Source organism: Halichoerus grypus, chromosome 7 (assembly GCF_964656455.1).
Source record: "Halichoerus grypus chromosome 7, mHalGry1.hap1.1, whole genome shotgun sequence".
Lineage (NCBI taxonomy): Eukaryota > Metazoa > Chordata > Mammalia > Carnivora > Phocidae > Halichoerus > Halichoerus grypus.
Window position 1 is genome coordinate 55089954 of NC_135718.1, and position 139491 is coordinate 55229444.

The window sequence follows — 139491 nt, forward strand, 5'->3', positions numbered from 1 at the left end:
TCAATTAGAACCTAGATATACAGAAATTTATAAAAACATATTTCAGGAAAGGACTTCAAGTTAAATGCCCTTTCCCACTCCTTTGTAAACTGGGGAACATACAGTTACTTTAAGAAGTAAATGTTTTTCTAATTGCCTCTAGATGATGTCAAAGGGGAAACATTTGGAAATTTTAACACTTCATCTCCTCAAATTTTAAAATAGATTGCTTTTTGGGGTGCCTGTTTGGCTTAGTCAGTGAAGTGTCTGACTCTTGATTTCAGATCAGGTCATGATCTCAGGGTCTGAGATTGAGCCCTGCATCCAGGCTCTGTGCTGAGCCCACTTAATATTCTCTCTCTCCCTCTGCCCCTCCTCTTTCCCTCTCTAAAAAAATAAATAAATAAAATAAAATAAAATAAAATAAAACAGACTGCTTTTCAGGATGATTTTTCTAATCAACATTATATGCAATCCTCCAGATGACAAAGGTCAAATGTTTATTTTCTCAAGATTTGAACCAACGTTTAAATATTGACACAGATGGTATTCCAGTTTTTACCACTGAGCAGAAAAGAATATTAATTTTCATCATCTATGCCTTTTTGGATCCCCGGTCTCTCCTCTCCTTCACAGCCACATTTCTAATGGCATTGTCCAGGGTCATTGCCCCATTTCTTCCTCTCCTTGTCTCTCGTTAGGTCATTCCAGTCCAGCACCCATTCCCCAAAACTGCATTTATCAGGCTCACCCATTATCTCCATGTTGACAATTCCAATAGATGCTGGGATGGTTTATTTTACGTATCAACTTGACTGGACTAAGGGATGCCCAGGTAGGTGGTAAAATATTTCTGGGTGTGTCTGTGAGAGTGTTTCTGGAAGAGATTAGCATTTGATTCAGTAGACTGAGTAAAGAGATCTGTCCTCACCAATGTGGGTAGGCATCACCCAATCCCTTGAGGATTCAAATGGGCCAAAAATGCAAAGGAAGGGCAAATTCTCTTTCTCTCTTCTTGAGCTGGGTCATCCACCTTTCCTACCCTCAGACATCAGAGCTCCTGGTTCTAGGGCCTTCAGACACCAGGGCATACACCAGCAGCCCCCTAATTCTCACTCCAAGGCCTTCAGGCTTGGACTGAATCATACCACCAACTTTCCTGGTTCTCCAGCTTGCAGATGGCAGATCTGGGATATCTTGGCTTCCATAACCATGTCAGCCAAGTCCTCTAATAAATCTCCTCATATATATGTATTTATGTGTGTATACACACACACACACACACATATCCATATATATATGTATATATATGTGTGTATATATATATATACTACTGGTTCTGTTTCTCTGGAGAGCCATGACTGACACATGTCTTTCAATCTCTATTTTAGCTTCTGAGTCCTGTCTACCTAATAGTATTGAGCATGTGTAGGGGAGTAAGAACAGAGTGGGGAGAATTACATAAAATTCCTCTGTTTCTATTATTGGTTTATTATCCTAAAAGACCCATTTATATTTCTTTCCTGTGAATTGTCTGGTCCTATTCTTTCCTATATTTCTAAAAATTTTTTTGAGATTTATTTATTTTGGAGAGAGAGTGTGTGTGTCAGCAGGGGGAGGGGCAGATGGAGAGGGAGAGAGGGAGAATTCCAAGCAGACTCGAACCAAGTACAGAGCCCGATACAGGGCTTGATCCCGCGACCCCAGATTATGACCTGAGCCCAAACCAAGAGTCAAACGCTCAACCGACAGAGCCGCCAAGGTGCCCGTCCTTGCCTATCTTTCTAACAAGTTAGTATTTTTCATACTAACCTTTCACTTGTGATGTGATTATGCATATTTTTTCCCAACTTGCTGTCTTTTGGGTTTATGGTGTCATCACTGTTATGTCAGCACTATATGTCATATAAAACTTTCCTATTTTTCTGTAGTTGAATGTGTCAATCATTTCTTTTTTCAGTTAGGAATTACAGGTTTACTTTCTTATTTTGATGAAGACATAACAGACAAAAAACAAACAAACAAAAAAACCAAAACAACCAGACACATCAATATAGAAAACCCCGAAAAGAAAACACGTGGTTACGTTTGAAAGCAAGGCTGGGCTCAAACAGCCTTCCGGTCAAATACAACTAAATGTTTTGCTTAAGTGTTTAGGCAATATTTTTGTTTGTTTGTTTGTTTTTAAGTAGGCTCCATGCCCAGCATGGAGCCCAATGTGAGGCTTGAACTCATGACCCTGAGATTAAGACCTGAGCTGAGATCAAGAGTTGGATGCTTAACTGACTGAGCCACCCAGGCGCCCCTAGGTTTTCGTTTTGTTTTGTTTTTGACTACCTATTGTCCCAACCCTTTTAGTATTTATTTTTAAACATATAATTGAAACATTTATTGAAAACATACTCTGGAAAAATTGCTTACATGTACAACATCCTTCTTTCACTCATTTTAGAGTTGGGTACCCTGTGGCCTGAGGCATCTGTCAACTTGCTCAAGGCTGCCCACTTGGTAAGAAGAGTTTGCAGCTCTCCTGATAATTTTCCTATGTGCTCCGTCCTTCTTCCTGAGCCCCCCAAGCCATCCTTGTGGTTTGGGACCCCCCACCCCGACCTCTTGCAGCCAGCCTTCTATCAGGGCCAGAATTCCAATGCAACAGCTTGTGCTAGGGCAGCCCCATGCCTCCAGGGTACACACACTGGGGGGTCCAAGCCCTATGGACACAGTTCTCCTGGTTTACCCAGAGCTGGGGAGGAGCCTCAGAGCATGGCTTTCTGTATCTGGACAAGATTCAAACTCAATGCAGAAGACTCACAGGATTAAAAGAGGGGGGAAAGTAGTGAGCTTGTCCATCCAGTTCCCTCTGAGTATTACTGCAGTTGCCAGATGCCACTTAAATCTTATTTCTGCACATATTTGGGTCTATTTCTGTATTTTGTTCTAATTGGTTTGTTTGGCTTTTCATGCACTAGTACCAAAGTCTTTCTTTAAAGACTTTATTTAGGGGCGCCTGGGTGGCTCAGCTGTTAAGCATCTGCCTTCGGCTCAGGTCATGATCCCAGGGTCCTGGGATCGAGCCCCACATAGAGCCCCGCATCGAGCCCCACATCGAGCCCCACATCGAGCCCCACATGGAGCCCCGCATCGGGTTCCCTGCTCGGCGGGAAGCCTGCTTCTCCCCCTGCTTGTGTTCCCTCTCTCGCTGTGTCTCTCTCTGTCAAATAAATAAATAAAATCTTAAAAAAAAAGATTTTATTTATTTATGAGAGAGAGAGTGAACGAACAGGGGGGAGGGGCAGAGGGACAAGCAGACTCCCCGCTGAGCAGGCAGCCCCGATGTGGGGCTCCATCCTAGGACGCTGGGATCATGACCTGAGCCGAAGGCAGACGCCCAACGACTGAGCGACCCAGGCGCCCCAAAACAGGGTAGTTTAAAACACACACACAAAACCTATTAATCCTATTAGTTTTTTTATGGGAATTATGTTAAATTTATAATTGTACTTAAGGAGAACTGAAATGTTTATGATATTGGGTCTTACTGTCCAAAAACATCATTCATCTTATCACTTGACTTAGTTTTCCTATCTGTAAACTAGGAGTAATAATACCAATCTCGTAGGGCTGTCTTCAGAATTAAATGAGAAAATGCTTGGGAAGGACGGCAGAGTAGGAGCCAACGTGCTGCTCTGCCACTTCCTAGCCTGTGAGCTTGGGCTATTCTGAACCTTGGTTCTCTCATCTGCAAAATGGGGAAAATAACAGTATCCGCTTCATAAGGGCTGTAATCAAGGCCAAATACGGGGAGGCATGCATGCAAAATACTCAGTGCACTGCCTGGAACGTAAGTGCTCAATGAATATTAGCTGTTCTTCCAAAACATAGGCTATCCCAGAGAACTGTGACTGGAAGCAAAGGCTTTCCGGGATCCACCCTAGGTGGAGGGCTGTTGGGGCAACTCTTCTGTCCGAGAACCTACCTAGCCACCTGTCGCCGCCCCGGATTTTGCCAGATCGTCTGCGACGGCAGTCGGACTAGAAGCTGCGATCCCGAGCGTCTAGGTGCACTGCGAAACTCCAGGCTCCCGCCCTGCCCCCGGAGCCGCGGCGCTGCCACGTCTCGCGCGTCGTGCTCTCCGTACGGGAGGGAGCGGAGCCAAGGCCGGCCCGCCCCCGGGATCGCTCCGCGCGCCTGAGGCCCACCCCTCCGCGGCCCGAGTCGTCTGTAGGCGGCCCCGGCGTCTCAGAGCGCCGTGACGCTACGAGGGGGCGGGGGCAAGCGCGCGCCCGGAAGTCCCGGGGGAGGGGGTGTGACGTATATCCGGCGAATAGCTGGCGGTCCCGGTTGCTGCTGGGCTGTGTGCTGTGAGGGAGGGTCGAAGCCGCCCGCCGCCGCCGGAGGAGGACCCTTGGCCGTGAGTCGGGGAGCTGCTGCGAAGGAAGGAGCCGAGGGGCCGGTGGGGCTGGGGCGGACGGCGGGGAGGGTCGGGGCGGAGGCCGGCTCAGGCGGGGTTGCTGTGTGTGGGGGGGGGAAGTGACACGCAGGCGGTTCTGTGGGGCCTCGGGGCTGGTTCTGGGTGGGGACGGGCCGACTTGGCAGGTCTGCTCCGTTCCCTGACAGCCCTTGGGGTATCGGGTCGATCTGCATTCCTTCGGGGGTCCCGCAGCTGCTGGGCGGGATAACAGTTTTCTTGTCTGTACTGTGCTTTCAGGTTTGCGGAACGGTTTCACATCCCGAGTCGGATGAGCCTCACAGCCCTTGGGCGGGTGGGAGTCCTTGATGACTATCCTTGGTTTGCATCCTGGGGAATAATAAGGCTCGCGAGGCAGTGAATTGGCCAAGGCCCGGCAGATAGCAAGAGGAATGTTCGAACCGGATCCCTTGACTCCCAGTCCAGTGCGGACCCCCCTCCCTGACTTTCAGCTCTGTGTTATCGTCAGATGCCCTGAGTCGAACCCCGTATTTTCTTTTTCCACCTTCTTTTCCTCCCTCTCTTCAGTGCGTGGAAAAATTCCTTCGTGTGCATTTGGTATAGATTAGTGTTTTCTTCATGATTCTAGCCTAGAGGTCAGGAGTGCACTTGTGAGGGTTGGCACTATAAATTGTCTCTGTTAGTATCTCCCTTGCTCTTGTCTTTTCTCCTTTACCTCGATCTTTCTGCTTAGGTCGTGACAGGGTACCTGTGGTGCTTTGCCTGGGGGCTTGCTTGACCTTTGATATTTACCCTGCAGCTAAGCATAGTTTCTTAGCTAAAAACCAGCAGCCTGCTATCCCAGATGGGTCCCAGGAATGGTGTCTCAAAGTTGTAATGAGTATGCGTAAGAAATAATGAGTATGTAGAGAGAGTAATGCATATATTACTGGCTAATGGTCAGTATTGGCTAGTGCTCCTCTTTTTTATTTACTTCATTCTGATGTCATTCCTGAAATTTGCAAATTTTAGTTTGGGGTACGTGGGCAGTGCTTTTGTGGTAGTTTAGAGTTCTTAAATTTTAGAGTACGCTAATTTGCCAAAAGATGCCATAAGGTGGTAGAGTGGATCAAGGATAGGAAATAAATAGAATGCTAGTTATTAAAATACCACTCAGAAGACATGATAAGTTGTAAGGAAGAAAACTTTAGAAGATTATCATCTGTTTAGCTGGTGGGTTAAGGAAGTTTTATGTTTCTTTAAAAGCAGTTTTGTGATTTGGATTTGAATTTTATGTAATATTAACAGGAAGAGCTTTGGCTTTGGCATTTAAAAAGGAAGGTTTCAGTTTTGGCACTGACACTTTTTTAGCTGAGCAGTTTTGGTTAAGCCAGCTGACTTAGGAGTGTCAGCATCCTTTCCTTGTTGTTGAAAACTAAGGACTCCTGCCCAGTAGGGTTTGTGTGAGGTTGAAATGAGATGTATGTGCAGGCATTGTATAAAACTGTAAAACTACTCATGAGGGGTACAAATCCTAAGATCTTAAGGATGGAGGATCCACCGAAGCCATTTCCTTAACTTTGGGTAGCAATACAGTGCAACACTTTGCATCCGATAATGGTTTTTATTATTTTTTTTAACATCACCTGAAGAGTTTCTTCAAGCACTTTTCCATAGATCATTTTGGAGGGACTTTTAAAGCAAGAATGTCAGGAGGAGATAAATTGGAAAAATCAAACTAACTCAGTTACCATGAAAAATTCCTTAAAGGGGGGGTTTTCCCATTGTCACCTTTGGAGAATTCATTGAGTTTGGAAGAATTCTAAAACGATGTGGTAAAACTTCACAAAGAGTCTATAATAAAGTATTGACTGTAACCCTGTGTAGTACAAATGAATATGTAACAGTGGGTTTTAAAGGAGTGATCAGAGTAGGAGTGATCTTAAAGAGAGGTTCTCTGTAAAGGTGAGCCTCACTTCTCCAAGTTGTAGACTGAGAAAAGTAGGGAAAGATGACTGGTTTGGGGGAATTGCAGAGAAGAGGCACATTGTTCTTTTACTTATCTACAGAGGAAACCTAAAAACGGGAGCTTTGTAAGTGTATTTAAGTCATTAAACTTCTTAAAGTGCCGACTAAGTTACCAAATTATTTAACATGCTAAATTTGGTCTCTTCCAAAATATATATTAAGATTTTATTTATTTGAGAGAGAGAGAGTACAAAGCAGGGGGAGTGGCAGAGGGAGAGGGAGAAACAGACTCACTGCTGAGCAGGGAGCCCGATGAGGGGCTCCATCCCAGGACCCCAGGATTATGACCCAAGCCGAAGGCAGACGCTTAACCGACTGAGCCACCTGGGCGCCCCTGCCAAAATATATTTTAATATTACTGAAAAGGGCAAAAAAAAAACCCCATAGTTAGTATTTTTTTTATAAAAGCTTTTGCCTTAGCCTCTACTTTCACCCAAACTCCCAAGCCTCATTTGGCCTTGCATGTTAAGAGCCATAGAAAATAAGCATTAGGCAGTCCCTAAGGTTTATAGGTAAGGCCTTATTTTTTTTTTAAAGATTTTATTTATTTAATTGAGAGAGAGAGAGAGCACACATGCCCACAAGCAGGGGGGAGGGGCAGCAGGGAGTCCAATGCAGGACTCTCAGGACTCAATCCCAGGACCCTGGAGTCACGACCTGAGCCAAAGTCAGACGCTTAACCGACTGAGCCACCCAGCCGCCCAGGCCTGATTTAAAAAAAAAAAAAAAAAATTCAGGGCGCCTGGGTGGTTCAGTCGATTGAGCGTCTGCCTTCAGCTCGGGTCATGATCAGGGTCTTGGGATCAAGCCCCACATCAGGCTCTCTGCTCAGGAGGGAGTCTGCTTCTCCCTCTCCCTCTTCCTCTGTGCTCTCTCTCCCTCTCTCTCAAATAAATAAATAAATAAATAAAATCTTTAAAAAAACAAAACAAAACTCAGTCACTGGATAGAAAAAAAATAATATATATATATATGTTTCAGTTTATTTAGTTACTTATTTAAGTAGTCTCTACCCTTAATGTGGGGCTCAAAATCACGATCCTAAGATCAAGAGTCACAGGTTCCTCTGACTGAGCCAGCCAGGAGCCCTCAAATTAACATGTATTGCCTCAACTTTTCAACTTCTTTATCTAGCATTCTTTGAGTAAAGAATATAGGTGGGTTTTTGTGGATAACCCTGTTAAGGTCACTAGTAAAAGTAACAAAAGTAAACTTTTGTTTACTTTTTAAAACAAAAGTTCATGAAAGTTGTATTTGATAGCAGTTGGTCACATCTAGTGGAGCCTTGTGTTCACATGCTCTTGCTGATGGAGAGGAGTGAAAGTGGGGGATCTTTCTTTTTTTTTTTTCCCCACCAAATCTGAGATATTGACGCAAAAGTTCAGTGACCAGAAAATGCTGAACCTGAGAAACTTTGACACCACCACGGGCTTTAGATCTTACCCTCTTAACTCCTTTCAGAGTCCTCTTGCTCATTACCAGTGTATGTAGACCTTTCAGTAGCTTTGGGTCATCTTTTGTTTTGTCTAGGCTTATGGAAAACAGTAGGAAAAGTGGTCTTAATATTAGTACTAATTAGTGTGTGTACTTGGCTAGGAACCTACTTCTATGCCCTGAACAAGTATTCTTATTTTAAGAAAATCCCTATTTGTAAAATGGGTTAGGTCTTGGTTACTCACATTATGAAAAGATTCTCTTATTTCTTCATGGTTCTCCATAATAGTGATATCATTTCTTTTTATAAGTCGACACACAAATCTGCAAGAGGGGTTAAATAAGTATTGTTAAGAAACATAGCATTAGTGGGGCGCTTGGGTGGCACAGTTAATTAAGCTTCTGACTCTTAGTTCAGCTCCGGGTCATGAGGGTCATGAGCTCAGGGCTCCCTGCTCAGTGGGGAGTCTGCTTGAGATTCTGTCGCTCCCTCTGCCCTTCCCCCCTCCTGTGAGCTCTCTTTCTTTCTCAAATAAATAAATAGATCTTTAAAAAAATAATAGTCATTGGTAAGTGGGGCAGGGCAAATTATGTCAGCCATTAGGATTTTGGTGACTGTTTTTTAGAGCTGTTTACAAGGAGGGGTTAATATGCTTTTCATTCTTATTTTCTGCTTAGTGTATCGATGTGACATTTTGATCTAGATTATTGATGGGACTGATTTCGTAGAGGTTTTGCTAACTGGTATAGACAGCAGCCATGTATCTAGGGAATGTGAATGAGAGGAGAAAGTTTCACAGTAAAAGAGGAGAGTATATCTTTAATTCCTAGTCCTTGGAGTATCATAGATTGAAAACTGATAGAAAATCGGGAGTTTGTGCAGATCTGAGTACCCCAGAGACTTCCCTCCAGGGTGTAGAACCCTTTATTTTCTTACGCCTGAAAACATGGGACAATAAACATCAGGGCTACCGAATAAGGGTTAACTTCTCCAGAGCTGTACTAGCATTCAGAAAGCTAATGTTTGCTGCTTTCATATTTTCTACAGGTAGTAAGCATTAATAATGTCTTTCATCTTTGAATGGATCTACAATGGCTTCAGCAGTGTGCTCCAGTTCCTAGGTAAAGCCATTTCCTTGAAATATATCATAGGTTTCAGACTTTGTACATTTCCTCCAACAATCTAAATACAAGCAGCCTTTGGTAAGTAGAAAGCAAAATTATGTTAAATTTTTTTTCTTTTTTAGGACTCTACAAGAAATCTGGAAAACTTGTATTTTTGGGTTTGGACAATGCAGGCAAAACCACTCTTCTACACATGCTCAAAGATGACCGATTGGGCCAACATGTTCCAACATTACATCCGAGTAGGTTTGAAAATACCAGGTGACCTTTTGATATTTGAAGGTCAATGTCACGGTTTGGGGATGAATCCCCAGTTGATTCATTTCTTGAGGTCTCAAAAGACAGCTCACTTGAGAAAAATTCCCTGTAGGACACTCAGGTCATATACCCCTAAATCTAACCCTCTGGGACTCTGTCAGTATTCTCACTAGTCCTGTAAGGGGACACATCTCCCATGTCTTCTTCTGAGAAGCAGTAGACACTTTGGAGAAAAAGAAACTTGGCTTCTTAGAATAATTTAAGAAATGTTTTCACCCTTGTATCCTTTTCTTTCCAAGGTAAAAGCTTCATTAAGTTTTGCATGTGTATTGGCTTACAGTACTGGGAGCTGGGCCCTGTTGGATGGAAGAGTTTATGTCTTTTTTCTGTTTTGACAATTTTTCAGCATCAGAAGAGCTTACAATTGCTGGAATGACATTTACAACTTTTGATCTTGGTGGGCATGAGCAAGGTAAGAGATGATTCAGTGGAAGACTGGTATTGATGTATGGTTCTTTTTATACCCTCTTTTTTTTTTTAAGCCTTGTGGCATTTTTACCTTTTAAATGGTGATTAAATTATGATTGAGATCTTATCACTTAAAATTGTTAAGTAAAACTTGTCAAAAGTTGCATAAATACAGAGAACTCCACTCGTTTATACCTTTTGCCCCAATTTATTAGTCTCTATGTAAGACATATTAAGTTATCAAACGTAGGAAGTTTTATTTTTATCTACTCTGTAGTGTATATTTCTCTTTTTGTCAGTTGTCTCCATAATCTCCTTTATAGCATTTTTCCTCTTGAACAAGATCTAGTACAATATCAAATTTAATCATGTCTCTTTTATATCCCTTAGTCAATGGAGTGTAAGTATGTAGAAAATTGTTATTATTTGTAAGTAATTTCAAATTTGTCAAAAGTTGCAAAAATAATACAGTGATATACTTGTGACCACTCTGATCTATTTTGTATACTCTATCCATATGGAGCGATTGGTAGAACATTTCCTTCTACCTTATTGTTCTTGTAGTACCTTTTGCCGAATGCAGGCCATGTCCATTTGGTTCCTAGATTCCTATCAGGTATCTTGTGTGGGTTTTGGAGATACATAGAATGGGGCATCTTTTTCTGATGGACACTTACTTCACATTTGGCAAGACTTGAGGCTTAGGAGTAAAACATTTAAGATGTGAAAATAAATATTCTGCAAAGTAGGAAAAAGAAATTATTGAAATTTTGTGGGATTTATTTGTTATTAAATTGAGTTGAGAAGTCTCCTTTTGGAGCATTCATTATATTAGGTTGAATCTAATACAGCTTTTTAAAAGCGTAGTTAAAAGAACAGAATATTGGTAATTTTAATTTTTTAGCCAAGTAAGTTTAACCAAAAATCTAAGGAGTGATCCAAATGATTTTATAGTCAGTGATTTCATTAATATATAATTACATTTATTTTAGTCTCTTAATATTTATATCCCACAAAATCATACGTAGTATGATTACAATCACATAAAATACCTGTATAGAAAAAAGATTGAATGAATATATAGGAAAACATTAGCAGTAGGTTTGTTTCTGTGGAGGATTATAGATGATCTTGTATCTTTTTTTTCTATAATGAGGTTGTATTGTTTTCATTTGGGTAGGAATGGGTGTATGGTGGCTTTTCTGCTTCTTTCAAAAGGATTTGTAACTTTACAAATTTAAATTCAGAGATAATACAATTGTAAGAACTGAACTGAGACCATTTGGAGAATGCAGCAGGAAAGATGTTTTTAGACCTCTGAACTGAGACTTAATGTATTATTTGGTGTGATAAATTTAGCTTTCAGGTTTTGATAGCTTAAGAAGGGGGGGGGAATATGTTACATGTAATTTTGTTTGAGGAAAATTTATTTAACAGAATTATTTTATCGTAATAACTTAGCCACCATTTTACAGAAATTACTAAAATGCTATATATTTGGAGATTTCCTTTTTTTAAAAAAAAACTTAAAAATTTTAACTTATAAAAGTAGGCCAGGCTCATGGTGCCTGGCTGGTTCAGTCAGCAAAGCATGTAACTCTTGATCTTGGGGTCGTGAGTTTGAGCCCCACGTTGGGTGTAGAGATTACTTAAAAAAAAGGTAGTTCAGGCTCCATGTAACAAATTGAATACACACTCAGCATATGAATATGGAAGGTAAAAGGTGGAAGTTCCCCCAGCCTCTCCTTCCCCATCCCACTCTTTAGAGGTAACCATTATTAACTGTTTGATGTAGAGATGCTTTGTTATTCATCCCAGTGAAAGTAACTGGGAAGAAGTAGAAATGAATGGCTTAGAAATTATAATACAATTAAAGTATTGCTTTAAAACCATTATCACTTCATGGCATAAACAAAAAAATAAATAAAATTTATAAGGCCTCCTGGGTTAAATATGGGGGACTGAGGTAATTGCCTGGCAACTTCAACCACCTGTCAGGCCCAATCTCCTGAGGATGGACGGAGCGGGTGTGTCAGTACACGTACACGTGGGTTAGTTAGGAACTGACTTGGAACTAATGGTTTGTGGACAGGTAATTTGCATCTTGATGAATTTGGCTTTAGGAGTGAGGTAGGTCATTTAACTGAGTAAAAGTGACTGGGTGTCAGACAGTAGGGAGTGGTGGAAACTTTGCCAAATGGAAGAGCCCAGACTTCCTTTAAAGGGGTGGCTACCACTCAGTTCTAGCTGATTAGTGACATGTAGGTAGGTATGTATGGGATTGCCAGATGTTGCAGTTTTTCCGAAAATCAGGCAGAAAACCTTGATTTTTTAATTTGAAAAAATCAGATTCAGTTCATACACCATTAGTGTATACCTTTGTTCTGATTTAATACTGGTTAGGACTTGGGGAATCTATATGGAATTGAATGCTATTGAAACCTAGCCAAGGTTTGCCCATTTTAGGGCAAAAAAAAAATAGATATATTTTTCAAAATATGTATTATTATTTTTTGATTAATGCAACTACAAACTTTGTCTTTTAGCACGTCGGGTTTGGAAAAATTACCTCCCAGCAATTAATGGGATTGTCTTTCTGGTCGACTGTGCAGATCATCCTCGCCTCATGGAATCCAAAGTTGAGCTAAATGTATGATTATATTTTTTCTTTTCTTGGTCTCTGTTTCTTTTAAGGAATACAGGTCAGTAGCGCTAATACTTCAGCATTCCAGTTACCATTTGATGAAAGTCCTAGTTACAATAAGAAAGTGTTTTAAAATCTAAGCCCTTGCTTTTCAGTGTCCTGAGGAAACTCAGCTTGAACTCCAGAAAGTTAACTTTGTTTATATCTATCATAGGGTGACTGTCCAGTTTGCTCCCACACTCCCCCGTATGTGCCTGTTGCCCCAGCATAGTGAATGCCTTTTTCCTTCACATATCATGGGTGGTCCCTGTTTTTTGAAGCATTGGGAGAGTGAAACCTTAAGAGAGAGGTTAAGGGTTCTTTATGTGTTTGAATCTGGGTTCTCACTCTGTGCCTGCCCACCCTCGCGCTGAATGACTTCGTAGACCTTAGTTAGCAGTCTGTTCTCAGTCTTCAGTTCGGGTCACAGGCAGCATTTGATACTGTCAGGTTTTCTCCTTTCTCAGCATTGCATTTTCTTGGCTTCACAGTTCTTGTCATGTTGCCTTTGTTAATCCTTACTGGGTCACCCTGCACCTCTTCTTTTTATTTGATTTGTGACTGTCTCTGTGCATTCCTGTTCCTGGCGATTTGAACCTGTGCCACGTTTATTTGTGAGTTTGTGAGTATGTTTCTTGAATCTATAGCTCTGGTCTCATGTAGAATCGCTTATAGGGCATTCCTTCCCTTACTTGACCTCTTGGCATTGGCGTTCTCTCTTTTCGTTGAATTCCCATTTTCATTCTTGGGTTTGGTATACTCTCTCTGGCTAATACTTCTCAGATGCTTTCACAAGCACCCATTCCCCTGCTTAAATCTTGGTGTTCCCTAGGGTCTGTACTGTATCCTAGGCTAGTCCAGGCTACTCTCATTCCTTCATCTGCCACCCACATGCCAGTGACTCCCATATGGATTTCTCTTGTTTAAACCTCTCTTGAGCTCCAGCCTCATACATAATACTATCTACTAAAGAACTCCACCTACCAATTCCAGTCTCCCAGAATGGAACTATTCCCCGCCATCTACCTGGACATGTGGTCCAGATCCTGTGAATGACTGTAGATTTCACTACCACCCTGCCACATTCTATAATGCTAGAAGGAACTTTTCAGACTTATCATTGGCCTATTTAATATCCTTTAATAGATCTCTATCATCTTCTGGATAAAATCCACAAATCCTTTGCATAGCAAAGACTTTGCATAAAGTCTTCCCTGATCTTTCCTGTTTATTTTTCCAGCTTCTTTTCTCTTTATTGCGTACCTTGAACTACATTCCAAACAATAGAGAACAACTTGTCCTTCCTTCAGTATGCACAAGTGGCTGTCCCTGCCTGGCTTTCTCATCGGACCCCCACCCACTTTTGCTGGTAAATTAAAAAATGTCCTTTCAGAGATCCCGGAGTTCAGCCATGACCTCTTTTAGGAAGCTTTCCCTGACCTCTTGGACTTAGACTCACCACCTTATCAATGTCTGTGGTCTTTACTGGTTTTCTTGTAGGTCTCTTCATCAAATTGTGAACTTAGAAGGGACCTACTTTTGTTTCTTTTTGAAACCCTTGCACTTAGCAAAGCATCAGACATACAGTAGGCATCTGGTTAGTATTTAATCAATGAATGACATCCTTACTCTGATTTTATCTAACATTTCCTGGAATCTAAGATGGTCAAAAGTATGTTCCCCGTTATCCCTTCAGCTCTACTCTTCTTTCCAAGCTTTTCCTGTCAGTGGGCACTGGATTCCCAGGCTTGAAATCTGTGCCAGCTCAGGCCCCTCTTACCTGTCTTACCATCTAGACGTCAGTCTCTTCACTTCTTTCTCCACAGTGCCTGCTGCACTATTCCTTGGATGCTGCCATCTTAGGCTAGGTCATTGTCTCTTATCCAAGCACACATACTTTGTGTGAATTCAATGTGTTCTTTTACACAGATTCTTTTTTAAGATTTTATTTATTTGAGAGTGGGGGTGGGAGGGGCAGAAGGAGAAGCAGACTCCCCGCTGAGCAGGGAGCCCGACATGGGGCTCTGTCCCAGGACCCTGAGATCATGACCTGAGCCGAAAGCAGACGCTTCACCGACTGAGCCACCCAGGCACCCCTTTACACACAGATTCTATTCAGTACTTTCTGGATTTGGGGTCTTTAGGATCTATTGCAGCTAACTTCTCAGACAGGCATCATAATGTTGATCATGCCTTCCCATTCTATTTTATTGCATGTCAACATATAAAGACAGGCAATTCTCCATGTGGCTTTCTGAATTTTCTTACTGTAAAGCATTGCTTATATTCTTCCTTCTCCTTTCCACCTGTCCAAAACCTGCCCTTCTTTCAGAGCTTAGTTTGGGTTCCTCAACTTTGCTAAGACTTTCCTTAAGTCCACCATTTTCACTGCCATTTGATTTCCCCGAATGTCTTTTAGTATTTATATTCTGTCCCTGTTCATCATGACAATCATACACTTGCCTTGCTTTGTTGACAGATATGTATGAACATAGAGTGAGGATTTCTCGAGGCCAGGGATATGTCTTAACCCCTCTTTGTATCCCTCTCAGTGCCTGACATAGTGCTTTGCACACACCGGGCACTCAGTATATGCGGGGACTTCCTGTCGCCATCTCTGAGGCTCTGTAGCCAGAGCATTCAGTCTTCTAGGACTGTGCTCAGTGGATAGCCTGAGGACGGTCTGTGGCTGAGTGATTTATCTCAGAGTTAAGGTTGGGGCAGTTCTGCTGCCTTGTAAATAGACACAGCATTAAGTTGCAGTTGTTTTGAGGCTGTTAGGGGATTTTTACCTAATGTCAAGGTAATTTTGAGGAGCTTCTTACCTAATATTAAGAGTGTTGTATAATGTGAAGATTTTTAGGTCATCACTCAGGTGTAAAGATGATCAGATTTTCTCTTTACATTTGATACTTTGTAGACAAGTGAAAGTCCAGGTGGTTTTCATGATCTGGTGGGCATTCATAGATTCCTCACCTAGCTCTTCTTTTATGTTGTCTTTAGGCTCTAATGACTGATGAAACAATATCCAATGTGCCAATCCTTATCTTGGGTAACAAGATTGACAGAACAGATGCGATCAGTGAAGAAAAACTCCGTGAGATATTTGGGCTTTATGGACAGACCACAGGAAAGGTAAGAGAAAAATCATCAGGGGACATACTATTAAGGAAATTCACAGCTGTTGAGACATTCATATTTTGCTATCTAGATTTTACTTGTCTTTCAAAAGTTTAACTGGGCCTAGGATTGGTTTTACCATAGGTGATTTGTAGTCATTCAGAAGGCAGGAGCCTATTCTTTCACTGTTTCCTGATGAAATTTTCCTCAGGTACATGAGGATGAAGAAATTGGTAGGAAAGGCAAACTTACCAATTTAAGAATTTTCTGACTCTCTTTTGATTCTAATTCAGAGAAATCTTTTTTGAAGGCCTTCTTAACCAGAAATCAGTTTTGTTTTTGACCGGAGATTTCAGGTTATGAAGACGAGTGATCATTTATGATCACTTTCCAAGCACTGAAACCCAAGCATTGGATTATCCTCAGTGTTCTTTGCTGAGAGAGGTAGGACTGTGATCCCCATTTTGAAGATGAGGAAAATCTGAGCGTTATTTGTTCAGATCTACACAGCCAAGTCAGTGATAAAACCAGGAATAGAACCTGAGTCTCCCAGATCAGTAGGTTATATGCTGTCTCCAGTTGGAAGGAGAACTCTGTTGCAGAAGTGCTTATGAGAGAAAAAATCGAGATCAACTGTAGTTAAGCAGGAATTCTGTTTTTTTCAGCTTGGAGTTTTGGCATAGTCAGTTTTAAAAACTTACCTTTTCTGGGGTCTCTGATAACCTTCTGACTTTTTTTTATATGGTTTCTTATTTCTTAGTCTTACCTCTTCTTGATTATCTATTTCTTTCTAGAAACATTTGCTTTAATTTAGTTTCCCCTCTTCTGCGTGAGTGTTATACAACATGAATTCTTAATTTCCTTGATATAATTTGTTATTAGTATAGATTACTGAATGCTGGTGCTAATGAAAATGTCCTTTTTTTTTTCTTTAAGAGTTTATTTATTTGAGAGAGAGCATGCAGAGAGAGAGAGAGCACGAGCAAGGGGAGGGTCAGAGGGAGAGGGAGAAGCTGACTCCCTGCTGAGCACGGGAGTCCCACTCGGTGCTCGATCCCAATACCCTGAGATCGTGACCTGAGCTGAAGGCAGATGCTTAATCCACTGAGTCACCCAGGCGCCCCCCCCCCTTTTTTTTTAAGATTTATTTGAGAGAAAGAGCGGGCATGTGTGGTGGGGGGAGGGGCGGAGGGAGAGAGAATCTTGAGCCAACTCCCCACTGAGTGAGGAGCCTTATATGGGGCTTGATCTCATGACCCTGAGATCATGACCTGAGCCGAAACCAAGAGTTCGACGCTTAACTGACTGAGCCACCCAGGTGCCCCAAGAATGTCATTTCGAAAGAGTCTTGGACTTCTCTCCATCAAAGAGCATGCTGGTTCTGGGGTCCTAGTGGCCTTTTTCTTGGTTAGCTGTCATAACTTTCCAGATGCTGGTGTGTTAAAAGTAAAGGCTCTTTACAAAGAGTGTCTGGGAATAGAACTGTGCTGAAAGCATGAGGCTCTGGGGAAGTTATCTGTATGGCCTTGACCACATTTCTGTAATTAATTCCTACTTCCATTTGCTTTTGAGGAATGAAGAGAGTGATTTGTGATCACCCTTTCAAGCTTCTCCACCATGGGGATGCTAACAGGCCTTTCTTGGTTTTGCCTCCCTTAGGGGAATGTGACCCTGAAGGAGCTGAATGCCCGCCCCATGGAAGTGTTCATGTGCAGTGTGCTCAAGAGGCAAGGCTACGGCGAGGGCTTCCGCTGGCTTTCCCAGTACATTGACTGATGTTTGGACAGTGAAAATAAAAGAGTTTTACTTCTCTGGACTGATCCTATTCACAGCTTCCTCATGAACTTTTCTAATAGAACAAGGAAAGCTCTTCAACCGTGTCTGGCGTTGAGAAGCCACGAGTCTCTGTCAGCTCTCCCATCGCCCAGTGGTGACATGTGCTCTTCTCCACACTGTCGGGAGGTAACGCTGCCCCACGTGCTGGTGCAGGGCAGCATCCCGGGACTCGGAAGCTGGCAGGATTTGCTGGGTACAGCTGTGTGCCATCATGGGGCGCCTGAAAAGAAAAACACGTCTCACCACTGTGGTTGATTTCAAAAGAAAGTGATTCTATTTTTTAAAGAAAGTGTTGTTAATGTAATTGGTGTCCCTCCTAACTTTTTGAGTTCAAAATTTACTTGGTCCAGAGTTTTCTATTTTTTTCTTTTTGATCTAGTGAATGGCATTTAGATTCTTCATAAAATTATGCACAGAAACGTTGGAGGCCAGAGCTCAGTCAAGTGAACTCACTCCTGTTGAGTTAGCAGGTAGTGAGAGAAGCTCCCCGTCTCTCCGACTGCCTTGCAGGAGGCGGCGCCACCTTGTGCACGTGGAGCAGGGGAGCGCAGGGCCTGGCCTGGTGGGGGCGGCAGGCTTCCCCTGTGGTCAGCCAGGGTCATTCCTCACCGCCATGTGTAGAGCAGATGGTTGGTTCACTGTGGGAGGTGTTCAGTATAGAGTGGTTATTTTATTATTTTTATTTTCAAAGCTACAGATTTCAGACAGTCTTTGCTTTTATACTGTTACGAAACTGTTTCTCTCCATAGCACCTCTTTCATTTTCAGTTATAAAAAAATGACTTTTGCCACATAAAAGAGAACATCCCCCATGTTGTCCTACACTGCAGGCGTGCGTCGGTTACTTTTGCACAGCTCCTAGGGGAAAATTTTCTGAATAGGTGGGTCACACAGGACAGTTAACAGTTGAAGGGCTTTTAATTCTGTGAGTTGAGAACTTAAAAATCTGGCATTTGTAGCATTTGTTTGGATCCAGGAAAGATTTATTTAGTGGGCTTTAAAATTCTCAACTTGCAGGATTTGGTCTTTTTATGGGACTGTCATGAGCTCTTTTTATAGGTTACCTTTTTTTTTTTTTGGTATGAAATTGCCTTTCTCCGTTCCAGAAATAAGCTGGGGAAACTCTTAAGAACTTTGTGTAGTGTTGTTCTTTTTGAGCCAGCATCACTTGTCATTAAGAACTCAGTATAAAAAGCCTCAGCATGCCCAGTAGTGTGATGAGGATCATTTTTATAGCATTCCTTTTTCTTAGTGCCATGTGTAAAATTGGATTTTCATGATCTTAACCAATATTAGAGCCTTTCTTAAAATGGGTGGATATCTTCCTTTTTCTTTAATGAGAGATTAGAAGTAGTTTCCTCAAAACTGAAAATTGTGATGAAGATGCAAAGATTTGAACTAAATTCAGTGGAATTCTTGTGTCTAATGTGAGGGTAGGGAAAGTGTGGATAACATACTCCAGGGGTGAGTGAGAGTATTACTCTTTAGTGGATTTCTCATTGTTAGTCTTCAGTACTGACCTATTAGGAAAGTATACTTTCTCACTGCCAGGTACCAAATGCAGAGGCTCAGTGAAGGATAAACCTGGGGAGAGCATGCCTTTCCTCTGTTAGCAAGCATAGCTGGATTAAAACAAAATTGTTCGTTTGGAAAGGGGTGAAAGCCTTAAATGAACAAATCTAGCTAATGGTGAATGAACTAGGTAGTTAACTTGCACACTTTTTAATTTCCTTTGGCTAAAGGTAACCCATACTTCTTTATCCAGAGACTTGAGAAGTATGATCGCAGTGCTAGTTTTCTTGTTTTCTGTTTTTGTGTTTTCCTCTTTGTCCCTAATCACTTCGTAGCAAGCTAGAAAACTATGGATTCTACACAGCTCAGCTCTTTGTGAAAGTGGTTTATTTGGGCCACTGGAGAAAGAGGGGATTGAAAAGTCAGCTGGCATCTATTTCTTGCTCCACAGAAAACACTGTTCTATAAAAAGATAGCAAAAGAAGCTGCTGTGAGGAGCTTGGCTCTTAACAGTGAGGATCAGAGCTTTGTACAGGAACTCCCATGAATTGAGACTTTTCATTCTGTTTTATCAGAGTGCATATATGTCCTATTTCAGGAAAAGTTAAAACAGTCATTTACAAAAGAAAGTCAGTCTGTATCCTAAGCATTTTAATAAAAAGTTAAAACAAACTTGCTATCTTGTGCCATTTATTTTTTCATTTATTTGCGTTGGTTGGTTCTGAGTTTGAACATATCCTGACGTTTGTTGTGTGTGTGGTGGTGGTGGGGAAGCAAAAGTTGTTTCCTTCCTAGGGGAAGAAATACTTACAAAGGATATGAGAGACAAGTTTTGCTACCGGGAGAAAAAAAAGGCTAGGCAATTCACACATTTCAAAGTAGTAAATTTAGTACCATTTGAGAGGCTTCAAACGTGATCCCAGGATTGGTGGTATACTTTCTAAACAAAATCTCCTATTAACATGCTAGCAAGGAATGGGTCCAGTTTAGCTGTTTACCATTCATCATTTTATACAAAATTGGAGAGCTTCAGTTGAGTGCTGCATTTGGTAAAATAGGGAAAGGAATGAAATGTGTGCTTGTACATGTACCAGGTTTGTAGGAAGCCTTGTTTTTAGAAAACCCAAATGAGATTCTAAAACTAAAGTAATGGGGCAAATAGAATGGGAAGCAAAATGCAACAGGTCCTTTTTGACCAAGCATTAAAAGTGTTAGAGGCATCTTGTGATTGAAACTAATGTCCCTGTTACTAAAATGATGCCATGGGTTCTATGTTTATAAATAATGTCTGTGTCATTTGAGTTAGAGTGGAACATGAGAAGTGCAGACTGAGTCAATGAGCCCAGCACTCAGGGGGTCTCACCTTGGCTGCTGGCTGTGACTGGGGACTCTTTAATGTGCTGTAAGCAGAAAAACCTGACACATAACGAACGGTTCATGCTGGAGGCTTGAGTGTCATTTAAGGGAGTATCACCGGACTCAGAAAGAAACTCTTAATTGCTAGGAAGTTGGGATGATTAGATTTTCCTGTGATCGAGGCATCTTCTGTGTCACAGAACCAAAAGAAGACCGTGCCTGCTATGGAAGACTGCTAATCTCAGTCCCACCTCATACTATGATGGGTCATCATTTAACTTTCTCCAGCAGGTTTGTTGGAGCAGCATTAGTTTTATTCGGAAATTGAGGCAGAAAAGTTATGTAATTTAAGTAGTAATTGAATAATTTTTGTTAATGCTGACATGTACTCCAATAATCTGGGCTGCTGCCTGTTTTTGTATGGCCTGTAGGGGGAAAAACGCTGTCTTGTGACATATAAAATTCAGATTTCAGTGTCCAAAGGGAAGTTTTACTGGAGCACAGCCATCCATTCCTTTAGCTTTTGCCCTGCTACAACTGCACACTTGGGTATTTGAGAGAGTGTATGGCCTGCAAAACCTGAACCACTGAGGCTCTAGCCCTTCACGGAAAAAGTGTTTGGCCCCCAACCTAGATAAATCCTAGGTGTGGTTATAAATGTTATGTGTGGTTATGAAATGTGCACACTGCAAAGTATAGGGTTGTAGAATTGAAAATTTTGACTTCGGGTTACTGTTCATCATAGTCTTAAACGGCAATTTTATTCTGCGCAAACCCAGTTTTCATCAGTTTTGTCTTGGGCTTTGGCATCAAAAGGTCCTAGGTGTAGTCCTGTGAGCTGCATGCCACCTAGTGGATTGCTGTAGGGTTTATTTACAAAATTTCAAATTACTAACTCGGCCAAGGGGCCAAGGATTTCCTTGACCTTATCATGCCAGGGGTCAGAGACCGCTGGTTTAGACTTGGGCAGATACTCAGGTCCTATCACTGCCTGGGCAAGTCTAGCCACGATGGCCCTCATTTCTATTCCTTTTCCTGCAGCCCAACGAACAGAAAAGGGACTCCGCCTTACCCAAGCCCGGTCTCTCGGTAAAACCACACGCCGTCCCTCTCCCTGAGCTTATCCTCCGGGACGGCTTCGGCCCGGAGATCGCACAGGTGGCCCGAGCCAACGAGGGCGGGGAAAGGGACGGGGTCAGCCTAGGCAGCCAATCAGGGCTCGGCCCCAAGCCCAGCCAATGGGGCCGGGCAAGTTGGGGCTTAGCCAATCGGGCCCGACGAGGAAGACCTGAGTCAGTGTTTGCACCTCTCGCTTCCAGCTTTGGGTGGCGCTGCGTGGGACCCGTGGGTCCCGACCGGGGTCCTCGCTCTCTCCCTCGTTCCTCTGTAAACCCCGTCTGCACCGTTCTGGAGGACATGGCGCGGCAGTGGGGGCCCTCCATGAGGGCGGCCGAGAAGGCGGGCTGCGTGGTGAGCGCCTCCCGGGCCGGGCAGGCCGAGGCGGGCTCGTGGAGCTGCAGCGGGGTGATCCTGAGCCGGTGCCCGGACCTGGTGCTGTGCCACGGGGGCATCTTCACCCCCTTCCTGCGGGCCGGGAGCGCGGCGCTGACCGCGGCCGGCGCCGCCTTCCTGCCCGGCGACAGTTGCGGTGACGACCTGCGCCTGCACGTGCAGTGGGGTCCGGCAGCCGCGAGCCCCGCAGGCCGCGCGGAGCGGGGCCGTCCGGGCCTGTGCACGCCCCAGTGCGCCGGCCCGGAGCCCGGCCCGCCGGCCCGATCCGGCGGGCGGCTCCTGCAGCCCCCGCGGCCCGCCGAGCTGCTGCTGCTGCTGAGCTGCCCGGCCTTCCGGGCCCACTTCGCGCGCCTCTTCGGGGGCGAGGCGGCCGAGCAGTGGCGCTTCGCGAGCGCGGCGCCGGACGACGAGGTGTCGGAGGAGGAGGAGGAGGATCAGCTGAGAGCGCTGGGCTGGTTCGCGCTGCTGCGCGTGCGGCCCGACCCGGAGGAGGAGGAGGAGGCGGCGGCGGCGGAGGAGGAGCGCGGGCCGGTCGTGGCCGTGGCGCCTCCCGGGGCCGTGCCCAAGGGCGCGCCGCTGCTGGCCTGCGGCTCCCCGTTCGGGGCCTTCTGCCCGGACATCTTCCTCAACACGCTCAGCCGCGGCGTGCTCAGCAACGCAGCGGGCCCGCTGCTGCTCACCGACGCGCGCTGCCTGCCGGGCACCGAGGGCGGCGGCGTGTTCGCGGCGCGGCCCGCGGGGGCGCTCGTGGCGCTCGTTGCCGCGCCCCTCTGCTGGAAGGCCCGCGAGTGGGTGGGCCTCACGCTGCTCTGCGCCGCCGCCCCTCTCCTGCGCGCCGCCCGAGCCGCTCTCGGCCGCCTGGGCCCGGATACCCACGGCCTGGCCGCCCTCCTGCCGCTGGAGATGGGCGCCCCGTGGGGCCTGCCCCTCCGAGACCCCGGCCCCCCGTGGGCAGCTGCAGCCGTGCTGGTGGAGTGCGGCACCGTCTGGGGCTCCGGAGTGGTCGTGGCGCCCCGCCTCGTGGTGACCTGCCGGCATGTGGCCCCTCGGGAGGCGGCCAGGGTCCTGGTGCGCACCACGCCCCCCAAGTAAGGCCCGCAAGGTTGCCCAACTCTGCCCGCCTCCCGCCCCCTGGCTCTCAGATCTAACCGAGGATAATGGAGGCCTTCTGGCGTCATGCTGATGCTTTGAGGGTGTAGTGCTGATAGAGACCTAAGTCCGTCGTCCCCTCATCCTCGGCATTCAACCCCAGTGTAGGGGATGCTGGGCCTCCTTCCTGGCAGGGGGTGAGTGGGGCTTGGGCAAGATGCCAAGTGACTCGACTGGGGGACTGTGGCGAGTCCCAGCATCCCTGACTGGGCGTCTTTGAGCACCCCCTCCCAGACTGAATTCTTTTTGAACTCTGACTGCTCTGTCTCCTAGCCCTGCACCCACACTCCACTAGGCCCCTTGAATGGAAACTTCGCCGCCCTGTTCTCCCTCCCCTGAGAGCGGTTGTGAGGTCTCAGACGCCCAGAATGCTGCCTTCCTGGGGTCAGGAGAGGGGCCTCTTACTCTTACTTGATTGCTCTCTTAGATCTTAAGCAGAACTTCCCATCCCGATAAAAATGACACATGTGGAATTCCACCTAATTAGAACGTGGGAGTGGGGCTGAGCACACAAATGTACTGGAATGATCTTTGGGTGATCCTGGCAGCCAGGTTGGGACTTTGGTCACTTATGTCTCTGCAGGGAAAGCACTCTTGGCCCCTTTCCTTCCATTTGCCCGGCAGCAGGGACAGCAGCCTTGGCCTCCTGGCTTGGGTTTCTAGTACCCGTTCTGTTTCTGCGGTAGTCCCAGGTGCTAAACTTAGGAGCAGAGCGGTATTGCACCTTGGTGTTAATGCCTGAGGTTCTGTGCCTGGCTCAGCCTAGCCTTGCAGCCCAGGCCTTTCCAAATCCCTCTCCTGAATTTCCAGTGTTAACCCAGCCTGGCTTTGCCATGGGGTGTCCCCCTGGAAGCCAGCAGGACAGCCATGGCTCTATAAGGAAGACTGGTAATGAGGATTTCCCGAAGGTGTGGTGCCCAATCTCCCGGCCCGGAGGACACACACACTTGCTTATAGGGAGTCCACGCGGTCTGCTGGAAGGTGTCCCTGCAGAGTGTAGTGGGGAGCCCCTGTGTGATCCTGGGCAAGCCAGTCTCTGCTGCCTCTCCCTGAGTTGACCTGTAAAGTCTCAGAACAGAGCCTGGCGTACAGTGAGAGCTAGAGAAGTGCTAGCCTTTATGTAACACAGGGACACGGGATCGAAGTCCTACCTCTGCCTCACCAACTGGCAGGATTGTTTGCCCGAAATGAAGCAGTGAAGGAAAACACTGGGAATGTGTGCCCTGGCTTCTGCCACTTACTGTGTGACCTTGAGGAAGTTATTCAACCTCTCTGGCCCTCACATGCACCATTTAAAATGGCGATAACACCAGTGCCTGGTTCTTAAGGCTTCGGTGAGAACTAAAATGGTGTGCATAGAGCATTAACACCTGCCCTGGCCCACGGTACTCCCCAGGTGTCAGGCATTAGGACTATGGGGAGGCGCCGGGGGCTTACACAGAAGTATGAAGCATGCTTGGAAGTACCACAGGCTGGCCGAGTGCGTGCCCAGAGATGCCTGCCTGGCACCTGTCAGGGCTAATGCCAGGCCCGTTAACCCCCAAGTCCGTGGCTTCTACGATCACTCTCATCCCCTTGCTTCCTCCCAGCGCTAGAGGGTCAGAAAGCTAGCCCGTCACTTTGTTTCCCTTGCTCCTAGGAGTGCCACGATCTGGGGACATGTGGTGTTTGCCACCCGGGAGACCTCTCCCTATGACGTCGCGGTAGTGAGCCTGGAGAAGGACCTACACGGTGTCCCCTTGCTGGTGCCAGCTGAGCATTTCCACGAAGGTAAAGGGCAAGGGGCCCTGTGGTCTGGGGGGGACCTCAGGAGGCAAAGTCAGTGCTGAGCACTCTAACCCTCTAGATCAGGGGCCAGCCCTCTAGGCGGGCTCCCTGCCCCACCCCTGCTGGAGTAATGAGTCAGGGTGGCATGAGGCTGGGGTGAAGTCAGCCTGGTTTCAGCGCTTTGGCTGGGCTTGCTCTTGGAGGCTTCCCTGCTTGTGCCCAGCATGCCCCAGGTCCTGGGGAGGGGCGGAGGTTGCAGGTGGGATCCCTGGCGAAGGCGAAGGCATACCTTTTTCCCTGAGGCCCTGCAGTGGTGCAATGTGGAGGGGCTGAGCGTGGGCTGGCAGCGCCTCGTCACACTGCGGGCTGGCCAGAGCGGTGTTACACTTTTGAGGCCCCGGTGGCATGGCAGGCTGCCTTGGGGGTGCCACGGGTCTCACTGTGGGGATGCACACTGCGAGCTCTCTCAGTTGGCATCTCTTCTGCCACTTGCTAGCCCTGTGTCCTTGGACAGGCAACTCCATATTCTCTGCCTCAATTTCCACATCTGGAAAATGGGCGTAAAGCTCCCTACTCCTGGGCATTATGAGGAGTGGGTGAGATGTTGCCTATAAAGCATTTAGCCCTGTGCATTCAGAGCACTTGCTAAAGGAAGTTACTGGCAGGTAGTTGGTCGTCAGCATTACCACCTTTTTTCACCAAGAGACTTCTTAGTCCAAGGAGGAGATGGGTGTTAATGTCACAAACATTTATTTATTTTCATTTTTTTAAAAGATTTTATTTATTTATTTGTCAGGGGGAGCTGCAGGCAGAGGGAGAAGCAGGCTCCCCACGGAGCAAGGAGCCCGATGCAGGGCTCAATCCCAGGACCCCAGGATCATGACCCAAGCCAAAGGCAGACGCTTAACTGACACAAACATTTATTGAGCACGGGGCTGGGTGCCAGGGACCCTGAAAAGTAACTCCCCGGTCCAGCAGGGAAATGAGGGCCGGAGAACAGCCTGATGCCAAGAACAAGTGGTGAGCAGGTGCTGGGAGCTCAGTGGACGTCCTGGCCTCTTCCCGTGGGGACCTGGGGCAGACTTCCTGGAGGCAGGAGCCTGAAGGGCAGAGAAGGTTTGGAACTTCGGAGAGGGCAGGGAGCAGGTTGGGGAGTGAGTCCTGTCAGACAGAGGCGACTCCCCACCTTCACCCTCCTTTCTTCCCGGGCAGGCGAAGCTGTCAGTGTGGTGGGCTTCGGCGTCTTTGGCCAGACTTGCGGGCCCTCGGTGACCTCAGGCATCCTGTCAGCTGTGGTGCGGGTGGATGACGCAGCGGTGATGCTCCAGACCACATGTGCCGTGCATGGCGGCTCCAGCGGCGGACCCCTCTTCTCCCCCTGCACAGGAAACCTCCTGGGTAAGCAGCTCCGTGGCCCTCTCCCAGCATTCCCCTTGCCAGAGCCTCGGTCCCATCTAGTGAGTGCTGGGCGTCCCGCCCCAGGAGCCACCCTGGGCCTGGGAAGATGGTGGGCCTGATGCCCAAGAGGTAGTGAGCCAAGGTTTTCGGGTACTTGTGCTCTTAGAGTGGAGAGAGACAGATGCTGAGCAGGGAGGGGAGAGATCTGCATCCCCGTTCCTTCTCTGCCAGCACACCACCTCAGGTAAGTCACCTAATCTCATTGGATCTGTGAAACTCAGCAGTTGGATTAGTCCAAGAGTCACAGGCCAAGTGAATGAATGAGAGAGTGAAGACAGTAGGGAGTAGAGGGTCAGGGATGACCCGGGGTGAGCAGCCCTCCGCTCCAGCACGCTGCTGCCTCCTGACACAGGACTGTGGGCCTAACACTGCCCAATTCCTCAGCTGTTCACTAGCAACTGTGACCCTTTTTTTTTTTTTTTAAATATGTGGTTGTTAAATCTTTCCATTTTAAGGTTTTGGTAACTAATTCTGGTTAAAAAAAATAAAACAAAACAGTCTGTCCATTAAAAAAAAATAAGCCAACCGCAAGTGCACGTGGATACCTCCAGCTGCACTCCCCGCCACGGCTCACACGATGCGTCCCCTTCCCTTACTTCTGACATGGTGAGAAAGCTTGCCTTGCTCTTGCTGGCAGGAGTGGAATTCCCTTATTTCTTCAGCTGTGGGACACAAATAAAGTACTTGCAGAATCCCTACCTCACACCCTTGCGAGGCTCAGATTTACCAAGTAGAGTATAGCGTTTAAGTGTGTATGGTTCTCTTTGTCTGGAGCCTTCACATGTCCCAGCAAAACCCTGTGTTCCCAAGTTTCTTAGGGCAACTGCTTTCTTCTCCTAACCCCTGGAGTGCAGTTAGTGATTCATTGGTAATATGCTTAGAGCCAGTATGTGCATATACAGAGAAGTGGGTGTAGAGATAAGTATAGATGTGTGTGTGTATAAAATCTACCTCTGTGCGCGGAGAGAGGCCGGAAGCAGTGGCACCCCACTTGCAGTGAGCACACCGAGAGCCCGGATCATGGTTTCTTTAATAAGAGGCATGAGGAAGTGACTCATTCCGGGGCTTGGGCAGGGAACATTCGGGATGAACCCCGAGCACCTTGTGGTGCCAGAGGGGAAGGAAATGCCAGCAACAAAATGGAAGGCGCAGCAAATGAGCAGAGAAAGCAGAGGCGACTTGGAGGAGCTCCTAGGAGGACGAGCTGAGCTGCAGAGCCAGTGGCTGTAGTACCCGTGATAACGCAGGGAACGGCCGAGTCCACACTGACGTAAGTAACCAAGGACGCTCTCAAACGGAGACAAGTGGTGGCTGCTCCTTACGGGAGAATTCCAGTTTCTAAGTGCAGAAGACATGAGGGAAGTGGAAAACCACAGAAGGAATTGCTGCGGACGGGAGCCACCGATGAATGGAAAGTAGAAATGAGATCTTTGCGCCATCCTAAAAGAGTTCGTACTTACAAGAGGGAAAGTAGTAAGCCCACAACAGAGCAGCCTGGCAGATAGCACGGTGGCCAAGTGGTCAAGGTTTGCTAGCATCACAAACGCTTACAGACGTCATCCACCTCCTGATAGGCCGCCCGGAGAAGGGCACGGGATGCCATTCCCAAGCATGCCGAACCTCACGCTTACCATGAGAAAACATCGGGTGACCCCGGTCTGAGGGACATTCTAGAGAACAGCGGACCTGTGTTGTTCCAAGTGTCAAGGCCATGAACGACAGGGCAAGACTGGAACCGGTGCAGCCTGGAGAACCCTCGGGAGACACGACGTGGCCCTGGATGGGATCCGGGAACAGAGAAAGCATCGTGGAATCACTGGCCGCATCTGAATGCGTCCTGTATTTCAGTCACTAGTGTTGCTCCAATGTTACTATCCTGGTTTTGATCACTGTTTTACGGTGACATGAGGAGAAGCTGGACGAAGGGCAGGCAGGGACCTCTACTATTTTGGCAAGGCTCCTGTAAGTCTGAAACTGCCTAAAAAAGCACATCCCCGTGTGCACACGTGTACGCACAGACGCCCACACGCAGCGGGATTCGTTTATTCGTTCAGGCAGCAAGGACCTGGTGAGCGCTGGCCTGGGCCACGCGCCGTGCTGCGGGTCCTGGGAGCCTGGGTGGGCAGAGCCCACGGAGCCGACACTGGTTGGAGAGGACAGTAGCAAAGCCAGTGAGACACTGTGTATTAGGTAGTGATGGCGTGAAGGGGAAAGTAGATGCGGGAAGGGGCACGGGGCTGCAGGGGGGCCAGAGGCCTGGAGGGAAGCTGGGCGTCTGACACTAGGAGGGGGCTTCAAGCCCCCAGCGCTCCTAGGGCCTCCGGGCCGGAGATGGGCCTCAGCCCCCGCCCGTCTGTCCCCTGGCTCATACCCCCTTTCTTCTTTGACTCCTCAACAGGCATCGTGGCCAGCAACACCCGGGACAATGACACAGGGGCCACCTACCCTCACCTGAACTTCAGCGTCCCCATCACGGTGCTGCAGCCGGCCCTGCAGTGGTACAGGCGGACGGGGGGCCTGGGCGGCCTCCGGGAGCTGGACAGCGCCGCGGAGCCCGTGAGGGTGGTGTGGCGGCTGCGGCAGCCCCTGACGGGGGCCCCGCGGAGCAAGCTCTGAGGCTGCGTCGGTCCTCTGGCGAGAAGAGCCACATATCTGGCCGCAGCAAGCGCCGAGGGTAGCGGCCTCAGGATCCTGACACAGCCCGGCTGGGCCGCCGCCCCTTCCCCCCACCTTGTTCGGCTCCGCAGTCGGGACCGGACTTCCCCTCGGCCCCACGGGTCTCCAGCCTGGCAGCCTGCCCCGGGGTGCTCTTTGGAGCCCTCACGTCTGTCTGCCCGCCGGCACTACACTCAGCTGTATTATTTCTCCTTCGGGGGAGCCCCGTGTCAGTGCACAACAGCCCCGGTCCTGACAGCCGGGCGCAGGCTGGAAGGCAGTCCCAGCCCTGGCTTTGCATCTGCCCCCTGTCTCTGGCCACTGGCCACTGGCCACGGAGTGGCTGCTCCATGGGGCAGGAGCTTCCTCAGAAACCCTCAGCAGAGAGGCCTGCTCTGAAGACCAAAGACAAGAGGAAGAGGACGTCTTTCTGGTTCTGTTACATCTCTAGGTGGAGTCCCTGAAGGTTAGGATTCGTGGGTCTTCCTAAGTCGGGTGTCGCTGACCTCCAGGAGCACTCTGACACAGTGCCTTTACTTTCCAGCCCATAAAATGGGCCTCAGGGATCTCACGGGGTAGAATGTGTCTCGTTGGGGGTTGGGAATAAAGAGAATGTCTAGGAGAAACTACTTCTGTATATCAGGTTCTTTTTCCTTCTTCTTCTCTGTTTCAAAAGTTGAATTGGGAATAGGAAACCACCAGGCACAGAAATACACCTTTTCTGTCCTGCTTTCTTGGTGGGGGTGTGAGCCCGTGGGATACTCTCGTGCCAGACTGGGCCTGGCCTCGGGTCATGGTGCCGGGCAGCACTGCGTGGGGCTCGCAGCCCCCGGAAGGTGGTGGTCTTGGCCTGGCGGTAAGTGCTTCCAGAGCATCCAGCTGTGTCCAGGCCTGTACCAGGCCCTGGGCGTGGGTTGGGGAGTTCAAAGTTATGAATGAGACCACGGCAGTCCCAAGGAGCTAAGACCAGCCCTGCAAGTCAAGAACATGCACTGCGTACCCACGTCCACCCTTGAAAAATGACTGCGAGGTCATTGACAGGTTGAATGTCATGGCGGGGTGCAACTGGGGGACTAATTCTAAGCTGAGAGAATCACTGGGAGTACTTTATTTCCGACATCTATCTGTTGAGTGCCAACTCGGCGACCAAAAACTCCTGTGACGATTGTTCTCCCCTTTACAGCCTTGGAATGGTCCAGAGGGCAAAGCTAGCTCTAGAGAAACCCCATAGTAAAGTAATGGCGAGCAGCAGGGGGTCAGGGCTGAGGCAGGTGGCTGGGAGTGGGAGGGGAACATTTCTTCCAGGGGGTACCAAGGAGCTTGGCATTCTGGGGAGTCTGGTGTGTCAGCCCATGAGTGCGACAGGCAGGGCAGCTCTGTCCACTCAGAGGGAAGGCTGTGTCCTAAGGCCTTAGGGAGGGGGGATCAGGCAAGGCCTCCTCAAGGTGTCTTAGGAGCTGAACCCTGAGAGGAGAGTAGGTATGTACCGAATGGCCTGGAAACAGGCAGGGTGTTCCAGGTGGAGAGCAGTAGGAACCGGGAAGAGGAAGTGTGAGCCCATGTGTGTTCTGGCAGTGCTAAGTGGAGGGGAATTGGAAAGGAGCAGGACGGCGGGCTGAGGGACCGGCCCCACGGGGCCAGGCCGGGGAGAAGACAGCTGAAGCAGGACGGGTGGGCATGGAGAAGACCAGGTGATGGCACAGGAGGCGGGGCAACGCTGAGAGAAAGGGCAGATGCACCTGCGTTTCTGATGAGGACAATATGGCTAACGAGTTTTGGGGCAAGATGTTTCCTTGGGGTGTGTGTGAGACCTCAAGTGGAGAAGTACAGCGGGCTGTTGAGTAAGTGGATGAGTCAGGATAAAGCAGGAAATGATCCCCCCCTCCCCCAGCTCAGCGGCTTCGGACAATGGAAGTTTACGTCAAGTCCAAAGTAGCAGACCGACCGACCAGGAAGGGAAGCGGGGCTCTTGTGCAGGAGTGGGCGAGGGACCGAGGCTCCTTCCCTCTGGTGGTTCCGTCACTGGATCTGGGACCGCAGAGTCCTCTGCCACGTCTTTTGCAACTGGCGGGTGGGTGGGGGAAGAGACAGAGGAGATAGTCCTGCTTCTTTTTTTTTTATTTTTTATTTTTTAAGGATTTTATTTATTTATTTGAGAGAGCATGAGCAGGGGGAGAGGCAGAGGGAGAGGGAGAAGCCTACTCTCCGCTGAAGAGGGAACCCAACTCGGGGCTCGATCCCAGGACCCTGAGATCATGATCTGAGCCAAAGGCAGACGCTTAACCGACTGAGCCACCTAGGCGCCCCCATTCCTGCTTTTCAAAAAATAATTTTATTTTGAAACAATTTCAACATGCAGAAAAGTTGCAAGAATCCCCAGACACCCTTACCCCAGACACCCCATTCCACTTTTTTTTTTTTTTTTAAGATTTTATTTATTTGCGAGAGAGAGAATGAGAGACAGAGAGCATGAGAGGGAGGAGGGTCAGAGGGAGAAGCAGACTCCCTGCTGAGCAGGGAGCCTGATGTGGGACTGGATCCCGGGACTCCAGGATCATGACCTGAGCTGAAGGCAGTCGCTTAACCAACTGAGCCACCCAGGCGCCCCACCTCATTCCACTTTTGACAAATGCCCCTGTGACGTTCTTTGTAACAGAAAAGTCTGATTTGGGATCCTGAGTTACACTCACTCACCATGGCTTTGATCCCCCTTTGCTTGGAGCAGTTCCTCAGTCTTTCCTGGAGCCTGATGTCCTTGACCTTCCTAAAGGTAGCAGAGAATGTGCCTTAGCCTGAGTTTGTCCAAGCTTCCTCCTGATTAGATTCAGAATATGCATCTTCGGCTGGGATATCACATTAATGATGTCGTCTTTTTATTGTGACCTACTGGGTGGCACATGATGTTTATTTGTCCTATTACAGATGATAATGTTGATCATTTGAGTAAGATGGTGCTAGGTTTCTCCACTGTAAAGGTGGGTTTTTTCCCCCCGCTTTGTAATTAGTAACTATTTTGTGTAGAATCACTTTGAGACAATATAAATACACTGTTCTTTATCCCACTTTCACCCACGATGTTTATCACCCATTATGTCTCTTGGCTGGATAACTTTAATCATTGTGAAACGGTCATTCTTTATTTTCATTATTCCTCCTACAGTTATTAGCTGGCATTCTGTTGTAAGAGCTTTCTGAAACTTCCATTGGTTTAATTGTATCTGTTTGGACTCATGGATTCATATTTTCTTCAGTGGATTATAATCTATTATTGTCATTATTTATTTTGATGCTGAAATTGTCTATTGCTTTTGTCTATTTACTTTGAGGCTGAAATTGTCTGTTGGCTGGTGGGAACTCCTTCAGATTAGCTTCTCTGTTCCTTCTTTTGGCATCTCCCCATCGTGCTTTGAGCACCTCCTTCAAAACAAAAATGTTCTGGGCTTGCCTTATACTTTTCCGGGAACCAGACATTTCTCCAGGGTTCTGATTACCGGAAAATGGTGTTCTGAAGCCAAGATCTAGGTACAAGGTGTGCTTATTGTTCTGAGGTGTAGCTGCTCCTGGGCCCTCTCAGTAGACCCTACATCTATATTTGTTTCTGTCTCTGTATGCGGTAAGCCTTGAGTCACCACCAAGAGTACGGATTTGTATTAACTGCCACGAGGTTCATTCTCACTTTCCCGTCTTCCTATTTGTTTTCCCTCCTGTCGGTGAGAAACACATGCCCTTATCCTCAGTTTATTTACTTGTTTGCTCCATCCCCTGCATGTGGCCAATCTTCTGACCCCCTTGGGTTGCCTCTGCCATCATGCTCTGCTGCTCTTCTCACGCGGGCCACCATTACCACTCCCCACAAGCCTACCCAGTGATTTTTTTTTTTTTTACTTCTTTGGTGATGTAGGAAAGACGTTAGGGTTCAAAGCCGATGGCCAAGAAAGAATTCTTGAGACGTCTTTGGTACAAAAAGGTGGTCTTATTACAGCACGAGGACAGGACCTGTGGGCAGAAATAGCTGTACCGGGGTCATGAGGAGCGGCCCATTATATACTTTCAAGTTGGGAGGGGTTAGGGATAGTGTGAGTCTCTAAGGAATTTGGAAGCAAGGTTTCCAGGACCTTGAGAGGGCTAGCTATTGTTGGGAAAAGGTCTTTTATTACTGTCTAATAAAACCTGAGTCATGAGGCCCTTCAGATGTATATCGGTGGGCCATTTACCTGCCGGGGGGGTGGGGGGGGGTGATTGCCAACACATATCTGGGGGGTTTAGAGACAAAGGAAATTTCTAAAGGAATTTTTATATGTTAAAGTAGACTTACAGGATCTGGGGCGGGGGGGTTGGGATAGGATTGCCTTTTGCCCTTAGCAAAGTATTAACATCGAGGCAGTTGAGTTCCTAGAGGAAGGTCACTCTGCCTATTTCAAGGACTTGTCAATGGGCTGTAGGTAGTAAGGAAATTTAATAATTTTTCTTCTGCCTTTGTTTCCCATATCAATTAGGAAGAGGGAAGGAAGCCACCCTTGCTTCTTAACTGCATCAGACCAGAAGTGATGCATATCACTCCTGTTCATGGTCCTTCAGCCTTCCGCAAGAACTTGGCCCCAGCCAGAAGCAAAGGGCAGGGTGGGAAATGTCCCTGGCTGGGCAGATGCTTCCCAGTAGGACCCCCACACCATAGAATGACCTCTGTGGAGAGCTGGCGGACCCTGCCAAGCTGGATCTTAGGAACAAAGACTCACTTCTGTTACCTAAATAAAAATAGGTTTAGTGCTCAGAACCTTGTGGACAGGTGCCAGAGACCTCCTTGACCTGGGGAGGCTCTAGGGGCCACTAGGGATGCCTGAGGACTCGGCATCCTCTCTGCTTTATTCCCCCTCTTCTGGCCTCCTCTGCACACAGGGTCTTTCCTTCCTTGTAAGCACAGTTTGCATCTGGCAAACCACATTCTGGCCCTTCTGTCCATGCCCTTTGATCTCTAGCTCTCCTTATCACATGCCCCGTTTTCAAATTCCCTCAAGAAATGCCCCAGAGACCAGATGTCTGATTGGGCCCATCATCTTCTCGTGCCTTGCTATGGCTGGGGCCGCACCTGCAGAGGTGGGTTCCTGGGCTGGCAGGAGCCCCGCACAGCTGTTTGCTTTGTCCATGAGGCTGTGGGTGCTGCCAGCTGAAGCTGCGGGTGCGGGTGCAGTGAAGGGCCTGGGGCTGCCAGTGTTGACAGGACAGAGGCAGAGCAGGAGCCTGCCAGGGGGCTGAGAAGAGACAAGCAGAGGCACAGGGAGAAAACCAGGGAGGCTGGGACCCAGCTTACCAGAGTCCCTCTTCCTCCTGGGTATGCGCTAGACTGCATTTCCCGGCCCCTCTCTCAGTGGCTGTGTCCGGGAGTTCCAGCTCCCCGAGTGAGAGCAGAAGGGAGGGGTAGCCCTTCCAGGCCTGGCTATAACAACCTCTGCACTCTCACCCCCTCCCCTTTATGGGAATGGAGGCAACCTCTGAAAGAGACATTGGAAGCCACTTGTTAAAGATGGCCTCTGGCTGGCTAGTTCCAGGATGACTGTGTGCAGGGGGCAGCTTCATGAACCAGTCCATTGGCCTGGTACTGATACCCAGCAAGAAATGCCCTTCTGTTGTATTTGAGCCATTCGATTCGAGGGTCTACTTGGCCCAGCAGTAGAATCTACCCTCGTGAATATAGTCTTTCCCTAGATGGAAGCACTATAAGCAAACCACATTTGGGGGCAGAGAAGAGGAAACAGGGAGATTCCCCCTGTCCTTTGAGGCTTATGCATGTAGCTGGAAGTACAGGAGGAAAAGGAAAGTGCTTACCAGGCTCGCCAGAGTTAAGGGTTGCCTCTTCCTCGAGTGGGGGTACTGCCTCAGTTTCTCCTGGCCCCTGAGTTGACCCCAGTACCTTGGAGCTCCCCCCAGCCCTGGGACCTGGCTGTAAAGCCACCTGTGGTCTGTCAGGAAACGTGGGCTCATCGTGGCTGAGAGCCCGCAATGCTTCCTTCTCTTAGGTTCTGTGATGTTAAACAATCTGCCCACCATTCCTACTAATCACTAAAGTTCCATACGCCTGCCAGGGTTTCGGCATCCAAACCATACCTTCCTACCAGTTCTGGCCCTTGCAAATTCAAAGACAAAATTTAGGCAGGGAGCTCTGATTTTCAGTCCCACGGCTCTGGGCCCTGTTGGGTGGGAAGAGAGGAGTGGTGTGGGGTGAATGGCCTGGGGAATTGAGTATGGGGTATCTTTTTGGAATGACAAAATGTCCTGGAGCTAGATAGTGGTGATGGTTGCACAGTGTAACACAACTGAACTGTACACTTTAAAAGAGGGAATTTTATGGTTTGTGAATTATACCTTAATTGTTAAAAAAATCATTCATTTACACAAACATTAGTAAACTCCTAGGGAGCCAGGTGCTGGGGTTGATGCCAGATGCTGGGGATCCACAGTCCAGCAAAGCACCTCTGCCCCCAGAGCGGGTCAAATATGCTTGTTGTCCTCTTTGGTGTCAGAGTTTAAACCTCAGCCCTACTTTTCCCTAGGGGTGTCAGGACGGAAAAGAGGAGATAAAAGCTATTTGGAAGTTTGCAAAGGCCAGGACAAATGTAAGGCTTGGGGCATCCACGCTGTGGTTCTCTGAAGGTTTCCTGAAGGCATGAGCCCTCTGTGGGGTTGCTTTCCTGTGGCCCCAGGGGCTGAGAGAAGGAGGTAGAGACTCCCATACCTCTGATTGAATCCCCTTCTTCGGCCCAAATTCAGGGGGGCAGGATGCCAGCCGGGATAGTAGTAGAGGCAAGGATTCCAAAGAAGCCTGGACTGTGTGGGCTAATAATGTGAATAGGGCGCTTACCGGAGGACACCAGCTTCCCTCCAGCTCAGGATGGTTCTGGGCACCAACGTCTTCTAGGTGGCATTGATCACAACCCTCCCCTTACCAGGGGTATACCAGGGGATACAAGGTCCTTGGCCACAGGTTTTGGAAAAGGTACAGAACAGTTCACACTGCTGTGAATATTTGTGAAAACCGGGAAGATGGAGGGCAGTACTCGAAAGAGCGTCGGGCTAGGAGCCCGAAGTTGCCGACACACTGTGTAGCCTTGGGCAGGCTATCTGCCCACATGAAACAGGTGTAAGAAAGGGCTGCTGTGTGGGGGTTGCTGCTGTGGGCCAGGCACCAAGCTAAACACTTCACATAGATGATCTCATGGGATCTTTTCCACAACTCTTGGGGTAGGTGCTAATATTTGCATTAAATAGATGAAGATGGCTCATCCATCACCAAATTGGCTACATCCTACTGCCGGGTTGTAGCTTGCGCCGGTCCGTTTCTCTCCAGATTCCAGTCAAACTCCTTTGTCTCCAGGACTGCCCTCCTAACTAGTTCCCCAATTTCAGGCAGCCCTGCCACTCCCCCATCCTTTCGCTAGAGAACATAAGTCAGATCTGTCACTCTTCTGCCTAAAGCCCTGCAGTGGCATCCCATTGCCCTGGGGATGACACAGCCAATCTCCACCAGGGCCTGGGGGTCTGCACACCCTGTCCACGCGGGGCCACTCTGTCCTGTGGCCGCCTCTGCAACGCCCCCTCTCAGCTTTTTGTCCTGCCTCTGGGTCTTTGCACACCCAGAGCACAGCTGCCTCTCTCCTCCCCGGGGCCCACCCCTTCTCATCCTTGGAGAGAGGCCTTGGCACGCTTCCTTTGCGCAACCCCGGTCTTTGGTACTGCGGTTAGCGATACAAGTTTTGTGTGTTTACCCCGGACTGGACACCGCGACCCGCACCTGTTTGGCTCTCCATCCTGCCCCCCGGCCCTCCCCCGCAGCCGGCACAGTGCCGGCTTACAGCGGGGTGCCCGGCGCGGTCTCCCGGATTGGCATTTACATGCGTGCAGCCGGAGGCTGGTGATCCGCTGCCCGAGGTGGCTCCGCCAGTGCCCCGGAGCCGCGCCGAGCTCCCGCAGCCGCGCCGAGCTCCCGCAGCTTCCGAGGGGCCTGGCCGAAAGGCGGCGGAAGCCGGAGGCACCCGGAAGGCGTTCCTGGTTGCTAGGGCTCTCGCGGGCGGGGACGGCCGGGGCACGTGCGCGGCCGCAGTGCTCCGGGCGCCCTCCGGGGGGCGGTGCCGGGGAGGGGGGGGTCGTGTGCCCGGCCGTAGTGTCCGGGTCGCCCTCCGGGGGGCGGTGCCGGGGCGGGGGGTCGGGTGCGCGGCCGCAGTGCTCGAGGCGCCTTCTGGGGGTGCCGGGAGCGGTGCCGGGGGGCGGGCGCGCGCCGAGCCACGCCCACGTCCAGCGGGAGGAGCCCCGGGCACGCGGCGACAGCGGAGCGGCCGGGGCGGGGGCGGCCCGGCGGGGTGGTGCACGGGGCGGGCTCTAGGGGCCCCGCGTCCCTGCGCCCGCTCGGCCCCGCATACGCCTGGAGGGGGTTCGCCGGGCCTGGAAGACGCGGCGGACGGCGTCGGAGGTCGGTGCGCCGGCGTTGGGGCCCTCGCGGGGGAGGGCGGTCGTGCGGGGTAACCGGGCCCAGGCCTGCTTCACCCCAGTTCCCCCGAGCACACGAAAACTGGGAGGTTTAGTCACGGCGAGGGTAGGGCAAACTCGCCCCTTCCCCATCCGCCCCTCGAAACTTTCGCGAAGTCATCCCGGGTAAGACGGGCGGCCCCTCCCTCACGCCCCCACCCTGGGAGTGCTCGAGGGTCACCCCTGGTTGGAAACTAGTGTTACCGGGCAGGAGGAAAGCCCCCGTTTGTAGGGGGGCAATACCTGGGCTTACCCGAGTGCCCACCGACTCGGGTGCGCTAGGAGGGCCGCTTCTCTCCCCATGCAGCCCCAGGTTCCAAGGGGACAAAGGCCAGTGGTCCTGAACTAACTCTGGCGGGGCTGGGGAAGGCCAGGAAGCCTGAAGTCCACCCGGAGCTGCTTCTAGTGGCTGATGTGGGGCGCTTTCCTTCCCGCCCCCGCCCCCCGACCCCAGTAAACACACCCGCCTTTCCCCTCCAGGAAGAGCCCCTCTGACCTTTGGATGTACAGTCAGGGTGGGAAGGGGAGAGGCCCTGGGGAGCTGATGATCCCTCAGAGGGCCGGGCACAGGGCAGAGGGTCAGACAGTTTGGGAAAGGGCTTTTAGGTGTGGCAGCTAGCTCGTACCTTGTGTTCGAAGGCCAGCAGGTAAAATAAGTAAAATATCAGGGAGGCCTGCTCAGGCTGGTGTGTATAGGTGTGCATGACCACTCTAGCACCCCAAACTCTCAGGCCGCCCTGCCCTCACCCTTGCGCCTAGAGAGGAGCCCTCCAAGGAGCACTGGGCCGAAGCCAGCATCTGGAGGGCTTCCACCTCAGGGAGGAGACTTGGGCCTGGTCTTGTTCAGGACTACTTAGCGGGTACCGGGTGGAGCTGGCCTGAGCCGCTGTCCTCCAGGGCCAGACTGGTGTTTGGTGGTGAGATGAGAAAGCCAGGGTCCAGACACAGGTGGGGAGCAGACTCTTGTTGGGGTGTTGAGGAAACCACAAGTGACTTGCTCCCAGGAGGGTGTCTAAGTTCCAGGGTCTTGGTTTTCCCTGTGAGTGTGTATGTGCCACCTGAATGAGTCTGCCCAGAGCGGCTCCCTCTTCAGGCTTTGTCTTCCTTCAGAAATCAGTCTTTTTTGGGTTATATTCAGTGTGCATCCCCTGGAGGGCTGGCTATGGAATGCCAACTCTCAGCCTGCCCCCCTCTTCCCTGACCCGTGAGTGTGGCTGCCTGTCCCTCCCCCTCCCCAAGATGGCGAGGGGATGTTCAGGGTGAGTCACACTCCAGTGGCCCCCTCACTCAGACAGCCACTTGGAAGCATGGCTGTGGAAATCTACCCTTGGTGTAACTGTTATGACTCAAAAACTGCGTGTTTTATTTGTAATCTCTATGAAGCAATGCTGGGGCCATGTCCTCGCTTTGGTTAGCGCCCACATGGTTCTTATGTCTTCTGAGGCATGACCTTTTAACAGCTTTGGCACAAATGTAACTTCCTCACTTCTCAGTAGATTCCTAACAGGCCCTTGCTTGTATTATTGGAGAAGAACCCTCCTGGAGTCAGGCTGGTGTCTTTGGCCGAGAAAACAGGATTTACTGAGAAAATACAAGTGTAAACCAGACTGTGTGTGTGTGTGTGTGTGTGTGTGTGTGTGTGTGTGTGTGTGTATTGGGGAGGTGGCAAAGGTAGCATTCCATAAGAGTTGCTGGACAATTAGGATTTGTTCTCTTGGATCTTCTTTTATGCTAACATTCTGAGTCTAGACTGATGTAGTTAAGATTCCCTGGGGTCACTCTCTCTGGCTTGATGTTCAGTTCAAAATCAGGTGACGGGTCTGGCAGTTCCTGAAAAAGTTAAATCTAGAGTTACCATAGGACCTAGCTATCCCACGCCTAGGCGTATACACTCAAGAGAATTAAAAACAAATGTCCACACGAAAACTTGTACACAGATGTTCATAGGAGCATTATTCATAACAGCCAAAAGGTGGGAACAACCCAACTGACGGATGGATAAACAAAATGTGGTATCTCCATACGATGGAGTGTTAGCTATAAGAAAGAATACTGATATATGCTGCAGTTTGGATGAATCTTGGGAACGTTATGCTAAGGGAAGGAGGCCAGACGCAAAAGGTAGGGAGCAGGTAAATCTGTAGAGACAGAGATGAGTGGTTGCCAAGGACTGGAGGGAGAAGGGCACGGGGAGTGATTGCTAATGTAAGAGGTTATTTTGGTGAGTGATGAACATGTTCTGGGATTAGATTGTGGTGATGGTTGCACAACTTTATGAATGTGCTAGCAACCACTGAATTGTATACTTTCAACTAGTGTAATATAGGAATATCTCAGCTTATAAAAATGGATGGTAGGAGGCCTGCCCTGGTTTTAAACCTTTATTAGTTCTATAAAAAGGACATACTCAGTTAAAAATTTTCAAGCAATACAAAAACAAAACAAAACAAAAGCTTAAAGAGGAAAGTAAAAATATCACCTGGTGACCACTATTAGCGTTTTGGTTTGGAGTGCAGTTCCGGTCAGAGTGTTGAGGGTGGAATTTGGACAAATTATTAAACTGGTTTCCAAGATGGGGACAAAAATCCACAGCTGTTCAGCACAGAGGTATGGATAAAAGCACAATGAATGCTAGCCGATGGAATCATTATGTGTCTATGTGTCTATGGAGCTGGGTGTCTGTGTCCGATTGTACACAGTGGGATTAGGCTTTTTTTTTTTTTTTTTTTTTAAGATTTTGTGTATTTATTTGACAGGGAGCACCTTTAGGGTATGTAGCTGGGAACGCAGGTCTATGGCTTAGGCCCAGGATTCAGTGTCCCCAAGTAGTTGTGGCCAGCAGAGTCTGGCTGTCCTCAGAGCCAGGCAAGACTTGGCACTGGAAGAGCCAAGGGAGCGTTGGTGTGTCCAAGAGCCTTGGGCGGGGGAGGCTGCTGAGGAGGAAGGGTGGAATGGGCTGGAGAGCTGCCAGCCCCCATTCCCCAAGTGGGAGCATCAGAGGCTAGTAGGGGAGAGAGAGGGACAGATTCCAGGAGAGGCCTCAGGCAGCTTAGAGTGTAAAAGCACCTCCCCTCCCCTGGCCCAGCTATGGCAGCCCCTTAGGGGCCTGGCTCTGCCCTCAGGCCCCAGTCCCTCCACTGGGAGTCTGGAGAAGCAGTTTGCTTTCATGGAGGGGTTAGCTGAGGCCAGGGTTAGCCCTTTGGGGAAGCCAGCTGATGATCCCTGGGGGCTGAGGGAGCAGGGATTCAACTCCTTTGGCCAACCCACTGTCCGTCAGGCCTATGCTGGGGTCGTGGGGCTTTCTTCACTGGGAAGGAGACCCTGGTGGTTACGACCTGGGGGTAGGCCTGAGAATAGCCCTGGCAGTGTGACATGGGTCTGCTGGCCCCTGCCACCTGCCCTCCTGGCCTCCCCACCTCGTTCCCTGAACTTCCAACCCCTCCCTTCCTGCCACTGGACTTTATGGCCTAAGCTTTGCCTTCAGTGGTGAAGGCCCCTGGTTCCACTCTTTTTCAGGGCTCCTCCTTGAGCTGCCCTGGTGGTCTGGTGTGACCTGACCCATGGTGGACCCTGTCTCCCCAGCAAGCTGTGTATCCTCTCTAGTGCCTGTGCCCAGCCAACTTGGAAACAGAGTTCTCTGGGTTCTCCCCAACCTCCTTTCAGGCTGCTAGCACAGAGGGGTGTGTTGAAGGGGGCAGGTGAAATGCACCTCTTCCATAGCCCTCCACATTCACAGGCTCTGCTCAGCTCCTGGGGTCCTCTCCTGACTTCTGGCTGGGTCCCTAGGCCCTCTTGGGTCCTGGCCCCAGGAAGTATTCTCTTTCTGGCCCAATTGGCAGATTCAGCCTGATGAACACTCAGGGGACCAGTTCTGGACTACCTTTCTGAAGGCCTGGAGCCGTGAAAGTGGCATCCTGGGGACTTGTCTTGGTCAGAGCCCTGCTGAGGACTCAGTTTCCTCATTTGTAAAATGGGTAGAATGTACAAGCCTCAATGCACTGGGGACCATTTAGCTAATGAGAAACAAAGTTAAATCTCTTCTAATTTCCTCTGCCAAATCTCCACCCCCTCCACCCCGCCCCATCCCCAGGTTCTCTCTCCCCCAGGGGAGAAATGAAACAGTGGTATTTGAATACCAATGAGAACGGTTCCTGGAGGTCCATAAGCTGCCTCTGTAAGTGGGGGAAGATCTGGGGGCCATCTTGGGGGGTCACCATGTCCTGGAAACTTACGTGTGCAAGGACATCTCAGTGTGTCCCCTCCCATTACAGGGGGTAAATCGTGGTCCAGAGAGGGGAAGCGTTGTGCCCCAGGCCACACAGATGATATAGAACAGAGTAGTAGCCTTCCCTTCCCTGTAGTGCTGTCTGAGAGGGTCCCAGATGGACTGGAACATGCTGTCTGTCCTTCAAGGTTGACCTTCAAGGTTGGGGTTCAATTTCTGGGGCACCTGGGTGACTTAGTCAGTTAAGCGTCTGCCTTTGGCCCAGGTCATGATCTCGGGGTCCTGGGATTGAGCCCTGTGTTGGTCTCCCTGCTCAGCGGGGAGGGGTGTCTTCTTGTCCCTCTCCCTCTCTGCTCTCTCCCTCTGTGTTCTCTTTCTCTCACTCTCTCTCAAATAAATAAGTAAAATCCTTTTTTTTTTTTTGAAATATTTTATTATTTATTTGAGAGAGAGAGTGAGCAAGAGAGAGCAAGCGAGCATGAGCAGAGGGAGGGAGAGGGAGAAGCAGGCTCCCCACTGAGCAGGGAGCCCCGATGCGGGGCTCCATCCCAGGACCCTGAGATCATGACCTGAGCCGAGGGCGAACACTTAACCAACTGAGCCACCCAGGCGCCCCTAAATAAGTAAAATAAAAAAAAAGGTTAAGTTCAATTTCTTATTTCCTTGCCCTCCCCCTCTCTGCATCCCCGCCCCTCGCCCTGAACATCCCCTCCCTGAAGCCCACAGCAGCTATCAGCTTCTCTTGCTGCTTTCTGTGCAGGGGAAGCTTTGTTTCTTTCCTTAGCATTGCTCTCCGGCGGCCTGGCTTATTCCTGCCTCTCCCTGAAGCCTGGCACAGGCCAGGAGGAGGTTTGATTGTCTGTTGCCCTTGAGCCAGCATCTCTCCGCAGGATGCTCTCAGGGTCTCAGCTCCTCAGGCAGCGGGGCTCCCACCCCAGCGAGCCCTGAGGCCTGCACCATGAGTGCCCTTCTCTGGGGCTAAGCTGGGCTGGGGACCGGGCCCCTCGCTGCAGCCCCGGGCCAGCCCCTCCGCCCTCCCTAGAGGCAGAGTCTGGGATGTACCAGACGACCCAGGCCCTCGGGAGGCTGAGCCTGGTGGTGGGCAGCCTCCCAGGCTAGCTAGGAAAGCACAGGCAAACTGCTCCTGTCTTTTTCCTTTGTGCTCAGCAGTTCAGCGTCTAGTGACCCAGCCCAATGCTGTCCTCTGCCTCAGCCGTCCTTCAGCGTCCAGTTCGGGGCCAGGTAGTGGTTCTCGAATTTTAGCTCCTTAGGGGTTCAACCAAAGTTGGTTCTCAGTTTGCCAGGAACTGGTCAGGTTGCCGCAGTCCCCGTGTGAGCATGAGCCTGGGGCAACTTGGCCTGCAGATCTGGCTTCTGCCCTCTGCAGACGCTCTTGCAGGTGACCGCTCCCCTGTCGCAGGCATCAGGCAGGACCCGGCACCCCACTCCCTCTGACCGGAGCCTGCGTGATCAGTGCTTCTCCCCCACCCTCTTTCTTACTGGCAGACACTGCTTTCTGCCCCCTCTCCTGGGGGACGTGGCTCAGGTGCACCTCCGCTGTCCCAGGAATGCTCAGCGGAGTGACCTGCCCACCGCAGGCCCCTCTTCCCCACCCTACTGTCATGACCTTCATCGTACCACATCCTGTTTTACGGGTTGCTCGGCATAACCTGCTAATTGATCTCCTTCAACCTAGGGCTCAAGGTGGTGGCCTGCGCGCGGGGCGGAGTCCAGTGTCTGCCCCGTGTGCCTGCCGGTTCCCCACCGGTATGCACCCCCGCCTCTTGTTACTGCACAGCTCCCGTCATCAGCCTCGGCCACCCGGCCCCGCGAGCCTGCAGGTCCTGCCTTTATACCGGCAGAGACCGCATCTCTGTCCGTCCGTGATTACGGCATGTCCACGGCACAGAGCATGCCAGAAAGCAGGAACCCAGTTAATGCACGTTGTCGAGGGAACAAATATATTGAATGAAAAAAATAACAATTTGTTTGATGTGTGCAAAAAGTAACATTGTAGGTGCACAGAATATCTGGAGGGATTCATGTACACCTGGTAATCTCGGATGCCTCCGAGAAGGGAACTGGTGGTTGGGCAATGGGGTAGAATTAGGGTACACCTTGTTCCTTTGGAATTTAATTCACACATTACAAAATTGGAATTTCCTTAATAGACAGTTATATAATTTAAAAGATTAAGTCATGAGGCACCTGGTTGGCTCAGTCAGTAGAATGTGACTCCTGATCTTGGGGTTATGAGTTTGAGCCCCACGTTGGGTGTAGAGTTTACAAAAAATAAAAATAAATAATAAATTAAAAGATCAAGTCTTGTCATTTGAGGCCTCTCTTGCTGTGTCCCCCCCCCCCCCGCCCAGCACCTGAGCCCCCTGATTCTGATGTGGTCTCTCCTCCTATCCCAGCAGTGCCTGGTTCGAGATGGGGTCCCAGGTGTCCGTGGACGTGGGAGCTGTGCGCGTGGTGATCGTGGGTGGGGGCTTTGGTGGGATAGCTGCTGCCAGCCAGCTGCAGGCTCTGAACATCCCCTTCATGCTGGTGGACATGAAGGACTGCTTCCATCACAATGTGGCAGCCCTCCGGGCCTCCGTGGAAAGTGGTAATGGACTCTTTTCTGGGGCTTTCTTTGTGAGAGTGGTCTTGTCACCGCTGTGGGTGTGGGGGTGGTTTTCGCCACTTAGGGCAAGGCCTAAATTCCACCTTTAGAGAAATTCTGGAGATTCTTAAGGTCACTGGCCTTAAGCAGCTACCGTATCAAGGCTGTAGAAGTAAGAGCTGGAGCTTCCGGGGACCTGGTGAGGCCCAGGCGGGCGCTGTCGGGGGCGGTGGTATGTCCACAATACCACTGGCTTAGCTCTTTGGCCAAGGTTACCCCTCAGGAAAGGTTTTGAGTTATTCTGGCTTCCCGCAGGCAGCCCAGTTTTATTCTCTGACCTCCTCTGCACCCATTCCCCAGGGTTTGCCAAAAAGACATTCATTTCCTACTCCGTGACCTTCAAGGAAAACTTCCGGCAGGGGCTGGTCATAGAGATAGACCTGCAGAATCAGACGGTGCTGCTCGAGGATGGTGAGGTGAGCATGGTGGGGGCTGACCTGATCCTCAGCTGGCTTCAGGAGGCCCCAGGGGGCCGCAGCTGCTGGTGGGATGAGACCTGGATGTTCTCAAGGGTGGAGAGTCATCAATAGCCCCCACGTGGTGCTGGCCGGATAGCAGATTCCTCATAAGCAAAGGCCTGGCCCCAGCAGACTTTTCCTGAGCCTTTCCTATATGCCAGGCACTGTCTTAGCCTTACTTAGTTTCTTTCTTTCTTTTTTTTTTTTCAAGATTTTAATTATTTATTTGACAGAGAGAGATACAGCGAGAGAGGGAACACAAGCAGGGGGAGTGGGAGAGGGAGAAGCAGGCTTCCCGCCGAGCAGGGAGCCCGATGCGGGGCTCGATCCCAGGACCCTGAGATCATGACCCGAGCTGAAGGCAGACGCCCAATGACTGAGCCATGCAGGCGCCCCAAGCCTTACTTAGTTTCATTTCATGCCCACCATGACTCCGTGGGGGAGGTGGTATAGCCTTTTTACGGAGAGGTTAAATGGCTTGCTCAGGATCCCACAGCTGGTAAGAGACTCAGCCAGGATTTGAAGCCAGACAGTTGCACCCCAGAGTCTACACTCTGAAAGCTAGTGTCCCAGACCAGGCCCCAGCCCAGCCGGCCCGTGGGGGCCCTCCCTGCTATGTGGAATCAAAGGCTAGGCGCACACATGATCCCACATCCCCTGGATTGGGAGCTCACTGGGGCAGAGAGGCTTGCACTCATCTCGGCATTCCCCAGCCCTGGGAAGAGCCCAGAGCCTGGCATACCCCTGCAGTGACTGGGGATCCATCAGGGAGCTGCCATATGTCATGGTAAGGGCCGCCTCCAGCCTGGCCCTAGGGGACACAATTTCTGTCCTCAGTGACTTCGTGCGAATCTGTCTTCCTTGAATTAGTTTTAGGGCTGAGGAATCTCTCGGTTGGAAAGATGACCGAGTCTCCTTGTCCTGTGCTTTGGGCAGTGCTTTCCAGAGCCCTAGGAGGGACCATGAGGGCATCTTGGGCCCCCACGGAGAAGGGGCTGAAGGGCTACAGCCCCTCCGCTCCCCCTCCCACCAGAGCAGTGCTGATTTTGTCAACTTTCTATATTTAGGCTCCAAACAGAATTTCCCTCCCTCCCTCCCTTCCTTTTTTTGTGGGAGCCGGGGAAGTTTCTTGGGAAATACCTAGGAGGTTCCTAACGGACTGCACACAGGAGGCTAAGGGTTCTGCTGTCCTCACTGCAGCCTCCCGTGCCCGGCCTGCCCGCTGCCGTGGGAGCACACCCCTCCCAGTCCTGTGTGTGGCGGCCCCGGCAGGACGGGCACGCTGCTCCCTTAGGTATGGCCCGGATTCTAGTGCTTCCCCTTGTCCTGCTCAGCGTGATGGTTTTGCTCCTTTCAGAGGAGGGTGGCCGCGGTGTGCCCAGGCCTCTCCCCCCCTGGTGCTGCTTGCCTGGTGGGCCCGATCGCAGGCAGAAGCCCAGGCCTACCCTCACCTCCTTTCTCCCGCCCCCCACAGGCCCTGCCCTTCTCACACCTTATCCTGGCCACTGGCAGCACCGGGCTCTTTCCGGGCAAATTTAATCAGGTTTCCAGCCGGGAGGCTGCTATCCAGGCCTACGAGGACATGGTGAAGCAGGTGAGCGGCCCGTTGGCCTGGGGGTGGGGGGTGGGGGATGGGGGTGGGCCGCGAGGGTCAGGCGGGGCCCGGCGAGAGGGGAACCGCTATGGGGACATGTGGGGCGGCAGCAAGGAGACCCCCGGGCGCAGCCATGGAGATGGAGAGTTAGTAGGAAGAGACTCCCTGGTGGGGACCTTTGTCTCTCCTCGAAGTCTGGATAGGAGCACCCCAGGCCTCATGCAGTGACTGCTGTATCCCCGACTTGTCTCTCTTGGGGTCCCGTTTGCACAGGCCTCTGTGTTTTACGGAGCGGGCATGGATCCGTGACCTCAAGCAGTTTTCAGTGAGGGGTGGGCAGGGTCTGGCACTGCTGAAAGACGGGGAGTGGAGCCCCAGAGGAGGATCCCACGGCGAGTGCAGCTGCGTGACTATGGCCAGGTCCTGCCCACCCTGCCAAGCTTCTGAGAAGCCTGGGGAGCCTCTTGCACCGTCATGAACGGATGTGAGTGTGGAGGTTAGGATCCTGGCTGTGAACTCAGACAGACCTGGGCCGTGGTCACCTGAATGGTGGAATGGTGGGCAAGCGAGAACATGCGGGGAGACGCCCAGCACGACCTGGCCCCGAGGAAGCATGTTTGGACCCCAAATTGGGACTCTTCTTTGGCCAAGGAGCCCCCACCCTGGCCGAGCCACAGGACAGGCTGGGTCTGAGGGTGCGTTTCACGCTTCCTTCCGCTCCAGGTGCAGCGCTCACAGTCGGTGGTGGTGGTGGGAGGCGGCTCTGCCGGAGTGGAGATGGCAGCGGAGGTTAAGACCGAATTCCCCGAGAAGGAGGTGGGCACGCGGCCTTGCCTTTGGACTCTCAGAGCCCGGCGTCTCTGTGCAAGGAGCGCGGGGGATTGGCTTGGGGCCCGGGCGGCCACGCTCCACGATTGCGGAGCGGGATCGCGTGCTTCCGGGGCCCCCGCTCTCTGCAGTGGGGAGTCCCCTGATGTCCCGCAGAGCCGGGGCCAGTCCTCATTCAGGGAGGGGGCCTGCCCTCCGGTCCAACCAGGGGCAGTGAGCCCAGGAGGGCTACCTTACAGAAGGTGAGCTCGCGTCCCCTGCGGTGTTCAGCTTCTTGAGACATAAACGTAGACTTTGATTCCCTCTGTTTGGTGGCAGCTGGCCTGGTCAGAGACGCCCGCAGGTGGCGTTTTGTCTGGGGCAAGCGGCGGCCTTTTGGTCTTCACGAGACGGTAGCCCTTGGCCTGAGTAGCCGCAGGGGGGTCCCTGCCGTGCAGCCCCCTCACTGCCTGTGCGGGGGAAGGACTGGCCAGCGCCCGTGGCAGGAGGGCCCCTTGAATGATGGGGGGATGGAGGACCTGCCCGGAGCCCTGGAGAGAAAGAGACCGTCCACCGGAGGTAGAGGCTCGGCAGAGGGCCGAGTGATGAGCGGTAATTATGGGTCCTTGAGGCAAGAGCTTGCTTGCAGCTGATGCTAGACCGGCTTCTGAGAACCCCATGGACACTGTCTCTGGTTTTTTCTCCCGAGGGAAAGGCAGATTGGTTTTGAAAAGATCAATATGGGCTAATTAAATTATATGGCTGTTCTCTGACAAAGTATTGGACATTATTATGAGTGATTGATGTAAAAGTTTTTAAATTTGGATTTATGGGGTGAAGACCAGGCTGAAGTTGTAAGCCACTCAGTGGGATTTGCATATGTCTATGGACAGATACAAGTAATAGTGTCCACCCTTTATTCAGGGCTCAGTATGTGCTGAGTTATGTGCTTTCTACATGTTTTCTCAATTCATCGTCACAAATTGCCTAATTGCCTGTGGGTGGCACTGCATCCCTGTTTGACGGACTCTTTGGGGGGTGTCCGAGTGAGTATCTGAGAGGAGACTTCAGCTCCGACAGTCTAGCTTTAAAGCCCGAGCTTCGAGCCTCGTGCCAGGCTGCCCCCGCTTCCCGGTGCTAACCCAGACGGCAAGGAGACGTGGTGGGAGTGCCAGTGTTAGAGCTGGCCGTAATGTGAACGCCAGCCTGACTTGCAGCCACAATGGCCGTGGCTTATGTATGGACTGTAATCATCAGTGCCCGAGACCCTTGGAAATAATCCCCCCGCGGCTCTGGGGTGGGTGGCTGTGGGCTGTGGAGCGCTGGCTCCTTCTGAGACAGTCTCCGACCAGATGTGGGCTCCGGCCCAGCTCGCCTTACCTGGTTCCGGCATTGGGCAGATGACTTCTCTGGGGCCTCAGTAAACCGGTGGGTGGGGAGGAGGTCGGGGAGAGAGACCGACGCGTTTGTGAGCCTCTCTTTGTAAGACTCAGTGGCTCCTTCTCTGCCCCGTGGTCGCTTGTCCAGGTCACTCTCATCCACTCCCAAGTGGCCCTTGCCGACAAGGAGATCCTGCCCTCCGTCCGGCAGGAAGCGAAGGAGATCCTGCTCCAGAAAGGCGTGCAGCTGCTGCTGAGTACGTGCCCCCCACCGCCCCCCTGCCCACCCCTCCCCCTGGCCCGGCGAGATCGGGCTCAGAGGCTCACTGCCCCAGCTCGAGGGCCCTCTGGGTCCTGGGCTTGAGCATTTGAGCCTTGTCCAGCTGGGGGGTGTGCCTGTCTGCAGACTGGGCAGAGGCCCTGGTACTCACGGCACCCCCAGGCCAGGAGGCGGCACACTGTCCGGCGGAGGTGGGACCACTTCGCTGAGTGCTTTAGAAAATCACCTCAAGGATTTGACCTGAATTATGATGTCTCTGTGGTAGACTGGGCTTTTTTTTCTTTTTTGGTTTATATTTTTTGTTTGAGGAGTGTGAGCTTTGTGGAGAGCAGGAGGGGAGAGCACCACCCAGCTTGTCTAGACAGTGGGTCCCTAACCCTGGCGCCGTGACCGGCACACGTCACGGGGCTCAGCCTCTGCGCTTTCCACAGGGAGGGGTGACGTGCCTGCTCTGTGCAGACCCCTCCCGGCTCTTGGTCCCCTTGTACCTAGCCGTGCAGTACTGGGACCGCCTTTACTCTGGGGCAGTGCAGAGTGTGGGCGAGCTTCTGGACTTTTCTTGCTTTCACCTTAGTCGGCGGTGCGCCTGGAGGGTCTTGCTGCCTGGTTAGGGTGGTGTGGCTGACGTTCCGGGATGTGTGGTTGAGGTCCTCTTCAAATTGCTTTTCCCAGAACTTCTTGGGAAATCCAGCTTCACTTTCCCACACTGCTTCTGGGAACTTTCCTCCCTTTGGATCCTCTGTGGGGGTCGGATGGCCACCTTGTGCTTCTTGGGGCAGCAGGGTGGACTGGCAGAGGGGCGGGGAGGAAGGCAGGAGGGAAGGATCGCTTTGTCGGGCCCCTTGGTGCCGTGCCCACCCCCTGCCGGCCTCCCGCTCATGGATCTCACTTGACAGGTGAGCGGGTGAGCAACCTGGAGGATCTGCCTCTTAACGAGTATCGAGAGTGCATCCAGGTGCACACGGACAAAGGCACAGAGGTGGCCACCAACTTGGTGATCGTCTGCAACGGTATTAAGATCAATAGCTCGGCCTACTACAGTGCGTTCGGTAAGCAGGAGCCGGGGCCCGCTCCCCAGGCCGCCTCCTCACTGTCCGGCCGCCGCAGGCCCTGCAGGCCTCTCCCCCCTGGAATCAGCGTCGCCCTGCCTTCCTCACCCCTCTTTCCCAACAGCTCAGGTCTCTTCTGAATGGTGACATCAAACTTTACATTCAGGCCTGGGTCCACTCTTGCTATGCCTTCCTGCATTTTGGCCATGACTTAGGCCAAGGTGGCCCAAGTGACCAGTCTTTCAAAAATCGGAGCCCGCCCCCTCGTGGTGAGAGCTGGGAACAGGTTTCAGAGCGAAGGAAAGATCCATTGTTTCACTTTTTGTGAACATGGAGGAGACGAAATTCCTGAGTCAGGCTTTTTACTGTTTATTCACAGGTGTGCTGTTCTCCCCAGACCCTGATCCAGACCTTTGGCCACTGAGCTTGGAATGACCATTTGGGGAGTAGAGGAAATAATGTGGCCTCAGGTTCAATAGTGAACTCCCCAGCTAACTGGAGGCTGGGGGGCGGGGGGTGGAGTCCTGGCCTCCGTGTGTGAGCTGGAGACTCTGTGACTCTTCCTCAGGCCCCATGATTGCTGTGTCCCCAGGTCGCTATCATTTACTCCGTAGCACCCTCCTGGACGAGGAGCACCTGTGTGGGTCCTGTGGGAAAGAACTGGCGGATCCCAGAAGAAGGAAGCTAGTCCAGGCCGTGCGTGGGGGTGGGATCGAGCGCCTATAATGGCCAGAGATCCCAGAATTTTACACCCTTTTGTCTTAATGTTATATTTTCAAAAATAATTCTTTTAAGTCCCTTAAAAAGTTTATCATTTACTAGAGCCCTGCACTGACTTAAAAAATCTGCTCCCTGTTCAAAGGGAAATCCAAGACTTGGCGGAGGCGCAGCACAGTCCCTGTCAGGCAGTGACTTTACAGGGTCGTGCGTGTTGTAGAAAACGGCACGTGCTACCGGTTTCCATCCCGGAATAGTCCCCTTGACTTTGCAGGAAGAGTTCTGAGGTGGGGACTGAGGCAGACCTAAATGAGGTGGATGTGTGCCTCTGGAGTGTGCCTTCGGAGGGTGGCTTACCCAGCCCCAGCCGGGTATCTCCTCCGTGTTCTCCCGGCCACGTGACAGGGTTTCTGGGTTGGCTTTGCCCGGCAGAGAGTCACCTGGCCGGCAACGGCGCGCTCCGAGTGAACGAGCATCTCCAGGTGGAGGGCTGCAGCCACGTCTACGCCATCGGCGACTGTGCAGACGTGAAGGAGCCCAAGATGGCCTATCACGCCGGCCTGCATGCCAGCGTTGCCGTGGCCAACATCGTCAACTCCATGAAGCAGAGGCCCCTCAAGGCCTACAAGCCAGGTAAGGAAGCCCCGCGTACCTCGGGGCCTCGCCTGTCTCCCCGAAAGTCTTACGCATTTCCCTGTCCTCACACAGGAGGCCCCGGGAGGGTTTGTGCCCTGGGACTTGCAGGCCCACGGGTGGCGAGCGGGGGTCTGGTTTGTGCGCACGTGTCTGCTCCACAGGGGCGCTGACGTTCCTCCTGGCCATGGGGAGAAACGACGGCGTGGGCCAGATCAGTGGCTTCTACGTGGGGCGGCTCATGGTTCGGCTGGCCAAGAGCCGGGACCTGTTCGTCTCCTCAAGCTGGAAGACCATGCGGCAGTCTCCACCTTGAGCCGGAGCGGGGCGGGAGACAAGGTACTGCGGGGGGGGGGACAGAGTGCTTGACGGGCGGTACCCGCCTGACGAATGCCAAAGGGCAGACGCCCTTCTCCTGGAGTAAGACGCCAGGGATGTACTGATCAGACACACAACTTACAGAGAGCCAAAACCCGGAGAGGGAGAGAGAGAGCCATTGGCAAAAAGACACCTCCTAGAGGATTCTTTCTGGGTTTGGAGAGTTTGGCCTGCAGCTCTGCTGGCTGAGGGTCCACTTGGTCCTGGGGAGGGTCTAGCGGCCTTCTCTACCCCAGGCCCCTCGTGTGTGTGCGTGCATGTTTGTGTGTGTGCGCGTGTGTGGGCGTGCACATGTGTTGGGGTTCAGGGCTCTCAGAGCAGGAGAGAGCAGGGTCTTCTGGTGGCTGGCATGCTGTCTGTTAGGGCAGGAAGGGGAGCCTGCACGGTGAGACCAGCTAAGGAAGGGGAGCTGGGGTAGAGATGGCCTGCATCCTGAGCCTCTCCCGTCCCATCCTGGGAGGGAAAGCCCATGCATTTTGCAATACTCAGGTTGTTAATAGGAGCCTAATTTCAAACTATTAGTCCCTTTCATTTTCACGAGACTTTCTATATTTCCTTTTCTAGGTCCTGATTATATACCATAGGTTACATTTAAGAAGGAAGAATTAGATAGACTCCCCTCCCGGTTAGCCCGTCCTAACCGAGAGTGAGTTTTTACAAAGCTAGTGGGTTAAGACTGAAGCCTGGCCTGCCTGCCAGCCACTGGAGAAGTTAAGGAGAGGCAGCTGAGCTAACGGGACCCTTGGGTGGGTTGCCATTGGGCTCACATTCAGGGAGCAGAGGGGGGCTTCCCGGTGAACCCCTGTGTGCTTCTAGGCTGCTGTCTCAGCCGATTTTGTAAGGGACAAAACTCCAGCTGATGCTGGGGGCGGGGGACCCTGTGGGAACCTCTGGGGTTCTGCGCTTCTGGTTTCCTGGCCAACCCCAGGGACACTTGTGGGGGCCCAGCCTGCCACTCTCTGTGTTTAGGTACATAAATGACTCTATCTGGGAGAGGACTTCCATCGGAGGGAGTCTATTTTGGAAGACATAGGTTAAATCTCCATAGTGGAAGTGGTTGGTGATTTCATCCGAATAAATGCAGGCCCTGCTCACTTTTGATGGTGACCTCTGGGTCCTTGGCAGAGTCCTGGGGACCCCTGCCTCACTGGGGTTCTCAGTCCTCCCTGCCTGGGCTGTGGCCCAGGTCAGTTCCATTTGTTCCCTAGGCCTATGTGAGACCTGTGCCTCTCTCCCGTAGGATGGCTGCCCCGCCGGAGGCTTCACCCAGGACTCCCTTCCTGTGGACCAAGGCCAACCAGGCTCCCCTTCTGGAAGCAAGAGCACAGACCATCCCGCGCTGTCTGACCTGGGGCCTAGCAGGGTGGGCGTCTCAGCCCATGCATGACAGGCCTTGTTCTGTTTATAACATTTTACAAGCGTCCACTCGTGGGGACACAGTTTTCTAAACTGAGGAAAATGTTGCAATAAAAGACTATGGTGTTGTAAGAAAAGACACTGGATCTTCTGGTTTTTTTTCCTTTCATTTTCTTTTTCTTTAAAAAAAAAAACAAAACAAAAGCCTGAAGCAAAATCTTTTTAGGAGTAGATACAGATGTCATGGGGGGGGGCACTAAAAACAGAAAAGGAAAGCACCAGTGAGACGCCTTTCTCATTTTCTTCTCGCCGCCACCGAACACAGCCAGCCAACAAAAGCCCAAGTCACTTTTACGCCCTCTTCCCTTGCAAAAAGGAGAAACAAGGTTTTAAGAATTTTGAAAGGATTTTTTTTGTGTGTGTGTAAAAGTCAATGCTATAAATCTAAAACGAAGTCTGTCTTTTAAAAAAGTTCTAAAACAACAGGAAGAAAACACATGGAAAGAAACCCCTCGTGGAGACCTGGTTAATTACAGACGGAGGCTCTTTTAAACGAGAATAGAAAAGGCAGAGGGCTCCTTCCGTGGGCAGGCCCCCGTGACCCGCTGCCCTGCCAACTGCCCTCCACTCCCCTGCCGTCACCCTTCCTCTCTCCTTTTAAAAAAGAAAGCCCCGCTCCCGTGACTTGGATCCTGCTCCGAGGGCCAGCGCGGCCGGCCGGGCGGGCGGCTACTTGGTGTCGAGCTTGGCCATCTCCTGCACGTAGATGCCAATGCTCTCACTGTCAAAGAGCAGGAAGTAGACATTCTTCAGCGAGGACGCGCTCGAGTCGTCAAAGTGGGCCGAGATGGCTTTGAGGGTCACCTGGGCGGCCGTCTGTTTGGGGAAGCAGTTTCTGTGCCGGAGGAAAAGAAGAGCTGATGTCACTTGGGTTTCCAGGACCCACGGGGTAACTGGGCCCTCAGCCCGGGGCGGGGGCAGCGCGGTGCCTTCTGATCTCGGCACCAGGCCTTTTGGTTCTGTCTCACGGGGTCACTGTGGGCAGGCGGGGCCCCGTGCCACCTCCTTTGCCCCGAGGCGGAGGGGCAGCCTGGGAGGGGGCAGGCAGGCCCTGCTTTACGCGAGCCACGCTGGCTCGGACAGGCACGCTGCATTCAGCCCAAGTCATGGGGCTGCCCGCTGAGCTGCGCTCGTGCTCGGATGAATCACTGTCACCTGCCTCAAGTCGAGGCGGGCTTTAAAACCACGACCAGCTCAGCATCTGAAATCGCTGGTGTTCAAAAACGCACAGCTCCCTCGAAACCTCTGTAGGGTGTCAGGTTGTTGGTGAAAGGGGAAAAATGTACGCTCAAAAGTGCGTCTCCTAACTCCTTTGTGAGCGCTGAGTGCCCCTCCCACCGACCCACAGGAACATGCTGCTGTGATCTGAGTATGGGGGACTCTGGGCAGGGCCAGGGGGCTGGGCCATGGCATCCGCCTCCGGGGACACAGCCAGCGTAGTCCTCTGGGGTCCGCCACCGAGGCCCCTCGGGCGGGGGCGGGACGAGCCTGCCTGACAGGAATTCTCGCTCGCATGCAGTGTCCCAGCTCAGCACCCACCAGGACACGTGGTCCCGGCTCCACGAAGAACTCAGCCCGCGGTGCCTCTGGGCCAGGCTGCGGAGACCCCGCGCTGCTCGCTCAGCTTGAGGTGGGATGACAGCAGGAAGCTAGGCCTCACGATTCCCCTCCGAGCCTCCCCCTGCGAGAACATCTTTAGTGTGTAAGCCCTATCTATGTTGCAGAGGGGCACCTCTTAAGAGACAGCGTGTTCAGAATGGAAGCGATAGCTCGCTTTAAGTACGAGTGTGACGGGAGAGGACAGGCTACCTGTAAGGACAGACAACCTCCTTCCCCGCCTGCTGTGGCTCTCGCCCTCAGCCGGGGTCCCTGACAATCAGAACCATCGCTTCTCCTAACTCCCAGAGCAGAGCCCTGGTGAGAGCCTGTCATTCTCTGGGCGTGTCTGTGAGGGCCTCAGCCTCCAGGCCCTCCTCCCCTCCATCCCAGCACCACACGACCCCCGGGCCTTTGGAGGCGGGAGTGCTGGGGTGGGGGGGTCTGGGATTCCGTACTCCAACATTCTAACACAGCCGAGTCACCGAGGCCGGGCCACGGACCCCACTCGGACTAGCAAGGCCTTTGAGCCTGGTGTTTCCTTTTCTTTTAAGTAGGCTCCTCAACCGCGTGGAACCCAAGGCGAGGCTCCCGACCAACCCTGGGGTCATGACCGGAGCCGAGATCCAGGCTCGGACGCCTACCCGGCTGAGCCCCGAGCCTGGGGTTTTCTGATCACGTGTTCTGACAGGGGCAGCCGCTGGGGATGTGGGCACTGACCATGGCAGCCTCTCGGAGAAGCTCTGCCCCCCGCTCCTCTCCAACACTGCCTTTCTCTGTGTTTCCGGGACTCCCGGCCTCCCCCGCCCGCCTGGAGGAGCGCGTCTTACCTGCCGCTGGGGAACGGTGGGAACGCCACGGACTTGAGCTTCTTGTCCTCTGCCGCCGACAGGCAGTTTTTGATGGTCTCTTCAAGCTGTTCTTCACATTTGTCGGAGCCCCACTGAGGGATGTGACAGTGGATGACAAATTTGGCGGCAAGTCCGCTGGATTGGCTGACAGCGGCTGGGACAGGAGAGAAACACTGCGGGTTAGTTCCCACACCTTCCCCTCCAGCCAGGGGCTGAGGCCGGACCTCACAGAAGCCTCTCAGATGTGTGCGGACGGGGACGCGAGAGGAGCTGGCTGGGCACCTCTGATGCGACTGGACGTCTGCCGGAGAGCGGGAGCCCTGTCGGGCTTGCTGGGGACAGTGGGCACCCCAGACGAATGCGTTAGCGGCTCTCACATGCCCCGCCGCCTCGCCGCCGGGTTCGGCTACCTAGTGACCGTGGTTCCCAGTGAGAGGTACCCATCAGAATCATCTCTGATGGCTGAGGAGTGGCCTCCCCCAGATGTCCACGTCCAGATCCCTGGAACCTGGGAGCGTTGACTTACATGGCAAGAGGGGCTTTGCAGAGGTGATTTAGTGAAGGCTCTCGAGAAGGGGGGATTATCCGGGATTATGGGGGCGAGCCCTAAATGTAATCACCTGGGTCCTTCTCAGAGGGGCAGAGGGGGGCGGGCAGGAAGGTGAAAGGTAGGAGCAGGTGATGGGGGGACAGAGCATAGCGTGGAGCGACACGGCCAGGAACCAGGCCTGGCCCAGCCCAGCAGCCGCTCTGTAGTGTTAGTAACACTGACTCGTCACAGCGGTGGTAGGAAAGGACTGCAGCACTTTCCGCAAATAGACAGGGAGGCCCTGCCGCCCGCACCCGTCCTCGGGGCCCGGCTCGGTGGGTCTGGTGCAGGACTTGTGCGCATGAGTGCTTTAGGGCCCTCTGTAAATGGAGAAGCGCTGCGCTCCTCGGTCGCACCCCGACCCCCCCACGGCCGGAGACTGTCTTCTGGTCGCCTCAACATACCTGAGGAGCCCCCCCTCGGGAGCAGGGGTTCAAAACGGGCTGTGCAGTTCAGTAATGCCAGCCTCGTCTCATTGTTCCAGTTCGTACTCCTTTCTAGGCCCCCAGGCCGGTCCCGAGCAGTCCAGTTGGATCCACTGGCCATTCTCCCGCTGCCCGGGGCCATGGTGGCCTCAGCCGAGTGCCACTGCCCTACGCCACCCTCCTTGCGGAGCTGGGGCTCTGTGCCCCTCAAGGGACCGGGTGTGGCGAGAGTCCCGGCCTTGCTCTGGGAGCCTGGGGTGGTTTGGGCAGGCCGTGGCCGCTAGGGACAGTGTTTGTAACACAAATGGGTGTCTGTTGCGTTCCGGAGTCATGTGTGCGGTTGGTTTGAAAGATTGATTTGAAATAATATGACGCCCACCTAGTCTCTGAGAAGTGTTTCCTAGCGATGTCCGGTGTTGGAGAACTTACGGCTGCACTCGCCAGGGTGGGCGGGAGGACACCCTTTGTGTACCCCTGTGTCAGCTGCCTTCCCAGCGCCGGCTGGTGCGGGCTGATGTGCACGTGCGTGAAGTTGGTCCGCATAAACAACAGGAGGCCGCGGGCATGACAGGCTTGACTCTGACCGTGTACAGGGGCACACCAGGGGCACAGTGTCCTGGGGCCTGGAGTCTGGGCTGTTCTGCAGAGAAGCCGGGACCCTGGGGATTGGCCCCACTGCTGGCTTTGACCTGTCCTGCTGCCGCTGTCTGCCGCTCTTCTGTCCCTCCCCGCACGTGTGTTTGTCTTATCTCTCAGTGCGGCTCTGTCCCCCAGTTTTACATGTGAAATTCTGTCATTGCTATCTGTATGGGGAGTGGGATGTGCAGATTATAAAGTGTGGACTCATGTTTTCTCTCGACTGGAAACCCCGTTACTTTTCTAGCGATCAGATCTGAGCACAACAGTCCCCGGCTTAAACTCTCAAAGGTGCCCCTCTTGTTTATATAGGATCTCCTGCCTGCTGCTGGCCCCATGCTGGCTCATGACCTGGGCCTTCTCACACACGATAGCCTTACTGCCCACAGTGTCCCTGCCCCCAGGGGGGTCTTACATCCTCACTGGAGCCTCCCGAGCTCCCCTGAGGAGAGGGCGGGGCTCCCGCCCTGTGCCCTTCTGTTGTCTATCTCTCCTCCTGGACAGTCCCGTGCTTGAGGGCAGGAGTGGGTTTCATTGTCTTTAGAGCCCTGGCATCTGGGCAGCACTTGGCACCGACTCCATGTGAGGTGGTGTGTGTGCATCTGGGGAGGACACAGATCTGAAGTTGGAGCCACCTGCCAACAAATTACTCAAAAGCCTTGATGGGCCCCTGGGTGGCTCAGTTGGTAAGCGTCTGCCTTCGGCTCAGGTCATGGTCCCAGGGTCCTGAGATTGAGCCCCACATCGGGCTCCCTGCTCCGCGGGAAGCCTGCTTCTCCCTCTCCCACTCCACCTACTTGTGTTCCCTCTCTTGCTGTGCCTCTCTCTGTCAAATAAATAAAATCTTAAAAAAAAAAAAAGCCTTGAAAAACTTATGCGCAAATATTCATAGCCACTCTATTCGCAATAGCCCAAGGTGGAAACAACCCCACTGGTGAATGCACGAACAAAATGGACTATTAGCCATCAAAAGGAATGAAGCACTAAGGCATCTACAACATGGATGGACCTTGAAATGATTATATGAAGTGAAGGAAGCCAGGCACTAAAGGTCACAAAGCCTAGGATTCTGCTTACATGCAATGTCCTGACCAGACAAATCCACAGAGGCAGAAGGTGGACTGGTGGTGGCCAGGGGCAGGGGGAGAGGGGAGGGGTGTTCACTGGAGGTGACAGGAGCGCTCCGGATCCCGGCAGTGGTGATGGTGGAATCCCATGATGAGTGTAAGTTACCCAATAGCTTTATCTCTGGCTGATCGTGTGCAAACTGACTTGAACTACCCAGACACTTTGTCATCCCCAGGGTGTGTGAAATGCTATACATAGGCCTGCTCAAGTTCTCTGGGAGAAGCACAGGTGGGTCTCATCTAGGTGTATTTTGCTCGGCACACTGTGCATGAAGCGAGTGACGCTGGCGGGGAGGGGGGTGAGGCTGTGTTGGGAACACGGGCCCGAGGCGACGCTTACCTTCAGCAACTTCCAAAGGGCCTTGGGATTTACGAAGCTCCTTTACTGTTTCCAAGAACTCTTTGCCGCCGGCCTTTTCCAAGGCCTTCCCTGCGGAGAACAAGGGAAGCCATTGCTGTTGTCCTTTCCAAAGTCATTAGCTACACTGTTCCACATAGTTTTAGTAGGCCAGAGAACTAACCCCTCAACCACACTGAGAAAGTAGGACTCACACTTTGCAGTGGGAACCCTGGTTGCCAGTGGTCACTGCTGGCCGGGGTCTCTAGGCTTCTGTCCCACAGGACTTGGATTCTAGCAAACTCTCTCTCTTTTAAGATTTTACTTATTTATTTTAGAGAGAGCTTGCTTGCACGCAAGTGGGCAAAGGGCAGAGGGAGAGGGAGAGAGAGAATCTCAAGCAGACACCTCACTGAGCTTGGAGCCCGATGCAGGACTCGATCTCACAACCCTGAGATCATGGCCTGAGCTGAAATCAAGAGTCAGACACTCAACCGACCGAGCCAATCAGGTGCCCCTCTAGCAAACTCTTTTAAGGGACCTTTGAGGGAGTGATTTGGTCATAAGCAGTCTCAAGACATGAATCCTAAAGGTGATTTTTACAAAATGGAAGTACAGTGGACACACGAGGTTACATGGGTTTCAGGCGTACCACACAGTGCTCGGGCAAGTCTACACGTTACGCTGTGCTCACCGCCAGGGGACCCACCGTCTTGGACCGTACGGCGCCGTTACACCATTGCCTATGTTATTCCCTATGCGGTACTAAAGGTGAGCTTTTAAAAGAAATTGGGGCTCCAGTGTTCTGATCTCTGGGTTCAGTCCCCCCACTGGGTTGGCTAAATTCAGCGTCTTGGTGATTTGAAGGCAGTGCTTTCTCACAGACCCTGCAGCCTGTCTCTTGTCACCAGGTCCTAAGCCTGGCCCCAAGCCCACGGTGACAGATGACTCAGCAGGAACCTCGGGGTGGAGAGCTCGGGGGGCTTACTCCAGCTCACCACCTGTGTGTGGTAAGTCTTGTGGTCAAAGGACAGACACAGGCCCAGGGCAGCCTGCAAGGGCGTTCCTCCAAACTGGGCTGTGGTTTTCAACAGAAAAATGTAGATTTGAGAGGCTAAACTCTAAGGACCTTCCTGCTGGGAGATCCCTTGAGTCTCTGATGTTAGGACAATCCTCTACTCGATATTTCAGGGTCGTGCTTCCACAGAGGCCAAGAGGAACCCCCAAGGGATGGCAGGACGCCAGCAGGAAGCCCACGTCCGCACACCGGGGCTCCTCTTGCCTCTGAGATGGCATATGGGCGCCGTGTCTACACTAGATGGCTACCACTCTTGGGTGGGGGATGAGGCCTATCCCCCCACATGTTTTCATCTTCTAATGGATTTGGTGATCTGGTGTCTGGGGCCAGTCTCAGCTCTCTCTCTTCAGAGTTATTACGATGGTGGTTAATATTCGGTTGAGGGGCTTCCCTGGGGCTTCCCCACTCCCCACCGGGACACTCAAGCGTCTTTGGAGAGCCACAGGACAGCGTGCGGATTATTGTGCATCCTGTCTATTCCAGCAGCCACCGTCCCCTGGGGTTGGGAAGGTGAGGGCATCTCTTCACGAATGTGCTTGGGGTTCAGTGACATCATTTGGAAATGCTCATCTCGGGCCTTCAAGTCTCCTTTCTGGCCCTCAGACTCCTGGCCGGTGCTGATCTGCTGGGTCACAGAAGCCCGGAGAAGGCCAGGAACCACAGCCGACAGCCCTGTTCACGCCGAGCAGCAGGGGAAGCAGGCGTAAAGGGCCAAGTGGGAGTGTGTGAAGGGCAAGGCGAGCCCACCCTCTTCCCTGAAGACTACCAAGAATAACGCAACCTGAAATGTTGATGAGGGGGACTTTCTCCCTGTGGGAGCATTCCAGTGAAAAAAGGAAGGAGGGCTGGAATTAGGATATGGTCCCCACCCCACGCCACCCCCAATGAACGGACAAGCCTAGACAAGGAGCGTCAGTGAGAGACAACCAGGCGTCACATGCCTCCTGATGGAAGAACATTCCATCACCAAGATGAAATAGTCTTGCCAAAAAAATTTGAGCCTGAATCTCATTGAGACTCTAGATCCAACTACCAATTTATAAGAAAAACAGAGAAGAAACATGTTTAATGGCATCAGGAGGATGAAGTCAGTACAATCCAGACTTGGGAAACCCTACAGGACAAACGGCCCAGCTTCCTCAACAAAATAAATTGGAAAAAAAAAAAAAAAAAAGACAGAGAAAGGAGGAAAAGATATGAAAGAGGAACCTATAGGTTTTAAGAGACTTATCAACCAATTGCAATATGTGGACTTATTTGGATCCCGAATCAAGCACATTAAAAAAATAAGTGGATATTAATGACATGATTGAAGTTTGAACGGTGACTGGTATTTGATGACATGATTTTTTCCAGTTGTGATAATGGTATTGTGATGCTGTCAAAAAGCTAGCCCTTATCATTCTGACACATCCACGGATTCGATGGTGTGAGGTCTGGGGGGCTGTGGGGTGGGTTGGCACCGAAGCAGCCTTGGTCGTGGGTTGATGCTATTATAACAGGGTGTGTAGGGTTTTGTCGGTCTCTGCTGCTATTTCTGTGTATGCTCGAACTTTTCTTTAGTAACACATAAATCAAAGGGGCGGCTGGCTGGTGCAGTCGGTTAAGTGTCCGACTCTTGATTTCGGTTCAGGTCGTGATCTCGGAGTTGTGAGATTGAGCCCTGCATTGGGCTCTACACTCAGTGTGGAGTCGGCTCGGGATTCTCTCTCTCCCTCTCCCTCTCCCCACCCCTCAACGTGCGTGAGCATGCTCTCTAAGTAAATAAATACAATCTTTTAAAAAAAAGAGTAGGTCAGGGCCTCATCTACAGGGAATGATTAGTTTGGGTGATGGTCGTAGAAAATGGAATCATGACGGGAGGGACCCCTTCTAAACAGCACAGCAACAGTAAAAAAGACGAGCATTTATCGAATGCTGGTGAGCTCAGCCCTGTGCTGGGCCTCATCTGTGTGTGACCCTGTTTACTCTTCACAGCGCCCCTATAACACAGGCGTTATTGCTACCGTCACCTACAGGGGAGGGAACTGAGGTTCAGAGAGCTTAAGAAACCTGCCTAGAGTCACACAGCTAGGAGGTGATTTGTAAAATCCGGGACACAGACCCATCCTGACTCCAGAAGCCTTACTGCTGGGATCTGGGCCTGAGTTTTTGCTCCAGTACCTGTGTTCTTTCTACCCTATCACCCCGCTGCCACTTAAAAAAGTAAAAAAATCATGATTACTTTCCTGATATAAAAATGCCAACTATAGAAATGACAAAGTAACACACTGCTACTCGTTTTTTTTCGAGAAGCTAGGATACACGTCAAAACAGAGCTTAAGGCTAAGGCTACTGGTGGGGGGCATCTTTCCAGAGGGGAAGGGGGGTTCAGGGCAGTTGGTAGGACCGGGGCTGGGTCTGAAGAACGAAGAAGAAATTTTCACTGTTTTTGTGTGCAAGAGAAGTCCTGTTTCTCTGCATTGTGGTTCACCCGCCCCCACCCCCGAGGCTGTCCTATCTCCTTTTCAGCAAAGCAAGTGGCCTCTGATGTCACAGGGGAAACCTGAGGCTGCCCAGAGTCTTGGGGTCCCCGGTGCTGCCCCCTGAGGCTGAGCTGCTACCATCTGCCTTAAATCCCAACCTCCGAAACAAGCCCGGAACCCCAGGGACAAAGCCCTTTCTTTCTTTGCTCACTTTACTTTTTCAATGCAAGTTTAAGGCACTTCTGTCTTAGAAAAAAAGGTTAAGATGGTGACCATCCAGTGTGCTATCATGTCTAGTGCCCTCAATAGCTTGCCCTCCCAGGTTCCTCCACCCAGCCGGGAGCAGCTCCCTCCACTACCCATGAGGTAGGTGGCAGAGTCCCTCGGTAAAGTGACTCAACGGATAGCCTTACAGACAACTTCGTCCAGGTGTCCGTTTCCTTTTTACCAAAGGTGTTCTTAATTTTTAAGCTCAAAATAAATGTGGAGGTTCACCCAAAACACGTACGGCAATGTTTACAGCCACACTACTCATCGTGGCCCAAACTGGAAGCTATGCGAATGGTACCAGTGGTGGAATGGTGGGCACACTGCCGTATGTTCCCACGGTGGAATACTACATGGCCAAGAAGATGAACCAACTCCTGCCACGCTCGACAGTATGCGTGGATCTCATGATACAAAGTTGGGCAAAAGACACAAAAGAAGACGCACTGCATGATTTCTTTTATATAAAATCCAAAGCAGAGGACAGCCATCTGTGCCATGAGCAGACAGGACAGGGGCAACGCTTGGAGGGAATGGGGACCGGGACAGGGCAGGAAGGGGGAATTCTGGGGTGCCGGGGAGGTTCTGCCCCGTGATCAAGGTGCCCATTACACAGCTGTGTTCACTTAGAGGAAAAGTCATCAAGGTGTGCACTAATGATCTGTTTTTATAGAGCACCTCAATACACATTTCAGAAATGTATGCAGATTAAAAAGAAAATTCGTTATTTTCTAGTAATGCTGTTTGGTGACATGCAGAGTGTGACACGGTCCCCCCAGCAGAGGGTATTTGGTCGACAATGACCCACTTCAGAAGGACTTGCCCAAGCAGTGGGTGATTCTCTGGCACCTCTACCCAAGTCTCAGGACCTTACCTATATCTTCCTTGAGGTCAATTTCGGCTGTGGTTGGGTGGACAATACCCTCCACTCTCATGGAGCCAATATGGCTGATGTCACTCTGAGTCAGGGACAGCTGCGTCAGGAAGGAAAGATGGAGAGGGTGGGAAAGATCAGATTCAATTAAAAAAATCTTCACATTTTACCTCCCATTTGTTAATTCTCTCAGTTATTTATAGCGCATGTCCACACATAGGGCTGTGGCATTGAGTGACTGTCAAGTTTGCCAGGTGTTTGGTCTTCGGCGGGCTCTTCGGAGCTCAGTGGATTTGATTTTCACTGTGACTTGGGCCCTCCCCTCTTCTTCTTTTCCCTAGAGCTGCGCCTCCGTCTCCCAGGCCTGGGGGCCTTGATGTGGGGTGACACACGGTCGGAGCGTCTCCTAGGAGGGAAGCCCGGGCTGGATCTCCACCCTCCCCTCAGCACCCCGCATTCTTCCTGGAGCAACCCAGACCTCTGGGGGCAGGGGCGTGCGGCCGATGGACCTTGCTCGAGACACGTGATGGGCTCTGGGATTCCGACCTGCCTACGTAGGGCCACCTTGCCTTTTGGGGACCACATTCTTGGGGCTACACTTGTGAAATGCTGCCCTAGGTGCTCACAGCTGAGTGGAATGCAGAGCATTTTCCATAGTCTCCCCTGTGAGCACGACAGCCACGTTCCCCTAGGTAAGGGAGAGAAAGCTAATCGTCATGCAACTATGGCCAGCCCCCAGAGGGGACCTCAATCCCACCTCTTTGTTTCCCTGTGTTCATCAGTGAAAAATGAGGAACCCGCCCCATGTACGCTCTTCCCTAACACGCTCTTCCCATTTGCTTCAGTAGGGGTGGGTCCTATTACCAGGCTGCAAACATTCCACTACCGGAGATGAAATTCACTGACTGTTTTCCTGTGTGTGTCTTACTTCAGCCCCGTTTGACATGGTAGATAAATGGTCTGTTCCGTAAACTTTATGCTAGTGGGAATGAATTATTTGCATGTCTGTCTGGGCTGCTGCAGACTATTCAAACGTATAGCCCTGTTTGTTTTCTTTCTGCAATCTAGAAAGGCAAGCAGACTGAATTATTGGCAAATAATTCATTTCTAACACCCGGGATGTTCAGGAAACATATATTTCTATTTTCTTTCTCTGATAAATCACATCGAACCATGTCAGGCTGGCCTCCCAGAGCTGTTTGAGAAAGTTAGTGAAGGATGTTTTGGGGGGGCCCAGGAATGAGGGGGGCATGGGGAGTTCCCGGCAATGATGCTATTCCTTCGCCTGACCAGGAAGGTTCTCTAACCTTACCTTTGTCTGACCGATGTCAGCATGAATACTTCTCGGCACTAAAGAGCTTGTTGACGCTCAATGTAGACCCTGTCAAAGGTCTTTAGTCTAAATGTGAATAATTTAAGACCAGAGTGAAAGTCTTTTTAGGGGAGCAAGGGATGAAGGAAGCATGGTTGCTTGCAAACAGGAGGTTATAAAAGTGCAATAGCATTTTTATGACAGCACATTACAATGGTCTTTATTACCTTCTGCCCTAGAACAAGGCTCTTAGAAGACAGAATGGTGAATCCATCCCCTGGCCCATCTTCAGAGGTGGAATTTGAAGTTCCTTCTTTGTCGCTGTCCTTTGGTTTGGACTGTTGGTAGAAATCAGAAGGACAGATGGGAAATAACCCAGAAAAAGCCCCAAGTGGCATTATTAAGTTCTTCCTATGGCTACCACCACCTTGGATGTGAAAGGAAGTGGTTAGGTGTTACTGTTCTGCTGTTCTTGATGGAGGGAAGCAAGGGACAGCAATACGAGGGAGAAAAAAAGGGTGCCGCCCAAAAGAAAGAGTGTTAAAGAGTTTCACAGGTACCTGTATTCCTCACTCAAACCTGGACACAGGTATGTTATTCTTGTCCTCTGCAATGCCCGCAGCTTATGATGGCAAGCATCAGAACCAAGCAGGGTCACTCCTAGCCCACTGTTCGACCCCCCTTCTCCCCAGGATCTCCCTGGGGCACAGAGGCAGTGGAGTGGACTCTTACAAATCTTTTGTGTTATCACGGAGGTCTGTGGAATGGAAATTTGACAACCCCTGAAGCAACGTTGTCCAGTAGAACTTTCTGCCATCGTGGAAATGTCTTATGCCTAGTGAGCACTTGAAATGTGGGTAATGCAACCAAGGAACTGAATTTTTAATCTGATTTAGTTTTAATGAATTCCAATTCAAAGAGCCACATGTGGCTAGTGGTTATCGTACGGGGCCGCATATGAAAGTCTTACCCTGCAAATGGCATCTCCGAGCTGTGGTTACCTAGCACATCAGGCTATCCACATCCCACTGGCTGGACCCAGGGGACTGTCTATGGGAGACACAAGTCTGGGAGACAGAGACGTTTTTGTGTGTGATGCTGAGCTCTAAAGAGAAATGAAGAGCTCCAGGCTATCATCTCTCACTTAAGATTTTGATGGGAGCAGGGGAAGCATCTGGCAATGTGAAGACCACCCATGCTTTGGGTTTGGAAACCTCTAGTAGACCCTGCTTGGTGGTTTAAGCTCTCATCCCAGAGGCCCTGTGCCATTTTCTCCCAGCTGGGAGAGTCCCCAGCCTGTCAGCAATGCTCACTACACCCTCATCTTCTGATCGTTCAAACTTCTCCTGTTCTCTGAGAGTCCCTGGCTCACACAGGCAACCCAGGCTCACCTTTTTGGACGTCCGTGGCTTGGCAGCCTTGGATTTCTTGCCTCCCTTCTTGCCTGACGCCGCTTTCCTTCCCCTTTTCTCTGGGGGAGGGGAGAGGATAGTTTCCGACTTGCCTTTGGTCCCTCGCTTTTTGGCCAGCAGTTCGGGGTGAATTCTGGGCAGGACACCTCCACTGGCGATGGTCACTCCTTTTAGCAGCTAGAAGGAGAAATGCGTGAACTCAGGCAGCAAAGAGCTTGCTGGTTCTGGATTTCATACAGTTCTAACTGATGGCAAAACAAGTGTTAAATCTGGTCTTTGCTTTCCCAGAGGCACTGCATGATGGGTGGTTTAATTGGCTTTCCTGTTTCACCAGTAGAGTGTGTCTCTGTAGGGAGCAAGGCGTCCCATGGTCTCGTACAGAAAGCAAAACGAGTAAGGCACGATGAAAGGATATAGAGGCTGCAGCCAGGGATGTTGCCGGGGCTGTGGGATTCCAGACAGAACAGAGGCCACAGAGCTTCCCAGGTGGGGAGCACAGCTTGACAAAACTGGGGTCAAAGGTCCATGCTAGGGCTAGACCCAGTTAACAACAGACCAGTGGTCTCCACACTCTTGTGATCACGCATTCCATCAGTAAAGTATGTTTGGCCATGTGCCTCTCCATTAATGTTCATTTTGTACATAATCGACATGTGCCACTACATTAGTAAAGTGGGCACGTCCCGAAGCAGCTCGGGTGCTCCAAGTGTGGGCTGCAGCCGGGGCTGGTCCACGGACAGGCAGTTACTGTCCAGGACAAGAGAAATACAGAAATGGCAAGGAAGAGTCCAGAAACTTGTAGAGCAAGCTGGCAGAGGTATTGTATATCTATTGAATCAAATAGCCAAGAATTGTGGTTTGTATGTATTTGTTTTTAAAATTTTTTCTGGCAATTAGTTTTTATTGTATTTTTGGAAATTACCAGTCCATGATGGACTGGAAATAAGAACTGATTCTTTACCACACACAATTTGAGAAGAAAGAGATTAGAATAAAAATTCTTATACCCTCCTCTTATATCCCCCCTACCCTGTGGGAGGCATTCACAACACTTGGGAATTAGTTCTATGCTATGAAGAAGCTTCTCCTACCCTCATCAGAATAAATCATCAACAAAATTTGGGTGAAGAAACCGTGAATAACATCTCTGCACTGCACCTTCCCCAGCCACACACAGAGCTCGCTTCTAGAGAGGAAAAGAAGGTCTGGCAAGACTCAGAGTAGATAACAGGTCTATTCCAGAGGCAATTTTCTATCTGAATGACAAAGCTAGCAGAATTGGTTCTTCTCTTACACTATCTGAAAAATTTTTTTTGTATTAATATGCTTGGGAATTGTAGCAGAATGATTCGTAGCCAACCGGGTCCACATGCAGTCATGTGTCCGGCAAACCCATTCTGTGGCTGGTCGAGATGTTTCAGACAGACGTACCTGATTGAGCTCCTCGTCATTGGCCACTGCCAGCAGGATGTGTCTCGGAGCTATCCGGGCCTTCTTGTTGTCCCTTGCAGCATTCCCAGCCAGTTCTAGAATTTCCGCTGAAATCACAATGGGGAGTTAATAGGCAATCACAGCATGGGGTCTGAGCTTTCTAGAGCTTTTCTTTGGAAATGGTCTTTGAATGTAATCACATTGATTCGTTTGTGAGTTTTAATGCCGGGGCCTGGAAAGAAATCCAGAAAGCTGGAGAGAACTCAGGTTACAGATGAGGAGGACGGTTTAGCAAGACCGGGTCTATGATCCCGTGGCAGTCTTCTAGCGGCCCTCGACATTAATTCTCCCTCACCTTCCTTAGCGTTTGGACCTCTGAGTTTTTTGTTGAGCCCATCATCACAGGAGGAAAGGGTATTTCCCAACCTGCCTTGTTGATAACTGTGGTCACGTGACTAGATTCTGGCCAATGAAAGGCAGGTGTCCTCCTGTACGACACTTCTGGGAAGTGTCCATCAGTGGCGGGACTGTGCCCTCCTTCCCTTTCTGCTGGCCGGCTGAGGACGTGATGGCTGGAATTCGGCCCAGAGGAAGAACAACAAGATAGAAGGAACTGGAGTCTCTTATGACGGTGGAGGCTCCTGGCTGGCCTGTCCTTACTCCTGGACTGTCTGCTGTAGACTTCTTTTGTATGAGAGAGAAGCAAACTCTCCCGTGTAAGCCACAGTGAGCAGGAGTTCATGCTGACCAATACGGAGTCCTAACACAGGACCTGTGTCTCTTCCAGTCTTAGGAGAGCAGGGCCATCTCTGAAGAGAACAGTGATGTAGGCAGAGTCTGTCTTTGGTGCCCAATGGGACACCTTCCAGAATCTCCTTTTCCTCTTCACTTAATGCCCCAGGTCCCTCCTGTCCTAAAGGAAAGTGGATGGGAAGAACTAAATTGTGGGGTGAGGAAATGCTTAACCCGGAAAGTGAATTCAGAAGGAAGGAAGGGATTTGGGATTTGGGGGGTTTCCACATATCCCTCAGGATCTGACTTTAACAAACATGTCATTTGATAAATGTAAAAGGGCTGATAAAGAAGAATTTTCCTAAAACTATCTTACATATCATCAAAATTTTTAGTCAAAATTAAAAAAAAATCTATAGAATTGGTTCATGCCATCTATATGCTTTCCCCTCCTCCTCTGTCTCTTTCTTCCTCAATTTCAGAGGGATGTTCTGCTAATCAAATTTGTCCACCTTCAAAAGTATTAATGAGGCTTCAAAGAAAAATTCCTTCCCTTAGAAAGCTAGAGGCAATGTGCCCATGTGCTGTCTCACTGATAATGTGGTGGCAAAGTGTGTGTGTGTGTGTGTGTGTGTGTGTGTGTGTGTGTGTGTGTGTGTTGGGAGAATTTGCTGGTACAATGGCATAAATACCAAGCTCTAAAATTAACAGGCAATTCTGTGTGAGTCTTTACAATCAACCTAATTTCAAATAAATAGCACATGAAATTGCCATCACTCATAAAAATCTATGGCAATAAAAAAAACTGCGTAAGTATGCCATATTAACTAAGCAAATGTGATTAACAAAAAATTAGAATAAAATATGCATTAGAGTTAAATATTTATATAGAATTTCCATAATGAAAAGTGCTAAATCACTGCAAATTCATTCTCACAATATCTTTTCCAGGTTATTAAGCAATGAATATCGTGTTTACTAACAATCCATTTATATGGTGGTTGTGTTTTTGGAATCAAAGGCTGGGGGACTGTAGTTTGAGAAGTATGAGCACATTTGTTGGGACAATGGGATAGAGTATTTGAAATTCATGCCCTATTAGGTCATCTGGTTGGCTGCATTCAAGCTGCTGCCCAACCCTTTCTTTCCCTTACAAGAAGGGTACCCATCACAAAGAAATGTAGTTATAAAGCTTTCACTAATAGGCTGGCTTTTTCGACTCTAGGTTAAAATGTACAGCTCCCCATTGTGCACAATAAAAAGGAGTTGCCTGCACCTGCTCATCTTGGGGGCCCCACACCTGGGAGGAAGGAGCACTCCTCTCACCCTTTTTTCTAGATTGGATGGGGGGGTCAAGGAGCCTCCCACTTTTAAGCTTCTGAGCAACAGAATTTAATTTAGCATCTTGGACTACCACTTTCCTGCCCATGTCACCCGCACTTAGAGGACCGTAAGCGTCCTGCCAAGTTCCGCAAATTAGCTATCAGCATGAGAGGCTGGGCTAAATGGGAAGCCCTACAGACTTGGAGCCTTCAGGAAGTGCCTGAGGTCGGGTTATTTTCAGCTTGACAGACAGACAGATGCATGGACATTGGATTCACAGATGGACAGCCCGCCGGAATCCAAGGCAGCCTGGCCAGAGACTGAGGGAGTGATGCAGTGGGCAGTCCCGTGCGGGGCACACAGGCTCGGCTCGGCCAGCATGCCACTGGGCTCCCGTACTAGCCCTTCCCAAATCAGTTAGAGGAGAGAAAAACCTCGATTCTGTGCTCTAGCACAAAAGCAGAGGTAGACTTTTGCTCTAGAAAGAGAAAAACTTCTTAATAATACACAGCTGAAAATCTAGACTAAGGACTTCTCTGTTGGATATTTGGTCTGACCATTCCTTGGGACAAGGACTTCATGGTTTAAATGTCTGAAATAGCATTAATTATTATTAATATTTTCAAATGTTATTATGACCAATATATTCACACGAACTATAAATGTTTATTACATTCTTGAGTGATTTTATTGATCTTGAGAACATAAGTATCCTTCTATTGGCAGTCAGTAGGAAAAATGGATGTATACAGCACAAATTTGTTTTGCTGAAAATTTTGTGAGAAGATTATTATTCTGTTAAGTGGTGGAGACTTCCATGGAAGTCTATAGACTTCTATATTCTCGGAAGTCACACTTCCAGCAATAAGAACCATCTGAAATACAGCTTAGAATCTGGTCGTAAAAAAAATGATTTCTGTAGCCAAAAGAGAACATGTTGGAAAGTTCATCATCCACATAATCTTGGAAGAGTTGGGTCCTCTCATTTTGTCCACAGTCTAAACCAACATTGGATACCCCAGCCCACAGGAGATGGGAAATAGTGCAGTAACTGTCGGGCTGGGACAGAGGGCACAGAGTGGCCACACCTTCAAGACTGTCTCCTTCCTCAACCCCTTCTTCCTTGCCCATTTGCCCATGAGGTGATGGTGCCCCCAGGGGTCTGTCTGGGCCCTCTGGTCTGCCCAGGCCATGCAGTCTTCCAGGGGAACCCCATCCATTCATGGCTCTAGCTTCCCACATGCCCATGCCACCAGATCCGCACCTCCAGTCCTGATGTGATGTTACCTGGACAGCCTCCCTTGGGTGTTCCACAGGTAAATTGAACTCACCACGTCCCCAAATCCAAATCATTTCCTTGGGGGTGGCAGCTCTATCCACATACAGCTCCTCCCAGAGACCTGGGAGTCCTTCCCTCCCCTTCCCCATCTCACCTCCTCTTGGCCTCATGAGTCACACACATTTGCCCCTCTTCTCTGCACCTGCTGCCATTACCTGAGTTGAGGCCCTCTTCTCTTTGAGCCCAGATAGTTGTCATGGCTGTCCAAATGGTTCCCCCCCCCCATTTTTGTCTTCCTCCAGATCCATGCCAACAAGGCCACTGCTGGCCCATAGGCACCTTTGTACAAATTAGATGACCCTTCTGCCAGATACTTTACTTCCCTGATTTCGTTAGAATAACACCCTTTACTGCCATCTGCTGGCAGTGCTCATAATAAATATACAAATCTTGGAGGTCTATGAGTGGAGTGATACTCCCTTTGCTGCGGGTCCTTGCAGTGTACAACCTGCACAACCGTACATGCGGCCCTGGATGCCAAAGTGATCTTTTCAAAACATAAATGTAATAAATGAAAATTAGTAGATAAAGAAATGCTTGCTGTTAAATGGAGAGACCCGATTGTCTGGAAATGATGTAAATGATGGGTTTCTATGTGACACAATGACTGAAGATGACCTGAAATTCAAGCTTTTTTAAAAACCTATTTGTCCTATCAATTAAAAATATGTTACAGAACGTTTCCTCACTACAAAAATGATTTAAATTATTCATTTTCAACATCTTACATTTATGTTATATCTACTGTTGGTAAATACAAAACTATTTTCCAGAATTGGGGGTTTGCTTTTTCAGTCCATCTTCCCTCACTTTTATTCGAGATGTGAACTGGACCAACACTTACAGATTGACAAACTGAAGTATGAATGTGATGTCCATTCTGGGAGGCTTGAGGCTGTCTCAGGTGGAAGGGACATTCTAGATGAGCAGTTCAGCATGCATCTGCCACCAGGTTGTACAACCTCCTCCCCCTTTCTTGAGACTAGAAACACTGCATGGCTCTAACATCATGGTGATGTGTGAACCCGGGCCCAGTCCGGAAAGATCACGCAAGGCAGACTGCTCTCTCTCGCCCAGAGTAGCTGAAAATTTGTGCGACTTTCTTTTTTAGTGAAGTAGCCCCCAGCCTCCTCTTACTGGCCATGCCTGTGACTCCAGGTCCCCTTTCCAAGGCACTGAGTGAGGAGAGAGGACCTTCAGAGCCCACAGTCATGAATCTGAGGGGAGACGTAAGCTGGCCACAGGAAATCACCCACACAGGCCCGGCGGGTCCCAGAACATCAGCTGTTTTACGAGGAGACAGTGAAGGTGATGCTCTGTGCGTGTAGGAGGGTGTCGGCCACAGGCCAATGTGCCTATATGGGCTCCTCTCCTTCTGGAAGCCAGAGGAGGGACCTACCCCCTTCAACCAGAACCTCCAGCCAGCTCCAGAGGTTCCAGGGTCCCCACTTCCCCAATGGGCCACTTGTCTCCAGCATCTCTAGCTTCTCTCCCTCTGCCAGGGAGGCTGCACCCTTGTTGGTGCCAGGAACTCCTTCGGTAGTCTGGTGAGGCCTATGGACCCCTTTTCAGGATAAAGCGTTTTTTAAAATTGTGATAAAATATACAGAACATGAAATTTACCATTTCTAAGTGAATAACTCAGTGGCATCAATTACATTCCCAGTATTGTGCAACCGTCCCCACCATCCATCTCCAGCACTTCCGCATCCTAAATGGAAGCTCCGTGCCCATTAACTATAATGCCCATCCCCCTCGGCCCCTACAACGGCCTCTCCATGCTCTGTCTCTATAAATTTCACTACTCTGATACTGCATCAAAGTGGAATCGTGTAAAATTTGTCTTGTTATGTCCGCGTATTTCGATCTCATTTTGCAGAAAGTCTTCAAGGCTCAGCCACGTGGAGCAGGTTTTGGAACTTCCTTCCTTTTCAGGGCTGAGTAACACTCCATTGCATGGACAGACCACATTTTGTTTACCATTCATCTGTTGATGGACACTTGGGTTGTTTCCATTTTTTGGCTACTGTGTATAATGCCGTATGAATATTTGTGTATAAATATCTGTTTAAGTCTCTGATTTCAATTCTTTTGGGCGGGCATATACCTAGGAGTGGAATTGCTGGGTCATATGATAATTCCACGTTTAACTTTTTTTTTTAACTTAAGCATTTTATCTTTAATTCCAATATAGTTAACAGAGTGTAGTATTAGTTTCAGGTGTACAATATAGTGATTCAACACTTCCATACAACACCCGGTGCTCATCACAACAAGTGCACTCCTTAATCCCCATCACCTATTTCACCCATCCCCCCACCCACCTCCCTTCTGGTAACCATCAGTGTGTTCTCTGTAGTTAAGACTCTTATTCTTGGGGCGCCTGGGTGGCTCAGTCGTTAAGCATCTGCCTTCGGCTCAGGTCATGGTCCCAGGGTCCTGGGATCGAGTCCTGCATTGGGCTCCCTGCTCAGCAGGAAGCCTGCTTCTTCCTCTTCCACTCCCCCTGCTTGTGTTCCTGCTCTCGCTTTGTCTGTCTCTGTCAAATAAATAAATAAAATCTTTAAAAAAAATTAAAAAAAGAGTGACTCTTGGCTTGTCTCTCTCTTTTTTTTCTTTTGTTCATTTGTTTTGTTTCCTAAATTCTACATATGAGTGAAATCATATGGTATTTGTCTTTCTCTGACTGATTTATTTGGCTTAGCATAATACTCTCTAGCTCCATCCACAACATTGCAAATAGCAAGATGTCATTCTTTTTGATGGCTGAGTAATATTCCCTTCTTTAACCATTCATCTATCAATAGATAGCTTGGGTTGCTTCCATAATTTGGCTATTGTAAATGATGCTGCAATAAACATAGGGGTGCATGTATCCCTTTGAATTCATGTTTTTGTATTTTTTTTGGTAAATACCCAGTAGTGCGATTGCTGGATTGTAGAGTAGTTCTTTTTTAATTTTTGAGGAATCTCCATACTAGTTTCCAGACTGGCTGCACCAGTTTGCATTCCCACCAACAGTGTACAAGTGTTCCTTTTTCTCCACATCCTGGCCAACACCTGTTGTTTCTTGTGTTTTTGATTGTGAGGTGATATCTCATTGTGGTTTTGATGTATATCTCCCTGATGATGAGTGATGTTGAGCATATTTTCATGTGTCTGTTGGCCGTCTGGATGTCTTCTGTCCATTTTTAAATTGGATTATTCGTTTTTTGAGTGTTGAGTTGTATAAGTTTTTTAAAATATATTTTCTTTTTTTTTTCTAGATTTTATTTATTTATTTGACAGAGAGAGACACAGTGAGAGAGGGAACACAAGCAGGGGGAGTGGGGGAGGGAGAAGCAGGCTTCCCGCTGAGCAGGGAGCCCGATGCAGGACTCGATCCCAGGACCCTGGGATCATGACCTGAGCCGAAGGCAGAGATGCTCAATGACTGAGCCACCCAGGTGCCCCTAAAATATATTTTCGATACTAACCCTTTATCAGATGTCATTTGCAAATATCTTCCCCCATTCAGTAGGTTCTCTTTTAGTTTTATTGATTGTTTCCTTTGCTGTGCAGAAGCTTTTATTTTATTTTATTTTAAAAGATTTATTTATTTTAGAAAGAGAGAGAGTGTGCACACAAGTGCACAGGGTGGGGGAGGGCTAGAGGGGGAGGGAGAGAGAGAGAATCTCAAGCAGACTCCCGGCGGAGCATGGAGCCGACATCGGGCTCCATCTTGGGGCCCTGAGATCATGACCTGGTCTGAAATCAAGAGTCAGACACTCAACTGACTGATCTACCAAGGTGCCCCACAAGCTTTTTATTTTGATGTGGTCCCAATAGTTTAATTTTGCTTTTATTTTCCTTGCCTCAGGAGACATATCTAGAAAAATGTTGCTATGGCCGATTTTAGAGAAGTTATTGCCTGTGCTCTCTTCAAGGATTTTTATGGTTTCAGGTCTTACATTTAGGTCTTTAATCCATTTAAAGTTTATTTTTGGGTATGGTGTAAGAAGTGGTCCAGTTACATTCTTTTGCAGGTAGCTGTCCAGTCCTCCCAACACGATTTGTTGAAGAGACCATCTTTTTTCCCCATTAGATATTCTTTCCTGCTTTGTCGAACATTGACCATATAATTCTGGGTTCATTTCTGGGTTTTCTACTCTGCTCCATTGATCTTTGTGTCTATTTTCCTGCCAGTCCCATGCTGTTTTGATGACTACAGTTTTGTAGTATAACTTGAAGTCTGGAATTGTGATGCCTCCAGTTTTGTTTTTCTTTTTCAAGATTGCTTTGACTATTCAGGGTCTTCTGTGGTTCCATACAAATTTTAGGGTTGTTTGCTCCAGTTCTGTGAAAAATGCTGTTGGTATTTGACAGGGATTGCATAAAAGCTATAGATTGCTCTGGGTAGTATGGACATTTTAACAATACTTGTTCTTCCAATCCATTTCTTTTTGTTATCTTCAATTTCTTTCATCAATGTTTTATAGTTTTCAGAATACAGGTCTTTCACCTCTTTGGTTAGGTTTATTCCTAGGTACTTTATGATTTTTGGTGCAGTTGTAAATGGCATTGTTTTCTTAATTTCTCTTCCTGCTGCTTCATTATTAGTGTATAGAAATGCAACAGATTTCTGTACATTGATTTTGTATGCTGCGACCTTACTGAATTCATTTATCAGTTCTAGTAGTTTTTTTTGTGGAGTCTTCAGGGTTTTCTATATAGATGTCATGTTGTCTGCAAATAGTGCAAATAGTTTTACTTCTTCCAGACCAATTTGGATGCCCTTTATTTCTTTTTGTTGTCTGATTGCTATATCTAGGACTTCCACTACTATGTTGAATAAAAGTGGTGAGTGGACATACTTGCCTTATACCTGACCATAGAGGAAAACCTCTCAGTTTTTCCCCATTGAGTATGATGTTTGCTGTGGATTTTTCATATAAGGCTTTTATTATAGTGAGGTATGTTCCCTCTAAACCGACTTCTTTGAGGGTTTTTATCATGAATGGATGTTATACTTTATCAAACGCTCCTTATGCATCTATTGAAATGGTCATATGGTTCTTATCCTTTCTCTTACTGATGCAATGTATCACACTGATTGATTTGTAAATATTGAACCACCCTTGCATCCTGGGAATAAATCCTACTTGATCATGGCGAATACAGTTTGCTAGTATTTTGTTAAAGAATTTTGCATCTATGTTCACCAGAGATATTGGCCTGTAGTTCTCTTTTTTTGTGGTGTCTTTATCTGGTTTTGGTGTCAGGGTAATGCTGGCCTCACAGAATGAATCTGGAAGTTTTCTTTCCTCTTATATTTTCTGGAATAGTTTGAGAAGAATAGTATTAACTCTTCCTTACATGTTTGGTAGAATTTGCCTGTGAAGCCGTCTGGTCCTGGACTTTTGTTTGCTGGGAGTTTTTTCATTATTGCTTCAATTTCTTTGCTGGCAACTGTTCTGTTCAAACTTTCTATTTCTTCCTGCTTTGGTTTTGGAAGGTTATAGGTTTCTAGGAATTTATCCATTTCTTCTAGGTTGTCCAATTTGTTGGCATATAGTTTATTTTTAAAATTTATTTAACAGAGAGAGACAGCGAGAGAGGGAACACAAGCAACAGGCAGAGGGAGAGGGAGAAGCAGTCTTCCCCCTGAGCAGGGACCCAGATGCGGGGCTTGATCCCAGGACCCTGGGATCATGACCTGAGTTGAAGGCAGACGCTTAACAACTGAGCCACCAAGGCGCCCCGACATATAGTTTTTGATAATACTCTCTTATAATCCTTTGTCTTTCTGTAGTGTTAGTTGGTATTTTTCCTCTCATTTGTGATTTTCTTTATGGGAGTCTTCTCTCTCTCTCTTTTTAAATGAGTCTGGCTAGAGGTTTATCAATTTTGTTGATCTTTTCAAAGAACCAGCTCCTGGTTTCATTGATCTGTTCTAAAGTTTTTTTAGTTTCTCTATCATTTATTTATGCTCTAATCTTTATTATTTCCTTCCTTCTGCTAGTTTTGGGTTTTGTTTGTTCTTCTTTTTCTAGTTCCTGTAGGTGTAAGGTTAGGCTGTTTATTTGAGATTTTTCTTGTTTCTTGCGTTAGGCCTGTATTGCTATGAACTTTCCTCTTAGGACCACTTTTGCTGCATCCCAAAGGTTTTGCACTGTTGTATTTTCATTTTCATTTGTTTCCATGTACTTGTTTATTTCTTCTGTGATTTCTTGGCTGAACTCTCTGTTTAACTTTTTGAGGAACCACAAACTGTTTTCCACAGCAACTACACCAGTTTACCTTCCTACCAGCAATGCACAAGGGTTGCAATTCTCTACCTCCTCATCAACAATTGTAATTCTTTTAATAACCACCCTAATGAGTGTCAGGATAAACTTTTAAATGCATAAAATAAAATACATAGGATGACAAAGAAAACCAATGATACTAAAATGTAATTTTCAAAGTATTAAAAAATCTGGAATATAGCAGTCTGTGTGCTTCTTTATTAACACATTAAGTAACAAGATCTAGTGGCAGGTCTAATAACTACTGTGATTTTGAAGTAAGAAGTATAAATGATATTTCTATATATCTGTAACAAGGTGACTGTAAAAAGAAAACATCAGTGATTTCAATTGGTCAAAAAGCCCCAGGTGTTGTTGACACGCTACTGTGGTTTATTGCCCAATTCATAAAGGAAGGAAATGCTGAAGTTCAGGTTTGGTTAGGGAAGCTGAAGACTGAATGTGAAGACCCCAGGTTCAAGCCTCTTCCATGTCACACCCTCTCCCACCTGCCACATCACCAGCTGTCAACCTCTCTCTTCCCCTCTTCTGAGCCAAACTCCCTAAAAGAGTCCCCACCCCCTTTGTCTCCTGTCCCATCCAGCTCCTCAACCCACTGCAGTTTGGCTTGGATCACCCACACCATCCCCATCAGGGTCACCATGACCTTGAGGTGGCTAGATCTGTTGTCCTTGTCTGGTTTTATTGGCATCCCTACTGATGGTTACCTTTCCTTGGTTTCCCAGACACTGACTCTCCTGTGAGCCATTCCTCCCTAACTTTGCTGCCCTCCTCAGCCTCCCTCGCCACGCTCCCCCCCACTTGGCCCAGAAACCTGTGCAACATAGGTGCTGCTCCGGCTGGTCCCAGGCTCCCCAGTCTTGTCGCCGCACTCTCTCTGGGTGGCCTCGCTCGCTCAGCCGGCCTTTACTGCAGTCTGGCCACGAGGCCCCCATCTGTACTTACAGACACGCGCAGTAGGGCTTCACTCAATAACAGCACTAGCCCCAGGGGTGAGTTGCTACCATGTACCCCAAGCACTGCTAAGCCCCTTCCGTGCATTGTCTTATGTAGTCCTCACCATGACACTATGAGGGTAAAACGACACACCTCACAGTCCTCAGCTGATAAGTGGCAGAGCCAGAATTTGTCCTCCAGGGCACCTTGCAGAGACCCGAAACCTATGGGCCCCCCACTGAGCCCCTCACCCTGCACCCTGTTTCTCCCCCATTGTTTCCTGCTTCAGCGACAGGTACCATTCTCATGGACCAACTACTTTCCTCTTCTTGTCCCCTTGGCCAGTCCTCTTACAGTGGAGTCCCCATCTCCACTCCTCAACCCATAGCAGCTTGGCTTGAAGAAAGTAGCCAGCCCAAGCCTCAAAGATTCATGCCTTCCTTGATGCCCTTCCCCCCCCATCCAATCCATCACTAAGCAGAGCTGACTCTAGCCCCCCACGTACCTCTCCAATTTGTCCATTTCTTCTCATCATCCCCTCTGCATACCCCTGTCCTGGCCACTATCAATTCTCAGAAGTGACACAAAAACAGCCCCCAGTGGTTTCCTGGATTCTGATCTTGCTTCCTACCAACCGTTCACCTAAAGCCCAAGTGATGTCTCCTAGATGCTCCCTCCTCCTTTCTATACCCATGTGTACATGTGTGTGCATAACATACACATTTTCATCACGGCCCTCAAGGATCCGCCTGCCCATTACCCATCTCGTCTCTTACCCCCTCCCATTTCCCAGCTCTGCTCCAGGTAAGAACCTCCTCCAGGTTCTGGAAGGGGCCACACACTTCCTCTAAACTTCGGGTCTTCACCCTCGTTTCTACCCCATCTGAAAATCTCCCCCTAGCTCAATCCCCCATCAGAATCTACTAATGCCTACTAATTCTCCACCCTGCCTGCCACCAAAATAATTTGGGGGAGCTTTAAAAAAATCCTGATGCCTAAAACATACCCCCAGAATCTCTGGAGGTGAGCCTAGTCCTCAGGATTTTAAACCAATCAATGTAAGAAAAACCAGGGTTGCGAACCTGGTTTTGGTCCTAACAACTCTTACTTTACAAGAGGCAGCCCCCTGCACCCCACCTCACACACGCTTTCCAAAGCTCTCGTCACTTCCCTGCCCAGCATGCATGCCAACTTATTGTGCTGTGCTTAATGCTCCTCAGCCCAGCTGGTCAGCAAGCCCTGCCTCCCGAGGCAGGACCCAGTCTCTCTGTTTTCTTCTGCATCTTCAAGGCCTGATCCAAAGGAGAAGCTCAGTTAAGATTTGTGTCATGAATGTTGACGGTCATTTCAAGGGTGACAGGACGCTCTCATGCTTTGAACCTCCTTTCATAAACAAAATCAATTGATGGCCACCACCCCACCCCAAAAGTAACACCCCCCCCTTTTACTTACTCAACAATGGCCTGCAATTCTACTAATAATGATTCATTCTTTTGGCTTAAAACTTTTTGTTTCAGTAAAATGAAGTACAGCCCCAAAATATAACACGTTAATGGAGTTGGTCATTATCTTTGCCCTGAATGATTTCATCAGCTCTTAACAGAAGGGACAGCAGAAGAATGACCATTTATTGAGTGTATCCTATGCACCGGGCATTTTATATACGTTAGTTCATGAATGGAGTTAAATGAGTTAGGTCTGGAAACACCTGAAACTCAGAGAGGTTCAGGAATTAGCCCAAGGTAACAGAGCTGGTAAACCGATACACCAGATTTAAACTGACAGGAAGGGAAGGAAGGGACACAGAAAATAGGCCTGGGCTTCAGAGGATCCACCTCACCTCCTCCTCTTGGCCCAGGACCCTGTTGGCTGTTGGGACTGGCCCCGGGGACGCAGTGTTAATGGCAACAGCCTCCTTCCAGGTGCTCATCCTCTCTCCTAGTTCATGTCCAACACATTGGCAAACCCTGTTGGCTTTGCCTCCACAATATACCGGCACTCTGACCGCCTCTCGGTACCTTCGCTGCCCACTCACCGGATCTCTGCAAGAGCCTTCTTGCTACTTACCCTGCTTCCGCCCTGGTACCCTCTCCCCACAGGGTCACATCACTTCCACCTCCGCTAGAAACCCTCCAGAACTCCCACTGCAAGCTCTTCTCCCCCACCCGCCCATTCTTCTCGGGCCTCCTCTACAGGCCAAGCCCCTCCCTCGGCCCCAGCGTCCGGCCCACTGGTGCTCCTCCAAATCCCTGCACCCGCCTTCCCCCTGCCTGGAGCGCCGGCCGCAGACACGCGCATGCCCACTCCCTGCCCGCACCCAGCGGGGCCTCCGACTCGCTAGCGCAATTCACACACCCCGCTCGCCTCCCCATTCCCGAACATCTCTTTCTCCTTCCTGGCTTTGTTTGTCCCCTAGCTCTTGTCACCATCTGAGAATCACACACACTTCACTTATTTGTTTGCTGCTTCTCGTCCCCAGAATGCACCTGCTCGAGGGCAGGGATTCCTGCCTGTTTGGTCTGTGCTGTAGCCTCAGCATCGAGAGCACCGGGCATATAGGAAGTGTTCAACAAAAGATTGTTGACTGAATGGAGGATGATAGTAATCAATTTGAAAAATTGGTTCTACTTTGGGGGATATTATAAATCTTTAAAGATGTGCTGGCTCCAAGTCCAGAGTGTGACGTCGGGGCTTTAGTATGCATTGCTATGGGGTCCGGTGGCTCTAATCCGAGATAAATTTAAAATCATATCAGTGGTCTGATTCTAATACCAGGGAAGAGTCTAAGGACTTGCTGTGTACACTGACATGTTGATGCTTAACAAGTATTTGTTAAATGAATGAACAGGAAAACATCAGCTTTTATCGGAACCATAGACTAACAGAGATGCCAGTGATTCAAAAGGCCAAAGTTTGTTCTGTTATGCACCAAGTTTAGACCTTCACCGAGTGGGGGCAAGGGATATACTTAACTATTGTTTGAGTATACCAACATTATAATGGGGCATTGTAGTGTAGTAGAAGTACGCGGCTTAGGATCCAACGTCCTCAGGGAACCCCCACTCCCTGCTTGGAGGCTATAGGATCTCTGGTTACTCCGTGTCTCCCAGTCTCACTGGGTGATATGCACCTAACAGGTAGTTTTAAAGCTTCGTTCATCTTTCCTTCTCTGAGCCGGCAGATTTTTCCATCAGATTCCCAGGTCCTATTCCAGACCCAGGGAATCAGACCACAGGGTGTGTATGTGGGGTGGAGGTTGGGGGGGGGGCGTGCAGCCAGGATCCTGCCTTTTAAACAAGCATCCTCAAGCGTTTAGGCTGTTGCTGCTACAAGCCTGGCTAGAGTCTCGCTCCTCTGAGCAGTCCCTGGACCAGCATCAGCATCTGCTGGGAGCGCATTAGAAACGCCAGGTCTCAGGCCCCACCCCAGACCTTGTCAACAAGATCCCCGGGATGATTGGCGCTTTGAAAACACTGCTCTCTCACACTTGATTGGACCAACTTACGGAGCCCTCCCCCCCTTCTCTCCAACCTCCTAAAGGGTGCCAGTGAAAAACTTTTAGCCCAGGGACAAGCCTTTCATTTCACAATAAGAGACAGGCTTAAGATGCCAAGGTCTGCCTGAGGAAGCTCCAAGGAGAGAAGGCTTCCACGGGTGGAGCAAAGCAAACCTTTCATTGCTAACGTTGCTTGGTGACAGATGGGGGACCAAGAGGGCAGAAAAGGATTGAGCATCGAAGAGCAGGAAGAGATTGCTCTTGAGGGAGAAGCAGGAGGGGAAGAGGGACCTGGGCCAGAAACTGGGTCCAGCCTTGCCACACCCATGGGTGCTCATGCTGTGGCTACAGGGGGCTCGGTTTCTGGGGGAGATAGTTTGGGGAGGTTTGCTTTGCCCAGAGGACTGCCCAAGGGATTTAAACCTGGCACCTGGGGGATTTGTTAACCTTGGGCAGAGTCAAAGACATTGTTGTTCATGGCTAAAATGACCCGTCAAGGAACTAATCACATTTACTTATTCATATTTTTATTTTTATATATTTTATTTATAAATATTTTATATATTTTTATATCTTTTAAAAGCATTCTTGAAATTTTGAAGTATGGTTTTTGTTTAACTGTGACAGACCAACAATAAGAAAGCTCAGCGGTGGGGGGTTGCCTGGGTGGCTCAGTCGGTTAAGTGTCCAACTCTTGGTTTTGGCTCAGGTCACGATCTCATCGAGATCGAGCCCCGTGTCGGGCTCTGCGCTCAGCGGGGCGTCTGCTTGAGGCTTCTCTCTCTCCCTCTGCCCCTCCCCCCACTTGTGCACTCTCTCTCTTTATTTAGAGAAATAAATCTTAAAAAAAAAAAAGAAAGCTAGGGGAGCCTGGGAGTCGGCTCAGTCGGTTAAGCGGCTGCCTTCGGCTCAGGTCATGATCCCGGGGTCCTGGGATCGAGCCCCGCATCGAGCTCCTTGCTGAGCGGGAAGCCTGCTTCTCCCTCTCCCTCTGCCTGCCACTGCCCCTCTTCCCCTGCTTGTGTTCTCTCTCTTTTTCTATCAAATAAAAGAAAAAAAAAAAAAGAAAGCTAAACAGGAAGTTACTCAAATATATAAAGACCACACACAGCAAAAATCTCATCTTAGTAAAAAAACAATGTTAACAACCAATATGGGAAATTATTTCTCATGGACCATTGTACACAAAGGAGAGTGCAACTAGAACATTATGGGCTTCATGGACCTGGCTGGAACTGGTTCTGATGTGGGGTCCACACTATTTACGGACAACAAGCCCTAGTTCCTATACACCAGGACACCCAACGCTCAGTCAGGACCTCGAAGCAAAGTGAAGACCCCCTGTTACAAAATGAGTAGCACTCCGCATCCTCCACCCCCAATCTTCCCTGGAGTTTCTCTTTTGCGGGAACCTAGACTTTTACGGGCTGTGTTAGCCTAAAGCAAGACACACCTTTTCCACGGCTGGTCTACCATCATTTGATGGCGCATTCTCTTCTTTCCATGTTGATTACCTGTCATTATGCCCTCCGCTAAAGGCTGCAGAATGAATCTTAGCCAAGCAGGCAAGCGGAAACCCCATTAGCACCCCCAGGAGCCTCGAGCCAGCTGCTGAGGGAAGCGATCCTCCCTGTCCTGGGGTGGCAGGGGCGGGGAGCCGGGAGGGGTGACACGTTACCTGCCAGGTACTCGATGACTGCCGCCATGTAGACGGGAGCACCCACGCTGATCCGGTACTTGAAGGTCCCTTTCTTCAGGTAACGCATCAGCCTCCCCACGGGGAAGATGACACCGGCCCTGGCTGAACGGGACAGCTTGGACATTTTCTTCTTCCCGCTCCGGCCCGACATCTTGCCTCAGTTTCCCTCTCAGCTTGCTGACACGGAGGCCTCCCGGCACTAACACGATGCTGAGAAGGAAAGAAGGCAGGGTGAGGAAGGTGGGTCGGCAAGCATTTGGGGAATGGTGATGGGGCACCAGGACACCGCGTGACACATTTGGTGGTCCTGGGGAGGCAACTGAGACCTGGTTGTCACCGCAGGCCACTGAGGGCTGGGAGCTGGGCATGGGCGCTTCACAGGGCATCGGCAGCCACCCTGCAAACATCTCCCCACCCTGCTGTGAGTCAGCCCGACCTCAAGGGGAGAGGCCAAAGAAAGTCACTAGAGAAAGGGGTCATGGTGCTGTTGTCTGCAGGACAATGGCCCCAAAGGTGCCCAGAACCCCTGCATATGGCAAAAGAGACTTTGAAGATATGATGAAGTCGAGGATCCTGAGATGGGGAGATTATCCTGGAGTATTTGGGCAGGCCCAGTATAACTGCAAAGGTTCTTTTAGGAGGGGGCAGGAGATGAGTGAGTAGGAAGAGGTGTAACAGGAGAAGCAATGGATTCTCCCCTCAGAGCCTCCAGAAGGAACCAGCCCTGCCAACTCCTTCACTTTAGCCCAGAGAACTTGATTTTCACCTTCTGACCTCCAGAACTGTCAGGTAATAAATTTGTATTGCTTTAACCCCTAAATTGGGGCTAATTTATTATAGCAGCAGCAAGAGAATGAATAGGATTCCTGACTTCAGAGGACTTAGCTAATAGTTAATAGGGCAATGCCTGTCATGGTTAACTCTGACCGATGACTCAGAGGGGCTCTGCGTTTCTCGGATGGAAGTGCTTTTCTAAATTCTCCAATCATATAGCCTTCTTAAAAACAGAAATACGAGGGGCGCCTGGGTGGCTCAGTCGTTAGGCGTCTGCCTTCGGCTCAGGTCGTGATCCCAGGGTCCTGGGATCGAGCCCCGCATCGGGCTCCCTGCTCGGCGGGAGGCCTGCTTCTCCCTCTCCCACTCCCCCTGTTTGTGTTCCCCTCTCTCGCTGTGTCTCTCTCTGTCAAATAAATAAATAAAATCTTTAAAAAAAAAAAAAAAACAGAAATACGTCAGAAGATTCAGTTTATTAAACATGCTAATGCAGAGTAACCAAACCTAGCAAATTAAAAGCTACAAAGCAGCCCAAGCTTTTGCTCCTTGGAATGAGGAGTCCAGGCTGATTTGGGGGAGAAACTTCAGAATCAGCGGAGACTTCAAGTACAATGCACCGAGAGACACGCCTATAGCTCATTGTTATTTCAGGAAGCTATCTTCTGTAGGAAGATAAGATAATTATATACTTCCGAAAAGCTCATTCAGAGAATCATGATAGAGCTTCACCCATTGGTTGAGGGCGTATTGTGACCAAAAGATGGGATATATTCCAGAATAAGTAAAAGCAAATGAGACAGGACAAACAGGCATGACCAAAGGGCGGAAAAAAAGGAAACAAAATTTCTAGGAAATGCGTTAATGAATCAAAGTTCTCTGCTCCAAGGGCAATGTCATTTTCACTGGCTATTTCGTTTGGGAATGCAAAATAAATAAGAAAGTCAAAAAGAAATTGAGACTGGTTCTGTTGCGGAGGCTGCCTGTCTCACACACTAGCTAGGCTAGTTTACCAACAGCCAAGGTGGCCATGGAAAGGCCCAAGAAAGTGGGGAAAAATATGATGGAAGAAAGTGTGACATAGAAGCACGGCTGATAGGAAAGACACGAAGCTGGGATTTATTTAATCTGGATGGAAGAATGAACAGAAAGTTCGGGTTCCTAAAGTAGCTGATTCCCCTTTATGACTGAAGAGTTTTATATAAACACTATGGATTTGGCAACCAACCCCATCCTCGACATCTTCTTATCCCCGAGGTGAATAATGTGCGTTTGAGGCATTTTATTACATACTTCACATAAATTATTTTTTACATGCTCATATGTACTTACTATACTCTTATTTTATGAGTCGTTTTGCCATCAAAAGATGTAGGTATTCATCAAAGTTAAGTACAAGCAAAGAGGAGCAAATAGCCTTAGAATATTGTCTCTTTCATAGAAAGGCACAGGGATCAAACAATATCACCCTTTTTAAAACTTCCACATTTTCTGTGCTTCCGCTGTCCCAGGCTGCTACCTCTCAGTGAAGCCACTCAGACGTCCTCCCTTGGAGGAAGGAAGCGACTGCAATATTAAGGTCCTAACCATCTATTTACGTCAAGGAAACTGAGGTCAGGCATCCGTCAGTGTCTGCAGCACCTGCTGTTGGTCATCACTGACCCAGGGCACAGGGGACTCATTAAGCCACGTGAACTGGTCCTGTCCCCAGAGAGCGCTACACGACAGCTTTGTTAGCTGGTGGTGGTGTCCAAAATGGAGGTGGCTCCTGGTACAGTGGAAAGTCCCCAGGATCAGGAGCAAGAAGCCCCGGGCCAGGTCCTGCTTCTACATAACTAGCTGGGCGAGCTCTGTCTGTCATTGGTGTGGGCCTCATCTGTAAGATGGGGAGGTGACTCATGGATCCCGAAGGTCATTCCGGTCTTAAACACCCCAATGTTCGTGAAATGCACTTTCAAATGGTTCTGGTAAAGAAGCTTTAGTCCTTTTAGGAAATGAATTCCGAAGAGTTGAGAGCCGGTACAGGTTCATAAAGATGTATTAGTATTGGGGACTCCACTAAGCCAATTATGTGCTTTTTGCAGTTATGGGTAAGTTGGGGAAAGGGGAAGATTAGTAGGTCTGGTTGCCAAGGAAACCACCTGAAAAGTCCATCACAGAGTGGACTTGTCCTGTGGATACTGTGCACGCTAGATGGTCATGATCTCTCATACCGAGAGACAGAACGACGCACAGGGCACAAATACCACAGGGCCAGGACCCGCTCATCCCTCCCCACCCCGCCATATTTTTCTCAAACGAAAATAACCAGAGAGTGACTAAGTATGCAGGATAAAGCCACCTAGAGATTCCCCCAATGTCAGCCAAGAGGAGCCACAAATTTCCCTAAAAACAGGTGACTGTAAGGGACCGATGCCTAAAACACTCATGAAGATAAAACAGACAAGTAGGGAAAACCAGGGTCAGATCAAATAGAGGAGCATGCTAGCTGCACAGTGTAAAATGTAGGGGTCACCCCACGCATAGCGTTTTGTAACCAGACTTTCTTTTTTGGCTTCCAGACTTTCCTCCAGGTTAGGGCCTTAGAGCTGGGGATGTGGCTCCGTCTGAGGTCTCAGTGGGAGACCGTGCCTGGGGAACCCATCTTTGTAGACACTGCGCTGAGCTTAAGCAGCGGGGCACCCAACTCCTGGGCCCCGACGCTGGGAGGAACCAGACATTGTAAGAATTGGACCACATCCGGGAATCCCTAAGGATTCAGAGGATGCTGACGGAGCTGACATGTCACACCTACTGGACCCCACGGGTGGAAGGAAGTGCTTGGCACCCACCATTGCTCCAGAGAAGACCCTGCTTTTACAGACCACCCCTGCCCCCATCCTGTGCTGGGCTCTGCCCGGAGCAGTGAGACATTGTAACCCCTAACTTCTTCGTTCCCAGGACACCCTTTCCCCTGACTCTATCCAGTCTTGGGAAGTCAGGAGTTAAAAACCTGAACGGGTTTTTATCTACTTCCTGTGAATCTCCGAATCTCCGTGGAGGACCACTCGTTTAAAGAGAAAAGAACTATGGCAATGTGAAATGTGTTTCCATCAGACTAATACTTAAATGTTTGTATTTATTTACCTTCTGCTCTAAAACAATTTCTTCTCTAATTAGGCAAAGCTAAGGACTACAGTACATTATGTTTGTTTACAAGTTTGAAGACAAGAATATGGCTGAAGCTCTCCCAGTGGTTACAGGCGCCACGTGGGCGCCCCCTGGAGGCTGCACGTGGCCAAGCTCTACCCGCCCCACCCTCCAGGCCAATCCTGGGGTATCCTGGAGTCCTTAAGAGGAATTGGGAACCAGACCAGAGATAACCTAGATCTGCAATATATCTGTCCTTTCATCTTGGAGAGACCAAGAAAAACCAAGATATAAAGTCTCGTGATTACTTGCAAAGCAAAGAGGAGAGTTTTCAGCATGCTAACAGTGGGGACTCGGGGAAGAAGGCCAGAGCATGCCTTGCTGCCTGCTCATTTCCCTTTCCCTCCAAAAAGCACAGTTGGAAGAACAAAACTGGTTTTGTGTGTGCTGGGCAGAAGGCACATTCAGACTCCGTTGTTTTAGGATTTATTCCTATGATGGGCTTTTAAGCCCATAAGGACACTGATGAGCTAGATTTTACAGATATCACAAGGGTAAATATTAAATTGCGGCGTTGACTCAGACACGGGCAATAAACTCACGCCAGCCTATTCAAATAACTACTGTATTTCATTGATTTTATGATGCTTTTTTTTTTTACATTTTACTATCTCTAGAAATCAGTATGCATCTTCCAATCTATGACATCATCAATTCAATGAAAGATAGTATTTATGAAGCACTTATTATTGAACAAAAAACTACATTAGTTGTGGAATATACACAGCCCTTGTCCTCAAATATTTTCCAATGAAGTTGCAAGATAGACCATGACAAAATTTCGAATAGATGCTAGAGACGTTGTTCCTAAACTGTGCACCAAGGTACCCTGGGACAAGTCAGCAAATGTTTAAGCTTTCAAGGGAAATAGAGCGATACTCAACCTCTGTGGGACCCTGCAACTACCAGGTCAAAGTGTTCCTACCAGGGGTTCATGACAGATTGTACTATCTTCTTTCTCATGATTCCATATCCTACAAAGCTGAGTTTTTGGTTGCTGCTGTGATTAAAGCAAAAGCCAGGGAGAAATCACTGTGGAACAGAAAATGAGAGTGGCAGTGTCCAGCCTGATCCTAAGGTTTGAGAAGTTGTGCAGTGCTCAACAGGTGCACGCACCCTACTTGTAATTCATTGTGGCTATTTAAGAATGGGATACAAATATTCTTTTTTCTTCTTATTCATGTATTAGTTTTTTTTTCCAAGTAGCTCTTAATTGTTAGGATATAAATACTAAGTTGTTTGGACGTCACCACTTCATAAATAGAACTGATAGGCATTTCTTCTGGCCTAGGCGCTCGGAGGAAAAATGGTGGAGACACTAATTTCTCCGTGAACTGAGAAAGTCTGGGAATTTCTCTGTTAGGGCCCATCACCAACAGGCTGAAACATAAGTATGCCTTGCTCAAGGTCACTCTGAAGCAAGGAAAACAAAAAAGTTAAACAAGTTATTTAAAATTTTGAGTTTAGGGGTGCCTGGCTGGCTCAGTCAGTAGAGCGTGTGATTCTTGATCCCGAAGTTGTGAGTTCGAACCCCACACTGCGTGTGGAGATAGATGACTTAAAAATAAAATCTAAAATAAAATTTTGAGTTTATTTTATCTTTAAATCTAAGTAATATTTGCACAAAGTAATATAAAGCAAAAAGGTAAAGAAATGCATAAAATGAAAAGCAATAGTCTCCCACCCCACTCTTTCTACCCCAATCTCACTTCCAGAGGTTATTCTGTAACAGTTTTATAATTTTAGTTCTGGTGGTCACCTCCCAAGCTCTAGTGTTTATACTTTATTTTTTTAAAGATTTTATTTATTTATTTGAGACAGAGAGAATGAGAGAGAGAGAGAGAGCACATGAGGGGGGGGGAGGGTCAGAGGGAGAAGCAGGCTCCCTGCCGAGCAGGGAGCCTGATGTGGGACTCGATCCAGGGACTCCAGGATCATAACCTGAGCCGAAAGCAGTCGCTTAACCAACTGAGCCACCCAGGTGCCCTAGTGTTTATACTTCTACTTTGTGATTTATTTCCACTTTTAGACAGTCTGTCAATGCCTAAGAAGGGCAAGAACTTTCTCCTCCCTTTTCTAGCTGTTGACAGCACACTGCTGTTTTTATTTCCTCTGCTGATTACCTTGGAAACTTTATTTATTTTTAAAGATTTTATTTATTTATTTGAGAGAGAGAGAGAGAGCATGAGTGGTGGGGGAAAGGAGCAGAGGGAGAGGGACAAGCAGACTCCATGCTGAGCGCGGAGCCCGATTCAGGGCTTGACTTGGGGCTCGATTCCATGCCCGTGAGATCAGGACCTGAGCAGAAATCAAGCCGGACCCTTAACTGACTAAGCCACCCAGGCGCCCCTACCTTGGGCACTTTAAATAACACAGTTCAAGCTCTGACTCCCCCAACTTCAGGTGTTCCCTCCTGATCCACTGTAATGTAGGATGGGGCTGTGCACCTTGATCTCTCCCTGACCCTCCACTCCCTGCCTCCCCTCCCCATTCCTACCTCTGCCCTCCCTGCTGCTGTTGTCCCATGCACAACCTTTATGTTTGGTTCCGGAATCACGGTGAAATCTTCATTTTGGCTCTAGGCTGATTTTGAAAATGAAATGCTCACAGGCAGCATTTATATGATTAAGACTTTGTAAAGACTTGCCCTTCAGAATCGAGTGGGTGTTGGCTCTCATTTCCTTTCTGTGGTCCGGCACCGGGCGCCTCGTGTCTCAGTATCAGCGAGTGGATTCTCTTTGTTCTGAAAACGTGTTGTTCAAAAATCATTCCACATTTCACTTGGCTTCACGTTTAGATCCTGTCTTTCTTACACGGCTCCCCGCCGCCCCCAAGTTCCGAATCCCTGTAGGCTCGGGGAGGAGGGCAGTAGCAGCCGGGAACACGGAACTAGTGAATAGTGAACACAGATCCTAGGGGAAACAGGGTTAGGTGGCCGCGAGCCTCTGGTCACCACTTTTTCATCAACAGAATCAATACACAACCTTGTTTTATGTGTGTTTCTGTTTAAAGACACCTTATATAATATGTATTGTTGATTCATCAACATTGAACTCACGGGAATTAGCGACTATCACTTAAACTTGAACGAACCTCCTCTAATACACGTATTTCCTCCAGAAGGCACATTTATTTGCAGCCTTCTTGTGCTCAGGAACACTAGACGGCACTTCAGGACGGTGCCTGGGGCCATTTTGAACAGTGGATTCACCCATGGAAAGCACATAGATGTGCAAACCAATGCACTAAACAGGCCATGGAAAGGGCACGAATTTACTGAGTGAGAGATGAAAGAGGAAGGCCAGCCTCGGTAGAACTCAGCTGGGAAGGTGAGTGATTCGGCTCAAATGTTTTGCTGCCCTGAGTGTGTCTTTGCAAGACTGAAAAAGCATGGATTTGGGGATGACAAATAAAGTTTAGCAAGCAGGCAGTCCCCTAATACGGAATCCGTGAATAACGAGGGTCAACTGTGCTTTCCTTTGTTCTCGATGACAAAAGAGAAGTGTGGCTTTGCCATATTCTAAAAATCACCTAGTTTCTCGGTCATCGTTCTTTGCAGGGGCCACTTTCTTCCCAGAGACTTTTATACTGAAGTCTTCTGACCTCTGACCTCATGCTCCAGTTTGGAATGGTTGCTTCACCCAGTGGTCATTCTGGGACTTGTCTTCCTGGCTCATCCCTCACCCAACTGCTCCTCCTTCTCGGTTTACTGCCTTGTTTGCTTGGGGTCAGCCTCCTCTCATTCTTCAGAGACAGTAGAGAGAAGGACACTTTGGTTTCTTTCTTTTCTTTTTTTTTTTTTTAAGATTTTATTTATTTATTTGTCAGAGAGAGAGAACAAGCAGGGGGAAGGGCAGGCAGCGGGAGAAGCAGGCTCCCTGCTGAGCAAGGAGCCCAATGTAGAACTCGATCCCAGGACCCTGGGATCATGACCTGAGCCGAAGGCAGACGCTTAACCAACTGAGCCACCCAGGCATCCCTACACTTTGGTGTCTTACATAAATGGGACTGTCTTTACTGAATGATCTTTGGATGATCATTTGGTAGGGAATATAATTTTTAGCATCAAAATCATTTTGCTTCAACATTTTGAAACCATCAATCCATTGTTTTTTTTCATCCAGTGTTACAGATAAGTGTGGTGCCCCCGACCCCCCAAGCTTTTAGATTGTTTCTTTCTGTTCTAAAATTTCACAAGGATGTATCTAGGTGTGGGTCTTCCCCGACCCCATCCACCCTGTTCAGCACTTGGCGATAAGCCTGTTAAATCAGTCAGAAGACTGGTGTCTTTAATAACTCTGGGCATTTTCTGTTACAGACTTGATCATTCCGCCCCATCTCTTTATTCCTCCTGCCGGTCCCTTCTCTTACTGGAATGCCTGTAAACCAGAGGTTGGATCTCCCGGATTGCTCCTCCAAGTCTCTCATCTTTTTCCTTCCATTTTTTTTTTCAGGCCTCTTAACATCTAATTTTGGCAATCATATTATTCATTTCCAAGAGCTCTTTCTTGTTCTCTGGTTGTTCCTTTTTCACACCAGCCCCTTCTTTTATGAGTGCACCATGTCTTCAAGTCTCTCTGAGACTAGTTAGGGTGTGTCTACATGATCGTCTGTTCTGGAAATTATTTGATTTGGTCAGTCATCCCATGTATTTATTTTCATCTTTCTCTTTCATGTCAGCTTTCCTTCAATGTCTGGTGAGCTCTGGTCATGGCTTCATGTTTAAGAATGAAAGACAGGCTGATCATTACAGGCAGATAGAAAAGCTTTCCTCAGCTGTTGTCAGCTAGGCATGGATCCTGCCTGGGACCTCTGGGTGCGTGCCTAGGGCCTGCCATAGAGCAGACATTGCCTGCGCGCCCAGTCAGGGACTGAGAGCCCCCAGATGCCAGAATGAGAAAGCATTACTTTGTGGAGCTGCAGGCGTCCTAGAAATTCTAGACCTGCCCTGTAGTTGTTCAATTTCTCTCTTTTTAAAAAAATAAGCCTTAACAGATTTCTTTTTTTAAATAAACAAATTTATTTATTTTGGCGGGGGGGGGGGGTGGCAGAAGGAGAAGGAGAGAGAATCTCAAGCAGGCTCCATGCTCAGTGCAGAGCCCGACGCAGGGCTCCATCTCGGGACCCTGAGACCACGACCTGAGCCGAAATCTAGTTAGACGCTTAACCAACTGAGCCACCCAGGCGCCCCACATAGTCGTTCAATTTCTTTAGAGAGGAAACCTCAGATTGTTAGTTGGGGGGATAAATGCGGGATTGCCAGAAACTCTACTGGGAGGAGGGGAGGGAGAAGGACCAATTCAGCTGGTCGTTCTGGAAACAGACTCTCAGCAAGTCCCCGTCTCTCACCCTGCCCACCTGCAGTGCAGCTCCCTCTTGCCTTTACTCTTACCCATGGCCTCCCGTGCGACACTGTCTGCATGGTCCGAGGCACTTTCAGTCTTCCAGAAACTTGTTGAAATCTCCCACCTGCTGAAGACCCACACCAGCCCCCTGCCCCTTTGTTGTTTGGTGTTTATTTTCCTTGAAATTCTTTACCATTATTTTTGGGGGCTCCAAGAGAGGGAAAGCGCCTGCGCTCTGTCCATCATGTAGAACTGGAAATGGAAGGTGTCATTTTAACTTAACATCTTAGCAAACATCATTCGGGAATCAGCCTAGAAAGGAGTATGCTGGTAAGGAGAAAAAGCTCAACTGTTTTATAATTGAGTAATAATGTCATATTGAAAAATTTAGATCACTTTCATCACCAGGTGAGTCATTGGTCTTGAGATAATTGAGGAATATAAAATTTCATATCAAGAGATTATGTAAGACCCCTTAGTATAACCGAATCAAATTCAGTGTGTCTGTATTTGCCCGACTGTAGCATATGGGATTCCTATAAACAATATTTATAATTATACTGTAATCCCAGAAGGGAGAAGAAGAAAGAAAAGAAAAATCCCAAGCATTTGCCCTTATTGAATGAATTGCTTTTGGTGGGAAACAGCAAACTTTGCTTAACACCCTGACTGCCTGCCTTCATGAAAAGACAAAATAGTCTGGTTTCTTTGGACCAGTATTTCCTTTAATTTAAATACGTTCTTTCTCAAGCATAAAGAGCTGATCAAGAGGAACCCATTTTTTTTCTGCCTCAAACAACTTCTTGAAATTTGTATTACATGTAAACTGGTGAGGAATATGACACTCTAGCCAATCCACAAGACGGTCCATTAGAAGCCGCCAGCAATCCTGATTTCAATGATCATTTTTCTGCTGTTAAGCTGCCGCAAAGCGGCTTTTAAAAAGAGAGAGCAGTCATTTGAGATTGGGAACAGTCACTGTGGGCCGCGTGTCACAGGTGAGGGTTGGCTGGGCTGAAGAACCACCTTGACAAAGGATCTGGAATTACAAGACAGCTTATTTTAAAGTACTCTTTCGAGCTTGTTCTCTTCAGAAGTATACAGATCAGGGGCTGTAGGGAGGGAGTGACGGGGAACAGCAAATGCGCACGGGGCGGGCTTTGGCCCCCCATCTGCCTGCAGGCTGCTCCCGGGGGGTGGAAAAATCTGAGGCAGAGCAGGGGTCCAGCTGCCTCTTCTTTAGTGAGGCGGGATCCTGGGGGTGGCAGGGGAGAGGCGCCTGACCCCTGGACATCAGCAAGTCTGGGACCTTGTTCTATCCCTGCACTAGCACAAGCCTTGGCTCCTAGAAGATTCTCCCGAAGTTTCTGTTGAATAAGTGAGCAGAAGAGTGAGTCCCCATAAAAAAGTATATGAATCAAAATGCTTTCATCTATATATTACTTTAAAACTGGAAATAAGAGGTCTTGTAGCTTTTTAACGATGGGAATGATTTTTTTTTAAACTTTAAGTACTGTTTTAAAATTGCTGAGATGTATTCATTTTTTCATCCCCATGATATTTCTCTAATCTGTAGTATCATGCTTCAGAATATCTCATATTGTAAATATTTATGAAAAATGAAGTAGACACTGCAATGAAGCATCTTCACTCTGTCAGTTCAAAACTCTCCTTTGGGAGAATAAAATGAGATGAAATAAAACTCGGTAGGACATAAGGCAATTCAATACAAATGTATTAACTATATGTAGAAATATATTTTTAAAGGACATTAAAAAAAAACCCTTTTAGCCTCACACCTAATAGAATTCTAATGTATTTTGGTGTGTTATGTGTTACCCTACTATGTACTGTATTAAAATAATAATAGTTAGTATTATTTTGTAGCTGTAAAAACCATTCTCAGTAGCACTAGCTAAATCACCTGCTCTATTACATTTCCATTTATGAAGTCCAAGGGCAAATCATTATTGCACAAGTAATACTTTCCAAACCGTTTTCATCCAAGGCCATCTTTAAGTGAATGAGAATAGTCAATAATTTTATCGTCATATATGTTAGAGCACATTAACAATTTATAATGTAAAGAGCTATATCAAATGCAATTTCATCAAAATGACACACGGATCAAATTAACTAAATTAACCAACCGTGAACGTTAGAACCAAGCATTAACCCAATTTATTTAAATTATACTATTGGGTTACAAATCATTCCCTTTTTAAAAAGTCTTTCAAGTCATGTCCTGGAATAATCTAGGAGGAAGTCAACTGCCAGTGCATTCTTTATAATCCAGAGTCAGAGCATGTGTGCCCAACTCCTTCTAGAGGGGACGGGGAGAGGAGAGCAGAGCATGGGGGGGGGGCGCAGATAGGGCGTGGATTTAGGGTATATGCTGCTAGGGCGGTACTCAGTGACTTTTAACAGGTTTTGTTACCTTTGTTAAACGTGAGCTCAAGTTTCTTTTTAAAAAAGACAAAAGGACAAGTTGTTGATATATATTTAGTCTCTTCGTTATTAGCCTGCCATTGTCTAATATAAGTATATTTGGCTACCTATGGTATCGGTTGGATGAGAAATGAATATAAGTGAATGAATAAAAATAACTTTTATTCTTATTGGATCTTAGTCATGCAGCCCAGAAGAAAATTGTCTTCCTGAATCTATTTATTCATGGAAAACAAAATAAAAAACAAACCCTTTACTGGGTCCAGCCTGGTCTCTTATCTTTTTGCTCTTGGGAATTGACAAACAGAACAGTGGGCAAGTTGTCCTGTTTCTTCAAAATCGAATAGTTTCAAATTAGTAGTGAGGTTTATTGTTATCAACGGTGGCCTCTTGCTTCTCTGAGCAGGGGACCGACTTTGAGCCAAGATGAGCTTCTCAGGTGAGGGGTGAGGAGATGCGGGAGTTTGCTTTGGGGCTGGGAGTGAGTGTTACCAGTCCCGGACAGCAAGTAGACTGTAGCCCCCGGCGCTGCCTGATCCACCAGGGGCTTCCAGAGACATCGATGACTGCTGGGCCCCTGAGTACATGGGGGGGCGGTTGTGGGTGCTCAAGGCAGAGGCAGCTGCCCCGGAAGCCCTCTTCCTCCATCCCTCCCTTGCTTGTCCCTCCCACCCTGTTTTCCTTACTGTCAGTCCTAAGGCAGCGGCTGCACTGTGGGCGCAGTGGGACTTGAGGGGGCTGTGGCTCCCGCCGCCGTGTTCTATGCTGGTGATACGCAGCGCCCTTCCCTGGTTATGGCTGCGGCGGACTGGGTCTTGGCAGTCTGTACCGCTGCACCAGGTGAGGGCAGCCATGAGGTGCCTTTCCATCTATGGGTGGAAGCTGCTAGACCTCGAGGGTGCAGCACAATGGCAGATGGGAGGTACAGGGGACCAGAGTGGGGAAGGGGGTGTGGTGTGAGGGGGTGGGGGGGTCCAGTCTTGCACCCACCACCTGTGGCCCTTAGCCAAACCCACTGATTTTTCAACACCTCCCCCCCCCAACCCCGCCAACTTTGCTCAAACAAACAAACAAACAAACAAACAAAAAAGAACAATCTTTCAGGAGCTCCAACATATAAAACAGACGGAAGGAAGGGGAGCAGTCCTGGATGGAGTTGGGATGTGCCTGAGAACCTTGATGGCTGCGTTCCCACCTTTCCTGCTTTGGGCCTCTGAGAAATGACAGCCATTACACCTGCTGACCTGTGCGGTCCTTTCCGCCCTGAAAGATGCTCCTATTCTATGAAGATGCTCAAAAGGTCCCTCCTTCTGACCCCCCTCTGTTACATCCACAGACATGGAACAACCCAGTAGAATGAATCCAGATGATCTTCCCTTTGAAGTGACTATCTTGTCATCCACAATAATTGTAGAAAAGAAAAACCAGACTTGAAAATTCTACTTTGCTTTGTTCCGGAACTGCCTCTTCTCCACCCCAAGACAATAATCTACAGTGTTCACTGAAGAGCAGCGGGGGTGAAATCCAGTTTTGGAGCAAGGGGACAACGCTGGAGTTGGTTAGCACAGCAAGGAAATTCTGGAAGACTGGTCAATTTGCAAGTTTAGCATACTGGTGGGGGACCCCGTGAATTATCATCTGATCTAAAAGTTTATGTTGTATATTATAAAAGCTATTGGAATTTGCCTTTTCATATTCTACTACCACTATTTAATTTTAATGGCTTTATTGAACAGTGAAAGCAGCACAAAATACACGTCGCATAATATATGCCGTTATTAGGGCCAGGCCAGTAAACGCAGGGCCTGGGTTTCCCAGGATCAGTTTGATTTTACTTTGTTATGTTTTTGTCCAGTTGTTATGGAAACACCCCAAATCTAAGCATCCAAACTATATCATCAGGACTGCCTCTTTTATCCAGAAACAAGCCCCAGATCTCTGATCAGATCGTGTGTTGCAATTTTGGGTTAAACAATATTGTCGCCGTAGCTAATTCTGGCGTTCCCAGAATGAGCTGGAGCGAACATCCCTGTGCTGGGGCTGGTGGTCCGACGTGGATTTCCACACACACTTCTGTCAAAGCATGAGAATTCTGACTTGAATTACTTACTCCATTCCAAGTCCAAATTGGCAACGCCAGTCAAATAAATCGGGCAAAGTATGATGGATGGTGGGATGGATAAATGAACAGCAAGGGCTTCAGAGAAACCACCAAATTTATCTTATTTAATACTTTGTGACAAGACAGTTTAAAGTACAGTGTTGTGCGGCTCAATCGGATAATCTTTATCTTTCATCGGACAGAGGCAGGTAAAATGGTGATGCAGAGAAGAAGTTTTTAAAATAAGACTTTGCATAATGAACATAATCTGAGAATTGCTGGGATGGCAGCAGCCCCTTGTTCTCACCCCAGGGAGGAGAGGATGTGGGCTGCAGAGTGAGGGTGCCTGGGTTGCCGTCCCAAGTCTACCTCCAGCTGTGGGCCCCACTTGACCTCTCTTTTCTTTTCCGTGAGATGGGTCTAATAATAGTAGCTACCTATCGCGCTGTTGGAAGAACGGAAGGGGTGAATACACAGAATGTGTCTGGAACAGTGCCTGGCAGGCCGTAAGGCGTTTAATAAACATTAGCCATCGTGACTTATTTCCACAGAAGAAAACAGTTCCAGAGGACGATTTTCATGGAGTGCAGCCTGGCATTTCCCCTCTATTTCAAAAGCAACTATGACAATACCATAGCGCTGGGTGTGCTGTGTACACCACGAGGCTTGAGCTCAGCAACATCTTCCTAGGAGCTTATGTAAAGGGGTGGTGATGAAATTTCCACCCTGGGGAAACTCCCAGAGCTACCCAATCTACTGAGAACTTCAAGACAGTGAGTACTTTTGTTTTTTCCAAGGCAAGGCACTTTGGGGCCCCTCCTCGTCTAATCCCGTATTCCCCAAATTCCACGTGCCTGGAAATTCACAATCATCACATGGCTAGAATCCTAGGATTTCATAAAGTCATGATCTAAGACTGAAAGGTACTAGAGTGATCAAGTATTTTTAGTGCCCCCTCCTGATTTTAGCCACCATAGAAGGTGTGGCATGGGAGGGGCGGTGGTCAGTAAACAGCTGGTCCATGACCACACAGTTCTTGTGAGAGAGACCAGACCTACCACCAGCCCCCTCACCCCCACTTCTGGAATCCTGGTCTGGGGCTGTTTTTCCTGCACTCGGTTATACCTGGCAGTGTTATGTAGTACACATTGGACCTTCAATAAATGTTCCTTGAATGAGTGAATAAGGGAAACCAGCCTTAAATATTTCCTTCCTTCCGTCCTTCCCTCCCTCCTTTCGTCCTTCCTCCTTCCTTCTTTTGTAGGATCCACGCCCCGTGTGGGACTTGGATTCATGACCCTGAGATCAAGAGTTGCATGCTCTACCGACTGAGCCAGCCAGGTGCCCCTTAAATATTTGTTTCAAAAGCATTTGGGGGGCTCCTTTTGTGACTTTTTGGGGGGAGGAGAAATGAATTATCCTCTCACTCATCCTTCCCTCCAACTTAATTCCCAATATACATTCCAGTGTGCACCCAGGAGAAAAAAAAAAAACCCTCCATCGTGAAGCTTTCACTATCTTCCTTTTTAAAATACTACTTTCCAATATCGTTGTTAAAAGTTATGTCCTCTACTGGCTCATTTTTTTTTTCTCTTCTAAATCTAATTTAAGATATTCACAGAAGCATAGCGATCAAACAAATTGTAAACTGTTGGTTCAGTTCGCTCCTCAACTTGAACCTCAGCAGCCCAGGCCGACCTCAGCCTCGCGAGGGAATTTACATGATGATGACGTGATGACGTTGAAGAAAGAGGAGGAGCTCTGTGTGGTCAGGCTTCTTTGCGCCCGCCTTGGACCCTTTCCCCTTCTCCTCCAATCCTCCTGCGTTCTCTGTTGTAGCCTACTCCCAGCTCTCTTCCAGATTAAAATTCTATTCTCCCTTTAAAAATTGTTGTAGCATTTTATTGCGGCTGTTATTACACGTTATCAATCACTTGTAACTTCTTCATTGTATTTAGTTATGCAAGTAATACAGAAATTAATTCAAATTGTAAAATTTCAAATGTTGTAACAATGGTTACAGATGGGTATGAATAATTGTATGACTAAACTCTTCCTTGACAATTCTTCCAGTGCTTGTCTCTTTCAGTGGGTGTCTTTATACCCTTCCTATCTATTTATGTGTGCATTTTTACTTACAGAAATGCATAGTATTATTCTGGGTATTTTTTTTTTTTTTACATAAATAGTACCATACAGTATGTATTGTTCTGCAATTGCCTTTTTCATTAATAATATGTCTTGGTGACCTTTCTGTCTCACTATATACGGGCTTACTTCATTCTTTTTAACTGTTGCCTAATTTATCCAGAAGATAGATGTACCGGATTTTATTTAGCCATTCCCTATGATGGCCGTTAGGTTGCTTTCAGTTTCAAAACTACCAAAACTCAAAATGGGAGGGAATTACCTAATCTGAGCATACGCGTGCCTGTTTCCCTAGGATACGTACCAAGAAATGGAACTGCTGGGTCGCAGAGTGTGCACACTATTAATTTTAACAGTGCCCTCCAAATTGGCTGTACCAATTTACACACCTGTTAGCAGTGTGAGAAAGTACCCGGTTTCCCACTCAGCTTGCCAAGATTAATCACTTTTTACCTTGTCTTACCTGCATATATATTTTATCTCCTAGGCTTGGAATGTAAGCTCTCTGAGAGCAGGGCCCATGACTTTCCCATATGTGCATCCCCCCCCCCCAAACAGAGGTGTTTAATAATTGGTTCTCAGCAAATGCTTGTGGAGTGATCTCCACCACAATCTTTGCTCATCTCTGTGCAAAAAAAAAAAAAAAAAGCGTTTACCCAGAACGCATCTTTTAGGCGATTTCTTAAGAATGAAAAACGTTTTTAAAAAAGTTGGTTGGATTTTTGTACATCCTTCCCCCTGGACAAGTTACAGATATCTTTCATCTAAAGTTGCCTGCGGAAAACGGGATTCCCTCCTGCTCTGCTGGTAGGAGGCAGTGAAAACAGACCTGGCTGTCTCAGACAATAGCTAGCAAGGTGTCCCACCCACTGGGAAAAGCCTCAGAATCCCTGGGAACTAGACAGAAGATGGGATGGGGAGGGAGTAAGGTCAGACTCTTTGGAACATTCTGGATCCAAGGAGCGAAATTCTTTTACAGAGTTTTGAAATAGAGGAAACCATTAATAATGTCCAAACCCCGGCAATAAATGGATCCAGGTGAGGAAGACCTGTGACAGCCTAGCAGAACTGGAGTGGAGAACTGGAAATAAATGTATTTTCAATTTGGATCCAGGAAAGGGAGGTTTTAGAGGTGTGAATTACTGGATGCAAGATAAACTTTTCCTCCAGGCAGAGCCTATATTTATTTATATGATAATCTTGGGCTAAAGCGATTCTAAAAATCCATGAGCGTGGTTCCAAATCTTGCCGTCTGAACACTCATTTGAAAAAAAGGAGTTTTCCAAAGGGGCTAGAGATAACTTTCAGTTAAATATGAACGAATTGAGAATTGCGTGTCGCTAAATAAGAAACAGCACAAACCGAGGCGCATTTCACTCTGGATAACGTTTCTGTATCTCTCGCCTATTGAACCGTTTCAATAGCAACTGTGCAGCCCAGGTCGGGTACAGTTGTATTTCGACACAAACACAAATGAGAAAAGTGAGGAAACCGTTTGCTAGGGTGGACTGACCGCCTCCAGGGGAGTGGGGGGCGTAGGCGCGGGCCCTGTCTGGAACTCCCCTGGGCTGGACGGGCACCGCAGTTCACCTGCACCGCTGGAGTGCGGGGACCCCCTTTACCGTCGGGGCTGCACCGCCCCAGACACACAGGGACCCGCGCTTTCGTTTCTCAGCTCGCATCTTCTGGCCCTTTTCACCCCTTCGCGCACCGTGGGACCGTTGCCACTAAACCCCAGCAGTGACCGGGCCGAAATCAAGCCCGCGGTGGCCCAGGTCGCGGCCGCAGCCATCAGCGACTGGAAACTCCTGGAGAGGGAGGCGCATCTGGCCTTTTGGGGGCTCAGGGTCCTTTGGCCATTGTTGGGAGGAACAAAGAGGGCAGGAGCGGAGGGCGCCCCCATGAGGCAAGGCGGGGAAGGACACCGACCGGCGCGATTTAGGCGGCGGGCGAGGCTGGCAGCGGGTGCTCGGGGAGAGCGGGCTGCGAGCCGGGGAGGCAGGGCCGGTCCCGCCCGCCGCGCCCCGCACGCGCCTCGCGCGCCGTCTGGCGCCCGCCGCAGCCCTTTCCTTCGTCGCGGCCACTTTACTTTTATCCCCCTTTTTCCTTTTATTATTATTATTATTATTATTATATATATATTTTTCCCGCGCAAAGCGGGAAGCGGGGACTGCCCAAGCGAGCGGCGGAGGGGCCGCCATTTCCCGGGGAAAACGCAGCGCGCGCGGCGGCACCGGGCGCCCCGGAAAGGGAACCGGAGGGGAGTGCCCGGCCCCGAGCCCTCCTCCGCGCCGGCCGGGAGCTCACGGGGCTCACGGGGCTCACGGGGCTCGCGGCGCCCGGCTTACGCGCAGCAGCTCCCGGCCTCGCCCCCGCCGCCCGCGTCCCCGGCCTGACCTTCCGCGGCGCGGCCCGCCCCCGGCCCCCGGCCCCGGGCCCCTTCCCTCCGGCCCGCGCCCCCGCGCCCCTTCCATTGTCAGCCCGGAGCGGGCCGGCGCGCAGCCCCGCACCCTCGGAGGCCCCCCCACCCCCCGAGCGGCCCACCGCCCCGGAGCAGTCCCCGCGGCCGCCGGGCGCCTCCCTCCTCCGCTCCGGCGCCCCGAACTCTGCATCCCGGGAGCCCTCAGCTCCCTCCCGGGCCGGCCTCGCCGCGGCCCGCCGCTGGACCCCGCATCCCGCCGCCTCCTCCCTCCTCGCCCAGGATGCCCCCCACTCCTCGCCGGCCGCGGCAATTTTACCGCTTCTTTCGCACCCCCCCGCCCCCCGCCTTTATTTCGCGAGGAAGCAAGTTGGGCACCTTGATTTATTAATTCTTCTGTCTTTCTTTTGCGGGGAGGGTCGGCTATCGGGGTGCGCCCGCAGGGGCCGGGCGGCGGGAGAGGCAGGGGTTCTCTCCGGCCCCGGCACTGCCCCCGCGGCGCGTTTTGTCTCCAGCCCCCGGAGCCCCCTGAACAATAATGCCATCGCCATGGCGGGCTCACCTGGTGCTGCGCCGCCTGCTCCGGGCGCCCGGTGCCCTCGGCGCGCCGCTCCCGGGGCGCAGGTTCGGCCCTCGCGGCGCCGGTGCCGGGCAGGACTCTTTGCCTTTCTTTGGGTTCTATCGGTGCTTGTCAATGGCGGCAAGCGGCAGTTCTCCGGGCCGCGGATAGTAGCGGGGGGAGGAGGAGGAGGGAGAAGGGATTGCTCCTTCTCCACATAACCACCTCTAGGAGGAGTCGCTCAGCCTCATCCCCCGCCAGCCCAGGCTCCGCGACGGGTCCGGGGCTTTCGGTGGGGCTTGATGAGCTATTGTCCTTCAGGAGCATTAATGATGAAACCGCGCGGCCTCCGCGTCGCGGGCGGATCAGCCGGATGCGCTGAGGGCCACTTGCTAAGATGAGGCTTTCCCCAGAGCCGGGGACAGAAGCACTACGGTCACGATCCGGAGGCTCCCGATAGCAGGATCCACCTTTGGTGGAAGAAGACGGCGTGGGCGTTCATCATCGGGCAGTTCTGGGCAGAGCCTTAGAAGGTGAAAGCCCAAACGGCCCCCTTCGATGGTCTCGTGTCCTCAAATAATAACAAATAACTGTACAGGAACATTCGTGTCTGCCACTGGGGCTGTTGCATAGGGTGGCCACGGCCACGAGAACTGAGAATGTGTATCCATGCCTGTTGGCTTTTTATAAATTCAGACCAGTTTAGATTCCAGGGTTGCATAATATTCGCAGATGTATGTTTTGGTGGGTGAGACTGTGTGCGTGGACATAATTTTTAATTCGGTTGCTTTCCCGTGTGTTAATTTGTAATATCGAAGCAGGTATTGAGATTGGCACGGGGCTATTGTCTTAAGGACCAAATGTTAGTTTCCGGGAAATGTATTGTTACAGGGATGTGGCGGACAATATCAGGTGTGATCATGGGATTAGAAGTAGCTCTGTTCTACTGGAAGCCAGGGCTGTCCTTTGTAACTGGAGATGCAAGCCCGGGGCTCCATGGCTGGGGGTGAGTCAAAGGAATGTGTTTATTGCTGGGAGAAATGTTCACTTGCTATGGGCCATCCATGCTTCCTCTGGTTTCTCACCGATGAGTCAAAGGATTGTGAGAGGCAAAATTTTGACCTCTTTAAAAAAGAGAAACCGACAGGAAAACACAGTTCTCCAGCATTGGTCAAATGGGTGCTTTTCAGAGCCTTCTTTTCAGAGCCTTTCCCATTTGGTAATATTGTGTACATTTGCCCCTATAAACCTGTAAATGTTTAGGCAGTGGGGAATATTGGGGTGACTGAGAGCCTCCAATTGTCTGAGTGGGAAAGAACCCAAATGCCCAGCTGCTCTCTGGATTTACACTAGTCCGTGGGGGCTGTTGATGGAATTAGTAGATAGCGCTTTAGACCATATGCATTTTGAACAAGTGTTTTGCTGAGAAATCTATCGACTTCCCAAAAGATCATGCATGTATCAGAAAGGTATAAACAAATCTCCGTTTGTTTAAAGCTCATATGGCTTCTCAAACTCTCCTGGACACAATGGTCTCAGTTTATGGAGACTTCCTTCACTCTTCTTCCTATCCCTTTTACCCTCTCTGTGTATGACCTCACTGTTCTTTGTCTTTGAAGGTACTCTCCAGGTCAGAAATCTAGTCAGGATAAAGTCCTCTTTTCCTGAGACATATATTTAAAGGGTTTCAAATGATCCCTTGGGGCATCTCAAATGATTTCGACTTTCCCGTTCTAGAGGAAGTGCCTATCTCCCTTCTTATATAGATTTCTGGTGTCCATTCTTGGTCAGAAATAACTTCCAGGCCAACATTCAAAAGGGTTCAGGAGCTGTCTGGGAGTGTTTGAAAAATACTCCTACCCTGTGACCCACTCAGCCAGGCTGACTGAGATATAGTTGAATAATTCATCAATATATATTAGATTCACATTCTCCCTGTAACTTCGCAATAAAAATGGTACATGTGGTCATTTTTATGTGCATTTTATGTAACTCATTTCATCCTAGCATTTTGTTATGTGCTATCTTGAGAAAGGCTGGTCTAAGTATTTACTGGTCAGCATTCTCCCATTTCCTACTGGTTGTTTTCTTCCAATAGATGATGTAGTCTCAACTCAGGGAGTCAAGGGGGGTGTCAGCTTCATAAGGCTCTTCTTGTTCCTTGAATAGAAGAGATCATAGAGTTCACCTGCCTTTATGTTATAAGAAGAAATTTGATATTCAGGTGCGTCAGGTGACTTAGTCAAGGCCACGTGGGTGAAACTCCAGTGCACTTATGGATACCCAGCCTAAAGCGGTTTCCCCCAACTCCAAACTTCAGAGGATGTATAGGGGACAAATAAGCAACCTAATATGCAGATCTAGTTAAATTATACATATTTATTAGTGGACATTTGACACATGAACAAAAACCTAAGCCAGATAATATTGTGTAGTTAAAATACATTTAAAATGGTCAACATTATTAGAAATTCATCAGTAATTGTAAGTTCTGCAGTGGCCTCTAGCTCAGGGAATCTCAGACAAGGGGAATAATAAATAGTAATAACGAGAGTTTACACTTATGAATTTGTCCAGAGTGCACCATACTTTCACCCTTACTAATTCATTTAATCCTCACAACTCTATGGGTTGGGCACTATTTCCTTCTCTGTATGGATGGAGAAACTGAGGCAGAGAGTGTATGCAAAACTTGCCTGAAGTTATGGAGTTAGAAAGTGGCAGTATCAGGTTCTTAATCCCTGTGCTAATCTGGTGCGAGGGGTGTGTGCATTCACTTTAGGCAAAGAACTTTTGTGATTGGTTACAGGATGGAAATCCCTTGACCATTCCCAATACATATCCTCGAGGAGTCAGCGAAAAACCTAATTTCAGGAGGTTCAGTTGATTACCACTGCACTGAAAACATTTTCTTAAACTCCGACCTGTATGTATGGATAACATTATGAATAAATGGATTGATTGTGAATTGACTCCATCAGCGAAAAGGATGTTTAGCAAACATTTTATTGAGATGCAGGATGAACTGCTTCTCCACGTAGGGAGTCATGTAACATGATTTAGAGATGGGGGAAAAAAAAAGAACCAGCCATGCAACTAGATTCATATTCTGTGGAGTCTACTAGTCATTCGTTCACAAAATCATCTATTTTAAAGATAGCTTCATTGATTTTGGCCCCCCAAACAGTTTTATTTTCTCATGATCCCAATTTATGTGAATTGAGTGGATGTTTATTTTCCATGATTTGTTCTAATCTAGTTCATGACACCTATTATAATTTGTGATCATTTTACCCTTCTGAGATCTTGGTATGCAATTACCCTATTAATTTCCTGACCCTCGCCTCTTCCAGAAGGACTGTATCATGTGGGTACATATTTATATCTGGCCTACGTGAGTGTATGTGTATTATGTGTATAAGATTTATATATCCAGATTAATTTCATTTGAGAATTTCTGATCCTCTTTGAAGTAACTTGAGATTCCCGGGGAGTAGCATAAAAACAGATGGAAATCATTGGTTTAAGCTCTTCTTTGAATGTAAGTTAGGCAATTCTAGATGCTGTATTAATTCCATCAAGGCACCAACTGGCATAACTCGAAATAGCAACTCGGAGGCCTGAGGTTATGAGTGCAGACAAAGCACCAGGCTAAAAAGTACCCCACCATTCTAGGAAACGAACACAGCTTTTAAATGTACCCTAGAACCTGAAAAATACTAGGCAATCTGAATTAAAATTTTTTATTAGCTAGAAATATGCAAAGTCTTCCCCGGTGTTATATTTTGAATAGTGAACATTTGATTAACATTTAATTAAACATTTGATTTCCTTAATCAAAACTGGTGGCTTTAGGATCTTAATCACTTATGAAAGGGAATGATGTCTTTAAAGAAACACATAGGCACTTATTATGCCAACAAAGCCTATTCTTAGTAGTTCTGGTTAAAATGAACATCTTCGTCTCCTCCCAAAAAGAACATCTTAATAGTCCAGGTTTTTAAAAACAGCAACAAAATATGTCCTTTTTGATGCTAAGCCCTGGCCATTTGGTTCCGGGAGAAGGGGATTTATATGAGTGAGTGTGTGTGTGTGTGTATGTGTGTGTGTGTGTGTGTGTGTGTAGATGAGTCTCTATGTACACACATCTGTCTATAAATTTGTAAACATTTGGTGTGTGTGTTACGTGTGGCTATGTTATGAGATGGGTCATGACGGCTACTGCAGTAGGCTCAGAGTTAAGGGTGATTTGGATTTTATTTTATTTTATTTTTTTTAAAGATTTTTATTTATTTATTTGAGAGAGAGAATGAGATAGAGAGAGAGCATGAGAGGGGGGAGGGTCAGAGGGAGAAGCAGACTCCCTGCTGAGCAGGGAGCCCGATGCGGGACTCGATCCCGGGACTCCAGGATCATGACCTGAGCCGAAGGCAGTCGCTTAACCAACTGAGCCACCCAGGCGCCCCGTGATTTGGATTTTAAAGGACTCTACCAAATGTTTAGCATTTAACCGATGATGAACTGTCCTGTAAAAGAAAATTAAGTGTTGCAGGTTTTTAAGAGAAATATGTTATCAGCCCTGATGATGCAAAGTTGTGGTTAGGAAGAGAAGGCGCAGGGTGTCATCATTAATGGAAACAGAACCCGGAGCTAAGGGGAGTGTGCCAGTTGGGATGTCGCTGTGTTCGGTGCCAGAGCTCCTCGGGGAGACCATCCCCTTACCTCCAGGCAGAGCTCTTTGCCACGATTGTGATGGGAAGTGGCAGCATGCATCTAGAGAGATTGGACCTTAACATCTGTGTTGGGAGATCTATGCAATGTGGACTCACGCCCAAACAAAATTGCTCTTTACAATTTAGACCCATTCTAGAGAATGGGGGCACAGATTTTCCAAATCCACAAAAGCAGAATACCATAGTAAAACTGTAATTTATTTATACAAATGGTGTGTTTTTACAAAGGCCATCTGTCAGTTGACTCTCTGATCTAAAACAAATCTGTTTGTTCCCCCAAAAGAAATAACATGTCTGTTGAAAAAGGATTTATGGACGACAGGCTGCCCAATCCACCAGCCATTGGTATAATAGTAACTATTTATGATATATTTACTTCTACAGGAGTGCTGTGAGTGGAAACTATTACTTGTAAAGTATGGTAATTAATTTTCATTACCTCGAAGCCAAGAAATGGAGCCCAGTTGCATTTATTAAGATTATTGCATGAAAAACACATGTGTCTTCTGGGAAAAAAAAAATCCAAATAAAAGTACGCGGAGAGCTTTGGCCACGTGGTAGCTCACTGCTCTGATGGGTGGTGGTAGGGACATGGGCTTGCACTCAAGCATTGGATTCCTTTTTGGAGGACAAGGGGACAAATCATTATTGAATGACCCTGGCCACTCGATCTCTAGGCACCACTGATGGCCCTTATTGGAAATTAGATCTCACTAGTAATACTAAAAGGAACAAGGACTCTAGGCTGAGAGAGAGGGATATGGAAGAGGAGGGAAGACCCCTTGCTCCCATCTCCTGTACACAAAGGTGACACTCAAGTGAATATTTATTAATATTTATTCCCAAATGGAACCTAATATTTTTTAATGGGCCCTCTCTGCAAGAAACCGGGCCAGGTCACACGAGAGGTACAAAGAGGCATCTTCTCTTCTCAGGAAGCTTGCCATCTATCTGATAACTGAGGGAATGGCAGTAGGTACAGAAATCACCTTGAAATTATCAATGCAAAACTGTTAACAAGGGTTAGGGGTTACCTTGTCTCTGGACACCTTTCTTAAATTGACACCAGTTCCTACAAGCATTCTTCCAAAGCATTCTTAAAATTAGCTAAACCAGATTCCCCCCCAAATGTTTTATTTTATTTTACTTATTTTTTATTTATTTTTTAGGTTTCAAAAATTTTAAAAATAGGTAATACTTGAATAAAATAAAAAAGTACCTAGGTCGACAATCCATAGGGTCCATTCCCCTGTACCCCCCAGGCAGCCAGCCAAAGTAACGTTCCTTTGGTGTCCTTCCGAGCATGTACTTTTCTCCCTGTTTGTGGACAGAGGTCTTATCTGTCTTCCCTGGACTTTGGAAGAGTCTTAGTATTCAGTCCTTCAGGGGACAGACTCCTAGCACATGCACTGCTCTCTGCTGAGGTCTCAGGCAGAAAAGTGGACACAGAGGCTCAGAGACAAGACCCTGGTGAAGGTATAGATCTGGGATCTCCCGTCAGCGCTGCAAAGGGAAAGACGTTGCTCTCCAGACCTAGGAAAGTCCTCACATGGGATCAGTCAAAGCTCAGGGACGCAACTGGCACCCAAATGCGTTTTGTCTCTCAGGCTGACAGTCCAGAATCCCACCTCTGAAGATAAGAAGATAAGAGGACCATCCCTTTACTTCCTGATGGATCCTCGGAGATGCCCAGATGCCACTCAGCTTTATTTCCCACAAATACCTCCCAGTAATGGTGCTAGAGATCAAGTGAGCACTGCCTTGGACCCCCATTAGGTAGACCGGTCTCTCAGGATAGTTAGACTGAGTCTGTTTGCCTCCAAGCTCCACACTGCAAAGGACATCAGAAATGATGAGGTGGTTTTTGGTTGGGATCACATCCAAGGGCGTTTCTACTTGGGACCTCTGCAGCTGGGGCAGGGTCGCCTTCACTCAGGGCTGCCGCTCTCTGGTTGGGCTGCCAAACTTCCCATTGGGAGGCTGGCCTCAGCCCAGTCCTTGGGGGAATCTAAGGGTAGTGGCCCGGGCATAGCACTGCCCTGGGGGCTGCATGGGCAGGAGGTTGCTACAGCCAAGGCGCTCTAGGACTGCGGGATAGTGGGGCTGCGGGCAGCTCATGGCTTCCTACAGCTGTTGAACTGTGGCCTCCTCAGCTCTGGTTTTCAGAGCTTGCCTGCCCCTCTCCTACCCTTTATAGAGGAAATCCCGTGTCCACTCCTGGGCCTCAACACCACTTCCTGCCTCACCTAATTATTCCTTCGGTTTCACTTGTGCTGGGAAAGAGTACTCAAGGCAAGAGGGGAGGGAGTTCACGCTAAAGGAGACTCAGTCACTCACACCTTTGCTATTCATAGAGGTTTCCACCTCAATTTCTTTCTTTCTTTCTCCCTCCTTCCCTCTCTTTCTTCCTTCCCTCCCCTTTGAAACTCTTAGCTTAGGTTCTTGGACACTTGGAGGTCCACTGGGAGCAGTTAGGGCTCTTGGAAGAAACTGGGGTTCTGGAATGTTTTGTGTCAATGTGCATTTCTGTTGAGAAGATCCATCTTATGTTGTTGGCAGGTTCTCAAAGGGATTCCCGCCACAGAAGTTAGCTAATGCTGACTCAGTTTTCCCACATCGTCCCAGGCTCCTGTCCTCACCAGCTGAGCTCTGGTTCCATTGTTATGAGAAAACTGCATTCCTCCCTTTTTAGTAGAGGTGGACAAACCTATTCCATAAGCCCGATAGTAAATATTTTAGGCTTCTTCATCATGAGGCAAAACGGAGGTTAACATGTAGGTACCCATATAACAAGAGAGAAAAGAAATTTCCATAACATTTTTATTGATAAAATGTTGACTATAATAACAGTAGAATACAATTTTTTTTTTTGTAACACAGGTCTCCCAATGAGAAGAATGGAATTCTATCTTAGGGGTGATAACATTTCTCATAACAGGGGTTCAAAGTTAGTGTTTGCAATCAGCAAAACCGATTGCAAATGTTCATCTACTAATGCATCCTGGCTAATCCACTGCCTGTATTCGGATTGCCATATTTAACTGGAGGAGATCCTTCAGTACATGCAGAAGAGATTTTTTTCTTTTTCACATAAGGGGAATAAATGGCTCAGGGATGGTCGGCAGGTGGAGGAAGAAACACACTTCTCCGTTGGGTGAGGAGATGAACTGTTGGCACCCCACCACACTTCCAACTTGTTTTATTTGCGTCCATATCATTCATGGAAGGAAAATGAGCTTGGAGATGAAAGGTGTGGCCCAGTCCCAGCTCCTCCACTGTGTGATTTTGGGCAAGTGATGGAATCTCTTTGAGTCTTAGTTTCCTCATATATAAAATGATAATTGCAGTTAAGAACGGGGCTGGGGGGTGGTTACCAAATTCTGCTTTTGGAATTATGTCTTTAAAGATTTGCTCTAAAGGGAATCTAAAATGAATCTTTTAAAATGAATGTTACTTAATATATAAGCTTAATGTATTATAATATCAGTAGCTTTTATTTATTGAACACTTTCCTCGTGCTTGGGACTGCAAAGCACTTCAATAATGGTAATGAGGTTAATATTAATAAACCCGATTGCATGCTTACGATGTGCCATGTACTACTCACTGATTTATAGGCACCAGCTCATATACTCATAATAACCACTCAGGACAGTTCCATTACCAGCCCACTTCACAGACGAGGACAATGAGAGGTTGGTGGTACCGCAACTTGCCTACTGCAAGGGTTTATACCTATCCCTACGCGGACTCTGAGGTCTTTGCTTTTTGCTATTTTCTTCATTCCTTTCCACTTTTTCATAAAGTGTTGTATCTGATTTTTAAAAAAGATTTTCTTTATTCATCTGACAGAGAGAGAGGGAGAGAGGGAGAGAGAGAGAGAATAAGCAGGGGGAGCGGCAGGCAGAGGGAGAGGGAGAAGCAGGCTCTCCAGTGAGCAGGGAGTCCCGAGGGGGACTCGATCCCAGGACCCTGGGATCATGACCTGAGCCAAAGGCAGACGCTTAACCAGAGCCACTCAGGCACCCGATTATCTGATTTTTTAAAAAGTAAGCTCTATACCCAACTCGGGGCTTGAACTCACAACGCGGAGAACAAGAGTCATGTGCTCTGCCAAATGAGCCAGCCAGGCGCGCCTCCGGGTCTGATTTTTTAAAAGAAAAATTAAAACCAAGTAGGTGAGATTAGAAAACCTCAAACGGACCTTAAGCAAAACTTGTCTCTAACTTGAAACTTAACGGTTTTGAACCCATGGCCACAACACGGTTTAGGATCATGGAAGGGGACATGGGGTCATCCACTCTAACCCCCCGCCCAGCATGGGAATTCTCTATGTGACAGCCTGGGAATGGTCACTCAGCCTCTGTTCTAACACCTCAGTGGCAGAACTTTCACCGCTTTATTAGGCTGTCTGTGCCACTGTTCAAGAATTTTAACAATGCGGGTTTTCAGACTCAAGCCCTGCATACGCTTGCCTTTGCCTTGCTAAAGCCATCCAGTGCTGGCCCATCTCTCTGTGGCTCTCATCTCCCTCCCTTCCCCTTTCCTCCAACCCCTTTGGTAAAGAATTTAATGAAAATGGCATCCGAGCTGAGTGAGGAAGGTGGTGTGGGGTGTGTGCGTGGGGGCGGAGCTGAGGGGCGGAGGATCAGAGGCAGGGTGGAGGTGGGCCAGGCGGGGCGTGGCCAGAGTCCTAGCGGGTGGGTGGAGGCGTTAATGCAGGGAGCCTTGGACGCCAGGGTGAGGGCTTGGTCTTTCTGTGTTAAGCAGGGAGATCTTGGAGCTTCTTATGAAGAGAGGAATGGACAGTCTGAGCGCCATGCTTTGGGGATATCCCCCCGACAACAGGGGCCTGCACAATGGATGGCCTGGCCGGGAATCTCTGGAGCAGAGCCGGGCCCTTCCCAGCATGCTCTAGCAGGTGCCCCCCCGGCTCCACGTACCCACAGGATCCTCTTTCTCTTTGCACAGTAGAATTTTCTTTCCCCCCACCATATCTCAGGACAGCTTATTACATTTTTAAAAACCAAGGATGTACATTAAAACAAGCATTCTGAATAAAAGAAGAACAGCCTTTGCAACGACTCATTGCAATTTATCTGGGGCACGTTCTTCCTTTCGTCTTCCAGCCTTGCCTTCTCTGGGAATGTCTCTGGCAAGAGGCACACTTAGTTCACAGCCTCAGAGATAATTTGTCTTCTAATCTTGTCTTGTGGATCCCAAGTCACCCAGCCAGCCAGTGGCCCAGCAGGCGTCAGAACTGGGGCTTTCTGATAGAGAGTCCAAGGTTCTTTCCACTGCACCTAATGCCCCACTGAATCTCACCAGCCGTCTCCGTATGTGTGTGTACAAATGCGTGTGTGTATACTACGTGCAGAATATCATATTACCACGCCAAAGGCTGGAGTAGACTCAAAATAATTCCACATAAGCATTTTTGCAGTTGGGTTTTATGCGGAGGTGTGAAAACGGCCCAATCTCTTTATTGACTCGTGCTTATTTTCATAAAAAGATATTTTTCAAAGAGGCAGGCTGAGTAGATCCACTGAGAATCTTATGGTATGGTCACAGACGTATGACTGATAGACGCGACCTCGCCCGTTTTCCTGGAGATGTGATCTCACCCACACAAGGTCGCAGCACCCTGTCCTTTGAGCCCCGTTTTGTCGGGAGGACGGGTTCTCTTTCCCAGCACAGCACGCTGGCCCTCTCTCTGGTGATTCCTTTCATCCAGCTCATTAGATGGGGGCTATTCTCCACTCCGTTCTGTTTGATGATCGTGAAATTGAGTGCTCCCAAATAATCTGACAAGTGAGCGAGAAGAATCTTATTTGGAGCCGGAGGGGACGGTCACAATTAAGATCTTTAAGAACTTTCAAAAAGACGTCCCCGCAGAGTGGCTTTGACAGCTGCAGCTCGTTGAGATGAGAAACCATTGGCGCAGAACCAGCCAGTTCCGAACAGCAGGGTTTCCAGCTCTGTTCCAAAATGTTTATTTCTTTCCATGGTGGCTGCTGAAATGCAGGCTCTAGGAATCCTGCTTTAAATGTGCCACTGGGGACCCTGGGTTATTAAGGGTTATTGCTAGTGGTCCTCTGTCTAGGAAATGACTCGAGTTCTCCATTGTGCATTTTTGACTTGGCTCAGAGGACTGCAAGCACGACTATGGAGTGATGTGTATGTTTGCTCTGGTAACCCACAGAGTCATTTGTAATGACACGTTGAGGACATTATAGTACATAACCCAAAGACGCAAACGTTCAGGCACCAGACGCTCTCAGGTTTTTTTTCTTAGAGTAAATTCTGTAGACTAATCCTCACACGCCAATGTTTCTACTTTGCAAGCAGAACGAGTGTTCGGATCACCTTAGCTCATACCTACATACCCTTCAAAGGCTTAAGGGTATTAATGATTCAATTGAAAGAATAGCCCTCAATGCCTCTTTTGGAACTATTTAAAATTTTATTATATTGTCCAACGTTAAATAAAATCCCAATTTTTCTACATCAAAAAAACAAATGAGGGGCGCCTGGGTGGCTCAGTCGTTAAGCGTCTGCCTTCGGCTCAGGTCATGATCCCAGCGTCCTGGGATCGAGCCCCGCATCGGGCTCCCTGCTCCGCGGGAAGCCTGCTTCTCCTTCTCCCACTCCCCCTGCTTGTGTTCCCTCTCTCACTGTGTCTCTCTCTGTCAAATAAATAAAATCTTTAAAAAAAAAAAAAAAAAAAAAAAAACAAATGATGTACTATATGTTGGCTAATTGAATTTTTAAAAAAATCTCAATTTTTGAATTCCATCATCATGAAACAAGCCCCGTGTTACACGTAGTGAGAACATGACATCCCATGTTCTTTTCACATTTGTGAACATCTTTTTTTTTTTTTTAATCAATAATCAAACTGGGCATTCTTTAAAAACAAAGTGCGCTGTAGTCCCTTTGCTGATCTTTTGAATGCGTGAGGTGTTTCCCTGGGAAATGCTATGAGGCTGATATTTTATGTGGCTAATCTTACTTGACTCAACCCCACTCATTCACAAACAACAGATGTTCATGGTATATTTTTCACTTTCCTGCTTGCTCTGTGAGCAATTAAGTTTATGGTAGGCTGTGCCTTTATCAGGTCCTCAGATTTCTAGACAAACCTGGTATTTTCCTCTTGCTGATTTTTTCTTCCCTCGGGATACAGGGTTTTGCTGAGGTTAGAGGTTTGTGGTAGTCTTCCTTTAGGTTTGTTCTTGTTTTGGGGTACAGCTAATTCAGGCATAATGTTTCTGTCAGACGAAATTTAGAGGCACTCTGTATTTCTGCTTGAAATGCCGAAAACGCAGAATCTTTCCACAGAATTTGTAAATGCAATATGCAGTCTCCTGTTCACCAAGCCACCACAAGATCTTCTGGACAACGCTAGCATCTTCCAGAGAACCCCCCCCGGGTAGCTGATGGTCAGCTCTGCTTTCGGAATAACTGGTCCTCATCCTTCGTCTCTTGGCCAAATATTATTATTAGTTAGAATAACAGATCCGTAAACATGTGATTTTAACTATCTTTAATTCAGTTCTGTCCCTGAAAGTTTTTGAAAGCCTACCCTTTACTAGAATCTGATTGCTAGCACACACAGCAGCGCGTCTGGATCGGAATGGGTAGGGCTGATGTAATCAAAACAAAGAAGCCAAGATAGTGAAGTGAGTCCCAAGGTATGAATCTTTGTCCTAAGGACAATATACACAATTTGCGGATTAAGTATTTCCATTCTAAGTGTTTATTGGCTTTATTTTTTTTTCCTGATTACAAAAGTAAATCACGTTTATTGTCAGCATTTTGGAAAAAATAGAAAAGTAGTCACATCTTTAATCTCAACATTCATAAAATAACCGTTGCTGACACTTTATTTCTTATCCTTCCTGTCTTTTTCCTAAGCATGTCTGTATCGTTCATAAAAAATTTACTTCAGGGGCGCTGGGTGGCTCAGTTGGTTGAGTGTCCGACTCTTGGTTTCGGCTCAGGTCATGATCTCAGGGTCATGGGACTGAGTCCCGCATGGGGCTCCGCTTTCAGCGGGGAATCTGCTTGAGATTCACTCCTGCTGCCCCCCACCCCTGAGCTCTCTCTCTCTCTCTCAGATAAATAAATCAGTATTTAAAAAAAATGAAAAATTTATATTGTTTTAAAACACATTATATTATAAAATAAAACGGATATATAGAAGATGAGACAAATGTATAAGTTTAATATCAGGTATCACAAGGTGAACATTCTTGAAACCAGTATCATATAAAGAAACAGAACTCTGCCCACACCACCAGGAGTCGCTAGATCTACCCCATCACCAACTCAACCCCCTCACTTGCTACAAAAGTAACTACTCTTCTAGTTTTTTTTTTTTTTAAAGATTTTTATTTATTTATTTGAGAGAGAGAGAGAACATGAGGAGGGGGTGGGCAGAGGGAGAGGGAGAAGCAGGCTCCCCACTGAGCAGGGAGCCCGATGCGGGGCTTGATCCCAGGACCCTGGGATCATGACCAGAGCCAAAGGCAGACGCTTAACGACTGAGCCACCCAGGCGCCCCTACTCTTCTAGTTTTTATCACGCATGACATTTTATCATTTACAGCTTCTACATATGTTATAAGCCCCATAGTATATTGTTACTATTTTCTCACTAAACTGTCAGTGATCTCTTAAAGAGATTTAAAAAAGGAAAAAAAAACACAACACTTTTCTATTTACCCAGATATTTACCATTTCTGGTGCTCTTCATTCCTTTGTCTCGATCCAGATTTCCCTCTGTTGTAATTGTCCTCTCGCCTGCAGGCCTTCCTTTAACATTTCCTCAAGTGCAGGTCTGTAGCCAATGCATTCTTTTAGCTTCTTTATATTTGAAAAAAATCTTGGCTTCACTTTGGTTTTTGGAAGACATGTTTTTCTGGGTGTAATATTAGAGGATGATGGGTGTTTGGTGTTGTTTAGTACTTTAAAAGTGTTTCTCCATTTTTCTCTGGCTGGTATTGTTTCCATTCAGAAATCGGTCATGTTCTTATCTCGCTCTTCTGGCTGTTTGTAAGATTTTTATCGTTATCATTGGTTTTAAGCAATTTGGTTATGATATGCTTCTGTAATTTTCTTCTTGTTGCTTGTGTTTTGGTTCATTGAACTTCTTGGATCTATGGGTTTAATAATTCTAATAAAATTCAGAAAAACTTCAGCCATATTTCTTCAATTAGCTTTTGCTCCCTCCCCCGCCCCCCACCTTTAGGGGGCTTCAATGGCATATTTTATGCTGCAAGAAGTTATCCCACTGCTCACTGATGCTCTGGCGGAGGGGGTTCAGTCTTTTCTCTATGTGTTTCATTTTGGATAATTTCTATTGCTATGTCTTGAAGCTCGTTTTTTCCTGCAATGTCTACTCTGCTGTTCCTCCTGCCCCGTGTGTTTTAAAAATTTCCAATCTTGCAGTTTTCATCTCTGGAAGTTCGTTTTGGTCTTTATGCTACTTTATTGAACACAAGGGCTGTAATTAGATTTGTTTTAGGTTCTCATCTACGAATTCTCCTTGTATCATTGTGGCATCTCCTTATTATGGGTCACATTTTCCTGTCCCTTTTCATGCCTGATAATTTTTTTTTTTTTATTGGCTGCAGATAGTGGCTCCAAATAGTTTAACATGTAGGGCGCTGGATAGTTTGCATTCCTGCAAATATTCTTGAGTTCATTTGTGGGATTCAGGGAGGTGACTTGGAAACAGTTTGATCACTTTGAGGCTTGCTTTCCAGCTTTGTCAGGTGGGATCAGAGCAGCTTTTGGTTTTAGGGCTGATTTTCGGGCGCTACTTAACGCCTCATGAGTTACAGGGTTTTCCCACCCTGGTTGGTGAGACCATGGACTTGTCCTGGTTTTATGTCAGCTCCAGAAATTGTCCGCCTTGCTCCTTTTGAGTGGTTCTTTTCACCAGATTTGGGTAGCTTCCCATGTCTGTGTGCTGATCAGCACTTAAGGGTTTCCTCTGCAGACTTCTGGAGCTCTCTTTTTGTGCTCCTCTCCTCCCCTGTACTTTGCCACGTGGCCTTCTTGAACTCCTAGCTTGGTCTGTTCAACTCAGGAAGACTGAGGGGGGGCTCCTCCTCTCTGCATTCTGGACTTGATGATTTCTCCAGGCAGGATGCTGGGGCAATGATAAAGCCCATCTCATTTTTTCCCCTCTCTCAGGGATCACTGTCGTGCAGCCAGATAGCCGATGTCTAAAACCAGGTTCCCCCCACTACATGTTGTCTCATGTTTTAGTTATTTCAGGCAGGAGGGTAAATCTGGTCCCTGTGACTCCATCTTGATGGGAAGCAGAAGTCCCTATCTTGACTTTTAGAGTGATTGCTTCCTTATGCTACTTTGTAGTTTTATCACCCAAATGTCCATCTCTAGAAACTATACTTTAGTCTTGCTCATTAAAAAATTATCAGACATCTTTTAAGTCTCTTTTAATACACAGAATCCTTCACCATGCCTTTTTTCCCGTTTCATTTAATCTGTGGAAGAACCGGACTATTTGGCCTATAGTTTCTCACGCTGTGGATATTTGCTGTTGCATATTTGTGGTACCATTTAACACATGGCTCTGGTCTTTTGCATTTCCTGCAAATGGGCAGCAGATCCAGAGGTTTGGTCAGATCTGAGTTCAGTGTCTTTGGCAAGATCACAGCGCTGCTCTCTTTCATCAGGAGGCACATAATGTCTCGCCGTCTCTTTCTTTGTGATGTTACATTAATGCTTAATGCCTAAATTTATTCATTCATTGAGGATTACAAAATGGTGATATTCTAATTCTTTAATTTCTTTTTCATTTTTTAGATGGAGTACCTTTATAAAGAGACACATAGCCTCATTACTATTTGATTACCCAGGGTACAGTTTATCTGGGAAGGATGAATAAATGATTCATTTAAGATAATGAATTGGTTTCATATCATTCTCTCAAGATGACCCATTAGTTTTTTAAAAATCATTTTTAATAACATTATTAACTCATTGATTGATGGGTTTTAATCAATTGCAATTATTATCCTTTCTGAAGCTTAAATTGTCCCATCTTTTGCTGGGGGGAGCCTCTTCAAGTTGGCTCTCAGTCCTTTTAACACCTTAGTAGCTTGGAACCCGCCTCTCTAGCCAGTGTGAGGCGATGTTCCAAGCTCATCTTATACAAATCTTGCCCCAAACCAAGAGTAGCAACTTCCCCAAGAAGCTCTTGTTTCTTTTTTGTGGAAAATGGTATTTCCAACAATCTGAGTGTAGGGATCAATCATTGCTAGTGGGTCAGTCTTGTTTTCAAGCTTCTTTAGTGAACAGAGCTAAATTTTGTATGTGTGCATGCTTTTAGGAGATTTAGATTGTTTCCAAACATCTCATGAATTCCTACTGATCCTTCTGGGTCATACCCACAGAGTTGTGAAATCTAACCTCTTCTACATGACATCTGCATCTCCTCTCTTTAATACCACGAATCCTGATTCTCAAGGACACAAGAGGGGATAGAATTAGGACATTCCACAATTACTCATTTACTTTATCTCTCACTCAAACCAAACACCTTCGGAAAAGTAATTGCAATGTTTCTACCATATGTGTTATTACTAAGAATAGCGAAAGTACTTTTTTTTTGGTGTAGTCTTGCCATTCTACCCCCATTTAAGAATAATGAACTATATCTACCTTGTTTGAGCTTCAGCCATGGAATACTATAAACCTCTCTCTTTTAGGCCTCATTTAGTGTTACTGTTACAAATAACTACATGTTTACTACTGATCATCATTCCTTACGTTAAATGTTTCTTTAGGCATTTTGCTGGACTGAAGTTCATTCATTTTTTTAAACTTATTTTATTTCTGCACATCGGTCTTCTCTGAAGTTCAGTCTTTAGTATGTTTTTCAGGGAGGGCTCATGGGACCGATATCCCCATGTTTTTGCATGTTGATAACATTTTTTGCCCCTTTACACTTGAATGTCACTTTTGCTGCCTTTAAGATCCTTGATTTCATCTTTTCTTTCTCTATCTTAAAATTCTTCTGCATTTGCTCCTGGAGAAATATTAGTGTAGAACGGTTTCATGATAATCGAATTTTCTTTCTCTTATAATTCATCTGCCGTTTTGGCTAGATGCCCAAAGTATTTTTTTTTTCTTTTTCTTTAAAGTTCAGTAATTTTATTAGAATATTTTGTGATCTGGGTCATTCTGAGTCAATAATCTTAGGTACATGGAATGTGTTCTTTTCAAATGTCATTCCAAAACTTTTTTTTTTTTTCCCCAAGAAAGTTTACTCTGTTCCCCGTCTTAGTTTTCTTCTTTGGAGATTTCTATTACTCATATACTGAGTCTTCTTTACCTATACAGTAGTCCCCCCATATCCACAAAGGAAATGTTCCCAGACCCCCAGTGAATGCCTGAAACCCTGGAAAGTACTGAATTGTCTATATACTATGTTTTTTCCTGTACATACATACTTACGATAATGCTTAATTTATAAATTAGGCACAGAAGAGATAACAATAATAACTAATAATAAAATAGAACAAATTATAACAATATACTGTAAAAAAAGTTACATGAATGTGGTCTCTCTCTCAAAAGATCTTATTGTACTGGACTCACCCTTCTTCTTGGGATGATGTGAGCTGATAAAATGCCCACGTGATGAGCCGAAGTGAGGGGAATGACGTAGGCATCGCGATGTAGCGTCAGGCTACTATTGACCTTCTGACAACATGCTATAGCTTTAAAAGCTTCCTGGTCTGATCATGCCAATGGTTCCTGTCCTATCTGGTTCTTGTTCTGATGCTTGTTCAATCTCTTTAAACCAAGTGTTTTGCTTTTTAGTATGCCTTGCAATTTAAAAAAAAAATATTTATTTATTTATTTGAGAGAGAGAGAGAGACAGAGCATGAGCATGAGCGGGGGTGGGGGCAGAGGGAGAAGCAGGCTCCCTGCTGAGCAGGAAGCCCTATGTGGGGCTTGATCCCAGGACCCTTAGATCGTGACCTGAGCTCAAGGTGGATGCTTAACCAACTGAGCCACCCAGGCGCCCCATGCCTTGCAATTTTTTGCTCAAAGCGGAACATGGTGTACTGAGTAGAGGAAAGTGCATCCAGAGGGTCTTTAATAATGTGGTGGGGAGCTGGAGCAGGAAAGGAAGCGTTGTCTAGTCTTATGACTGAGTCCCAGTCCTTGGTGAGCCCATGTCCCTGAACTGTGAACTTCACCAGTCCTCAGTAACCCCACCCTCCTTTGGGTTTGACAGGATTGCTTGAGGGGGTTGGAGTTGGGTATTTCCCTTTCTCCAGGCTGGTTTGGTGTTGATAAAACCCCGTGAGTTAGGCTTTGGCCGAATGCTTTCTCCTGAGGGCAGGCCTTGTTAAGCACAGACTGTTCTGGCATATTTTAAAATGGTTCTTTTCCCCCCTCCCCTGCTGGAAGCACGAAGGGATTTTTCTCTGATATTCACTTTGAGGACCTTATCAGGCTCCCAGAGGAGGTAAAACGCACAAATGTGTGGGGGTTACCCTGTGAGCGGGTTCCCCTGGAGTTCCTAACTCTGAGACATGTCCACGTGGAGCCTCCAGCGATTTATCATAATTCGGGTTTTCTTGCCCCGGCACTGATTCCCCCAGAAGCTTCTGCCCTGGGATGTTGTGACTCTGTGTTTCCAGTTTTGGGGGGCTTCACTCTCCCATTTAGCACCTCAGACTCTCATTTAAAAGGTCTTACCTCCTTGGTGGGCCTGAAAACCCCGCTCCACTTCTCGGCTACTGTTTTCAAATTGAGAAATAGGGATGTGGGGAAAGGTGGGACCAATATTCCCCTTCCTGGGCTTTCCTTTATTCTGAGTTCTTGGCTCTGTAAGTGCTGACGACTTTGATAGTGCTCCAACACCTTCAAGTAGATTAAAAAATGTTAGGCTAGGGGCACTTGGGTGGCTCAGTTGGTTAAGCGCGTCTGCCTTCGGCTCAGGTCATGATCCCAGGGTCCTGGGATCGAATCCCGCATCAGGCTCCCTGCTCAGTGGGGAGCTTGCTTCTCCCTCTCCCTCTGCTTGCTGCTCCCCCTGCTTGTGCACCTGCTCTCTCTCTGTCAAATAAATAAATAAATAAAATCTTAAAAAAAATTAGGCTAGCTTTTTTTTTTTTTTTTAAAGATTTATTTATTTGAGAGAGAGAGAGAGAGCATGAGTCGGGGGGAGGGGCAGAGAGAGAGAGAATCTGAAGCAGACTCGCAGACTTCCCGCTGAGTGCGGTGCCCAGCATGGGGCTGGATCTCACAACCCTGAGATCATGAGCTGAGCTGAAATCAAGAATCAGACACTTAACTTACTGAGCCACCCAGGGGCCTGTAGGCTATCTTTTATAGTTTTTTCAGTAGAGCAAAATAAGCTAGGCTATCATTTTGAGAACAGAACCCACTTCACTGAGTTTGAATTTTGGTGAATCTTTAAACTACTTTTCTAGGACTTCTAATTGCTTATTTTTTAAAAAATGGACCTCTTTCATAGTGTCTTGTACATTCAGCGTAGTTTCTGCACCTAAACATATCTAAGCAGTTGAAGCATATGCTTTTGTTCTATATTTCAGGTTCTTAGGATGTTCTTTCTCCTTTATGGAGCTTTGTGCCTACACTTTTTGTTTGTGAGCTAATCTCTACCAAGAGCCCTTTCTGTTGGAGTTCTGATACAGTATTTTTCTCATGGAGAAATTTGTATTTGCCTCTAGTAATACTCTAAGGGTTTCATGATCTCAGGGCAACTTTAATGGGAATTTTAGGTTTATGGGTGGAGGGGGAATAGGATAGTAGTGGGGTGTCTTTTTGGGTGGTGGAAATGTTCTGGAAGAGATAGTGATGATCCTTACACAACTTTGTGAATAAATGAAAACCACTGAGTTGCACACTTGAAAGTGGTGTGAATTTTATTGTATGTGCAGTGTATGACAAAAACACGAAAAAAATCCAAGTTTCTGTACATGCAGGTAATGTAAATTCAGATTACACATCCCCACCGAGGGAGGCTCAGGTGGACAAGACGTTTGCTGCATGCCTGGGCCTGTGAAGAGTCTTTTTTAGTCCTTATTTAAAGACAGAGCAACAGTTCAAGGGGTTTTTATTCTGGCTCTTGCCTCATCTAATCTGTAGGCCTTGTTCCTGCCTTTGGTGGGTATTAAAATCCTAACCTCAAACTTTTATGCCTTAAGTCTAATACCTCTGTAAGTCAGAGGTATTAGACTTCTTTTTTCTTCCTTCTTACCATTCTCATTTGAATTTTTTTTTTTCCATTTTTAGCCCTGGGGATTTTTTCTCTTGCTTTAGGTTAGCTAATTATTATGAAAAGTTGGTTTAATATATGGAAGTGTCACTACAGTACATGTATTCAACACTTCCCCTGTTTTTGCAGCTACATAGAATATTGCAGGAAACATTCTTGTACACCTATTCTTCTGGGATCATTCTTTTAGTTTTTTATGAGGTCGAGTCTGAGAGGTGGAGGTGTTGAGTCTGTTGGGGAGAAAGGTTTTATTTGCTCTTCAGAGTCCTCTGAGCCAGACTAAGAATTAAATTGACACGAGACAGATTAATAGGAGAAAATCAAAATTTAGTTTCATACATAGGGGGAATCCACGTAGATGTGGAAATTCCAAAGACAGTCAGGCAAAATGAGGGATATGTGTCATTCTGAACTAAGGAGAAGGGGGTAGGGGTCTGGGACTTCAAAGGGAGGAAATGCAATTCACAGGAAGATGAAAAAGGGTTTGTGTTTGGTAAACAAGTGTTTGCTGCCCCCCCCCCCAACAATGGGACACAGAGGACTTGGCTCAAACAGGTCTCATTCTTTTTCTCCCTTTCTACCAGACCTACTTGATACCATAATGTAGTTATCTATGGTGATAGCTGTCTTCCTGGAGCAGATTCTCCATCTGAATTCTTTTTAGGCAGTTGAGTGGGAGGTAAAGAGCTTTTCCTGAATCTGCTGGGTTTTGATGTTCTTTAATTTGAAATAATCTCCATGCCAAAGTGGCGCCCATCTTGGGGGCATCCCGCCCTTGGCCCCTACATGTCAGATGTATGTGCCTTTGGAATGTCCATAGCTACTGCTGATAACTTTTAAGGGATGCTGTAGAATCCCCACCCCCAGTAGCGATGTGCGAGGTGACCCCTAGCAGGTGCTTGTTTGAATAATTAACTTTGCAAAGGGAGAGAGAGAAAATTTGTGAAGTTCGTGAAGAAGGTCTTATCCGTTGTAGAAGGTATAATTCATACTCAAGATTAGGTTTGTCCATCTTTTAAATCATAATGCTTTTAAATCATACACCAAGCACCAATTGGCCCATAAAGATAATTCCCAGGCTCCCATGAAGGTGGTTCTAGCATCTGCTCACTCGTTCTGGAGTCCCTGAAACTTCAGTTTTGTTCAGTCTTACTTTTTGGATTCACCTCTCAACTTTTATTGATTGATTGATTTTATTGATTGATTTTGGCAGCGGTTCTTTCTGACTTAGGCTTACGACTCTCCCTTCTAGGATGCTGGCTTTCTTCTTCTCTCCCAGATTTTGACTGTCTTGACTGTATCCCTGGATCTCCTCCCTCAGCCACTCCTAAGATCCACTCCTGGCCCACCTGTGATGGGCTGAAGTTGGAATAAAATAGCCATCTAGTCACTGAAACTTGTGTTTCTTTTGCTCTCATGGAAGATAACATTAGGAGTTATGGAGAAGATGAATGCTATCTTAATAATCATATATACAACTGACATTGATATTTTTATTTATTTTTCTAAAGATTTATTTATTTAGAGAGAGAGAAAGCAGGGGTAGGGAGGGGCAGGGGGAGAGGAGAGAGAGAATCTCAAGCAGACTCCCCACTGAGCTCAGAGCCTGATGCGGGGCTCGATCTCCCAACCCTGAAGATCATGACCTGAGCCAAAATCAAGAGTTGGACGCTTCACCCTACTGAGCCACCCAGGGGCCCCTGACTTTGATATCTTTATATGAATGGTAAGGAAATAGAGAGAATTGGCTAATGACAAGTATGAGAGTAAAGCTGTGAGTTTTAAGCACAGAGGGTTTATTAGGAAAAAAAAATTTTTTCGGGCAACATTTTGCCGCTTATTTTGATAGTTTTTAAACTGGAGGAGATGCAGTAGATGTTATATGCATACATGTTAGCAACACATTTCAGTGTTTGAAAATTTTGCTAGTAAAATTTAAGATGCCTTGGAATGAGAAACACAGTCACGTGGCTTGCAATCTGCTTGAAAGACTGTAAATTACAAATGGTATTGTTTAGGAGTTGGCTGCGAAGTTGAACAGAGGTTATAGAGTCTGAAAATTATTGCTGGAAACTGTAATTCTTAAGAAAAATGTCAAGGAGGTTCCGGAGTTTTGGAGCAGTATATGAAGAAGAGATCATTTCAATTCTCCCTCCTTGCTGGGAGAGTAGACTTTTCAACAAGGTGACAAGGGTGGATGGCCCTTTATGGAAAAAAGCATTTTATGTCTGACTGGCTGGGGTAACCAGCAAGGCCCAACTGTTGTTCTCTGGGAATTTGTTCTCTCTGTGGCGGTGGATGGTTTTCTGCTCTGAGTGATGTAGGGATTCAGAAAGATTTTTCTGTAAGTTCCAAATCCTTATGATTTATTTTATAAAAATTATTACATCCATTTTCTTGAATAACCTTTGAGATTGTTTGCCTGTTGTACTGCTGTTATTTTCGATGATTAAAAAAAATGAGATTTGGGTGCCTGGGTGGCTCAGTTGGTTAAGCATCTGCCTTTGGCTCAGGTCATGATCTCGGGGTCCTGGAATCGAGCCCCGCATGGGGCTCCCTGCTCAGCGGGGAGTCTCTTTCTCCTTCTCCTTCTGCCGTCCCCGCCGCTCATACTCTCTGTCTCTCAAATAAATAAAGAAATAAATTAAAAAAAAAAAAATGAGACTTCGGTATTCAGGAATGGACTGTTCTGTTTTTAATTTCTCTTGGAAATGGAAATAATTCTCAGGCTCCCTTTGGGAATGCAATTATCTGGTTAATCTTAGTATGTTATAGAAGGAGATTACAAAGCTTTTTTTTAGATATTTGTCTTGGGCTACTATAACAAAATGCCATAGACTGGCTGCCTTAAACAACAGGTTTTTATTTCTCATAATCTGAAGGCTGGAAATCCAAGATCAAGGTGATGGCAGATTTGGTTCCTGGTGAGAACATCTACCTGGCTTACAGTCAGCTGCCTTCTTGGTGGGCCCTCACATGGCGGAGGAGAGAGAGGAGAGAGAGCTCTCCTTTTTACAAGAACCCCCACTCCTGTCATGGCGGCCCCACCCTCATGACTTAATCTAAACCTAATTACCTCCTCACCTCCAATACCATCACATTCTGTGATAGGACTTCAACCTATTTTTGAATAGATTTTGAATTTGAATTTTGAGAGGACACCAACATTCAGTCCATAACAGATCTTCTCATGCCTCTAAATTTCATTCTAAGGAAATGCCTCCCAACTCCACATCTCTAACAGAAAAAAATATACATAGCTCATATATACACAGATATATAAGTTATATAGAGTATCTTGAAAAATATTTTGAAGTTGTACATATATATGATATAGGACATATTGGGTATGTGAAAAGTATTTTGAAGTTGTGCAAAGGGCAATTTCTGGAACCACTGATCAGAATTTTTCTGTGTTTACTTGTAATAGACAATACTCACCTTTCAGATAATACTTATCTTTCAGATAAATGGTTTCCCATTGGTTTTCTTCCCATTTCCTTTTCTTCCCTTTGTTTCTTATCTATTGATAGAATAATTTTATTTTTTACTTTTACTTACTTTTACTTTTATTTTTTAAAGATTTGTTTATTTGAGAGAGAGTGTGTGAGTGGGGGGGAGGGGCAAGGGGAGAGGGAGAGGAGAAGCAGACTTCTGCTGAGCATGGAGCCTGAAGCAGGGCTTGATCCCGAGACAGAGATCATGACCTGAGCTGAAAGCAAGAGCCAGACACTCAAGCTCAACCAGGTGCCCCTTGATAGAACAATTTTAAAAGAAATATTGAAAAAAAAAATCAAATCCCATCACTCTACATAAGGCACTTTTTGGGGAGTAAGTTCCATTTGTTAGTTTCGTACTTATATAATTAGAGTCTACGATCTTGTTTTCTGCTTATTTTTATTCCACTTACAACTGTCAAACACATTTCCCTAGTTACATCATGATCTTTATCATCATCATGCGATTTTACGATTGCATGATAATCAGAAAGGATGAAATAGCGCATTTACTGAACCATTTTGATGGAAACCATTCTAAAGATCAGTAGAGAGAGATCCCCCCCACCCCATTCCCCCAAAGATGCAAGGGTTTTTTGGTCTGTATTTAGAAGTGCTAGGCTATTTTGGTGGATGCCAGTCAGAGAAATACCAGGTGTTTAGGGAATCTACAGTCCAGCTCTGAGACAAATTTTTAAAAAAAGTTTTTCAACATTACGGGGTGGTGATCTCAGGGTCGTGAGATTGAGCTCAGAGTTGAGCTCCCCACTTGTGGGGAGTCTGCTCGATTCTCTCTCCTCTCCCTCTGCCCCTCCCCCCACCATACACGCTCTCTCTAAAACAAAAATAAATAAATCTTAAAAAAGTTTTACATTACAAAAACAAATCAAGCTTGCTACAAAAAATTTAGAGGAAAAAAAAGAAGAAGAAAAATTAGCTTTAATTCCACCTTTGATACTACCACTGTAGTATTTCCTTCCACTTTTGTTTTGTATTAGTACATTCTCCGCCCCCAAATTTGTTTTTTTTCGCTTCTTTGTCTTTTGCCTTAAAAAAAAATACAGATTACACAAGTACATTCTTGCTGTAAAGATCAAAATAATGATTAAGTGGAGAGGACACAATAAAGTTCCCCTTCATTCTAGCATTCTAACCTCCCCTCCCTTTGGAGGTAAATTTCTATTCAATATTTGATGAGCATGATTCCAATTTTATTCCTTTGTAGCTACATACATACAAGTATATATATATATAGCTATTTCTTTTCTTTTTGCAAATAGGATTTCTATATTGTTTTGTATCTTGCTTTTTCAATTTACAAGGTATCTTAGAATTAGTTTCACATTATTATTCTATATTCTCTTTAACAGCTGTTTCATATTCTATAGAAGGGATAATGCCAGAATTTAAAAATGTTTCTTTTATTGATGGACATATAGGATTTTTCCAATTTTTTTCTATAACAAACAACGTTACAGTGGATATTCTTGTACATTTCTTTTTGGAACATGTGTGAGAATTTCTATGTGGTGGGTCCCTTTAAGTTGAATTTCTTTTTTTTTTTTTTAGATCTTTTATTTATTTTCTGACAGAGAGAGACACAGTGAGAGAGGGAACACAAGCAGGGGGAGTGGGAGAGGGAGAAGCAGGCTTCCCACGGAGCCAGGAGCCCGATGCGGGGCTCGATCCCAGGACCCTGAGTTCATGACCCGAGCCGAAGGCAGATGCTTAACGACTGAGCTACCCAGGCGCCCCTAAGTTGAATTTCAACTTCACATAGTAGACAGGTTAAAAATTTTGAGAGATTTTGCCAAACTGACTTGAATTTATATCTTTTCTAATAGTATACTGGGGTGTCTGTTTCCTTTAATTCTTATCAAAGTTCACATCATAAAATAATTTTTTGGTAACTTGGGCATGCTTTTTATTGCTTTAATTTGTATTTCTTTGCATTTTGATAGATTGGGCTTCTTTCACTTAACATAATGTTTTCCATATTCATCGATAGTGTAACATGGACCAGTACTTCATTTCTTTTTTTGTTTGTTTGTTTTTTGACTGGATAATATTCTGTTGTATAGATAATATAGTACATTTTGTTTATCCATTACTCATCAGTTGATAGACATTTGGGTTGCTTATCCTTTTTAACTGTTATAAATAATGCTGCTATGAATATTAACATATAAGTGTTTGTGTGACCATGCTTTCAGTTTTCTTGGGTATGGTCCTAGGAGTGGAATTGCTGGGTCATATGGAAACTCTATGCTTAAATTTTTGAGCAACTGCAAACTTGTTTTCCTAAGTGGCTGCACCATTTTACATTCCCATTAGCCGTTTATTAGGGTTCCAGCGTTTCCACATCCTTGTCAACACTTGTAATTATCTGTCTTTTTTTTTTTTTAATTATAGCTACCCTGGTGGGTGTGAAGTGATATCTCACTGTGGATTTGATTTAACTTGTTGATCATCTTCTGTGCTTATTGGCCATTTGTATTATCATTTTTGGAGTAACGTCTATTAAAATTCTTTAACCGTTTTTAAACTGGGTTGTCTTTTTATTGTGGAGTTGAAGAGTTCTTTGTATATCGCAGATTCAAGTCCTTTATCAGATATATAATTTGCAAATATTTCCTTCCATTTTGTTGGCTGTTCTTTAACTTTCTTGACAGTGACGTTTGAAGCACAAAAGTTTTCAATTTTGATAGAGTCCGGTATAAGTATTTTTAAAAATTTTATTGCTTGTGCTTTTGGTATCCTATCTAAAAAGGTTTTGCCTAACCCAAAGCCATGAAGATTTAATCCTATATTTTCTTCTAAGAGATTTATATTCTATGATCCATTTTCAATTAATTTTTGTAGATAGTGTGAAGTAGGTGCCCAGATTCATTTTTTTTACATGTATATATCCATTATTGCAACACTATTTGTTAGAAAGATTATTTTCCCCTTTGAATTATCTTGATATCTTTGTTGAAAATCAGTTTATGTGAGGTTTTATTTCTGGACTCTTACAATGATATGTCTATCTTTATGCCAGTATCACATTGTCTTGATTACTGTAGTTTTATGGTAAATTCTGAAATTGGAAGGGTGAGTTCAACTTTGTTCAACCAAAAATTTTTTTTGGTTATTCTGTTTCCCTTGGATTTCCATATGAATTTTAGTATCAACTTGTGAATTTCTGCAAGATAAAAGCAGCTGGAATTTTGACAAGGCTTACATTGAATGCACTGATCAATTTGGGGGGTATTGTCATTTTGACAATATTAAGTCTTCTAATCTATGAACATGGGATGCCTTTCCATTTATTTTGGTCTTTAATTTCTTTCAATGATATTTTGCAGTTTATAATGCACAAGTCTTGGATTTCTTTTGTTATATTTATTCCTAAGTATTGTATTCTTTTTAAGGCTATTGTAAATGTAGTTGTTTTCTTAATTTCATTTTTTTGGATTATTCATTGCTAATGCATAGAAATACAATTGATATTTTATATCTGTCTTGAACAAACTCAATGAACTCATTTTTAACTCTAATACACTTCCCTTCCATTTTTTTCTTGCCTAGTTGTCTGGCTAGAACTCCCAGTGCAACGTTGAACAGAGGTGGTGAGAACAGTAATCTTTGTCTTGTTCTTGGTCTTAGGGAGAAGGCTTTCAGTCTTTCATCATTAAGTATGATTTAACTGTGAGTTTTTCATAGGAGCTCTTTGTTAGGTTGAGGAAATTCCCTTCTTACTAGTTTTTGAGTGTTTTTACCATGAAAAGGTGTTGGGTTTTGTCAAACACTTTTTCTGTCTATTGAGATGCCCATTTTTTTGGTCTTTTATTATATTAACATAGTGTATAGCATTAATTGATTTTCATATGTTAACCCAACCTTGTATTTCTGGGATAAATCCTACTCGGTCATGTTATATAATCCTTTTCACATGTTGCTGGATTCGGTTTGCTAGTATCTTTTTTTTTTTTTTTTTAAGATTTTATTTATTTATTGGACAGAGAGAGTGAGAGAGCACAAGCAGGGAGAGCAGCAGAGGGAGAGGGAGAAGCAGGCTCTCCGCTGAGCAAGGACCCCCGTGCGGGACTCCATCCCAGGACCCCAGGATCATGACCCAAGCCAAAGGCAGGTGCCCAACCATCTGAGGCACCCAGACACCCCTCGGTTTGCTAGTATCTTGTTGAGGATTTATATATCAATATTTATAAGGGATATTGGTTTTCTTTTCCAGCAATGTTTTTGTCTGGTTTAGGTATCAGGATAATCCTGGTCTCATAAAATGAGCCTGGGAAGTGTTCCTTCCTCTGCTATGTTTTGAAAGAGTTTTTGAAGGATTGGTGTTAACTTTAGTTTAAAAATCTGATAGAGGGGTGCCTACCTGGCTCAATCGGTAGAGCGTGTGACTCTTGATCTCAAGATTGTGAGCTCAAGCCCTATGTTGGGCATAGAGCTTACTTTAAAAAACAAAGTTTAAGAAAAGTAAAATAAAAATCTGATAGAATTCACCAGTGAAGCCATCTGGTTCTGGACTCTTCCTTATGGGAAGTTTTAAAGTTACTAATTTAATCTCTTGTAAGTATATTCAGATTTTCTATTTCTTCTTTAGTCAGTTTTGATAGTTTATGCCTCTAGATTTGTCCATTTAATTTAGGGTATCTAATTTGTTGGCATATAATAGTTCATAGTATCCCTTTTATTTCTGATAATCTCTTTTATTTCTGTAAGGTTGGTAATAATATCCCTTTCATTCTGATTTTACTAATTTCAGTTCTCTTTCTTTTTCAGTCTAGCCAAATCAATTTAAATTTTTTTAAAGGAAAAATAATTGTTTTCAATGATTTTATCTATTTTTCTATTCTCTAGTGCATTAATTTTGAATTGAGTCTTTATTATTTCATTTCTTCTGCTTTTTTTGGATTTAGTTTGTCTTCTTTTTCTATTTTCTTAAGGCAAAATTTAGGTTATTAATTTGAGATTTTTTTTCCTTTTCTCCCTCCCTCTCTCTCTTTTTCTATTTCTTTCTTTCTTTCTTTTTTTCTTTCTTTCTTTCTTTCTTCTCCCTCTCTTTCCTTCCTCCTTTCCTTCCTTCCTTCCTTCCTTCCTTCCTTCCTTTCTTCTTTCCTTCCTTCCATGGTTGTGTTTTCATTTTCATTCACTCAAAGTATTTTCTAATTTTCTTGTGATTGCTTCTTTGATGCATTGGTTATTTAAGAGTGTGTTCTTTAATTACCTCATATTTGTGAATTTTCCAAATTTCCTCTGTTATTGACTTCTAATTTAATTCCATTGTAGTCAGAGAACATAATTTGTGTAATTTCAATCTTTTAATGTTTACTGATTGTTGTTTTGTGGCCTAACTTATGGCCTCTTCTCAAGAATGTTTCATGTGCACTGGAGAAGAATGTGCATTCTGTTGTTTTTTTGGATGGAGTTTTCCATAGATGTCTGTTAGATCTTATTTGTTTAAAGTATTGTTCAAGTTTTCTATTTTCTTGTTGACCAGGTACCTTGTTTTATGCGTTATTGAAAGGGAATTTTTTTTAAGATTTTATTTCATTTTGAGAGAGAGAGAAAACAAGCAGGAGTGGGGGGAGGGGCAGAGGGAGAAGCAGAGAAGCAGATTACCTGCTGAGCAGGGAGCCTGACGTGGGACTCGATCCCAGGACCCTGGGATCATGACCTGAGCCAAAGGTAGACGCTGAACTGACTGAGCCACCCAGGCACCCTGAAAGGGATTATTGATATCCCCAAATATTACTTTTTAATACTCCGTTTTTCTCTTCCATTCAGTCAGGTTTTACTTTATATATTCTGGGATCTGTTTTTAAGGGATACATGTTTATAATTTTAAATATCTTCTTGATGCATTGACCCTTTCGTCATTATAAAATGTCCTTTTTTGTTTCTAGTAGCAATTTTTGTCTTGAAGTTTATTTTGTCTGATATTAGTGTAGTCACTCCAGTTCTCTTTTGATTACTGTTTGGATAGTATATCTTTTTCCATTTTTTTACTTTCAATGTATTTATGACTTTGAATTGAAAATGTGTCTCTTATAGATAGCATATATTTAGATCATATTTTCTTTTCATTCATTCATTCTGGCAAACTGTGTTTTGATTGGCATGTTTAATTAACATTTAATATACTTATTGATAAGGTACTATTTACATCTGCCCTTTTGTCAATATTTCTTTAAATATTCTTTTTCTCCCTTTCACTCTCTCTTCTTCTGAGACTCCTATTATGCACATGTTGGTATGGTGGGTGGTATCGCACATGTCCCTGAGGCTTGTTTAGTTTATTCCTTGTTTTTCTTTTCTGTTCCTCAGACTGAATAATCTCAATTGAACTATCTTCACATTTGCTAATTCTGTCTTCTGTATGCTGAAATCTACTATTATATCACTCTAGTGAATTTTTCATTTTGATTGTATTTTTTAACCCCAGGATTTCTATTTGCTCTGTGTAGCCACTGACGTCTGTGCTCAGTTAGCTTAGACATCAGCTAATGATTAGACAGATTGCTCAAATGGCTAGACCCAATAAGTCTCCTATTCTTTGCCAAAGGTCTCTGGTTATGTGCTGGGGCATGTCTTTAACACTCAGCCAGGTAATTTACTCTGCCGTAGCCCTCACCGCCTGTGTAGGGTCTTTTTTTTTCTTTTAAAGATTTTATTTATTTATTTGACTGAGATAGACAGCAAGAGAGGGAACACAAGCAGGGGGAGTGGGAGAGAGAGAAGCAGGCTTCCCGCGGAGCAGGGAGCCGACGCGGGGCTCGATCCCAGGACCCTGGGATCATGACCTGAGCCGAAGGCAGATGCTTAATGACTGAGCCATCCAGGCGCCCTGCCTATACAGGATCTTAAGGTGCCAGAGGTGATAGTCAAGACCTTCTCAGCTCTTTCCTGAGCATGTGCACAGCCCCATGCATGCATGTGGCTTTTTAGATTACTAGAAATATGTTGGAGCTTTTAAAATCCCCCATGGACATTTCATTTCCCAATTTTTCCTTTCAAACTTTTTGGTTAGACTGTTGTTTGTCTCAACTGTTCCACACTCATGCAGCCACAATGTTAAATAACCGCTGCTGATGGTTTTTGAAAAATGCCCCTTGAGAAGAGGCTGTTTACCTTGGGATAACTCTGAATCTTGTCAATTAAAGATAAACCTATGAATAGGTCCTTTTAGAGAATGACCAGGTAATGGTCAGGTAATGACAATTCTTTGGAAATGGGGCCTTAAATGAGTTCCAATCTGGTTCGGCCTGCCAATCTCCCACCCCAACCCCAAATTTCTGCTAGGCTTCTGGTTTTCACTATGATTTCAGGCTGTCTGTCTACTGCTGAGCTGGGGAGGGATATATGGAGATAAAGCAAATCAAATGTCAGCCAGTTTTCTTGAGTAAATGCTTTCTGGATTGCTGCAAACATATTAATTTCTAAAGTTCTGAAAAACTTGATTCTGACAATTTTTGCCATTGTTTTAGTGCTTTTATGGGGTAGCGGATTTTCAGAACTGATGGTACCCTGGATACCTGATAACTTTCAGTTTTTAGCACACCACATCTCTTTTGTATGTGCACAGTTAATCAGTATTTTTATCTTCCTCTTATTCAGGATAGGGAGTAACATGAGGATGAGTTTATTTTCTCTTTCCCTAGGTCTCTACCATTTTCTTTGTTGAGATAGGAACTCTCAAAATTGGGAATTTCCTTTGTTCTAGATTGCTATCAATAAAACAACAACAATTATTTAGGCTTAACTATACATTTTACTAATTTCTATGCACATACCAGTTTCTTATATCCCATGGTTTCCTTTTTGCTGGAGTACACTTTCTAGTAATAATTCCAGTGAGAATTCACAGTCTAAGAAATATTCTGAGTCCTGTGTATCTGAATATGTCTTTATTTTGTTCTAATAATTGAACACTAGTTTGATTAGATATAGAATTTAGTTTCATAATTATTTTGCCTCAACTTTGAAGTTATTTGTACATTATCTTCTTTTTAATATATTTTATTTAATTTATTTTTATTTTTTTATTTTTAAAAGATTTTATTTATTTATTTGACAGAGAGAGACACAGCGATAGAGGGAACACAAGAAGGGGGAGTGGGAGAGGGAGAAGCAGGCTTCCCGTGGAGCAGGGAGCCTAATGTGGGGCTCGATCCCAGGACCCTGGGATCATGACCTGAGCTGAAGGCAGACCCTTAACTGACTGAGCCACACAGGCACCCCTTTATAATATATTTTTAAAAATAATTTCAAACAAAAAAAAAATTATGATAATATAAAGAACTCCTACCTAATCTTCATCTAGATTTACCAATTGTTCACATTTTCCCATATTTGTTTTATTATTTTATTTTTGTCTTTATGTCTACTTTTTTTTTTTCTGAACTATCTGAGAGCAAGCTGTAGATATCCAACCCCTTTACTTCTAAATACTTCAGTGTGTATTTTCTAAGGGCAAGAATATTCATGTATATAGCTATAATACCATTACGAACATGGGAAATCTAACATCGAACCATAGTACTAGCTAATCCTCAAACTGTACTCAAGTGTTTCTAGTTGCCCTATTGTAAACTTGATAGTATTGTTTTTTCTGGCTCAGGATTCATTTAGTTCTCATGTCTCCTTAATGTTTATTCTTTGTTAATCTGGATCAGTTCCTCAGTCTTTCTTTGTCTTTCATGATGCTGATATTTTTGAAGAGTACAGGCCAGTGTTGTTGTTGAATTGTCCTCCATTATGCTGTATTCTTACACCCAATGTTGCTAGAATTTGGAGGTAGAGAGACTGAATGAGAGTGTGTTTAACTCAGCATAACCCATCCTCACTCTTGAAAAGCCAGGGGGATGTACAATCTACTTTGGGAATACCCAGGACCCAAACTCCTCAAGGCCTGGTCAAGCTCAGAATCCCTGGAGATTCCATTCGCTAGCTCATTTTGGGGAGTTTACTGCTCTCTCAGATGGAGCATGAGTTGGGGAAGAGATCTTTGTGTGTTGGTGCTATCCAAACCAATGTCTCCTCAGTTCCCACGTTACAAATCTACTCTCCAGGAGGTTGTATGCTGACTTTGTTCAAGCACTCATACAGCTGTCAACGGCAACTATCGTCATATTATACTGAAAATACCAAGGGTGACAATGTGTCTCTAGCTGTATCGGCTGTGATAGTATCAGAAGAGATTTAGAGTCCAATGACGTCATTTTATGAAGAAGTGGGGCCTTGGGAGATGAAGTGCTGGGGATGGTCACATAGCTTGTTAGTGCCCCAGCTGCATCTTGAGTTAATATTTTGATTTATTATTTAAACTTGAAATAGCCCAGCAATCTTAAGGAACTCACTGTTCAGCAGTGGCAAGAATACAGTGGTCATCTTAACTGTATGAATACTGGAAAGGGGGGAGTGGATAGAGTTCATATTTCCAGGACAAATATGCTGTGCATTTGCCAGCCCAATTACAAAGGTCAGGTGGATAATATGCATGGAGTATCATTGGAGGGGGCTCTCTGAAGTCAAAAAAGAGGCACCGCAATTCATTATTCTGAGAATATCTTAACTGTCAGCACATTGAATTAAGGGGCCAGTAGCAAAGAGGTCCATCCCAGTTAACAGCCGCACATGTGAAGGGTCGGGGTCTTTAATTCAGAGGAAAGACTCCAGCCATATAAATGTGGAGATTTATTGCTCACCCAGCGGTGAGTGTTATGAGATGCAGGGTCAACATCCTTCACTACATCTGTTTTTGATAAGCTCTACAGACTTAGTTATTTATGTCAAGAGTTCCTGGCCACAAGCAAAGTGGGGTGGGGTAGAGAGACAGTGAATAGAGGAGAGGAAGGGCACAGACCTCGCAGGGATCAGAAGGTTAATACTCAAATACAGGGCTCCATCAGTATGTGTTCAAGGGTTTTCCTGATTACACATTTACCAACATAATGTATGAGTTGAAAATGATGATAGGTTTTAATGTCCGTGAAATAGGTGTGAGTATTAAATAAAGCAAAGCATTGCTTTACAATTGTAGAAAATATTTTTTATTTCAATGGAAAAGTGTGCTTCATCTGTGGTATATATTCCTGGGTTAGCACATTCTAGATCTGCTCATTGTCTTTGAGCGATATATAAATTCTGTCGTGTCTGATAGTGATAATTGACCATCTCTTTATAATTCATCCCAACATTTCTCTTCTCCATATACATTTGTGCTCTTTTGACTTTTCTGCTGGGCTGGTTAAAACACTGTCTTGTTTCCTCATCGCCTGAGTCAAAATCCTTAACATGAGTTCATTTTTATATCTGTATGAGAATCATGATTTTACCTTTTCTGAATATTATCTTTTAACACAAAATCCTTCTGTAGGCCGATGGCTTGTGAAGAAGTTCAGCCACTCTCCTCTTCCATGTCTCTCTAAGATTTGGTTATGCGGACCAGGTCTCTGGAGACTTCTTTACTGGAACTTTTAAACATTGGTATTTAAAAAAAAACACACAGCTGTTTTCTGTACTGTTGGGTTTATTAATTTGAAATCACAGGACTATGTATCTAAAGTACTCACTTGTTTTACCAATTTTCCTTCAAGGAGCTGAGAGAAGTTGATGGGGGGTTGGGGAGGACAGCGGGAAAGAAAATGTCAAGAAACAGAAAACAGAAGAGTTGCTTTTGTATGCTTCATCCCAGTGCTATCATTTTAGAACAGGAAGGGCTCCCAGTCACATCTAACGACAGACCCAGATCTGAAACCTGTTATCTCCTTGCAGGTCTGCACTGTTCTTTAGAAAAAAAGGAGAAGAGAGGTAGAAGCTTGTATTTTTAGAAGCCCCCCCACTCAGACCTGCAAACTGTACAATGTAATGACTGCATTTCTTTTTTTTTTTTTAAGATTTTATTTATTTGTTAGAGAGACAGAGAGACAGAGAGAGAGAGAGCACAAACAGGGGAAGTGGCAGGCAGAGGGAGAAGTAGGTTCCCCGCTGAGCAAGGAGCCCAATTCAGGACTCGATCCCAGGACCCTGAGGTCATGACCTGAGCCGAAGGCAGATGTTTAATGGACTGAGCCACTCAGGTGTCCCAGTGACTGCATTTCTGATGCCTTAATCTGAAGACAGAGGGCCCACAGATAACTGAAAAGTGAACACAGCAAGTTCCCCTCCGCTTGCCCTCCATGTGGGTCTCCTAGAATAGCAGGCAGAGAGGGAGAGGACCACAGCTCTGGAGAAGGGCCTCGAGAATCCCCTTATCCCTAGCTGTTTTTCTCAGAATGAGCTGGAGGGACCATGGAGTCGAGTGACTTTGTGTGAGTCGCAAACATTCTCAGTCTCTCTTGTGGAAGATGAGCTGGGTGCCGATGATCTCGAAGGCTTGTTTCTACTCTGACATGGTAGGAAGTCAAGGTCAAGCCTTTGGGTCTGTTGAAGAGGGAAACAACCTGCTATTCATCAAGGCTTTCTTTTGAATTCCATAGCTTCATTTTAGTCATCCAGGAAGGATAGGTTGGCACTTCTCAGTTCAATGGGAATACTGCAGGATTTCCTTGGCTCCACAGTGGAGGCTGCCTGAGATATTCCTTGGGATTCCTGTCTGCTTTGGATGAATTGTCGATTCTGGGTCATTTGATTACATTTCTGCCTCAGTACAAATTTTCTTCATGGGATGTTAGACACCGATGAAGAAATTTTGGTCAAACCAAGAACATATTCAGAGCTTGAGTAGTTCATTAAAAATTGTTGAGAATTGGGGCACCTGGGTGGCTCAGTCAGTTAAGCGTCCAACTCTTGATGTGGGCTCAGGTCATGATCTCAGGGTCATGAGATTGAGGCTTGCCTCGGGCTCTGCACTGGGCATGGAGCCTGCTTAAGATTCTCTATTTCCCTCTGCTCCTAGCCCCAACCGTTGTTCCTGCTCTCTCACTCTAAAAAAAAAAAAAAAAAAAAAATTGTTGAAAATGATTTCTTCCCTAAATGCTCTTAAAGCTAATAAAATAATTATGGTTATTAATCATGGGTCTTTAGAAGTCTCAACGGGAAAAGTTAACTTCACGCTCAATTTCTTTTTGGTTTTGTCCTAAAATAGAATTCAAGCAAAATAAAATATTAAATAGAAATTTCCCTTATATAAAATGTCCATCCTCCAACCAATCAACATAATGAAAATTAAAACTTAGTAATTCCATGTGCATCTTTTGAACTTTAAAACAACTGTCCTAGCTGTTTTTATTTGGAGATGAAGCTCCACTCTTAAGTGACTTAGTCTCACATCTGTTAACAAAAGAGTCAGAACTAAAACCCACTCTCCTGACCCTTAATCTTTTCCTTTTTGTACAGCACCATCTTCCTTTCATTAGTTAGGAATGAAGGCTCCTTTTCATCATGAAACTCTCTTTTCCTTCTGAAAGATATTAAAGTAAAGGTATATAAGTGCTAAACAAACAAACAAACAAAAGATAAAATACCACAATGTACATGATTTGTAATTTATTACTTAGATCAGCTTCCATTTTAGAAAAGACAGAAATAAAATATATAATTTATATTTACATTTTTTTTTTACAGCGGAAAGTATTTACACCGTAGACATTCAGTATAAAATAATACAGAAAACCCAGGATGATACATACAGTAAAGACCACAGTTTCAAGCAGAGAATTTTCTGGCTACTTTTTTCCTTAGCAAGTGGAAACATTAAGCTGTTGCCTAAGCGTTTTGCTAATTTAGCCAGTTACTACTTCACTTTTTTTTTTTTAAGCTTAGAGGCCTCTCCTAAACAGCATTTTTTCAGTGCAATTAGTGACAGAGTATCCACACCACTCTTTTGGGTTTCATCCTTAGGATACCTATTCTATCATTGTGGTTCAGACCACTGGTCCTTCTGGGTAGCCGTTGTACTCATTTGTTAAAATTCTCCCCATCTGGGAGGAGCAAAGCTACTTTTCAAGGAATAGTCAGATTTTTTTTCAGCTATGTCTTCTACAGAATATTCATGTGGCCAAGAATGTCCATCCTTGTATTTTATAGGGCCAAGGACTGGAAGGGACTGTCATTTAGTGGGCCAGTGGCAGAACTGAGACTAGAACCTGGATCTTCTGACCCCCACACAGGTCCTTCCCCTGGTCCCACTGGCTGGGATGGAGTTGTTCAGCATTCCAGATTTTAGTCTACTTAGATGTGTCGAAGTGGGAGGCCAGAAGTTTCAAAGAGATATGGGTATGGGTTAGTGGGGGGTTCTGCCCTCTATTTCAGAAATACTTGAGAAGGCACTTGTGAAAAACTATCTACTCATAGGTCCTTAGGCAAACCCCAGCCACCCGGGGTTGTTTTCCCTCTGGTTCACTTTTAGCTTGGACGTTACTGAAATGGAGTAAAAACTCCAGCAGAGGGAGCAGGGGAAGTTCTTTTTGACCTGTATGTTCAGGCATTGGCAAATTGAATCATGGCCAATTAAAAATCAAAGTCAGAAACTGGAAGGACAGAATAATCCAGCAGAGAAACAAGATTTGGTGAAATAGCACCTGATAATGGGAAGAAAACCATAGAGGTGGCGTCTAAAAGGACCAAGCTTCTAACATCCATATCCGTCTATCAAAAAGCTTGCTCACTGCTTAAGCAAAGTGCTTTCCTCTGCCTATTTATACAAATAACTAACATACTTCCAAGTTATCAAGGGTGGTTAGAAAAAGAAATTGAGTGCACCAGAAAAATACTCAAAATTATGAATGATAATAGAGTAAGAGTGGTACTGATCACAATAATAACAGTTCTTAAAACACAGAGATATTACATATAAGAAGTTAGCAACAGCACAACATATATAAAATGGGTCTGTAAAATTGAAACATTTCTGAAATTACCTGAAAGCTGTGGGAAGCAAGGGAAACTGTTCCATTATC

General features: G+C 47.0%; 4 protein-coding genes and 2 long non-coding RNA genes across 12 annotated transcripts in view; 4 read left to right on the forward strand and 2 right to left on the reverse strand.

Annotated features, from left to right (window-relative positions):
- The window catches only part of LOC118555007 (uncharacterized), a 12154-nt gene extending 7884 nt beyond the window's left edge, over positions 1 to 4270 (reverse strand). Inside the window, exon 1 of the long non-coding RNA XR_004926753.2 lies at positions 3956 to 4270. This is a non-coding gene — a long non-coding RNA (uncharacterized LOC118555007). The remainder of the gene's footprint in view (positions 1 to 3955) is intronic.
- Positions 4265 to 19522, forward strand: SAR1A (secretion associated Ras related GTPase 1A). 2 transcript variants are annotated; one of them, XM_036122867.2, is made up of 7 exons: positions 4265 to 4390; positions 8898 to 8971; positions 9097 to 9216; positions 9639 to 9704; positions 12247 to 12350; positions 15387 to 15518; positions 17163 to 19522. In XM_036122867.2, exons 2-7 carry the CDS (start codon positions 8914 to 8916, stop codon positions 17277 to 17279), a joined length of 597 nt encoding a protein of 198 aa, XP_035978760.1. In that variant the 5' UTR covers positions 4265 to 4390; positions 8898 to 8913; the 3' UTR covers positions 17280 to 19522. The 2 variants fall into 2 exon arrangements, with proteins under 2 accessions (XP_035978760.1, XP_077933760.1); XM_078077634.1 differs by lacking the exon at positions 4265 to 4390 and adding an exon at positions 4414 to 4432.
- A 1965-nt stretch (positions 19523 to 21487) lies between these two features.
- Positions 21488 to 29376, forward strand: TYSND1 (trypsin like peroxisomal matrix peptidase 1). 3 transcript variants are annotated; one of them, XM_078077632.1, is made up of 4 exons: positions 21488 to 22806; positions 24507 to 24637; positions 25847 to 26032; positions 28491 to 29376. In XM_078077632.1, the coding sequence occupies exons 1-4, from the start codon at positions 21623 to 21625 to the stop codon at positions 28706 to 28708; spliced, it is 1719 nt and encodes a 572-aa protein (XP_077933758.1). In that variant the 5' UTR covers positions 21488 to 21622; the 3' UTR covers positions 28709 to 29376. The 3 variants fall into 3 exon arrangements, with proteins under 3 accessions (XP_077933758.1, XP_077933759.1, XP_035978757.1); XM_078077633.1 differs by lacking the exons at positions 25847 to 26032; positions 28491 to 29376 and adding an exon at positions 25610 to 25745; XM_036122864.2 differs by lacking the exons at positions 25847 to 26032; positions 28491 to 29376 and adding an exon at positions 25431 to 25602.
- Positions 29377 to 37058: 7682 nt separating this feature from the next.
- Positions 37059 to 52945, forward strand: AIFM2 (AIF family member 2, ferroptosis suppressor). 4 transcript variants are annotated; one of them, XM_078077636.1, is made up of 10 exons: positions 37059 to 37208; positions 43907 to 44100; positions 44458 to 44573; positions 46090 to 46209; positions 46933 to 47025; positions 48544 to 48652; positions 49572 to 49724; positions 50874 to 51074; positions 51239 to 51413; positions 52639 to 52945. In XM_078077636.1, the coding sequence occupies exons 2-9, from the start codon at positions 43923 to 43925 to the stop codon at positions 51388 to 51390; spliced, it is 1122 nt and encodes a 373-aa protein (XP_077933762.1). In that variant the 5' UTR covers positions 37059 to 37208; positions 43907 to 43922; the 3' UTR covers positions 51391 to 51413; positions 52639 to 52945. The 4 variants fall into 4 exon arrangements, with proteins under 4 accessions (XP_077933762.1, XP_035947085.1, XP_035947086.1 ...); XM_036091192.2 differs by having other exon boundaries at positions 52693 to 52945; XM_078077635.1 differs by having other exon boundaries at positions 37068 to 37208; positions 43910 to 44100; positions 52693 to 52945.
- Positions 52946 to 53015: 70 nt separating this feature from the next.
- On the reverse strand, positions 53016 to 102401 carry MACROH2A2 (macroH2A.2 histone). The gene is made up of 9 exons (XM_036091194.2): positions 102064 to 102401; positions 83060 to 83290; positions 67269 to 67375; positions 65817 to 66014; positions 64653 to 64763; positions 63114 to 63213; positions 58433 to 58522; positions 55295 to 55469; positions 53016 to 53703 (listed from the first exon to the last, which is right to left on the reverse strand). Exons 2-9 carry the CDS (start codon positions 83229 to 83231, stop codon positions 53538 to 53540), a joined length of 1119 nt encoding a protein of 372 aa, XP_035947087.1. The 5' UTR covers positions 83232 to 83290; positions 102064 to 102401; the 3' UTR covers positions 53016 to 53537.
- LOC144382469 (uncharacterized) lies at positions 97559 to 98814 on the forward strand. Its single transcript, XR_013449453.1, has 3 exons — positions 97559 to 97707; positions 98199 to 98275; positions 98546 to 98814. It is a non-coding gene; the product is annotated as an uncharacterized LOC144382469 (long non-coding RNA).
- Positions 102402 to 139491: the final 37090 nt, after the last annotated feature.

Coding starts and splice junctions, on each gene's coding strand:
- SAR1A (XM_036122867.2), top strand. CDS start 8,914: ATGTCTTTCATCTTTGAATGGATCTACAATGGCTTCAGCAGTGTGCTC. Junction 9,217..9,638: donor TGTTCCAACATTACATCCGA/GTAGGTTTGAAA, acceptor ACAATTTTTCAG/CATCAGAAGAGCTTACAATT. Junction 15,519..17,162: donor ATGGACAGACCACAGGAAAG/GTAAGAGAAAAA, acceptor TGCCTCCCTTAG/GGGAATGTGACCCTGAAGGA.
- TYSND1 (XM_078077632.1), top strand. CDS start 21,623: ATGGCGCGGCAGTGGGGGCCCTCCATGAGGGCGGCCGAGAAGGCGGGC. Junction 22,807..24,506: donor GTGCGCACCACGCCCCCCAA/GTAAGGCCCGCA, acceptor CCTTGCTCCTAG/GAGTGCCACGATCTGGGGAC. Junction 24,638..25,846: donor AGCTGAGCATTTCCACGAAG/GTAAAGGGCAAG, acceptor CTTCCCGGGCAG/GCGAAGCTGTCAGTGTGGTG.
- AIFM2 (XM_078077636.1), top strand. CDS start 43,923: ATGGGGTCCCAGGTGTCCGTGGACGTGGGAGCTGTGCGCGTGGTGATC. Junction 47,026..48,543: donor CCGAATTCCCCGAGAAGGAG/GTGGGCACGCGG, acceptor TCGCTTGTCCAG/GTCACTCTCATCCACTCCCA. Junction 49,725..50,873: donor GGCCTACTACAGTGCGTTCG/GTAAGCAGGAGC, acceptor TTTGCCCGGCAG/AGAGTCACCTGGCCGGCAAC.
- MACROH2A2 (XM_036091194.2), bottom strand. CDS start 83,231: ATGTCGGGCCGGAGCGGGAAGAAGAAAATGTCCAAGCTGTCCCGTTCA. Junction 67,376..83,059: donor AGTCATCGAGTACCTGGCAG/GTAACGTGTCAC, acceptor TTGTGATTTCAG/CGGAAATTCTAGAACTGGCT. Junction 53,704..55,294: donor CCACCGTTCCCCAGCGGCAG/GTAAGACGCGCT, acceptor CCTCCGGCACAG/AAACTGCTTCCCCAAACAGA.